Raw genomic sequence first — 137,743 nt, forward strand, 5'->3', positions numbered from 1 at the left:
CCTATGTAGTGAGTTTGTCGTTCGCTCTACAACCTTGAAACCACATGAAGCAGAATGTCGTGATAATTGAACTTTTCAAGACGAGCTGTTCGATGTCTTTTTCTAGTATCTTAGCATATATTGTTTTACAAATTAATCAGAATATATATATACATGTGTATATATATATATATATATATATATATATAATATATATGTATATATATATGTATATAACATATATAGACATGTATAAATTTTTTCAACTTATTTTCAGTTTTAGTTAATATTTGTAAATGTTTTATATAAATGGAAAGCATTAGACTAGTATTATTGTGATGGTTATAAAGTGATGTTAATATACTTGTGAGAAATAAAATTTGATCATGAGAAAGAGGAAAAAAGAGAAATATAAAATTTTATGATTTGTTGAATAGTTACTTAGTTAACTGTAAAGAAAACTACTGTGTTAAATTATTTTTTTTTTTTCATATGATTTAAACATAATAAAATCTGCTTTTAGTAAGAAAAAATGATGCAAGATGAGGATTTAAACTCTCGAGGAAGACGGAATGTTGTCTGGGAAGCAATAGGGAAAATAAAACAGGTTGATCAATAATTTATTTAATATCTAATAGTTTATAGTTCATATAGTTCATATTTTGCTGTATTTTACAAAATAGTGTCAGATTAAAGTGTTATAAAAACAAAGAGAAAATATCTTTTATATATATATATATATATATATGTACACTAATAAATACAGATAAAAATTCGTAATAAATTATATATTCCTTAGTTTATCTACTGCTTTTACTTGAAAAAACTTAATGTTCTTCAGTCAGTTGTAATTTAACTTTGCACTTTGTTTATATGTCTGCTACTGTATATAATTTTTTGTTTTCTATGTTATATACTGTGAGATAAATACACTTTACTTTCCAGATATACCAGAGATATCTAGATTTATGGACTCCTCATGTAATATCAAGATGGATATTTACTATATTTCTAGTAATTCTTTTTATTCTACGTATAGTTATCTCTCAAGTACGTCACTATTTATCTTTCAAGTTTAATTCTTTATAATTGACGACAGCCAATATTAGAAACATTTTTTTTATTTTTACAGGGATGGTATATTGTTACATATGCATTAGGAATTTATCACCTCAATTTATTTATAGCATTTCTTACTCCTAAAATTGATCCTGCTATGGATTTCGATGGTGAGTATCTTTTTTTTTTAAACTGTGTTTTGCAAATTTATACATATATAAAAACTTCTGTAAATAAATTTAATGCAATTATATGAATAGGATAGATTGCAAATTTCTATTTATAAGAAATGGTTACATCAAGTGTTGATGAAAAGTGTTGATTGATTAAAATATTCAAATTGACAAGATTTTATTTAAAATCTATTAATCGATTTAGACAACACCAAATATTTGTAAATTACAGATGGAGAAGGTCCCGAATTACCAACAAGGTCGAATGAAGAATTCAGGCCATTTATTAGAAGATTGCCTGAATTTAAATTTTGGTACTCAGTAACCAAATCCACAATTGTTGCCATGATATGCACCCTATTTGATTGCTTTAATATACCAGTATTCTGGCCGATACTTGTTATGTATTTCATAACACTGTTTCTTATTACAATGAAACGACAATTAAAGGTAAAATATTGAAGATATAATTTCTTTTCAAAGATTATTAATAATAGCGATTAATATATATATATTAGAACTATGTAATAGTCGCGCACACATAAAGTTTAATTGATGAAATACAAGAACAACTAATTTGTTTTAATTAAAACTTATACGTTGATTAATTATATGTTTTTCTGTTTGCAGCATATGATTAAATATAAATATCTGCCATTCACTTATGGCAAACCAAAATATCAGAATCATGAGGACACCTCGCGGTTAACATCGCCAAAATGAATAGAAACAAAGAACATATTGTGCCTGTGTAGGCGTGCAACTGTGTAGATTTTAATTTTTTTCAATAGCGCGAGAAATATTTAGCAAAGAAAGAAACAAGCGAGAAAATTCTTTATAACATTAACAGGAAGAATACAGTAATCGTGTAAGGAAAGGACAAATTTCGCGCAAGGACATACCAAGTAACTATAAATTATATAAGCTGAAATATAAATTGAATTATCTCTTAATATATTTGTATCATACATCTTGTACAAAGTATTGTTAGCCTTTATCTCATAAAAAAAAGATAAAGATAACGTGGTCACAATATCAATGTAGTTCTATGACTGACCGTAAGAAGTTCGTGGATATACAAGGATATCTCTTAATATGATAAAATTTATTTTATTGAGAGAGAGAGGGGGAGAGAGAGAGAGAGAGAGAGAGAGAGAGAGAGAGAGAGAGNGAGAGTGAGAGAGTGAAAGAGTGAAAGAATGAGAGAAAAAATTGTTTTCGAATGTGTACATTCCCATTCATTTTTTTATTTCTAAAATAAGCAGCTATTGAGTTTGATTTAGGTACATCTACTCTTATTTTTGTCAAAAATGATAGAAAAGAAGCTTCTATTCATTTATTGCGTGGATTACTATATTATTTTAATCAACTTTATATATAACGCTTATTTTTTTATAATTTCAGTAAAAAATCAGATAGATCAATAATATTTTAGATGAAAATGTGCTAAGTGAGAAATTAAAAAAAAAATACATTTTTGTATATGCTAATTTACTTTAATATGAAATACACTACTCTTGTTCTTAGCATTCTAAGTTTTTATACAAACACAGGGATTGGATAATAACTGTGCTGTATACACAAAAAAAAATATGATACTTTTCTGTAACATTTATATACTTCAGATGCTTTAATACGAGAACGATTCTCAGAAAATTAAGATTCATACGAAGAGAATTTGGTACAAGAACTTTTATAAGGAAGTATAAATCAGTCGAATTTATTTCATTGTGTACGTAGTAGAGAATTAGTTAATAGTAAAATATCTGTTTATACAGATAAGAATTAAGCTTGCAATATGCGCGATGCCTTGTTTTCGATGGTTAGGTTGCCATCCCATACGAAGAAAGACATCGTGTGTCGCAGGCATTATTCACTATTTTAATCGCTTACGTACATTATACATATATTACATAATGTAAGATATAAACCTGAGAATCAACAGGTTATTGAAGATCGTATTTTATATATATACATATATATATAAAATATATATATATATATATATGTGTGTATGTGTGTGTGTGTGTATATATATATATACATATATACATAATATACACACATACCTATATATACATATATGTTACGTATTTAATATATTAAATATTATATTATGTCCAAAGATACGTGAAGTGTGTATAGTTATATATACATATGTTTTATTTCTACACGCGCACACTTTTTTATGACAAAAAATTTGTATTCTCGGCGAAACTTTACAAAAATGGATGCTTGTTTTGTGTATCTTGTGTATCTTTATCGGGTAAAAAAAATCTATGATATATGCAAACAGAACTTTTTAAGAGAGACAAAGGAAAATACAAAGAAAAAAAAAGAATAAAGAAAAACAGATACCATTTTTTGCATGTTTTATATTAGAGCTCGAAAAGGAAATTAGATAGCGAGACACACGGGTACTGTGACGATCTGACTTTTCTGACAAGGAGTTTAATCGCCAAGTCCACAGTTCTTACGAGCAAAGAAGCTGTTCTACGGATATTTAAAGAACCATATAATTTGAAATAATATTAACACGTTCGGGGGGCTACCGCGGTCTGTTTAGAGAAACCGATCCTACAGTCTAAACGTTTCTTCCAACACTATACTCTACTTACGTGACGCTGGGCTCTCGGAACAAATCGGCGTGTCATATATGTAACGCGTGATAGCAAACGTGTTAATATAACAATTATATAATTATAATTAGCAATAATATAATAATTATATAATTATAAATATGTGATATCTGTTATTGACAAGATAATTTATTAACTATTTGTATGAATGTGCAAATATTAGACGTATACATGAAATATGCACTTGCAAAACATAATTATAAGAATATTTTAGTTAGTAAGCAATGCGGTTCTATGATTTTCAAGATATTCGTAGAACCAAATAATCTTAACGGCCGATTTGCTCGTGGAGTCGATTGTAGTCTGTGTAAAGGCTAATGTAAGGAGAAGAAATTGCAAAGTGGATCACAAATTCAGATCTAGGCAACCAAAATTCGAAAAAATAAATATATTTTGTAGTATAAATAGGCAAATTAGATTTTAGAACGATCAAATATTATCATGTTTTACCGTTCTTTTTAAATAATATTACAATATAACAATTACATTCGTAATATACATAATAGCAAATATTTGCAAATATGCAGAAAAAAAATTTAATTCTTTTATAAGTTATATGCTGTTACATGAAAACTTTCATACGTGATATAAACGAGCGCTTTTGGAAATATGACTTTTTTTATGTGTCTAGACGCTTGTTCTATTATTAAAGAAAGTTTTTTCAGGTTCGTACGATCAAACTTCAGAAGAAATTTATGAATTAATTTCAGAGTAAAGAATAACTAGATAAAATTCTCTTGTGTAAATGTTATTTACTGTTAGATTTAAAATGTAAAACATTAATTACTTAGGAAACAACCATCCAGAAAGATATTATTCATCTTGAAGTTTATACGAAGCAGCTGCTTTTGGAGTAAATTATATTTAGTTCAGAATCATCAGAATTTATAGAAAAATTTAAATATTTTTTATTTTGTTAAATATATATATGTTGTAACACAGTGATATATTTGCAGATATGTAATATTACACATCACACAATTCAATATTGCATAAGAATGTATTGATAAAAATTAAAACTAACAATAAACTTTTATTATAATTTGTCGATTTAACGTAATTTCAAGTAAAATTAAAAAACATTAATAAAGAAATGTAAAGTTAGATTTCAACAAAATGTATATACAGATGTCAAAGTAAACTTTTTTTCAATATTTGAAGTTTGACCGTTCAGATCTGATTTTTGCTCACTGAAGGTCGAACTGTCAAGTATCCGGTTTTTCTAAGCTTTAATTTTATATTTGTTTTTTTAGCGTGACTATAATTGTTTCTCTGTTTTACAGGTTTTAATATAAATTTTAATAAGAAATATACGACAATTTATAGAGAGATATTATGCTTCTTACAAAGGAATTTTACTTAATTTAAAAAATTTTATTTTAATTGTTTTCTTAAAATGTGCCATGTGTATCGATCTTTTTCGTAGCATTTATGTTTGATTAACTGTAGAATATCAAAAAGAGAAGATTCCGAATAAGTATATACGGTAGGTATACGATACTATTTACAGATAGTGACGTCTTTGTGGTTTTTTGTTTAAATATTTTGCTCATCACATCTTCAAGAAGTTAAACGTATAGAATTATGTAAAGAGGTTTTATTTACGACGTTTATACAATGTGTTGCAATAACAATTTTAAAATCTTTTTGTACAACATAAATATATATATACATACATACGTACGGACATTTATATTGCTTAAGTTAAAAAAGTAAGAACATACAACAAATTTTTACAGCTGTTATTTAACTATAAGTTGTTTTGAAACAACATATATTGTGTGTGTGTGTATATATATATATATATATATAAAACTCACACGGTATACATCGTAAAATGATATATGTATGTATGTACATACTGATCTCCTCAGAAATTGTAGGTACGTATACACTTCGACACACAAGGATAAACATTTTGTTAATATAATTGTTATAAGTCAGTTTTATATATACATAATAAATATACATTTGTTTCTTTCCCTTGTATTTGTAGAAGTCGTTATATTATTTACATACATTTGATTCTTTGCACCGTTTCATGTATTCGTTTTACCGATGTATTTAAAGTTAAATTACGATAAATCGCTATAGCTTTCTCTCTCTCTCTCTCGTAAATATGATCAATATTTAACGTAATGTATATTAAATTTTATACTAGTTTTGATCATTTGTCGTAAAATATACCACGTTCTCATTGACTGTATTTATGGAATATTTTGCTTGAAATCCATTTAAAAAAATACTACTGTTGTAAATATTACGAAATGTTATTTGTACATAAAAATCTTATACTTGGATGAAAATATGAGTGCTGTATATATTTGTCATGTAATGCATAACAAAAATTATTTTAATGATATTTAAACGATAAAAAAAAAACTATTATACTGCAATATAATTTAAAATGCAGATATTTTACAAGCTAAAAACAATTCCTGTCAATCTTATTAATCTATTTTATTATTCTATGTTTGTTTGAAATGATATAATTGAGATTCTCTCCGAAGTAAATGTTTCAAAGATGTCACGGAAAAGAATTATATATAGGAATTATAGTAGGATAATTTGTTTTTTCATAAATGACGCAACTGGGGACATGTCATTTATGAAGAACGTCGCTTATCAGCGACGCAAGTTGAAATCGTCCAATTTTGGCATTTCTCTCGCGAGTTTTCTGAAGTCTCATTCATTGTGGTTCTCTGAAATAATCTTCTTAGATTTATCAAGAAACGTCGTGGTGGAATTCGGGCCTATCACTGTTGTAGTTGTGGTTTCACTTACCGTAGACTCTCGCTTTCCATATGGATTCGACGGTTGGCAGTACAACCTGTAAATCGATGATAAGAAAAAAAAACAAAAAACGAGTTAAAGCTAAATAATTTCCATCACTCAGGATAAACGTGAAACGAGAACCTTATGCTCTCGGTTCTGGAACGGGGAGACCAATTGTTATAATATCTCTGACGGGTACCAAGATTTCGCTCGGTGTTCCATTGTGCAAAGTGATGCTTGACTGCGTTTTGTACTTCGGTATTGAGAAAACAGTAAAACAACGCCACAAGAAATCCCTGAAGGAAATAGAATGAATTTGACAGCGATGATTTTTTATATTTTTAACGAATACATAAAATTTTCGAGAATGTCTAACTACAATTTTCCCGATTTATCTTTTAGTTTGAAAAAAACTTTCATCGGTTTGGTTTTTTTATACATCTTTGCAAATACACGTACCTGCATAGAAAGAAGAATCGCACGCGTATAGGAAAACGCATTGGCGACCTGGCCTTCCGTAGGTCCCGCTATGACTAAAATGTACGTCACTCCCAGAAGCGGTATCAACACCAAGAGAGCTTTGCTGGCTTTTCGATATTGCTGCGTTTCCATGTTATTGGCAGACCAAAGCTTTGTTATCAGCACCTGCAATAAACGCACAATACAGTGTATATTAGCATGTTTTTATATTATTAAAAACAGCACATGTAAGAATGAGTTTTTATGTTAAAAAGTAAGCATATATTCCAAAACTAATTTCAGCGTGCGATATACATACAATACATATATATGATACACTCACTCACCCACATAATCATGAAAAGGAACATCATGTTTATTGCAAGAACTGTTATAGCGGGTACTTGATAAAACCAGTCGTAAGGATGTGGTATCATCCAAGGACAATGCTTCCAGAGCGCTTCTTCCTGCCGGCAAATATTATTTTTTCAATGAATGCACTCTGAACACTGTGTGTGTGTGTGTGTGTGTGTAAACTATTGATAAATGTTTATAAAGCTGAGATCAAATCTGAGCGTAAAAACTTTACTAACAAACCGATATATGTTTTTGTATATAAATAAAAAAAAGTAAAAGATTTTAGTAAGTTTTTAAAAAATGGGGCTTTAATTTTAGAAGAGTAATGGTTTTCTATCTGAATAACAAACGTCAATTGTAAACCGATATTAGATTAAATCACTCGGTATAGTCGACTTTTTAACCGAAAAACACGCGATTGATTGAATAGTCCGCATATTTACTGTACTCTCTATAAATTTGAAAACATTTTATGGTTTACAGGCAAATAATCGCGATTAACAGCGATTTGTGCACGTTTTTGGTTTGAATACATTGTAAGACGTCCAAATGATGATAAACATTTTTATTTAGGACACTTATAGGTTTGTATATGCCGGAAATATTTCAATCATTTTGTGGCATCGTGTTTGCGTTGTAAATACACTTCAAAGAAACAGTACATTTTCCTAGAAGTAGAAATAAAATTAATACAATTGCTATGCATTAAAAAAAAAAAAATATAGAAAAAAGACTGTACTAAAATTCAGCGATATAATAACAACAATTTTACTCTTTAAGATTTTCTGTGCGAGCCGAAAACTCCGGACAAAAACTCAGAAAAAAGTAGCAACTTGGATTAAAAAAAATCCTTTCCCAATTAAAAAACAAAATAAAAAATAAAAAATAAAAAAAACAAAACAAAACACGTACGCAAAAGACTGTTATTTGATTGTAAGTTGTGCATGTTGAGTATAGATATCCGAGTTTCACGTTTCTATGCTCGGGAATCTCGGAGTCTCGAAGTTTTCCAATAACTTGAAATCAAACATGGAGGTATCATGTTCTTCATTAGAAGATGGGCTTTGTGTAATAAACGCCTTGTTACGAGCGGGCGAAGAAAAAGTAAACGCGTTAAATGTACGTGCTTAACGATGTGTAACGGACGTAAACTACCCGACGTGAAATATACCGACTAAGTCTCCCACGTGGGCGTTGTACCTCCTCCCAACGTGTGTCATCCTTGTCACGTTGTTGGACGTACCGTTAATAGACGAGCATGGATGAAATTTCGATCGGTACTTTTGGTACCGTATTTGCTATCAACCCCCTACCCGTCACTAACCGGGAAATGAAAGATTCCTCGTGCCACGAGAACGGAAATTCGCTGTCGGATTCGCGTCCGCGAGACGCTCGCGTTTTTATTCACACCTACCTTGTTAGCTTGTTTCATGACATTCTGATCCAGCGACTTGGCAATTCCCCACGTAGCTATCACCAATATTGGAATACCTGAATGTTATATTTTTAAATTAATTATGTATCGATTATTGATATTTTTTGCAATTAAATGCAGATAGAACTAAACTCGCTGATCGTGTTTGTCCGTGGTTTTCTAATCAAGTACCGAAGCAAATTTGACACGTGTCGACTGTTAAAGTGCTATTTCCGTACGTTCAAACAACGAGGGTGGTTTTGGCTAAATTCGCCTTTTGTCGTTTATTTTTGTTTACTTGTGTGTTACAGAGGTGTTAAAAGCCTAAAAGGAAAAGTTCTAAAAGCTTTTGCATTCGCGTTGAAAATCAGTCTGAGATTCTCAAACGAAGAAAGAATTGATAAATTGCATTTGAACAATTCGGCCACTCTCGACCAATTCGATCAATCAATTTCCTCTCGGGAATCTCAGATTGGTCTTCCGGATCGGTCGCAAACACAAGGCTTAATGAACAATTTCCTATATAATTTCGGAAAAAGATTTATTTCTGCTTTTTCATCTAATAAAATTTATTAATTAATTTTTTAGTCTAATAAAACAGACTACTTAATCGTACCTACTTACCCCAACCGATGATTAGACAGAATCTCAGCTTGATATTGTCGCCAGTAAATGTTTTCACGACCAACAGATATAGATATAAACCTATAAAAGCGAAGCGCGCTTTAGTTCGAACAATATAGTTTTAATAGGTGGTTTTTAGTTGCGCTCTTTTGTGCAGCGCGGTAATTTCACTTTGTGAAATTGCTTCGAAGCAATACACACTGCGTTACCGTCTAGTAGATAGAAAACGCGATCGTCACGGAAAATCATTATTCACCTTCTACGAACATCCAGAAAAAGTTCGTCAAATGGAAATAATGAAGGAGCGAGAAGAGCGTTACGCAGGTTGGTATATCCGTTTTCATTGATATCTAGAAGTTTAATATTTAATATTTAGGTAATATTTAGGTAATATTTGATGCAATTAAAGAATTTTAGATATTGTATAAATTTGCAATTATTTGTATTATTCAATCTCGTATATAAAGAGTCATTTATAATAAATGCATTATTATAAAACAAAAAAGATTTTATACAACGGAAATAAAGAAAAAAAAAAAAAAAAAAAACTACACAATGTGAGAATCACCTGCATAACAGTAGTAAGTATCCATGTCAAGTCAGCCAGAATGTACGTGAACATGAGATTCGTGTGTATGTGATTTCTGAGACATCGTAGTTCTCTATAAACACATGAAATATTTGAACTCTACATATATATACATGTGTAATAAAATGTTCTATCAATCGATAAATAGCGTGCTGAAATATTTATGTACTTGTAATAGATAAATATGCAGACGGCCACTATCAGAGTAAATAAGGAGAGGCTGTAACCGATAAAATACAGCGTTGTCGTGATTTCCACTCCAGGCTCGACGACCGGCATTTGTAGGTCTCGACACAGAGAATAGTTAGAATAATTGTCCCATGTCCCATTGCCCTTGCACCACCGACTGGCGTTTTCTGGACATAAATGTGATCTTCTATTATAGTTCAGTATGTTGCGATCGCTCATGTTTACCTCGCGCGCGCAAAGCGTGCTTTCTCACAAAGAAATAAGATATTACAGATGCGTGCGAATAATTTAAAATTAAAATCGAGCAATTTTGCGACTGAATATCGGGAACTAATATTTTCCGCTCGTTGCACAACAATGTGTTTGCATGATGTTTTTTTTTGACATTTCTCTCTCTCTCTCTCTCTCTCTCTCTCTCTCTCTTTCTCTCGCGTGTGCGCTAAATATAAAACATATGTTATATAAGTCTAGATAATTAAAGAAGGTAATTGCCAATAATTTTTCACAATGCCACGATGCGAATATTACCTGCGTTACATTATTTACAATCACAAATGATGAATGAGTCGATACGTGACAAAAGAAATCGTTCTCGTAACAACCAAATGAGATCCAGGAAGCACGGTATTGCATATCTATTAATAGTTTTCTCAATCTAGACCAGTATGACGATAAAATCTTCGGGAGCGATAAAAGAATGAATGACTAAATAAAATTGACAAGAGATACGATATCTTTGTATCATTTTTTTTTTATTAATGTGCTTCGCAAAATTTCTTTCCAATTTTTTAAATAAATTTAAATAATTTACCATAATAATATATTTTTAAAATAAATTTAAATAATTTACCATAATAATATATTTACTTATTTCTTGTTATCTATCTTGTTATCTATCTACTATTATTCGTCTAATTTAATTTTTATTTATGTGTTACGGAAAAAATAGACAAACATTAATATTTTTTCTCATTTAAATTATCTCTTTATCTAATCATCAGCATTTATATGCTAATAATCTAATGTTTATGTATGTATAAATATATATATATATATTTATATTTATATATCTTTATATGTATATATACATATACACAAACTGTTATTGTAGAGAAGATGCTTACTAGGTGTCGACACAATTCAATAATCAATAATAGGTCGGAAATAATCGGAACGGTTGCTATATGTACTGAAGCGGGAGACACTCGAAAAAAGACAGGTTGTTTGGTAAATCAATGACGTAACGAAGTAGATTAAGGCAGAAATTACTTCACGCTAAAATAAACAAAAAATATCAAGCTCGGTGTATTTTTTCCGAGAAAATTAATTTTTATTTTCATGGAAATAACGTCTCTCAAGCGCATCTCAGATTTAGCGGTCAACAAAAGAAAACGAAAAATAAAAATCACGTTTCTTTCAGGCTGCGTTTCTGTAGTAATGCAACACTTAGGTTGAAAGCATGTTGAAAGTTGAGTAAAACCGTCGCTCCAACTTTTAATCCGGTCTATCTCTCTTATTGTCTCCTTCCAAGCGCGTCCAAATACATTCATTAAAATATCTAATTGTCACGAGAAACAAGAACAAAAAACGTATTCTCGCGATAACAAACTGTAATCTAGAACGCGTACCAAAAAAACTACCACCAAAAACAATGTGTTGTTCTCTTTGTTTCCAGAGAATAAAGAGATAAGAGAAATAAAGAAAACTCACACAATGTTCGCAAATTTAATGAACGAATTTGCACGATTTTAGTGATTCAATCGCGCGCAATATTTCATTTTTCTTTTTAATTCGATTTTGTGTTCGCAGAACGCGCTAAAAACTGACTATTTAATCGCATTATTGTAGTACTTATATTTTGATATATTTTAGCGTCAATGTTAACATTATTATCAGAGCGTTATTCATACGACAAGTTTCCCGGCCTCCATATCGATACTTCGCTAACTATCGATAATTACAGCCGATAATAATGCATCGATTTTCTCCGTGCCGCGCAAATTTGCGGCTCGCGTGTGTGTTGCGTTCCCTTAGATCAAATAAGAGTAACATTATTACATTACTTTAATAATACTCTCTCTCTCTCTCTCTCTCTCTCTTTCTCTCTCCCTCTCTCTCTTTCTCTCTCCCTATCTCTAACAGAAATCGAACAATTTTGCATCAATAAACAACAAATGTTCACGACAACGTTTTAGCCACAAACGAGCAATAACAAATAATTGGAATGCGTCGTGAATTGAAATTTCTATCAATAGATTAGCATAAAAACACATATAATAAAATAGATAAAATGTTTAAAGTATCGTTTATATATTAATGTAAAGTTAAAAATATCGAATAATAAAACGTATTACTTTTTTATTTAATTTTAGAAATAAATATAAGAATTCGCTTCTCATATTTATCTTATATTTTCACAAAATATAATATTACATATATGTAGGTAACTAAAGCACATCTTACAAACACGTACTTTTTATATCATCCCCTTATTTCGTATTCCTTTTAATGTTATCGCAAGGGAATAAAATGCTGTAGCATTGGCAGAGGTGCATTCTCGGGGATGAATTGTACCTTTGAGAATTTTATAGTCGTCGAAGCAAAAAAACTTTTTCTTTTCTTGGAAGAGTTTGTTGCAGTTTGATTAGAAAATGTGCACGTTCACACGAAACGCGCTGTTGCTCCCTCGGTTTAGCACAAAACGTAATCACGTAGCAAGATAATTTCATTCTATCAACGAAAATTGAATAAAATTAATTAAACTGCCGGTGGCAATATCGTTACACTGGTCCTTTTCGTTGTGTTGAAAATATTTAATTTTACGTTGCATCTACGTATTCACCTTTATCATGACAAAATATCAAAATGTTTCGTAAAAGTCAAACACAAAGAAAGTTTTTTTTATCACATAACGCTTTTATTTTGCGCTAATTTTGCGCTCGACAGCGAGAAAATAATTTATATCTGTAAATCATATGTTTATAATACAACGTATGATGTATTTTTCGGTAACGTTAAAAGACCTGCGAGTCTTTTGCGCTTTAATTATTTTATAAACAGGTTGCAATATGGGAACATCAAAAGATGCGATTTTGTTACGTTATTTGCGAGTGAAATACAAAGTAGCATTTGTGTTATTGGCGGAAATAGTATTTTACAGCAATAATAGTGAAACCAATAAACTTGATGACACATCGACAATTGGACGAGTTACTACTCTTGAATGTATAAGATAATTCACGCTGTTCAACACACAGCATTAAATTTCCAAACCATGTACATGACATGCTATTAAATTTCATGCAATCAGATAAACTTTTATCTTCTTTCTTTTCAATTGAACAACCTCCTTCAGTGTTTTCTTTTCATGGATATTTGTTCATATTGTAATAAAGTATTTTCTCTTTTTTGCATTAATTTAACAAGATTATCTAAACTTTGCAAGTTACATCTCATGTATACTCAGTCTTATCAGCAAACAACACACGTTCTCGCTGACTTCTCGTACTTCGAAATTGCATACAACGCCATTATCTTATCCGGACACGTTACGCGGATGTGCGTTAAAACTGAAGAAAGATGAAGCAAGATGAGTTGCAATTGAGATACTTAATCTCAATTTGACTAAAAATTCCAAAATTTGAATATTTCGCAAAAGAGATTGCAATATAAATCAGTTTTATTCATTTAGAAAAAATTATTATATTTTCTTGAAACCTAAACTACTTTACATATTTTTAAAAAATCTCTATATATTAAAAAAAAATCCCAAAGTTATGTGCATCGCGTAAAAAAAAATCATTTCTTTTCTCATCGAAATGTTCAGAAGCTGTTCTAATTAACAGTTGTACGATAATGTAAATTGTATACGCGTTTCTCCATGAATCCCGAGTATAAATACAGGTGTGTACGTGGCTCGTGTATACGAGCAATTTAGGACTGTTGAATAATTATCGATGGAATCGGCAGCTGCAGATCAGAAGACAGAACGCGCTGGAGTTGGATAATTTTGTTTATACTATCGTTTATTTGATCCGTACGCGAAACATACTAAATAAAGTTAGTAAAAAGTTAAATAAAGTATTATTTAAACCAGACGCACCGCGCTGACCAACAAGCGCGTTAATTTCTTGCACAATCAAGTTTATTCAAAATATTTTGAAAAACTATCAATTAATCCGCAAAAAAACTGATGTCAACTTTTAGCAACTGTCAATATCATTGTTACGTCAAATGTTACCAAACTTCAACGCATTCATGAAAAAACGTCAATAAAAAATGAAGCGCATTGCCCATGTGTGCCAGAGAGGAGGCATTACTCGAATCACTTTACAAATGAATGTTGCTCTCGAAATAAGTTGGAATTTAAACAGAAAAAAATTATGTTAAAACTCTTCTGTACGCATTTCGAGCCTTATTACGTGTAACAGAATAGCACCAGTCTGGCTCTTTCGCGGATAATTTCGTTTACAGCGAGAAAGCGTAGCGCCTTGATTAATTTAACTCGTCGAGGCGAAGGGTTTGAGTGCTTCTATATCGCAATACTAGTAATGCTTCTGGAATAACCCCGGAGTGGTTCACGGGTATACTCTTCGAGATAGACGGCGGACCAACCTTTGTAAGTACAGTACACACAGAGTTCATAATCTCTCTCTTATTCTCGTATATATGTACAAAAAAAAAAAAAAAACTCTAATCCACCAAATATATAGATGTTCCATTGCTAACTTTTCACGTTGTTTTTCCTTTCACTTGTCCTTTTAATTGTTCACATGTCACATGTCATTTACTCGAATGAATACGAAGCGTCGTAATAAAAAACCAAAAAACAAAATAAAAATAAAAATAATTGACTAACAAAAGAAAAGAGATCGCGACTACACGATCATAAAAACGGATAACTACGTGTATGTATATTACATACTCACGCGAGATCGCGAATCGATCGGTTTAGACGGATAGAGCTCTCAAAGTTCACGCCCAAAGAGGAAACAAACAGCGTACTTGTGAGGTGGCGCTTTAATTAAAATCGATATTTTCAGAGCCTTTGCACTTTGCCCAGTCTCCGCCGCAAGTCGATTTGTTCGCGCTGCGTTTTATTTGATTGTTTTACACCGCGTTACATTAGACATCATAGACGATGACAACGACGACGACGATGGCACACCGACGTGGATTGCACAATTTAATTATTCTCATACCCGTTGCTAATGCAGTGTAATCTAACTTTCTTCACTTGTAATATATAGATTAAAATCCAGAAAAATTCTCTCCAGAAGAAAAAAAAGCAATTGTACGCGATCTCAGACAATTATAATATTTCAAGTCAAGTATAAAAAAAAGAAATGTTCTCTTTTTCTTTCTTTCTCTCTTTTTCTCTTATATCAAATTCGACAAGTTGCACGAACTCACAGTTGATTAAACTAGATGTTTGAAAAACTTCCCTCACATCATATATTATCTTATTTTCGGTTCAAGGTCGTGTATGTTCTCGAGTCTAATTTTCTTTTTTTTTTTTTTTTCAATTGCTACAACTAATTCGCGGAGAATAAAGACAAAACTTTTTTATATTTCACAAGCCGCGAGCCAAGAGAAAGTCTTCTCGGTTTTATTTCCAGACATTTGTCACGACAATAAAAAAAACCTTAAGTGTCTGAAAATTCAGATAACCGATTTGATTTTAAACATAAAGAACAATAATAAAATTGTCCATAATCACAATTAGTTTTTCTTGCAAACAAGTTTATTTTTATACTTATTAGTTGTAATTACTCGCAGATTTGTTTTCGGTTATTTATTTGTTTCAACAATTATACGCACGTAGTTTAGTTGAAAAATAGATTCGCCTTTAAACTTTAAATTAACCTAAATCCACGTAAGATAATCTTGAAACAGGAGAAGAACAGTGTTGAAAAATATCTTTCCTAGAACACAAGTAGATTACTGTTTTCCTTTTCAGATCGTACAGTTTTCACGCAAATTTGAAGACAAAAACGTCTAATTGCATTTCGGAGGGAATTAAAGTTTTAATAATGGCATTAAAAATGTTGGTGTTGTTAAACGCAAGCATCTTATAAAACTTTAAGCAGACTAAACTTGCTTATACTAGAAGTTTGCTTTGATAAGATCTGATTCGAAAACCAATTACAGATTCTTCCTAAGACGCAATGGCAGTTCTCCGATGAATTTTGATAACATAATAAATTTTAGGAGCTCTGACCTATATTACGTATAAGACTGAAGATCTCAAACTGTAATCCATCAATTAACTTGGGAATCGATATATCGCTCAGCGATATATCGCAATTGTTACATGTACATACGCAAAATAAAGTTGAATAAACTTGCTTTAATTTGTATTTGATTAAAAGAAGAAAAGGGATGAAAAAGTAAGTTGACAATGAAATGAGTATTGTGTGCACAGCGAAGATATCTCCAACTTCATTTTCAACGGCGAGCGATTAAAGATGCACGATATGATAGAAAAAGAAAAGAAAAGCATAAATGTCTCAATAACCGGACAAGTATTGTTGGCCGGATATTTTTGAAGAAATAATTATAACAATTTGTGTGTAAAATTAGAAAATACTAATAAAGTAAAAATATATTTTAAAAAATATTTTGATTAATATTTACATATCTAATAATTATTTTTTAAATAAATGTCTTGTCATTGGGACATTTATCTTATTTGAGAATTATTTGGCTCACAATTTATTTAAACTTGCTTTATTTAACAAGTTTTTTATTTATTTATTCTTTTTTTCACGGTATAAAAAAGTTCGTATTATACGTACTATGTGCGAAATATTTAGAAAAATGGAATTCACATTATAGTTCGGTTTATTGTCATTACAATAGTGTTTCCCGATCAATTTAGAATTATTGATGCTATGACATATGTCTACTCACGAGTGTTGTCATAAGGTATTCCATTGAGTTCGTCGAAACAGGGGATGGTGGCTAGTGTGCCAGGGGATGTCCGGGGCCAGCACAGTATGGTGTCCCAGTTTACCTGGCATTCCTGCTCCTGCCGTGTGTTTTGATTCTGCTCGAGTTCAAGACACTTGAGCTGTTCAGCGTTGAACGACTCGTTCCGCTCGTTAATGTACTTTAAAGCGTTCAGTACGTAATTACCGTCGGCCGTGGACTTCGTGCCGTTTGCAGAAAATAATAAGTCTAATGCCTCCTGGGTTCGTTGTGTTGTCATCCTTCTTTACTGAGATCCTTTGATTCGAGGTAACAAGAAACTCTAGAAAAAAAAAGAAATAAGTCCTTTATAGCTTCGTTTCTTTCGGAATCTTTCCGTCACTTCTCTATTTGCGTTATTCGTATACTTGTTGCTGTCTCGCTGCTGAATTTTTGCGATTAGCTAAAACGATTATTTTACAGACAAAAGACAAAAATTACGTTCGTATTGAAAATATGTACAACCGTGATTCGTAAAGTGTTTTAAGATGTTTTTTTTTTTTTTTCGAAGTACTTATTCGTACAAAAACAAATATATATGACGCACATTCGATGAAATATATTCGACTTAACTATTCTTCGTGATCCGTCAGCTCGCATTCACGCTCGAATGCAAGACAGATCTGAATTAACTGTCAAACGGTTTGCGACTATCCACCCTGAAGCTCTCTTGATCTACGAAGGTGCCACTTGGATACTGTTAGAGCTCGTGGATACTCGAAATCAATAACATCGACCATCAATGGCAATAGTCACTCTCTTGCAGAAGACCCACTGTACTGGAAGCTACGGTAACGCATTCTCCCATTATTCGTAAAGCACTCTCTCATGTCATTTCAGAGAATGGAAAGTCTAGAAGGGCGAAGGTGACACCTACGATGATCAAACACTCCGAGTGTCATCAGGATCTGGATTGTCTAAGGTCCGATTGCGCAAAAAAAAGTCTCAAAGTCACGTAAAAGGCACTTTTGTCAGATAAAAAAAGAACATTATTTTTTTAAGAGTAAGTAGGGTACTTTATAATCGGATCTTATATATTTAAGATGTACGTTTTATATGTATTGTACGTATAATTCTATGCACACATATATAAATAAGACGGTTTTATATCTGGAAAAAAATAACGACTGCTAATATCGCTCTAAATGTATTCTTGTAGTTTTTTGTTTATATATCAAAGACATCCCACGTTTCTTATTAATCCTCAAGCCGATGTACTCACGCTTCCTTAATCTTCGCGAGAGTCGCGTTACTTCGTCGTACTCTGGAAATGAGTTCCGGATCGCTAATTTAAAAGCGATTACTGTGCAGCGCACTCAGCGAGAGATTTATCGGTAATTATCTCTTTCGATACTATCGTCGAGGTTTTATATGTAAGTGCACGGGGATAAAACTTATTGCCCTCACGCAACGAAATGGCGAATCTCGTTCTTTATACGGCAATTTTAGTTCTTTCCACACAATTAAGTAATTAAACAATAAAAATATTGTTATATGTACATATATAAATTATATATATATATATATATATATATATTTTGTGCAAATTATTATAGAATAATAATTTGCACAAAACATTAAGAAATACAGAGAAAATAAAGAGAGTAAAAATGAAATAGTGTTTAATATATTCGTACATTAAAAAATATCATAACATGATATAATATGATGTAAGAATCACATCTACAAAATCAAATTGTGCAAAACAATGAGTTAAAATAAAGCAAATGTTAATAAGTTTAAGAAATATTAATTGTGTTCTCATCTTTACACATGTGGAAAATACCAGGTTGTGTCTTGTAATTTAATTAATTATTGTTTATTCATTTAATAAATTATGTATTGTTGTTTGATTCTGTACGTGTTTATATATTAAAAGTTTGGAGAAATTATATGCCGCGAGAAAATTGCGGCAAGCATCATTAGTCGAGTCCATTTCGAGAATTACAGAGCTGCGATTTCGTGTAAATAAGGAACGCGCGTGAAATGCGCAGAGAATTATAATGAACTGAATATCATGTAGCAGTTAATAGTGCAATATAGCATTTTGCACTGTACAAACAGTATTTCGTTTAACAAAACGAATGTTACAGTTAACTGGAAATAGCGAGAAATTCATTACGTATCAATGAAAATTGTTGTAACTAAAAGTACAAAGAAATATACTAATAATGTACGATGGTTTCAATCGAGCTGATCGAGTCACTGTATCTCGCTTGAAAATTCTCGATTACAGGAAGAACTCTATCGCACAAACAATATTGTTTCAACTGATCTCAACAGTTGCGCAACAGCTGTTCAACTGCAATTTCTCGAAAAGTTATGTTTATACAATCATAACGGATTGATAATAATTAATTATGATTGCACGATGGATAGAGTAATCACACACAATACGATAGTCACATTTCGTGTCGTTTAAAATATTTATTTTATCGGGATTCGCTCAATAGCCTACCGTTGTGACTGCCCCGCAGAACAACGACGATCACTTGATAATGTGTCTTTTCTGCAAACAGTTATCTATGCTTGATGATGATTGTGAAATACAGCTGTTTAACAATCATGAAGACAATCGTAACGTTGCAATGAAATGCGGCACACTTATTACGTACGATACACTCGATAATGTGTTAATTTTATTATTATTTGTTTATTTAGTGATGATTTGATTGAAGATTAATTTTTTTCACAAAATGTTTCTATTTATAGGCGATGATCGTTATACAAAATTTCACCAGGACACGATTTTTGTATAGTACAAAGCAAGTCTGTGCCAATTTTCTGTTACGTTAAATCAGTTAGGGTTCACCGCAAGAAGACAAGTGTTTTCTAATATATTACACTGTCAGCTCATATCTATCGGGCGCCGACGACACGCGACTGCCAAGTAGCGGCACGTGTTCCTGGGCGAGGACCATCACCGACCACCACCTTCGCAGCTCTGCGCGACGACCAAGTTGGCTTTGCGGCGCTTGCGTCCGCGAACGGTATTTTCAGATCCAATTGTATAAAATTATGTGCGTGTGTGTGTGTGTGTGTGTCTACCTAACACAGGTATGTAATTGTTACACTTAATTTTTTAATTAATTAATTTTAACTATCACACACAATATAAATGATAATTGTATCAATCTTGTAATCAAATCTGTATGTCTATGATCCAATTATGAGTTTTCTGAAACGGTAGCTGTGGTAGGAGCCGATAGAAGGACACAGCTGAAGCTTTGTGCAGAACAATGCAGGATAAGGAGCGGACATGCGTACTTTTTTCCATTCTTTTTTGACATTGTATTCCTGATGAGATCGTTAACGAAGCTGAAAAACCATATACCATCTGTATCTAATCACCACATATATCATATGTCGTGTTACATATTACGTATTATACCACATAAATCACACGTTAAGAGATTAATCTGTCAGAAACAAAAGCGATATTGGTTTCTTTACATCTCTGCCTGACTCGCGATTAATTACGATAAAAAATTTCTCAAGTGAGATCAATCAAGAAGCTGAACTTTCGCACAAAAGTGACAATTTCTCAACTTTAATTGAAAGTTTTAAAGTGAAAGCTTATCTAACTAATTTTAAAGCGTATTTTACAATCTTTTCAATTTGTACTATCCGCATTTAATGCATCATTTCCAAACTCGTATATTTCATTTCGCACATAGTTTGCATTCATATGTATATTTGCAATAATTTCCCATAGAGCGTAAAGCAATAATTTCCTATGTATATAATTTTGAGGCGACAATTATAAATTTATATTACATCGATAGAAAAAGTCATTGAAAATCAAGTAAGAGAAATGTCGTCTCTCATTTTGTGCGATATTTCGCGCAACGCGCAAGAACTGCGAATTTCAAATGGAAAATTGACTCGGTCGATTGTTCAACAATTCGCACTCCGCACGTACTCCGCACTCTCAATCGACTAAACGGCTCTTCCTGATTCCGCACATGTGTGCTAAGTATATTGTAAATACAGCCATCTTTTTCACTTACATGCACGTGTCTCCTTCCGTTCTTTCTTTTCTCCAATACACATCTGTTTAGCTGCAACCAAAGCTGATCACATATACAAAATAAATACATCGCTTTAAAACTACGCAACGCTCTGTTTTCTTTCTAATTCCCTCGTTTTTTTTTCAATCGCTTCAACTATCGACTAACATTGTTGTTTGACGTGCACACGCGATATTTTTTTTTTACATATTCATGCTAAAATATACAATTGTATGTGAAAACAAAGCACGTCAAACAATTAAACCTTTTTCTTTTCTACGTTTTGTTATATTGATAAAAAAAGCACCAAGTAAACAAAAGATGTGTATTTTCCGAAATGAGTAATTAACAACACACATTACATACAACAAAATAAAACTAATGCACAGCTATCTTTTACGTATCGTTAAAAATAGTACAGAGAAAAACATCAAATGTTTTGATATACAAAATACTATATATATATACTTTTAAAATCCATTTTGCTTTTAGTGCGCCGCGGATGCGATGTGACAAAAGAGAAAAGTTTTAAATAAAAGCGCGCGTTTTATCAGAATAATATAAAATTGACAATTATTCGATTAAATTGTATCAATTCCCTAACAAGTTCCACACTGACTCACTTCTCTCACTCCTTTTTTCTACACATATTATACAAACATATTTTCTCACCCTTTTCTCACTTTTGATATCATAAAACGTATGTTATCTTGTAACGTACTGTTCGCGTTATGCGCTATTTATGCGAGTGTGACATATTTTATCTCAGTCACGCCAGAAAGTTTTATCTCTATCAAATATTAACTATATCAATAAAGAACACCGTCTTACGTGATGTGTTCATCTCGCAAAGAGAACGCTCTTTCCGCGGAGGTCAGCTTACAAATGGAAAACATTATGTTAAAGACTTCATGTGTTTCAACACAAACGATTCTAAGTTTGATGCTATTTAGCATGATTTGTAAATGTATTTTTCCAGACAACACCAGAATCTGAAAGATGTCGTAAAGATATCTAAAAGATAGCTAAAATAATTTAGGGTTATTTTCTATCTACAACGTGCGCTTTTCACGTACAATGCGCTATGCCACATGTATATCTTTACAATTAAAAAAAAAAAAAAACTTAAAATAAAACAATTAAGGAAGAAATATCTTCTAAAATAGCAAGATTTCATCATTATAATGTCAATGTAACCCTTTCGCTGTGGCATAGAATTCTAATGCAGAGCGTGTGTGACAGAGAACGAACGTTTAGCCGCGATCGATGCTACAAATGGCGAAACTTTTCGCGCATTCGGTAGAAAGCATAAAAGTCATCAAAGTTGAATTGAATTAATATAAAGATATATGAATGCTGATAACAAGTACCAAACGTCTGAAGGCGCTAACATATGACAAAGCTTACAATTTAGTTAAACGCCAGTAGGCGCCAATAACAATAAAAAGGTCAGTTTTCGTTATTATGTGTGACTAAAGTCAATTGACTAAATAATGACTTAAAGTAAACGTCAAATATTCCTGATACACTGTTGCCACAGAATATCGTTATCTTGATATTTATACATTGGTATTGTATACTTTATTTGTAATTTAGGCTTGTGAACCTAAATTGCAAAGTACACAATACAACTTCACACAGAACAAAAATCTACAAGAAACTTCATTAGAGATTTTATCCATTAGACATTGCTGACAAGAAAATGTGAACGTTTAATTGATATTGATCTGATGAGATTTTTATTTTGTGTTGGACATTGTGTCGTCGATAGAATGCTGATAACACTCAAAACATAAATATGTAGCCGTATCAGCTGTAAAATCAGGATAAAGGCAGAAAAAAAAAAATAAATTGATTTGCATGACGATATCTTTTTGGTCACATGTCAAAATGACTATATACATATAAATATTTCTTTACGCGGCTTTCAATCGTCATTATCATTACATTACGTGTGTATTATATCTATACATTAATAATAATACTCGACAGATTGTAACTCAAACACAAAATCATAATAACTACGATTAATTTTATTCTGTAGTTATTTATCACAATCGATTATATTGTAGTCGTAAGTAATATTTCTGTTCACATTATTTGATGCTTTCTCTGTTACTTATTATTTTTGTTTTTCTCTATTAACTCTTCGCCTGCATCTGGGAGACATAGGTCTTCCAGACGACTCAAAACTTGCGTATCAGCGTTTCTAGAAAAAATTAGTTTTTTTTAAACGCTTATATCTTCAAAACTACCAGAGAATTTTTTCAATTTGTTTTTTTGACGCAATATTGTTCAAACTTTTGATTCAAAAAAATATTGATTTTTCGCAGAAATATTCGATTTTAAAGTCGCGTGAATTTCACAGACCCAGTCTGTCTTACTTGTAGGTCATTTTTAAGGTCATTTTTACGGCGAAGAGGTAATCAAACTTCTTCGATTTATCATCAACAGTCAACCCAGACAGTACAGAAGTTCGAAAGACACCAGATATCTAAAAGATGTTTAAATTATTTTAGTCATTTTCCGTATGAAAAATACGAGAAATCATATATAGAATCACTTTAACTCACAGTTTATACAATTTTATTTTGTTATATGTATTATATTATTACATATATTATATATTACATCTGGTGATTACCTACACAGAACAAAAACTCTATTAGACGTCCATTAGACGTCAACAGCTGCGATATCTATAATAGATGTCTAATGGAATTTTTGTTTTGATATTTTTGTGTGGGTACACACACACACACACACACACACAGAGTGAATAATTTTAGTATTTTATTCAGACAAGTTTTAAGCCTATGTCACACTACGGATTTGGATTGAAATTGGATTGCAATTTGGTCAATCAGAGCGAAGATCAGTAAACTTAGGATTGATTTTCTTTCTTCTGATTGGTCAAATTTCAACCCAATCTCAATCCCAATCCGTAGTGTGACATAGGCTTTACTGGCTTTCTGAGGTTTGATGTATTCAGACTACAATATTTACAAACATAGAGTGCTTTCTATTGTTATAGTGATACAAGTCGATACAAGAGTCACTCTGTTTTTTTTTTGTTTCTTATTGAATATCGAACAAGGACAGAATGACCTTTGTGTCGACTTGCGTCGCTGTGAAAAAGCACCCATATACTTTAATTAAGTTATTTAAAATAATAAGCGAAGCAAAGTGTGTGTGTCCAAATATTATTGTAACTTTAAAATCAGACATTATATTATTTACACTATTTTATAGACACTATTCTATTTACAATAAATTTTATCATAATGATATTAAACATATAATTGACGTTTATATTTTTGTTAATTCAATATCCACTCTGTAGTGTAAGGGCCTGAGCACAATAGAGAAAATATTAGAAATAGAAATTAAAAACAAAGGCTAAATGTAATGTTCAATGCGAAAAAATAAAATATAACATTTAAATATAAGCCGAATATCATGTAACCATGACATACTTCCTGTATTTATATGTTATGTTATATTTTATTTTTTGTCATTGTATAGTACTTTTAACTCTCTCTTCTATTTCTAATTCTTATTCCTAATATTTTCTCTATTGTGCTTAGGCCCTAATTCTTCTTCTTATCCCAGACAAAATTATACTGCGACAAACTTGTTTGAAAATTAAAGTTGTTTATTAAATATATACTGAATAATAAAAATAAAGTTTGTTATATTTTGTACTTATCTTGTTCGTCGAACCAACCTTCAATTAATTCCATCCAACTCGATTGGTCGATTAACATTGCATTGATCGATATTAGCCGAAATAGACGGTTGCCCACACTGTTCTGTTCCATTCTGTTTATCATGGTGGCAACGTAAACGCGCGCCACAAGTCAGCGCAAGTTTGTCGCACACATATGCGAATGCATGTGTATGCTCATGCATGTAATATTCACACATCTATCGGTTGTTCGCGAAGAGGAGGAGGAGGAGGAGGAGGGTAGACTGCTCCGTAACTATCATTTTCGTCGTCTTTGACGTCGCCGTGTTCTTGTTGTCGTCGTCGCAGCCGTATGTGCAATTTTTATCATCTTGTCAACAACCAAACAGGTAGCAGTGACAAGAAGAAAAGCAGGTAAGTTCGGAAGGAAGAGCTCTCGTCCCTTTTCGGAAGAGGGTTTCTTTCATGTCTGAAGCGACTTAAACAAAATGGCTGTCCACTCGTTCGCTTCGGCGATGCTGTTATTTCATCCGTCGGGATATCGCGCTGCATTACTTTCCGACGAAGAACGAGGCGCACTTATCGATTCCTCGGTTTTTATTGCGCGCGCTCGTTCGCTAGGCGTCACGGCGACGTGTCATTTCGTTTGATCGCGATATATACAAGTTGTTGACACTTGGATACCATTTTTTTATGCAGGTAACGCAATACTTGGCGCAATTGTAATCATTATTGTCATCGCAACGTCGTCTGTGGACTTCTTATGAAGAGACGCTACGTTTTGTCGACGTGGTCATGCACTGCCCAGGAATACGTGCAGCAAAATATGCGAACGCAGCGTGCCGTTATTAATATACACACAACCGCTATTCCACAGAAATTTCAATATATTCTGGTTCGTGGGAAGTGAGCTTCAAGTGAGCATAGCTTTCAAGGCTTTACTTTGTATGTATTGTGTTTTATGATAAAAAGTTCTAAGTAGGGCTAGAAGCATGATAAAGCTAGTATAGAACCTTGTATTTTGTATTGGTTTAAACATTAAATAATGTAAGAAACAATGAAAAAGAAAATTGAGATCATGATAAATATAGCAAGTATTGTCACAACATAAAAGATATGCCAATCGATTGTTTTAGGTGGAAAAGATGTCTAGTTCTTATATCATTGAGCCGCAAGAAAGCTCGGAAAAAAAAGATGACACATTGATCATTGTTGTCAATGATGATGGAACAATATCAGTTGACGAAGAGACTTTAGAAAACATGATAAGTACGTAATTGCATGTATATGAGAATATTTAGTATAAAAGTATGCGATGGGTCAATTTCTTATGGTTTAAGTTAAAAACTTATCTCAAAGAGATTCATTTAAGCAAGAATAGTTAAGAATAAGATCTTGTATCTGGAAAAGTAAACAAATGTACACATATATAATTTAATGTATATTAATATTTTAGTAAATCAATCAACTGCTAATGTTAGTGTGGTAAGAGTTGGACAATCAGATGCTGAAAATGGAGATCTAACCTTGACAGTAGACCCACCATCGTTTACACATCCCAATGTAAATTCAGGAAATACCCATGTCAGTGCTGACCCGGGTGGATTGGTGGATCCTTTTCTGGAAATGGATCAAGAACAATTGGAAAGATTAGAAACAGCTCTTCATAGTGAAGAGGCCAAGCAAATACTTGGGGAGAATGTTACTGCAATGCTTGGTACTTTGTATATTATTTTATTTTTATTAGTTCTTCTGCTATTTTTTTGCAACAAAAGAATTAATAGAGCTAATTTTTTTTTTTAGAATTTTTCTCTACATATTATAATTTTGTTCTAGATATGTTGTCAATAGAAGAGCAGCAGAATACAATGCGATATAACATACAATTGGACCATTGTTACACAAGTAGATTATCGCCAAGTGATCCAGTACCAAGAGATCCTTTACCGATTACTGATGATTCTCCTGAGTCAAACGATGTGCAGTATGTGCATCAATCAATACCTTCACGACCAACTATTTCAACATCATCCATTGATGCTGATACTACTGGAATAAAGAATAAGAATATTGTGAAAAACGTAAGTATAATCACTGCCACGTTACAAATGATGATATTATTATCTCATAAGTTACAACACACTAATTTATTATGCGACTGATATGTCGGATGTTCCGTCGTTATTGGATCAACATTTGATTGATATGTATGCATATATATGTATGTATTCTTGTCCTATTAGATACCATTGCAGAATAAACAAATGAACAGATCAATACGTAAAGCCAATGTACCTACAAGTATAGCTGGACTTCCTAGAGCTAATACAAGTATTGTTGGAACTCCAAAATTATCAGGAAAGCCTATACCGAGAAATATAACAAATGTTCAACAGGGAATTAAAGGTATTATATTACAGAATTTTACACTCACACTGCCACTCATTTGTGATTCAAATTAAAAATACACGATGAATTATTTAAATATTAAATTTTATCACTATAATATTATCAATGTAGCGCATATTTAGCATTTTCATTTTAAAAATTTTAATAAAAAATAGATAATGCAGAGAATATTTTCTGTTATAAACACACATAACGTCAATAATACTACGATACATTGAATCGAGAGAGAAACACCTTTTATTAACCAATTATAATTAGTTAATATCTTTCTTACACAATAAAAAAAATTTTTATAGCACAAGGGAAGAATAATGAAGAGGAGAAAGATGATGAAGGCACAGAATCGTCCACAACATCTTCAGAATCAGAACCACCATCTGATAATGACAATGATTCTGACTTCGGTCCTCGTAGCGTTAAGAGAGGTAACGTCAGATCTCGAGGTGGTGGCAGCAGAAAAGGCATTACTACGAGAGGTGGTAGCATGGCAGCTGTTCGAAGAAGAAGTCAAAACAAACATCTGGATGTAGAACAGGTACGAAGGTTAGACATGGAAATGGCTGCTGCTGTTAATGCAATGAAAAGTGGTGAAAAAGAAGATAGATCGGGTAAGTAAATTAGATTAAATCAATATTTTCAATTATATATAAAAATAAGTAATATCGTTAGTTAATTTGTTAACTTAATAATGTGTTTAATAATTAACTCAAATAATACGTATGTAAACAATAATTAACGTTGATTAATCTTAATATTATTAGAGAGATTTAATCCTGCCAAAAGCAGGAGACAAATCAAGACTATTGGTGGAAAGAAAAAAGAAGAATTTCCAGAAACGTCTTCATCTGTATCCGAGGAAATGCCGACATTTGAAAAACCGTTGCAAACTACAAATCAAGTGAAAGCAAATCTGATCAACGCCAATATGATCAAAGGCGATATGATATTGACCAAACCCGGTCAGGGGAGAAATAATCAAAAAGTCACTTTCGTTCAGAAACAAGTCTCGATGAAGCCGGGCGAGTTCAAGCTTGGACTTGAAAAGTCTGCGGCAGTGTCCAAAGGAAAAATCCAAGTGACCTCTCAAAAGTTCTTCGCGACGCGACTTAAAGATGGAAAATTGATACAGGTACCAATGATACCTAAATCAACGAGTTCGAATGTACAAGGTCTTCCGGTAAAGACAGTTATATCACAACAAGCTGGAAATCAAGGATTATCTCTGCAGCAACAATCGAAAACCGTTTTGTCGACGAGTAGCACACCGTTGAAGATTAAAGTAGGCGATATAAAGAAAGAAAAGAGAAAAGCTGACGCTCTAGAGTCTATATCAAAAATAGAAGAAAGTCCTACAAAATCCACGGATAATAAGGCGTTAGACAGTCGGTATTCCGTTTACTAATAGAACTTGAAATAATCAAAAAAGACATTGTTAAATTCTTGTTCAAATAACACACATTTTTACAGGTGCAAAGAGACCCAAGAAAGACAATCGAAAAATTCCTGGATATGTGACGGATACTTTAGGTCCCGCTTTGTTTTCAACACCGGATATTATTCGGCGCGTTGGCTCGAATAGCGACGGAAAAGTTGCCGAAAATAGTACAACACTTCAAACTACATCTACTTCAGCATTATCTTCTACCATTCCTATCTCCACAGTTGCCTCGTTGAATATCGATACTCTTGATAGCTCTCATGCAACACAAAGTGCTCCTAACTTTAATAATAAAAAATCAGTGTCCGATACTTCAGTACAGTCTGTACAGTCGGAACCGCAATTAAACTTCCATGGAAGTAACAATGTAGAGTCAGAAAACGAGCAAAAATCGGAGACTAAAACACCTCTGCCTGAAGAATTGCAACCGTCTCTAGACACAGGTAAATTTTTATATCTAAGATCCATAGTATTGCTTCCCTAGTACCAATCCTATTCTTATTAAATACAACTCACATTGTTTATTTTACAAGTGAATTGCATTTAGTTTGAGAATATTTGTTAATTGTTTTTGTATTTATACTTACAATTATAATGCAGATAGTTCTTTATATCGTTGTTCTGTTTATTCATTCCTCCTTAAAATATTAACAGTTACACATGAAGAAACGTTGTCCTAATTATTTTTCCCTGTAAATTCGATTTGCTTTCCGTGACCGCATTTAGCAAAATGCAATACGTTGTGACGTTTTTCACTCATTGAATGGTACCATCAATGACAAACAAATGCTTAGCACTATTTACTAATAGTATATCTCTAGGCCGCTCTTATCAATTCTGGTTAACTTCACCGGATAATTAAGTGTCAACTACGATTGATCAATTTTGCTAAATAATTTCTGCGATTGATCAATTTTTACTGAAATAGACTGATTAAGTTAACCTGAATTGAGATCAGCCAACTCTCTACCTTTTCTTTATAACATTCTCGCATCTCTCCATCAATCTCTTCCTTCATCAAAAATTGCTTTTAAATTACCAAAAAATATCTAATTTTTTTTCCGTTTCACTTTTATCTTACTACCAAATAGAAATAATATAAATAACCCTCGTACACGGTACTTGAACAATTTATAAATTGTGGATTCTACTTCCCCGTTTTATCAATCTGATCTGTGGGCTTATGCAAACCTTGTATAAAGCGATTCATATAACGGCGGCTCTTTTGTGGAACAGAATATCCGCGTTATACGAGGGTTATCTGTACTTTTTAAGATAATATCTGATATGTGTATACTTTATACATAGGGTTACTATATTTTAGAAAAGATAATCTAAGACACTTTATGAATTAATTTCAATGTTGAGAAAGCCTACGACTTGTACAAGTTTTGCTTTTATACATTAATAATTTATTTTTTTTTAACTTTTATAACCACTCATTTCAAAATGCAAGACTGTTCGAGTTAATCCCGGACATCTAGTAAAGTAACCCTATTTATACATCACGTGTAGACTAACGAAAACTAACGCCCACGTAATGGTAACTGTTTCTCTTCACACACTGTATTTTTCGTTAGTTAGTAATTTTCTTATATATGTGATATAGTAAATATCATACACATAATATATACTATAGTATACTATATACTATTATATAGTATATGCTATTAGTATACTATAGTACTATGCCAGTATTACTTTTTGACGTCGGATTAAGTTAAAGGAGAGTTTTTTTTGGCTCTGGAAAAATTTGGTAAAATTCTTTTTTTTTTTTTTTTTTTTAAGAAAAAAAGTGCTATAAATTTTTACACCACTTGAAAGAGGAGCAAATGAACTATTTATAACGTTTTATTTATTTATTTTTGTGAAAAATTTTAAGTGACGCATTTATGCGTCCCCGTACTCTCGTCCCAAAATCTTAATGATAACATATATATGCGTCATTCGGTGTTAAAGTGGTATTATAGTATACTATTAGTATACTATATAGTATATATTATTATATATGCTATATATTGTATATATTCTATATATTATTATATATTATTATATTATACGATAATAATTAGATATACATTATTAAAGGTGGTTTAGAGGGAGAAGAACAGTTATTTGCTACTTTAGAGATGGAAGCCAGCAAACATGAAGAAGAACTACTTGCTGAGGCATTATTGTTACAAGAGGAGCTTGGTGTCGACTTAGCTGAACATGTAACAAATATTATATATTATTTTTATTTTTTTATATCACATAAAAATATTAAAACTTTTTCTTTTGAGATCTAGAAGTATATTTTTTTGTTGTTTTTTTGTCTCTCTTCAATCTTTCAAATTAGTACAGTAAACTCGCTAACAGTTCATCATTGGGACCTTACGCTATTGGTTCATTTTTTTTTGGTTCATTTCATTCCCAATGTATCATCATGATATTTTCTTTTTTCTTCGGTTGTGTTCTGCGCATGCGTGACTAACGAGCATATGTAGTAAGATATTAACAAGTATCAATCTCTAGCGAGTTTGTTGTAATTATATAATCAAAATTTTGTTGTTGTAATCATATGGCTAAAATTTTTTATTAGTCACTAAGTCTTAATTAACTTTCTATTTTTATTGTATATTCTATTTTGATTTATATATATAGTCTGCACTGGTCGATCCAACGCCAACGTTATCAGAACCATTAGCATCGAGTAACATACTTATGCCTACATTGATGTCAACCGAACAAGAATCATCTAAATCAACAGAGTTACCATCTGTGGCGCAGGCTCAGATGAATAAAGAAATTAGCAAAAAGTCGTTGAAAGATGACAAGGAACCTATTCAAATTATTCGGGGCAATCGTGTGATTACTTTGCCACCTATCGAAGCACCCGCTACTAGAAGTAAGCGATTGCAAGCGAAAACCGAAGCATTACAGAAAAATTCTGAATTAGTCAAGAAAAGTGAAAAATTAACGTGAGTATATTGTGTTAGAAATATAAAAGCTATGGCACACACAAAAACTTAAGGAGTAATATAGCTACATTTGAGATAATGCTAGCCTGTGATTAGATGATTTGTTTACTGTTAAAATTTTTGTGTGTTCCATATTTTTATAAGAGTTAATTGTGTGTGTAATCTTTAAACAAAAAAATCTTTTATGTAATTTTATATAAGGAGATTAATTAATGTATTTTTTTTTTAATTTTTTTTTTTTTTTTTATTTTTTTTTTTATCATTAATGTAGACCACAGGCACAGCAACTATCACATACCAGGGAAGAGTTACGAACAGGTGCAAATGAAGAGGAAGACGATGACGAAGAAGACGACGACGAGAATTCAGATTCGGAAGATGATCCAGACCGACTGTGGTGTATCTGTAAGCGGCCGCATAACAATCGGTTTATGATATGCTGCGACGTTTGCGAAGATTGGTTCCATGGGAAGTGTGTACATGTTAGTAAAGCTATGGGTAAGTATTCAAGAATTTTAGCTTAACACTAGATTTACCAGACCAGTCATTTTGACTGGTCGTGCAATTTCAATTCAAAATTTTTACTGCATGTAACATTTGCTTTCCGAAATGATGTTATGACTTTTGTAGCTATAAGTAGAGAATACATTTTATGAACTTAATGTTACTTTATATACTATATTCGTAACAAATATATTTTTTGTATTTTTTAATAGGTATATTTAAATAGCTGGTATATCTAGTGTTAAATACAAAAAAAATTAAAGTATATTTAGTTTTGAAATAATTACATTCTTTGTCGATGAGATGATCGTACTTTTATAATAATATATGCTTACACAATATAAATTACTTAAAATAGGTCAACAAATGGAAGAAAAGGGCATAGAGTGGGTTTGTCCGAATTGTCTAAAGAAAAAGGCTGAGGAAGAAAAAACAAAGTCAAGTTTGCAGTCACTGACTGGTAAACAAAAAACGAAGATAGAACCGTCAAACGAGAATGTAATATCGCAAATTGTATTACCGTCAAAAGAAATATTAAGTTCTTCCGTCGATCATAACGCAGTTCCAGTTTCCAGCACAATGCAATGTGTCGTTTGCAAAAAGGAAGCAAGAAATTCTAGCATTTATTGTTCAGACGCGTGCATTCTCGCACATGCTCAGGAAACTCAAGCTCTCAAGGACAAACCTGTACCAACGGGATTCACTGCGAAAGCAAACAAACAACCGCTCGCAACAGAAACTGTCAAAGCAAAAGTCGAGCCTAGAGTAATAGTCATTGACAAAAAGACTAACAGAATTCTTACAGGTAAATAAATCGCTTAATATTGAATATGCGTTAAATATAAATTAATATGACATATATAAAATTTTAGGCGCTGAAGCTCCTTTAAGATCTAATCTACGAACATGGCTGAAAGAAAATCCAACGTACAGAGTGCTACAACCTCAAGATGTGAATACACTTCAAGTAGCTGGAAAGTTAGTCACGCAGATTCAAACATCTGAGAAAATTGTATGTATATAGCCAACCAAACTATATATATGTAGTAAGATTTATATAAATAATTTTCATAGTATATTTTTATATTATATGTGTAAAAACATATCTGAAGATATATGATTAAGATAAAAATGTGCGCATTGTGTTTTCAGGGCACAAAAATTACACAGATGTCTCCGACTAAAGTGCAGACCGTACCAAAAATGATCTACACGAAAATACCTGGAACGAAGCAAACGATCTTAACGGCTAGTAGTAAAGTGACTCCCACTACATTGCAGCAATTGCACGTGCAATCCTTGAACAAACCCGTGCAGTTAAAACAAACAGTACTCACTACGACACCGGGAAAGGTTCCGTTAATACTTCCGAAGATGGCGAGTCCGAAGAATGTTACAACACTCACACATGTGAAAGCCCAAGCATCAAGCTCACCTAAGCAGACACCGCTGAAAAAACCAGAGCCGAAGCCATCACCGTCGCAACCAAAGCAAACGAAATTAACGCCAGCCAAGAAGACGGAGACTACAGAGCCTATTCGGGAGAGTGTACGAAAAACACTAACGGACGTGTTATCCAGTCGCATTAAAGAAACCGAAGATCTGCAATTAACCGACGAGGAAATAGTCGACTTAGCGTGTAATATAGAACTCGAAATGTACAAGTACTTCAAGGATACAGGCTCGAAATACAAAGCAAAGTACAGAAGTCTCATATTTAATATAAAAGACACAAAAAATTTGACTCTATTTAGAAAAATCGCCGATCGTTCGTTGACACCGCACGCAGTTGTGCGATTAAATCCGGACAAAATGGCCAGTCAGGAACTGGCTGAATGGCGCGAAAAGGAAGCCAAGCATCAGTTGGAAATTATCAAGAAGAACGAATTGGATCTGATGGCTCAAGCAAAATCGATCGTCGTGAAAACTCACAAGGGCGAGCAGATAATCGAGAACGACGGTGGAATTGATCATGTCGATCCTAAGACGCCAGTGCAAGATATTGTGAACGCACTGAATAGCGGCGACAGCATAAGTTCCACGGTTGATGACATAGAGAAAGAGAAGACTAAAGAGGAGAAGCAGAAGTCGCGAGCGGACACAAAGAAAGTGAAGAACACGGACGAACGAAGAAGAAAGGACAAGGAGAGAAGCAGAGAACGCGATAGCTCGAAATCTAGAAGTAAAGATCGGCAGGAAAGTCACAGTCGGCATCGTCATAGCCGTGATGATCGTGATCGCGATCACAGTAAAACACGAGATAAGAGTAAAGAGAGAAAGTCAAGTAGAAAAGAGAGCAGACGTGACAAAGAAAGAGAGCGCGAGAAAGATCGAGATCGAACAAAAGATCGGGATAGAGCAAGTAGAAGCGAAAAGGAGAAAAATCGAAAGAAGGAAAAAGACAGGCACAAAAGTACCGATAGCCATATGAGAAATCGTAGCGAAAGCAGGGAATCTAAGGACGTTGACAAGAAGGAGGAAGAGCGTAAGAAAGAAATAGAAAAGAAGAAGGAAACCTCACCGCAACCTACGGAGAAACCGATAGAAGATCGCCTTTGGCGGCACATAGAGGACGAGACGACAACAAATACAATCGACGGTAACGATTCCGACATATCCGACAGAGAACCTAGTTCAACTGTCACAATCAAAACTCCCGACATAAATGAGGAACCTGAGAGAGACAAGGAAGTGGAAACGAACAAAGAAACGCCAGGAAAGACTGTTTGGCGTGGCTTTGTAAACATGGTTGATGTCGCCAAATTCTTCATAACCGCTCAAGAAATCAGCGGCAACGCCAAAGATCTTATGGATGATCTGCCAGACACCGTTGACGTCGTCGGTAGGATCAGCCACCAAACTGTTTGGGATTATATATCAAAAATGAAGAAAAGCGGCTCAAAGGAAATTCTGGTTATCAGATTAACGGCCGCGAATGACGAAGAAAAGATCCCCTATATAACGTTATATAGCTATTTAAACAGCAGAAGTCGGCTGGGCGTCGTAGGCAACGTTTCGAAAACGATTAAAGACTTCTACATAATGCCGTTCTCAAGCCAAAGCACGCTTCCGCCGGTTCTTCTGCCGCTTACAGGTACCGGATTCGAGGAACACAGACCGCATCTGCTTTTAGGTATTATAGTTCGCAACAAGAAAAAACGATTGACGACCATACCGCCGGTCATGTCCTCGAAAACTTCTAAAAAGGAATCCGACAGAAGTTACACTCCGCCATTGATCGGCGTGCCGAAGGAGAAAATCTCATCGCCACCGCCATCTTCGTCCTCTCCTATAATGTACAAAACGACCATGCTAGATTCGACAAAAGAAAAACCAGTGACACAGATGACTTTAGAATCTTTAAACAAAGCGTACATAGGTATGTCGCGCAGTGTTATCGATACCGCAACGATATGCAAAATCGTGCCGGAACTGTCGTCAAAAATCGATTTGACCTCGTCGCCCAGCAAGGTCGGTTTGGACGACGACGGAGACGAGCCCTACAGCCCCGGAGAAATGGACGAGGACATAAACGGTTTACAGGCTAACGACAGTGCCATCGGCAAAAATTCTACTGAACTGCAAAAGAAGATGGAAGAATTGAATCGACAGATTGAGGAGCAAAAACAACAAATCGAAGAACAGAAGCAACAAATACAGAGTATAAGCTCGTCGTTTCTCGATGATGAAGCGACGCCTACTCTACCGGTGAGAATTTTTATCAGGCTCATTTTCCACGATCTCGATTATTGTTATTGTCTTTTTGTTCATCTTGATGTAAATAAAAACTTGATTTTGAGTCCACTTATTCCCCACCTTCCCTTAATTCCGTTCTTGAGCTGCTTTAGATTCTTACTTCTGACAGAATCGAGTCGATTGTACTGCTTAAAGTTAGAAACCTTTGTATCAAATATGTGCAAAGAAATTGTAAATAAATTTTTTCTATTTCCTATATTACATTGGCATTAAATCTTTATAATTACGAGAAGAGTAACAATATTTGGATTATTAGAAATATATCGAAAATTCGATCACAACAGATTTGAATAGATTGTGTATATACGTACATATACATACATATATATATATATATATATTTATACATATATATGTATATGCATATATATACATGTATGTTTATACGGATGTAAATATGTGTGTGACATTTTAGATAATTTATATGTTAATTAGCTGATATACGTTTTTTGAAGTAGAAATCTATTAGTAGCTCTTCTATATATTCTTCCTTTTGTGTGCTAAACTTAGCTCAGTGTGTGTTTTAAGAATGGAAAAACTTTTATTTTTTTAGAAACTATCAACACACCAAAAGCAGTTGTAACTATAGATGTGCATGTATATATATATATATATATATATATATATATGTACTTTTTTGTTCAAAATAATATTTACACGTACATGTTACAGTATTATTTAATATCTCAAATAATGTACTGATGAAATCAGAATCGGTGATATTAATGATTTATCATCAGAACTGCTATCACGACGCTCAGATGTAACGTGGCAAGTTCTATTGACTAATTGGTTGTAAAACTTATCAATTTGTTACCGATATCTCTTAATTGTATTTATATTTTTCTATCTTTATTGTTCTATTTATGTTTAATATGTGTTTTTAGGGTTTGGGATTAGATCCACCTAATGATTCCGAAGAAGAAGCTTACAGTCCGACGAACGCGCGCTCCTTCACACCGCCTCCGCCTGGCATCTCCAAATTCGCGCAGCCCATTCTCGATAAAGTCTCGGACATTACCATACCGCCGAATCTGCAGGAAATCCTAGCGAACGTCAAGCGACAAGAATCGTCCAAAGTGGATCCTTATCTTCCGTCTAAGCCTAGCGCGACGTTTTTGCCTACGGCCAGTACATCTCTCTACCAAAATACCGAAAGTTATTCGCCGTCTTCATCTAAAATTAATCAGTTGGAAGATTCGAAAGAAAGCAAGAGCACGTTGAGCACTCTGAGCGATTTAGATCTGATTCGGAAGGCGGAGGAAGAATTGGCTGCTGTTGCTGCTGCAACAGCAGTGGCATCTACAACACCACCGTTACCGCCACCGTTACCGCCACTACCACCATCGTCGTCATCCTCATCCACACCCTTACTCCAGTCTCCGGTCTTGATAGATACATCGGTACCACCACCGTCACAGGTTCCACTTCCCGCGGAACCTGCGAAAGAAGTAGATACACCGTATAAGATAGATTCATTCAAAAAGAATATCACTCCGGAGCAACCAAAACCACCTGGTCTTGAAGACGAAGACTTTCCTACGTTCCCGTCAACCATACCGACGACACCACCGACTCTTGCGACACACTCTAAGATTACACCCAAGAGCGGTAATATTGTGTTGAATGTTAAAAGAAAATTGAATGATGACGGTCGTCCGGCGTCGCCCACTAAAATATCAAGGACTAAATCACGTTGGAGTCAGGGGCCATCGGAATAAGCTGGCCAAACGGGATGCGCACGCGATACACACGGGATGCACGGAATGATCTCTCGGGATATAATCTTTCACGCATTCAGTAAAATATTTTTAACTTTTACAAAAAGTAACGGTATTGTAAATTGTTTCGCTCGGAAAAAAATATTTGCCAACCGATTTTACTTGTGGAATAATTTGTTATAAATTATAACCGCGAGACAAAACTCTAACGCATCTCGTGTGCGATGAGAAGAGAATGGGAAGACGAGGAACGTAAAAAATGAAGTTTCAAAGAAGAAAGAGAGAGAGAGAGAAACAAGAAAATAAGTTTCCCTAGAAGGTATCGGCGAAGTGTGACGTATATAATATAGAATATAAAATAAATTTTTGACAAACAGTGTGTGTGATGAGAGGGTTCGTTATACAGATATAGATGTAAGTAGCTTTCTTTAATATAGATATAGATAACTGAAATTTGTAAGAAAAAAAAAAGAGCAAGATATGCCTCAGCGACATATACCTTGTACAAAACTTATCTACAAAAGAAAAAAGATACTATTACTCTTCCGCTGTTCTCCACCTACCTACCAATCCTTTGTCTGCCGAAACGCATTTTGTACGAACTTAATTGCGATAAACACAAAAACATCTCCCAAGAGTTGCTTTTAATCTTCCAGAAAAGATGTAAAGAAAGTGTGTTTTGGGAGATATAGATATGTCTAAGGTGTGTTGTTTTCTTGCTCGCGTTGGACTGCATGCTAAACTATTTACACGTAAGCCCGAATGTATTATATATTACTTGTAATGATACGAAAAAAAAAAGATATTGCGGAGTGAATACATGATCGTGTTCGTTCGGTTGATGCGCGAACAACATGTAAACTATATAAACTTTTCTGCGCAGCTGAATTAAAACAAATTCGCTGAAATCAGATATTGATCGTGTATTCTTGTAAATACCAAAGCAAAAAGAGAATAAAACTTAGCGATAAGTTTTCATATGTGCTAGATATATATATATATATATACACACACATACAAGCAAGAGAGTGTGTCCTGTAATATATTTTTATTAACTTCTTGTTTTTTGTGAAAGTCCAGATTTGCGAAAACATCTAGGATATCTATTTAAAAGAATAAAAATAAAAACTGATTTATTTTAGACATACACTTGAGATGACATCAATAAATGTAATTTTATAGATACAAACTCTATGAAATTTCACGTGCGTCTATGTATGTTTCATTTGCAAATTTCGTGTATTCCAAATACGCTATTCATGATTTGCGTTAAATTTTTCCGCTTGGAACGTCTTTTGTCATTTCTTTTAAACGGAAATAAATTATTTATACATAAACGTATAAATATTATGTTATGTATTACGTATTAAAAAAAAACATATGTACAATATATATAAATTTTATAGTAAATTTCACAAAACGTGGATTATCGGTGGTCTATGTGGCGTAAACGGAAAATTCACATGGAAAATCTTCAGCACCGAATCTGTTGATACACCTTTAATAACAATTACAGGAATAAATGTGATTTTATATTATAAAGCTATAATTCCACAAAACATTTGATTATCTATGATACGGATTCTAATTAGTTTTTCGATACATATGCACATGTCTATGTGTATGTCTAATTAAATACAGTAATATATATATATTTATATATATATTTATATTTCTGATGGTTTCAATTATATAATAATGGTTTTTTTATTATTGTTTTCTCCTCATAGCGACATAAATAAGTGCGAAACTGGAGTTGCATTTTACAATTAAAAAAAGCATTCTGTAGTTTAAGCGAAAAAAGATATGTATTTACACAATTTGTGTAATTTTACTGACACATCTACTCCCTAAAGTACCGATTTTAAACATTCATTGTACACAAAATTCAACTGTAACTTGAAAACACTGTGTACACGATGTGCGATTAATGCTGAATATACTTGCACACTCGGCATATATCTTGCGCATATGTATACACATATAATACATAAAATATTCTGTAAGTTATCATCTCTATTTCTCACTTTCATTTTCTGTCTCTCTCTCTCTTTCAAAGCGTGGAAAGTAGCTAGGATCGATAGTATATATAATACATACGTTTATTCAAAACAATTTTTGTACATGTGATTATATCTAGACAGGCAATATATATAAATATTAAAACACACAGTAGTAAAACTCGAATATTACAATCTTTAATCTTGTTTTGAAACTGATTTTAACGATAAGTGTGCGCTTGCGCAGAAGTTTAATTTATTAGTTTTCATTGACAAAAATATATATACATACATACTGTGTGTATGTATGTGTGTCTATATTTTCGCTTTATAAAATGTGTGCATAGATCCTCCTAGATTTATCTTTCTCTAAAAGAAAAAGATTCACATTAGTTTTTATTTACAATAAAGTTCTTGAATAAATAGTAAGAAAAATATATAAGCACAAAATCCAGACGTTTTTTCATTTGTTTTTAAAAAAAAATGTGTGTACGCATATTTAGCATATTATTCAATGTAATTTCCAATCACCTCTTCCATTCTTATAAATAGCACACATGACAAACGTAGACGTGAAAAGTGGCACACAACTGAATATATATATATACGCAAAACAACTGTAAATATATTTGTTTCCGCAAAATTTGTACAACACACGCGTAGAAGAGTGACATATTTCTCGTTTGTAGAAAACAAGTTGCGTTTGCTTTGGGCGCTTACGCGCTTTAAACGTCAGTCCATTTTTACTGCCTTTTAAATGTAAGACAAAGATAAACCGACGCTCAAAACACATGAGCGTCCAAAGCGAACGCACTTATATCCATCTAATTTAAAGATTTAACACTTTGACTAATAAGCGCCACACATTCTCTCTAATACTAGTACAAATATATAAATATTAGAAAAAAAACAATAAACTTGGCAATAATGAAAAGATGACATACATAGTTGTATTTTTATTTTTTAATTATATTTACTTTTTCAACGCAAATATATAACTGTATATAGTACATACACACAAACACACTGAAAGTCTTCGCAAACCAGAGTGCTAGTGACTAATGTTCGATAATGCGTGTTTTTTTTTATTGTAACTCAGTTTTGATAGACGAAATCTATGAATCGAAAAAATATGAACAAAAAAATACCGCAAAAACTTTATGGATTGTAGAAAAATCAAAGAAAAATACGTTACACACTGTTTTTGAAAGCTTCCCCGTTCCGACAGAGATTTTCCTCTTTTCAATTCCGTTCTTGCAGCTGTTTCCATCTATTTCCGGTAGTATTGGCCTATCGTTGCTCATCATCCATTTTTCGAGATGCACACAACGGACATGGAGCCATTTTGTATCGGAGGTGATCGGTGGTCCGACGTGGCGGTCGGATTGTTGGACGTTCTAACATTGCAATATGATTTTTCGTAAGTATATATATATATATATATATATATATTACCGCAATAATCATGATCTCGGCATCACTTGTCTCTTAGTAACGAAATTGAACATTTGAGAAAAGTATAAGACGTGTCTGTACTTGAACATTCACGAGAGGGATAATGACGCCACGTGTCCGGCATATTTTCTCTGGTATATTTTTGACGATATATTAAATCATCATCTAGAAATTTATTTCACCAATGTATAACGCTTTCACAGCTGAGAGTTTGGCATAATCATTTAGATATAGCCAATCTACGATATTTTTGATTAATATTCGCATTAACCGTGGCAGTAAATCTAGTTACATAACCTCAAACTAACACTATTTTAGATTAAAATTCACGAAGCTATTTCGTGGCTATAAAAATAGAATAAGTTAATTTTTTTAAGAGGTTTGGAGAAAAAGTTATGCCACCATTAGACTGTTTATACATGTATACATAATTTATATAATTATTATATAATATATAGTCCATATAATACAAATTAATTGCAAATCTAATATTCTTATTTATCTTGCAGCTACTGTGCTGTTGTCAATAGTGACGCTATGTGTGCACTCTGTATTCTCAGAGGTTTTCTCGTCAACAAATTCTTATTTGTCGGTGACTAATAGACTACGTTTGAAGAATATTCTTGAATCAGGATTTCAATCAAACGACATATCCACAATATACTATGCTGTGAGCGGATTCAAGTTTCTTGGAGAAACTATACCAAAAGCAGATGTAATTTTTCTTTTCTTATATATAATTTCTAAAGCATATTTTAATAGTTTTTTAGTTGTTTTAATATTTCGAAGATAACAAACATTAGACATTTACTCTTATACAGCCAACTGTATAAAAATTTTGACATGATGATAAATGCCTTTTTGTGAAATTTTATGATCATTTGATTAGTCTTTCTGAAAATAATATTTTCTTCCTTGCAACATTCAATATATTAAAATAGTGCATTAATATGTGGCTCTATTATATATATACATATAGGACATTTGTAAATATTTAATAAAATCCAATGAAGAGGACATCACACATGAAACAGCATTTTATCTGGCCTCCACATGGAGAGCTATTGGGAACTGCCAAGACTTTTCTGCAACTACTGTATCTAAGGTAATATATATTTCTAATTGTGATGTAAAAAATATTACATTGATTGAAAAAAAGTATTGTAATGATGTGTATAAAACTTTCGTTCTACTGAATAAAGAGAATGTAGACAATAATTAATTCTGATAAAAATATTATAAAAAAGGTTTTATATATACAAACACACATGTATATTCTATGCGCTGTGTTATACAGTAATATTTCTTTGCGCAGATATTAACAAATATTGTACAGAAAGATACTTCTACGCTGTCTGATTTATACTATGCAGTGGGCGGTTTAACAGCTTTGTCGCAAGAAGTATCTGCTGCCAGAACTGACAAATTAGTGAAGTTAATGCAAGCAGCTCTGCGAAAAGATGACAGTCTGTGGAAGTAAGTTATATAGATATCATATTTAATTTTGAGTGGTACATTACATACAGTAATATAGTAATATATTAAAACAATTTATATAAACTCTTGCCACACTATTTCTTGGAATATAAAAACACATACATGTGTTTATATGTATTTATATACGTGTGTATAAGTTAAACAAGCAATACAGTATATACACAAATTAGGTATACTAGATATAATGATGTTTATAATACTTTCGTTCTACTGAACAAAAAAGGAAGAGAACAATTATCACTGAACAATACATATAACTAATTAAAGACATTATTATTTCCTAAGCATTATAGATTAATGTAATCTTACATTTCTAGTCTAGGATACACGTTTCACATTGCTGCTGATTTGGGCACTCCTGCTGCATTCGCTTTTGATCGTATAGAAGACGCTGTTGTACAAGCTGATGAAGTAGATGGCCAGTACTTACAATTCGAAGGCGGTCTTTCTATAACAAGTATAAAGAATTTATCTTTTTCTACTTAATTGTAAAATATATAAAAGTGTTTATTATATTTAATATTTTAATTTATTTAACATATGTATTTGATCTTATTTTATCAAATATTAAATTTGGAAATTTTCTGCATAGGTTTTCTTCTCAATGGTATTTTTAAATTGTCGACTTCATTAAAGAAAAAGCCACCGCTAAACTTTCAACAAGTCGTTAAATTTGGAAATTACTTGCTTTCGCGACGTTCCGTGCAAACCACGAGAGGTGTTGCGAACTTATTGTCTGCTTTAGACACTCTAGCGGTTGAAAGTCCCGAGAAGCCTGTTTGCATAACATTGATTGATGGAGGAATCGTTATATCAAATCAACAGCCATATGTTACGGTCAAAGTTTGCGATATTCTTGGCAACGCATTGCCGTCTGTGCCCAAAGTTGTAGCAAATTCTGCTACAAGAGTGGGTGACGATGTTGTTGTTCTCAGTAACGAGAATCTGCAACCATCTACAACGGACAAGTAAACATTCATTAAATCTATATTTTAACTTTTGCTAGGACTAAGTAGGACTTGTAGATCAACGCGTATTTTACCAAGCTTAACAAGTTCCAATAACTTTGTAGCAATTCATATCTTAGTATCTAGCAATTTGGCTTGCATTAAAGAAAATATTAAGAATTCTTACATTTACTTTTTTCAATGCCAAAACGATAAATGTATAACATGGTCCCCAATACTTTACTGTGTCAGCGTATTCGTGTTGATATCAGCTATACATTGGGGCATAGAAATAACTGTTGAACAAACCCTTTAACCTTTTTTTCAAACATAATCAAGGTTAAGAAATTCAACAAACAACACATATTCTTAAGCTGATTCAGAATCGGATCTTAACTTTAAGTAATTTGTCTTTTTTATTTTGAGATGTTGTGTAGCTAAAAAACGACCCGTACATTATCTTAAGATGAACTTTTAAGATGGTCTTAAATAAAAGATGAATTATGAATACCGGTCTCTCTTATTTTTCTCGTTATGTGTTTCTACTGTGAAATAACGTTCACTTTATTTACAGAACTCTGTTCACGATGGATCTTATGAACGTAAAGCCGGATCGCGGTTTCTACAAGATATCAATAACAGGTGCTTCTGTTACAAATACAATCACAGTGAAGGTCTTATCTGAAGCAATACTAGATTATTTGGAAATCGGTACTGGCGATGCCGATCAAACCACTCAACCAAAACTTACGAAGTAAGTTTATTTACAATGATATTTAATGTTGCTTTTGTATATATTTTATTTTTCTTTGAGGAGATTCAAGTTGATTATTTTTTACATTCAATTTCGATGATTAATTTCAGAATAAATACGGAATCTCTGTCGGGCAAACTTGATCATAAAATAGAAGCTGATTCTCAGCAGAAATTAGTTATGCGATTTTTGCTGCGTGATTCCGCTAATAAGAAACCAATGCGTGTGCATCAAGCTTTCGTGCGTCTTACGTCAGTTTCTTCATCTGCTAATGACAAACGAGGTCACGAAATCTTTTTCGTCGCCGAGCCTGATGCTACTCATGTTTATAAATTTGACATGGTAATTGCTTTTGCAAGTTTTGATATTGTTTCTAAGTTATACTGTTTATCGAGTAGATAAATTTTAATATTGATTAACAAACACGATGTCGGGTATATCCTTTTGAAGGAAACAAAAATAGAAAATGTATATCTAACATACATTTTAGCCGGTCGGAGCAGCAGCCACAAATTTTGCTTATCAGAGTGGAGAATATAACATCGAGTTGATCATTGGTGATGCAGTGATCAGTAATCCATTTCAATTTAATGTCGGCACGGTGACTCTAAAATTCCCGGAAGTAACTTCGGCAGATAGTGTGGATAAGGCATCTTATAAACAAAAGCCAAATGTATACACCACAAAACCTGAAATAAAGGTAATTTTTTAATATTATTACAGTACGTGCCAATGCTCGTTAATGACAGAAGATTGTGCGATGATTTTGTCATCTCCAAAACATTGGCAGAGTATCATGTGTCAAAGCATAATAATAATATAAATCATTATTTATGTGTGTTTCTGCTTTGACAAACAGTTTATTTGAGAAATAATTTATTTAACGTATTCTTCTTATAACTGCGTTATATTAGTGTATTAATTTTAATTTCAGCACATGTTCCGTGAGCCTGAACGTAGACCTCCGGCGTTCGTATCGAATTTATTTACAGGACTTTGTTTAGCACCACTTCTGTTGCTGGTGATTTTATGGGCGCGGCTTGGTGTAAATCTTTCGAACTTCCCTCTTTCTCTCAGCGCAATTACTTTCCATCTTGGATTGGGAGGTAAATGTTGGTGGTGATACACACACGTGCGCGCGCGCGCGCGCGTGTGTACATATGTGTGTGTAAAATATAGATACATGATAATGTAAAATTTCTATTTGTATGATGTGCCCGATAATTGCTTGACAGAAGATGATATATAATCTATCTGATTTCATCGGGCGTATAGTAAAGTGATGTTTTTCACAAATGCGATGAAACTTCTCTCGTCGCATTTGTAGCCCGTAATTCACTACAAATCATTAATTTTATTGGTGAATCGTACGACAGCAACGCAATGAAAGTAATTACGACCGTCTCATTTTCAGGCATCTTCGTACTGTTCGGTATTTTCTGGTTGAAACTCAATATGTTCGTCACGCTGAGGTATCTTCTTGGTTTTGGCCTTCTCACATTCCTCGCTGGCAATAAGATGCTGTCTCAGATAGCGCACAGGCACAAGTCACTATCGTAATGTGTATTTTAATGTGTGAAGACTATATAAGCAACGCAATTTTTTAAAGTGCATAATAAATAGAAGACTGTCGTGAAACAAGTTTCAAGATGTCGATCGAAACTTGTTGAAGTAGTAGGGAAGACATCGTCTGTTCTTTCACTTTGTCACAGATGTACATAAATTGCAAGATATTGTTTATTTTGTTTATTATGTACATTTCTTCACACACCATTAATGAGTTGTTCGAGTTTAGCTGTAAGTGTGAATATTGTTTGTTTTTGTATTACATTTATATATTATATTTATATTATATATATCGCTACTCTAACGATTACAGGTTCATAATTGAATAACCGCTAGAATTGTAATACTATTGAATTGAATTACAAGTCTAGACTCTATATAAGTATAAAAATAAAAGGATAAATTACTCGTAACTTTTAATAAAATTATTCATTTGTCTCGCTAAACACCAAAATATAAAAGTTTATAGATTAAGTTTAGTTTGTATTTTACATATTTATCAATTTATAATCAACGTTTTAAAGTTAAATCTATTGTAGAATGTAAAATTTTTGTTTAGTTATATATAATATACATAACTAATATATAATATATATAGTTATATATAATATATATATAATTTTATATATGTTTAAAAAATTTGTCACAATAATTGTCACTATTATAGTATAGTTTCAAAAGATATAGATAAACTTGCACTTTTCAAAATTGAAAATTTATTAAAGAACAATTATATATTCTTATTTTTCATTTGTTCTTTCTGTCTTTTGCATTATATAAGAATTTAGACATTTGCGCAAGTAATTTGCCTCGAACTTCAGTTTGTTTCGCTCCGATCGCATTTCGTCGGTCATTATTTGCGCGAAACTAAATCGCCGCCAGAAATTTGTCAAATCTTGAAAATCTTTCGTAATCTAATAATCAAATAGATATCTAAATCTGTTATTTAAATATCTTATCATGACGTAATACACATTAAAATATATAATTCACCTGCCGAGCAACATTCCAATCTGATAAACCAGAGATTTCCGACGAGGGAGTTATCGGATGTTTTAATTCTTTACAACCGACGAACGGAATTACTTTCTCATCTTGTGTTTCATACTTGCGACAGATTTGCATCAGTGCGAGCAGGCTTTTACCTTTGGTCACAAGACGTTCTAGATGTTTCATCGTTTTGTTATATTCAATCGATAATGTTTTCAATTGGTCTTTATCTTTTACCTGTTCTGAAAATTTTATATACATCTTTTTATATGTATATGTGTATATATATAAATATATGTATATATATATATATATATATAGAAAAATCATTTTAAAAATCAGATAACAATTCGCACCTGAGATGAAACGATTTTTTACAGTCCAGCAAACATTTTGAAGAAACTCGTGTTCGGTCAGAATATCAGAAATTTCTTTTTTAGATGTGGCATCAAACATTATTATTTTATTCTCAAACTTCTGTATTTTCTCAAAAAGATTTGTCGTGCGCAATAATTGTTGGGCTATTATGAGCTGATCCTTATCGTCTTTCTCCTTGAGTGCATCATAATGCTTACGACGATTCTTCGTTTCTGAAGTGATGTCATACTGATTGATATTATATTAGCTTGTGTAGAAAAAACAACGGTATACCAAAGTTAACTTGTATTTAATAGATTTGCAAGTTAATTAAATTACAAATTCGTGGTTTAAGTTCCATTGACAGATTATATATTAATTTTTTTTCAGCAGAATTATACCGGACAGTTTTTGATATGGCTGCCATGAAGTCAGAAATTAATGTGTATACTATACAAACAAGTAATGTATTTATGTTTAAAAAATAAAATCTATATTTAATAAAATTTCGAATATTGCAAAAACAATCATGTTAAAATATTCACTATAGAAATTATAAGTCCTTGTTTACTATTCTGATAATCGGATAAGACTTGTTGCAAGATCTGCCAAGTACTTTGCAGCTGATTTTCAAGTTGCGTTGCAGAAATTCTACGAATATTTTTATTATCTTTCACTAATGCATCTATCTTACCTGTCAAAGAATAAAAATTAGAAATTATTATATCATCTAATGTCGTTTTAGAGGTCATGAATATTTATTGTGTAAATATTTAAGCATAAATTAATTTGCATTTTATATACGCACATTGATAACATGTAACATTAGAAAAGTGTGAGAAAAACGGATTTTGGAATAATGGATATAACACGTACTTAATACAATGCCTTTGACATTGTTCAACGATTCTTCTATTTCTCGTTCAACTCCACGAGTGACTGATTGCAACAAAATCTCATCTTGGTTTTGCTGACTATAAAGTTTGTTCATTTCAACGTCTGTCTGGTCGAGCGTCTGTTTTAAGATTCTCCCGTAATAATTTCTTTCCTCTCGTTCTATTCTCTCCTTATACGTGATCAATAACTTATCTATCGCTTCAGTGTGTGCTCTTAGATTTCTCTGATATTGCTCCTCAGTCTCGCTCAATTCGTCCATCAGGAAACTTATTCTGTGGAAAGGTCATATACAAAAAGTATAAAAATATCTCTAAAGACTATAAAAATTTTTTCTAAAAAAAAGATTAAAATTTACTTATTCAATGAATCGCATTTAAATCGAAAATCATAAACTTTGAAATACCAAATATGGTTTATTATAGTTACGTTATACGTTATTATAGTAAGTACAACTTTGTGTTGGAGTTATTTAAATATTTATCTTTCCTTTCGCATAAAAAAATTAACATGTATGAAGTTAGATAACTATTCAATGTATTGAATGTAATTAAGTGGCAGCCTTAAATTTGTGTTGTATGTGTGAGTGAGTGTGTGTGTTCATTATTCATAAGTTATGTAGTAATACTCAAACTCTCATAATAAATTAGTTTGCCATTATTGTGAGTGTGTAAACCAGTTTGACAAAAGTGACCTATAACTTTTGATGTCAAATGCTCGATCAAAATTCTGCCATGCGACTTCCACATCTTCGACGATCTGCGGCATTTTAATCCTCATCATCATCTCACGCCATAGAGTGCGGTAACGCATTGTATTTAGAGCACCCATACGAATCTCTCGCATCGTTTGTTCTTTCCTCATCATTCTGGCATATTCCTCAACTTTTCTTTCTTTAACTCGCCATGTTTCTCTTTTTCTCTTTTTATCAAAGCAAACTTTATGAATTATTTTACATTTATATTATGTTATCACAAGAGAGAATCCTAAAGTTTTACTTTTATTATACAGTTTTGTATCTTATAATATTCAAAAGAGATTTTGAAATCGAGAGTTCATTTGACATGTGTCTATATTATAAAAATTTCATACATGTAGGCTTGTAGAAATAAGAAGAAAAGATTGTATTGTGTTTTACTTACTGTTGCACGCATTTCATGTCACGTCGTAATAAAACAGAGCCGTGCGTGATTGTCTAAGCCTTTCTCAGCTAAAATTTTCGAGTAGGAAAATGGTCGGTTATAGTTTTCTGTACGAGCCATATACGTTTCTAACATACATGTGTTTTATTTAGTTTGAATAATCTGTATAATTTCAAAGGTCGTGTTTTAATATTCCTCTTTCTTTCTCTTTTTTAATGCAAATATTTGCGCTGAATTTGCTTACGCATGTTTTACGCACGAAGTTGCATCCACCGCGTCCTATATTAGACAAAAAGTTATTCTTTTAATCGATGAGAGATAAGATCAATTTGACCAACTCGGATTAAATTAATCTCGCACTGGTCAATTTCGCGAGTTATAACTAACCAATTAAATCAATCAGAATTGGTTCACAACACTTGTTCTCTACAAGATGTGTGCAAAATAGCAACAACTGTCAAAATAGAAAAGTGAAATTGTCTTTCACGATGGTATAATCAGGTATAATTAAATTAGCATATCTTACACATAGCATATCTTAATATTAGCTTATTAACTGTGCGAGGTCACATTATATAGCAATTTACGAGAAAAAAGTCATGTTACACGCATAGCAAGAAATGGTAATTTTATTGTCAATTTCAATTGCTTCGCTTGGACGCGGTGTTAAAATTCTGATGGCTAAGTTTACACGTAATTATGTTGTGGCAACTTGGAGCTGTACAACGCGTCTGAATGTATATACTAAATGTGTGTATTTTTATTATTACCAACAATCTTTACAAGAAAACCGAACCAATAAAATAGAGATGCGAGTGTGATAGAAAAATTTATCATAGCTGCGTCAATAGCACCTAAATTAAAATGATCATATCTGATTTCGTTAATAATGCTCAAAAACTCGGAAAAACACTAGCTTTATGAATAAAGAATTGATCAAAAACTGGTTTAAAAAGTGTAAACAACAGAACAGTAAATCTTTTAGACCATATACGTTTAAGATCATATTAATTGGTGATTTATGTAAAAAGAGATCAAATTAAAGTAGAATATAATACAGTATGTTTTTCTTGAAAATAAATATTTTTCGTTAGTTGTTCTTTCTCTGATACTTATTGTTCTAATTTATATGCTACAGTGTTTCTGTGTGGAATAACGGCACTCTCTCTCTCTACATGCGATTACAGAAAAAATCAATTATCCAAGTAATATCCGGAATTTCCAGAAGATGTTTATGCTAATTTCCGTGTCTAGCAGTCGCTATTACGTAAAAACGTAAATACCCATGTTTATCAAGGTCAGCTCAAAAAAAAAAGAACAAACTCGCTTTCTTTTTTCTCTCTTCTTTGTTAAATATACATAATATTTAACAAAGTTTTCTTAAAATGTAGATACATATCTCTATATAAGCATAATATTATTTAATATCAAGTAATATTCTGAGCGCAGTCTTGAAATATTAAAACAAATTAACAATGAAAATAAGACACACAATCGGAATATTAAATATAACAAAACTACGCTAAGAATATTATTTGCTTATACAGACTTTTTTATACTTCTTTTGCTTTTTATAAAACCATGCCGTTTTGAAAAAAAAAAAAAAAACTGTATAATATATACAAAGAAAAATCAGTTTTAACTCCAAAGTATTTCATAATATTAGTTATAAAATTCCAGATACACAAAATATATATTTTTTTTCAATATATACGTATGAAAAAATATGCAAGAATCTTTCGTGTCAATGAAGTTTGAAAGTAAAGTGGACAACGCCGTAAAAAATAAAGCAGACTCCTCTGTGTTCGGCAATTCGATTTCAAATTCAAAATTCTTGTCGAGTCACTAGGTAAGTTCAATGTCAGCATGTTAAAAGAAACGAGTCTTCGCATTATAATTCGGTGTAAAAGAAAGAAAAAATAACTAGTCTTTCAGAGAGATATTCAGATGAAGGAGACAAGGATATAACATCTTTGCGAGGAATTTGACAAAAGTTTCCGGTGGTAGGGTGGACTTGTCCCATCCTATAAAAGTCTTTGGATCTTTTGCTTCGAGAAAAGTAAGTCTTCATCAGTCAACGTGATCTAAGGCAAGGTACGTGTTAGGCTTGTTCGTGCCATGCAAAATAACATAGAAGCGAAACTTGTAGAGAGACTGGCTTGATATAGAAAAGTTGTGACAATTTGAAGTTATTTTAGATTTTATCTCTCACTGTTAAATTATATAATTTAAAAAAAGTTTTCTTTTTGTATATACTTCATCTGGAAATAAATAAGTAAATAATATACCGGTATAGCTATTACACATGCTGCTTTTTTAGCGACAAATTGTATGTTTTTGACCGATTTTGTTATCACACACAGGGAATATATAAAATACGAGTGTGTAAAAAACATCCTTCTAAATACTATGAAAAGAAAACTAGAAAAAGCTACAATAATCATAAATTGAAAACATTATTTATAAAAAAAAAACTAATACAAAATTGAAGTTATTTTATGATCCATTTTAATAAATCTCTTTTAACATTTTATATCTGTTATTTTTTCCTCTTTTCAGATGAGGTGCATTATAGTGCTGGCTGCTTTATTAGCTGTGATTTATGCTCGAACGACCGTGCCTAACGAAGAGGCCGTGCCGCAAAAGGTGCTAATAACTTCTATAGCATCGCCGGAAGATAGCACATCCTCTGAATCGAACGAAGTAGCTGAGGCACAGACACGCACCAAGAGAGCGCCAATCATAGGAAAGGCACTCTTAGGCGGAGCTCTTTTAGGTGCCGGAGCATTGGGCATCGGAGCATTGGGCGCCGGTGCTCTGGGCGCCGGTGCTCTGGGTGCCGGACTCGCCGGTGCTGGATTGTACAAGGCTAAATAGTAAGCTATATTTATATATATTACACAATATTAAAAGCTTAAATGGTATTCTAATTTTGATAACACTCCGATCAAATTTTGTTGTATCAAAAGTTATTTGTCAAAAGAGATATCAAGAGATTGAACTCTGTTAAATGTATCTCGATAAAATGTAATTTTTTTTTTAATTTGTTCTGACTCCTATTGGCCTAATTTCTTCATTATCTATATTGATTTTTTTTTTTAGTTATGGCGGCGGATACGGATATGGATATGGATATTCCCACTATCATGATAGCTATCCCTATCATTATCACACTCATTACCATAATCATCCCTCTTACCATTATTCTTATCCTCATTATCATTATCACAGCTATGGACCGACTTATGGCTATTGGTAAATTGATTTATCTTCATGAATGGCGTGCTATATATGAGTAAGTTTTATATATAAACTAATATGTAAGCCGCACACATATATGTTTCAAATATTTGCAATTCCTGATTGTATAATATATAAAATTATTATCTTAAAAATATAATTTTGATAACTTTGAAATCAATTTATAATAATCAACCAACGTACTCTATCTTTGTAGATTTCATTGATGGAAATGGAAGTACTTGCTGTGCATGTACTTTATTGACGCGTCTTTATTTATTTACGACAAAAGCTACCTCTCCTATATACAATGTATGCTTGTATAATGCTATAGTATGTACAATGTTGCACACTAATATTTACTTATTGTAAATTGTTTTATATGTTTATAATGCGATAATAAAAAAACAAAAATTACTATAATTGTCATGTGTTAAATATTTTAAAGCACAGTAAAATCTTTAAATAAAGTTACTTATATAAACCTACATAATTATAACTTGTCATTATACCTCACTTTTATTTCTTATGAATTAATGGCGTATTTTGATATAAAACAATTATATATACATATGATAAAAAATTTTACATGTATACATGTATATACATACACTTAAAAATCTAATATGTCTAATTTTGCTAATCTATACTGTCGTGTTTGAGTATTTCTTACAAGGACAATATTGGATTTCTTATTACTTATTGCAAACAATGAGGGCAAAGTAACATATCCGATGCCAATACCTTTTGCTCGGCTGAATGAAAAATGACCTTCAGTCAGATATCCCATGATCTCTCTATCACAAGAATAGCGAACTTCTTTACATTCCGGAAGAAATAATTTTGACATTTTTTCCAAGTAGTCCGATATAATTTTGCGATGTTGCGACAAGCTATTGAAGTGGTCACATTTGTCTAATTTGCCCCCCCCACCAGATTCTTTCAATGATTTTAATAAATCGTTTTCTATCGCTTTCAGTAAATTGTTTCCTAACGCTCTCTTTTGTCGAACTCTCTGCCGTCTTAATCGCTTCAACAGCGTCAAATGGTTCTTCCGCAAAATTTTACGAGATTTCTCATTTGGATCGACATGATGTTTTTCTACAGGACCGGTCCACTTCTTGTCGTTTTCAAATGTTTTCAAATCTTCAGCCGTTGGCACGCATATGATCGCGAATTTCTTTGGCAATCCCCTTCCTATCATCGATACATAAACGCATATCAAACAGTTTTTATATTTCTCTATATCTTGAAAATCAAATTGTATTTTTTGAACCAACTGGGAGTTTTTATTTTTGGTATACGGACAAATACTTGCTCGCAAATGTAGTAAGAGTTCACGATTTCTTAAAACGTAAAAGTTCTCAGCACCTGACCACTCTCTCGTCAAAATTTTCCAGTCGCAGGAGAACGGACTGCTAATTCCGAATTTAGTATAATTAACCCTTCTATTAGGCGGATAACAAAAATATTTTTTAGTTAATTCCTCTTTTGTATTTGATGCTTCTCTCATGTAAGCAGGACTATCGGGATCATTGACATCGGGTGTGTTTCGCTTCAAAGTTTCGAAGGCTATCGATCTTGATTCTCGAAGCGCTCCTACTCTCGCGCATCGCAATATAAGCGCAAGCCAAAACGGCATTGCCCATCCCGATGGAATAATAACGTCTATACTAGAACCTAAACCTGTTAACACAAATATCAATATATTTTTATAAATTAAAAAACAAATACAACAAAATTATACATATATACATATACACCTGTAATATTTCCAGGCTTTTGAATAAGAAGAATAGGTATTTTTGCCATAATATCTTCACTGAGATACTTGTCGTTTGATACTCCAGGCACAATGCACTCACTTCTGAAGTTGTTAATTGTGCTTGTAGATACGCAAGAATTACTCACAACACGACGTATTTCCACATCCCAAATAGGAGAACAGTTTGAATTATTTGGTGATTGAGTGAGTAAAGTTAATTGAGAAAATTCTGTACACTTTGTTCTTTTTATGGGTAAGTAAAAGCGTGGATCCAAAACAGTCAATCCAATAATTATATTTGATGGTAAGCAATTTGGTGATTCTGAAGACTCCATTATTTGCCACAACTGTTTTTGTGCTTTAAAAGCTTCCATATTTGTTTTATTTTTGTAGTATTTAATATGCCATGTTTTTTCCTTAACTTCTTGTATACTTGAATATTTCGATATTACAGTGTTCTCTTCATTCTTTTTATCAATTTCCATCTTTTCTGTAGATTCTAGAACATTCTTCCTTAACAATTTACATGTGTCAGGTGTTTTATCATTTAACAAGCTCTGGGTCTGTTCTTGTTGTCCTGTAGTATCCATTTCTGACAAAAAATCTGATTCAATCAAGGATGGTAATCGTAACGCTTGTGTCAGCACATTTAACGTCAATGGCCCATGAAGTCTAAATCGGTTTAATGCATTTCTCAATATATTCATCTTACAGCCTGCATCATTTACATATGTATTATGTAAATTAGGTGTAATGCGAGTTGTATCGTTTATATATATATTATTATCTTCTATAAAATTAAAGCTCGATATAATTTCATTGAAAACATCATCATAGAAAGCAGGGTGTATCCAGATCCAAATAGTTCTAATATCCGACTTCTTTGGTCTCCAGAAAAAATCCACATTTCCAATAGGAGAATGTGGATACCCATTCTTTTTGAAGAACATTAAAGTGCCTTCTTTATGACCTGTAGTGTACTTTTTTGCTGCAAAAGTTAATGCGGACGGATCGCAATGTGTCTTTAAAGTAGTCTTTAACAAACTTTCCTCTCCTTTTATTTCAATACAAGTATAGTAAGAAATATCCTGTAATAAGCAATGCTTTTCGACAGCTCGGTAATTAGCTCTGAAACATTTGTCGTTTGAATAGCTCGCAATTCTATATCCCCATTTGTCGATCAAGTGAAAGCGTTTTGCATGCCAAATATGAGTTTCCAGCCAGACTTTATTACGCTGTCTACGTCCGTATTCAGAAAGTAACATGTGCGGTCTTCTCCGATATTTTCGAGATGGTCGCTTGTTCACCGAGATTATATTTTTGCCTTTTGCAGACTTTGCCATTTGCGCCAAATGCGCTTCTCGTAATCTACGTGGTAATCTTTTGACATTATGAGACATAACACGTCTGCGCATATATACAGGAAGTTTTTGAAATATCAATTTGGTTTGCTTGGGATTCTCTGTGTAAATAATTAAAATATAAAATATACCAATAAAAATACATATTTATAAAACATATTTTTTTAAAGACACATACCTAGTGAACTTGTCATCGCAGAAATTTCGCGGGCTCGCGCCGATACAAATTGCATAATAGGCACATCATGTGGAAGCGATTCCGATCCTCCCAAAAAAGCGTCAAATTGCTTTTTCTCCATTATATTATTTATTTTTGGTCAATATATTCCGCCCCGTATAACACAGTTACACAATTCGTACAGTTTAATTACCTACGTGTATGGTTTTGCTTTAGCTTTTTAATAACTCCCAAGCTTTAGCAACATTATATCCATACACCAGCTCGCTTATTCACCCACGTGTATCGGATAGAGAGCTTCTCAGAGGTTTGCTCTTTTTTCAGTCTTCCAGGGGGTCGATTCTGTATCCATGCGATGATGTAGTGAAAATTGCAAAAGCGAGCTAATTTACTAGGTGCTGACCAATAAGATCATAGATATTTTAGTGAATTCGCTCACTTTTGTCATTTTCACTACACTGCGTGATACAGAATCGACCCCCAGTTAAGCAAGAGGGAACGAACAAACGCAGGGCTGTGTCCAGTTAAGCAAGAGGGAACGAACAAACGGAGGAAATGCGGGAAATACAGGAATTGAAATGCAAGAATAGCAAGAATTGAAAGGAGTGGAGAAAATGCAAAAGAAGAAATGAGAAGGTGGCTCCCTGATCTGTTGCGGAGCATGCGCAGTATAGCAGACAGTTGTCTTCACTTTCTCAACTTCTTTCAATTTCTGTATTTCCTGCATTTCCTGCGTTCGTTCTCTCTTGCTTAACTGGACATAGCCTCGGCTATGTCGATTCCGCATAAAAATATGTTTTTGCGGAACGAAAAGTGCAGAATCAGCGGAATCAAGCCACGACCAATCACAAACATTCCGACAGTTCCGCATTATGCACATTGCGCACCATCTGACATTTCCCTCACTCGCTTTGTGCACTTCTTTTAAAAAAAAGTCTTCCCACTTTACAGCCATTGGTTGTCAGCAGAACGTTAGTATACTGGGTTCAAATTGAGAAAAGAAACCGGATGAACGAAAACTTGCCTGTTTCGCGCACTTTCTCTACTAAAAAGTCTCCTTACTCCACAGCCATTGGCTGTCAACAAGTATTCCATCAATCCCCCAGGCTGTGTTCAGTTAAGCAAGATGGAACGAACTAATGGAGGAAATGCAGGAAATACAGGAATTCATTAGTTCCAATTCCTGTATTTCCTGCATTTCCTCCATTAGTTCGTTCCATCTTGCTTAACTGAACACAGCCCCATGCAACGCTATCCTACTTTCCCTGCTTTTCTTTCCCTATGAGCAGTAAAATTCTCTTCTCAAATTGAACGCAGTATACGTATTTATCTTCCAACTTTTACGGCAGCGGCCTAAGTTAGCGGTTAGGGCAATTATCCTTACTATCTTTATTGTAGACGAGATCTAACACAATCCATGAAATTATGTTCTTTGAATCTCACTTTGTCATTGTACAATCGAGAATTGAAAACTTTTTTGACAATCTTCGGACATTTTTGTTTTGTATATAATTCCTGGAATTTATATACACGTACATGTTTTAATTGAAAGCTTCCAAGTCTATGATACTAACTTCACGAGTGGTACGTATGTGCATAAAATAATATATATGTAGCCGAGTTATATAGTTACATTTGTAAACTGTAAAGTGTGTGTTTGGATACATTGCACCTTTTAATGATGGCGAATCTGCGCGTATAGTTTTGCAGTGATGACAGTGACTGTGTGTTTTATCGGATGATCGAGAGTGATGACAACAGTGTGCACGCGAGCGAACTTGGCCTTCTTCCACGTTACATTTATGATCGTTTAATTGTCGCAAATAAACAAGAATGGGTGTTGGCCTAAAACCATTGGAGTTTACGGATTGTTTAACCGACAGTCCGTACTTCCGTGAAAATCTTCACTATCACGAGCGCGAATTAGAAAAGACCAGTCAGCAAATAAAGCGACTTATTAAAGAGATCAAAGATTTACTAACAGCTGCTAAAAGTAAGTTTTTTTTTTTAATATGTCAGATCTGTCGTTCGAACCATAGAAAAAACGCGAATTACAACAGCTGTTGTGCTTTTTTTTTTTTAATCTTATTTCTCAATTAGTTCGGTCAGTAGACAAGATATTCTCTGACAACACAGAGAAAATTTGTGCAAGGAGAGACATTTTGTTTATTAGGTTATTTTTTTTTTTTCATACCTCAGATATTGTCATACATACTTTTTAACAAAACTTAGTAACAAAATTTTTTTTTTTTTTTTATAGTATAACATGTAGTATATAGTCTTTTATTTTATTGGAATATAGCAAAATAATGTAAATATTTCTCTAGACTTGTCCAGGGCTCAAAGAACCTTTTCCAAAACATTACAAAACTTCAGCTTTGAATGCATTGGAGAGAGCCAGACTGAGGATGAAACTCACATATCTCAAAGTCTAAAGTATTTTGGCAAACTTATTGCATCCATAGAAGATGAAAGAGATCGTATGGTATATAAGATTACAAATATGTATATATTTGTTAATGTGTATGTTCTTTATAGAGTTTTCTTCTTATTTTCATTGGTTTTCTTTTAGCTAGAGCAAGCATATAATCAGATTATATTACCTTTGGAAAATTTTAGGAAAGAACATATTGGTGGAGTTAAGGTATTACTTTTTTTTTAATTAAATAAAATTTGAATTTAATTAAATGATATAATATCTCTTAATAATATGATTTAGTTTTTAATAATATAATGATATATATTTTACTTGTTAGGATGGCAAAAAAAAATTTGAGAAACAAACAATTAAATTTTGTCAGAGCCAAGAACGCTACTTAAATTTATCCATTAAGAAACAAGACAATGTTTTGCAAGAGGTATGCCTGGTAACTCACATAAAATTAGAAATTAGTGTTATTAAATAGTTGATATCTGTATGTGCATGTGTAGGCAGATGCAACGTTGGAAATGGCTGAAAGACACTTTTCTCAAGCTAGTTTAGAATATGTATTCTTATTGCAAGAGGTTCAAGAACGGAAAAAATTTGAATTTGTTGAAACGGTAATACAGTAAAGTATTTAATTATATAACTTTTATTATATGCACACGTAGAGGAAACATGTTAAAATTATAGTGGAATACAATGTACAATGTTCTAGTTATTGGGATTTATGTTTGGATGGCTGACGTTCTATCATCAGGGTCACGAAGTTGCAAAAGATTTTAAACCTTATATGACAGAGCTACAATTAAAAATTCAGAAGGTTGGTAATTTAAAATTTTTGTCTAATCAATTATTTTCTAACTGCACATAAACATTGAATACTGTTGAAAATAAATATATTTTTATCTTATTAGAGTATATGTATTACAAGTTAATATATTTTTGTGCAACAGTTTTAATTATAATAATATAATGTTACTTTCTTTTTAATCACATGTTATATAATTGTGTGTTGAAATGCAAGAAATTCTTGTCAAGCACCACTAACATATAAATACATTTATATACATATATACATACACGCGCACACGGTGTGTGTATGAATGTGTATATAAATATATATATGTATCTGTTCTATAGTATTTCTAATATTATTAGATTTCTTTCCCTTTCTAGCTTGAGCTAGCCAATATCGCACGTTTCAAGAAATAAATTAACAACTTATAAAATCTTTAATTACTTGGAAATTTAGTTTTGGTAGAGAATTCAAGAATGAAAAAGTTTTGCTATTAAAACAAGTCTAACTTGTGTATAGGTAAACTATACATATATATATTGTAACGGTAATTATAACAAAATGTTAATAAATTATCAATAACTTTCTTGTCTCGGAATCGGAGATCCCATTCAATTTCAATGAGTCGTAACTCACATAAAAATATCAAACGTAACAATTCGCGACTAAATTATACAGTGTGGTGTAAATATCACGATAGAATTCATAACTGCATGTATAAGAGCTTACTAATTGCAATTTTTATTTGTGTGTGCGTGTGTTTCGCAAGACTAGAGAGAATTTCCTTGCTACCCGGGATAAAACTGAATCACTTATGAATAAGATGAAGGACATGAAGAAGGTATGTGTTTTATAGAAAATTTTGCATTCTTATTTTGTATTCTTTTCTTTTTGATTGCTCAGTAAAACGTATTCACATAAAAGTAGACTTTCAATATTTTATTGTTACATGAATGTTACGTTATCATATTAGAGTGCAATAGAAAGAAAGAAATTTAGGAATAATTTATTTTTTCTGAAAATCTGCAAAATTATGTGTACTTTACACTGCCTTTACTGTGTTTATTGCGTAAAGTATATCTTTTATTCACTTTTATTACTGTCTTTCTTCTCTTAGTCCGCTGTAGAAAGTGGTCTGAACAAACTGCATTCGCGCGAAGGTTATCTATTTCTAATGGAAAAAAGTAAGTTTCTTTTATCTGTAAGAAGACAGTTTTTAGATAAAAATTTGATTATATCTTCAAATATAATTCTGATGTAAATTTTGTTACGCTATTATTATAAATATATAGCTGATTATATGCAATGCTAAAAACAACATTGTATTTGCAGAAGCGTTTGGTACAACATGGACAAAACAGTATTGCACATATCAGAAGGACAAGAAAGAATTTACTATGATCCCTTACAATCAACTCACCGGAAAATTTGTAAGTGAATGCTAATTATTAGTAATATATACAATATGCAGATATATGTATAGAATAATCTACACATATTTTGTTTTTTTTTTTTTTTTATTGACAGAGTAGCAAAGAAACTTTCACATTAGCATCTTGTATACGAAGAACATCAGACACTATTGAAAAAAGATTTTGTTTCGATATTACTGCCGTTGATAAGTAAGTGTGCGTGTGTGTGTGTGTGTGCGTAAGTAATTATTTATTATATTTTATTATAAAAGAGCAAAAATAGAAAAAATCTACATTATTTTTTCAGGCCTAATATAACTTATACATTCCAAGCGTTATCTGAAGAGGATAGAAAATTGTGGATGGATGCCATGGATGGAAAAGAACCTGTAAATATTCATTCTAATACTTCTTATTTTTTAAATAATATCTCTCATTTTATATTACTCTAATAATATTAGTTGTATTATTATTATATTTATGTCATTAATTGTACGTATTATAATAATATTATTATTGGGATATTTTTCAGGCTTGCCAACGATTAGGTTCTTCTGCAAAACCTGAAGATACAGTATTAGATGAAACTGGTTTTGCATTCATATCCAAGTGTATCGCAGCGCTTGAAAATAGAGGTATAATGAATACAATTTAGGTTTTTTTTTTTTTTTTAATATATTACGTTACAAATGTATTAGGTACCTAATGATAATCGGTTTGACAGGACTCGAAGAACAGGGTCTGTACAGAGTGGTCGGTGTTGCCTCGAAAGTGAACAAACTTTTAACAATGGGACTCGATAAGAGGAAAATAGATAAAATCAATCTGAACGATCGTTTTGAATGGGAGAGTAAAACTATTACTAGTGCACTCAAGACTTATCTAAGAACATTGTCCGAGCCGCTGATGACATTCCGATATTACAACAGCTTCATTACAGCTGCGAGTGCGTATAGGTATTTTTGAAATATAAATATTGGTTTATTTTTGCTATATATTGTATAATCAAAAACTAGAAAAAAAAATTTTGATTAATAGTTTCTTATTGTTCTTAGAATTATCAGTTTTTATTTGTTTTTTCTCTTTGATGGATTTTTACTTTTAAATTTTTTCTATATAAGTAAGATTTTCTTATGGCATTTAACAGAACAGGAAACGAAAGAAACTCGAATAAATGATGTACATAGTCTCGTTTATCGATTGCCTAAAGCAAACTTTAACATGCTGATCCTTCTCATCAATCATCTTTGCAAGTAAGAAATACATTTATTATTATTTATTTATCTCTAAATTTAGTATTTTTTTTCTCACATTATATCACATATTTGTCTAACATTCACAGAATGTATGTATTGAAAACGAAATTTTTTAGTGTGGCAAAGAAAAGTGAAAAAAATTTAATGACCGTGGGAAACTTGGCAGTGTGTTTCGGTCCGACTCTATTACGACCGGAAGAGGAAACGGTAGCATCTATAATGGATATTAAATTTTATAATATCGTTGTGGAAATATTGATCGAGAATTGTGAAAGAATAGTATCTGGACCGCCTCAAGATTCTTTACGCACAACAGCAACGCAACAGCCCGCCGCTGTTGTATCAAGTAAATCGCAATGCGTTAAAGTAGAAGAAAGTTCGACTTCCTCGGGTAATGGCACCGCATTTTTAAGATATCCACTGCACACCGCGGTCACAGTCACGCCTACATCTTCGCATTCACATGTGAGTTGATCGTAATAGGATCCACTTGATCTTGGTTTTCTTCAATCGTTAATTTTTTTAATAACGTTTATGTATGTAGCTTGTTACGAGATCCTATTACGACGGTCAGCCGTTAACGGTCATTAACAAATCGTCTGTTGCCGATGAAAGAAATAACGGAGATTACGAAGATCTAGACAGCACGAGTCATCGTATACCATCGTACCTGGACGGCCGTAGCGGTAGCACCGGCAGCACCAGTCGTATAAAACTAACCAATATGAACCTCATATATCATTCAGCCGAAAAAGGTTTTGTTATACATTCTCTTTTCTTTCATATCTTTATTTACTTCGCACACCGAGATCTGTTTTTGTAAATGAAAAATTTTTACTGCTGTCTCAGTTCTTAGTGGTGGAAATACAAGTAGTTCGAGCGAGTCGATTGCGTCGGATCCTCATCCGTTTACCAGCGAATTACCAGTGAAACAGAAGCGTGGTACCATGATGTCTGTGCACTATCCCACGGCTTACTCTCAGCGCAGTAGCTCGTCATCAATTTGTCCGTAAGTTATTTTATTTTTTTGTTTAAAAAAGAAAGCATTGTTATACTTTATTCCAAGTAGTGCTTTGTGTTGCTTGTGACCGTTTACATAATTACAGTGTTAACACTTCGCCTAGTAGTGGTCGTTCAAGTCCGGGTCAAATACCGGGTATTTGGTAAGTGCTTTATGTCTGTATGTACAGAGATTCTTGGCAATTGAGATTTGAAGTTTGCATGATTCTCAGGAGAGTACGGACTTTGTACGCATGCATGGCGGAGAGCGAAGGAGAATTGTCATTCGAGCCAAATCAAATTATCACAAATGGTAAGAACGATAAGAGGACATTGAATACTTTTTTAAAAAAAAGATAAGTAAAAAAGAGTAACAAAATAATGTTAATTGCAGTTAAAGCCTCTTTGGAACCGGGTTGGCTAGAAGGTACGTTGAACGGCAAGACGGGTTTGGTCCCGAAGAATTATGTCGAGCAGCTACCTTAAAAGAACCAAAGAGTATCAGAAAATTTAGGCAATTCTGTGTCGTTAGTGCAATGGTTTTGGATATATTTCGATATTTTTGTTATCGTAAAAGAAACGAGACTCATGTGTGAAACAAAACTATGCAGTGCGACACACGTAAACACTTGCGTTGCAAACTTCCGTACCGGAATTTCTTCGGCTGCACACTATTTAGTCAATTATAATTTTACATAAAGTATTATTTATTAGAAGCCATTTTGCTGTGTATCTATAAAACTGTATATATATAATCACACTTGTAGGAAAAGTGACATATGTTCATAGTAGAAAAAAATCATATAGATTTAATATATCTGATGCATTTCAATACATTTATATTAAATGATACTCCCAATTTATATGTACACAAGGATATTTTATGTGGAGCTTTTTTCTGTATGAGATTTTAAAGGCAATAACTATCTGCGAGTGTTTATATATATATATATATATATATATGTACACACATATATATACACACAAACATATATATATATATTATATATTATTGTATTATAATAAAATATATATACAGAATAATGTGGAAAATCAAATATTATCGAAAAATCTCAAAAGCCTCTTACTGTTAAATACGTATAAGTTCTTATTTATATAAATGTTGCACTTTGGCATAAATGTAGAAATACAAAATCAATATAAAGCTAAATAACGATAATGTGCACATTACGGTTTAACTTCGAAGACTGAAGGAGAAGCTTTTTACTTGGTCATATTGTGCTCCCAGAGTTATATAAATATATGAACAGATATTTATACATCTGAGATGTCACTGACTGATATAAAATGATATGCATAATTATATATTAGCTTTGTTTTATTTTTCCTGCACTGGCTGTACTAGTTCACAGTCTATCTTTTTTTCTCTATTAGAAGAACAAAGATAGACTGTGAACTAGTGCAGCCTGTGCAGGGAAAAAAACAAACCTATTATAGGTATATATTATTTGGTCAATCTCGGGATGCGTTCGCTTTAAGCGCTTAAAAGCAGTGCTCATGTCGTTCACTTCGGCGTTATAAGCGTTCATGAAGAGTAAACTGACATCATTGATTACGTCATATCTCTCGTTTACCATCGCTTAGGGTGCACTCGCTTTAGGAGCTTACGCGCTTTGAGCGTCAGTCTATCTTTGTTCTATATTTAAACAACAATAAAGACAGACTGACGTTTAAAGCGTCCAAAGCGAACGCACCCTTATTCTATCGAGGTAAGACATTTAAAGCGTGAGCGCTTTGTTTCGAAAGAAACGCTCTTAGCTATTACTAGAGAGAAGCCTTGAGAGTAGTCACTCGATTGTTCTCAATCTTGTCACATGTGCTCACATTCACATCGCTCACATCGCCAAAACGAACAATTTATGTAAGCGCTAGTGAGTATTCAAACGCCAAAGAGACCAAGTGCACAAAGCGCTTAAGGTAGTTATCGCGTAGAATCGATTTCTTGCCAACTCTTCCAAATTTGAACTATGTATTAAGCAAAAGGCTTTGTAAGCGTTCGTGAAATTTCTAAATGTTTGACTGTCTCTCTCTCTCTTTCAAAGTTGAGATAATTGCAAATATAAATGACGCTTTTCACATGTGTTATATGCGTAAACTCAATGAAAAAGGCATATTTAAAACTCTAGTTGTCAAAATAAAGCCGCGGAAAGATTGTAATATTTCTTGACAAGGTATAGTTAGACAGGTAATAGCAGCATCAATATCGCTTCACGCATAACATACTTAGATCTTGACACACAACTTTTTTTGTGGTTTTTTTGCCTCTATCATACTCAAAATTGTTTTTAAGCATTTTTTTTTTTAGTATCTGTATTAAAATTTGAAGTCATCTTAGTAGTTTTGTTTGACAGCTAAGCAAACTGACAAATTTGGTCAGATGTGCGTGAAGTTGTCAAATTGCCGTTTGATGTAAAGCGTGGGCAATCGTTGCTAAAAAATTTACTGCATTGGCAAAAAAAGTAAAATTGTTTAAAGAGCTTTTGAGTATAATAAAACTACTTATTTATTTCTATACTAACATGTTGATAAAAAAAATCGAATCGAAATATTTGTACATGTAAATCGAGTTCTGAGAATATTTTCAGTAGTGTAAAATTTACCTTTTGAATGAGACTGACGCGCGATAACTACCTTAAAACAAGGAAACGCCCAAACCGAATGCGCCCTCGGTAATATTGTCTTAGCGAATGTATATATTTTTAAACACTCGCTTAAAATTGTTACATTCTTTCATCAATAATGAATAACTTGGATACCAGCTTTACTGTGTTCCATAAAAAGCTTAGGCCTTGATATTTAGATTTATTAATTTATTTTCTGAGTTTTCTTTCTTATTTGCTTCAATCTCGCGATAAATAAGTGTAAAAATATAAACTTGTAGCTATAATATCACTTTTTAAAATTTGATACGTATACTCCGCAGACTGACTCTAATTCAAACCAAATATTTAAATCATTCTATTTAACTTAACAAATAAGCTTTGTATTTTTTTCTGAGCATAAATTTTTTTTTTTTTTTTTTTAATTTTGAGCTGTGTTAGATTTAATTAATTTAGTTTAACTTTTTTCAGTTTCTAATCATGTTGTCATTCAGTTTTGCCATGAAAATTTCTATTGCTGAATATCCTGCTTTTAAAGCATTTTTTTCCACGCTGTTCCATATCGTACTCATGAATAGAGTGTAACACAAAATTGCTGTTAATAGGATACGTGCTATGTTCAAACCGATGTCTATTCCTATCGAGGTACCTATGTAATAATTTAGCCCAATAGACCAAACCAACGGAATGAGCAGTATGCAACTCCACAATAAGTACCAACAACGTTGTCGCTGCAATCGTTTCAACGCGACCTCACAAATTTCAAGTGCTTCTTTCATAGAATTCGTTATATCTAGAACGTTTGTGCCATGATCATCTGCAAACAAATAAATAAATTTTTATTGCAATTGAAACAGCACAGAGAAAAAAGTAAAATTATATTAAAAAATGTATGTAAAAATATATGTATTAAAGACAACTTACTCTTTCCAAATTTAAGAGTAGCCATTACACCTTCGTGATCTGAATAGCTAAAGTTTTTGTATGGCACGCGATTTGGCAAGGGATGCTCGAAGTTCATGACATCAACCTGATGAATCGAGTTGTTTATAATATGTATGACAATTTTAAGTGATTGTCGTCAAAGTGAAATTCTCACCTTAACATTTTTCGAACCCACGTATAAAATATGATCTATACGCTTTCCCTCTGGTTTTGTTCGAGCAAGCTGTGAGCTGGTGTAACTATTGTTGGCACATTCATTGGTCCCTATATGACTCTGGCTGTTCGGGCACGCGTCTGTTAAACCAGCAACACCTCGTATAATCCTATATGCTAAATCTCCAGGTTCGGTATTGAGATCACCAACTAATATCACAGCATCAGTGCCACCACTTGTCATTCTTACAAATTGAGCAGTATCAAATGCTTGAAGCACTCTGTGAGCTATGTATTCATCATTCTCTCGATTATATTCCGCATGCAGCTGCAAAGTAATAAATCAAATTAATTTAAAAATTCATTCTTTAAAAGTCACCACAAACTGTAAAACACAGTATATATCACATAAATAGACGCTGTACTTTGTGTTACATGTAATAAAATATCACCAAAATAATAATCTGAAACAGTGCATTAAATAAACGTACATGTGCAACATAAATATTAATATTCATTTTGCGAATATTAATTTTACAAAGCCCAACACCTTTGCCACCAAACCAATCTGCATGTTGAATCTTATGAACGTAACCATTCAAGGGCCACTTGTGGAACATAACATCATGAATAGGATACCGTGATAAAATGCATATTCCCGATCCAAAAACACCACTAAAAAGAAAACTGCAATCTGTTAGTAAATAATCACAATTATCTGATAAGTTTTTTTTCACACAACAATATACCTGAAAAAGTAATGGAAATAAGGAAGCACTTCTTGTACTTTCGCTTTTATCATATTGAAATCATCAAAGGACCAAACTTCTTGCAAACAAATTATATCATAATCACTGCTAGCACACTTGTCCGCAATAGCATGCATACGTGCTGTTTTATTTTTTGAAACATATGGTATACCCCTGAAAAAGTAACAGAAGCACTAACATTCTAGTCATCTGGAAATGTGCAAATCTTTGCTAAAAAAAAAAAACAACAAAAAACTTGCAAAATATTTCTAGCCTACTTACCAACAATTTAATGTCAGAATATTCATCGATATTTCATTCGCCATCGTATCTTTTTTGAGCGTATTGTCCCTATTATTAGAGAACATCACACAGTGAGTTTAATTCTAAGAAGACATTTCATAGTTCAGCCGGTAATTTTGTCATTTGACATGGCAGCAGATAGAAAATATCAATAAGGAGTATAAAGGACATACAATTAGCAAACAAATCAAATTTATTTTTTCAATATTTTTATACTTTTTTTGACGTCGTGTGTTATCAGCAAAAAAAATATTGATAAAATCTTATTGGTACGTTAATAAATTTTTTGTTAATATACATACATCATGTTTACTGCTTCTGTCACTTGTTATGGCTCGTAACTGACATAACGAGCGACAGTGATACGTCGAAGAACTTATCGTCAACTATCAAACAAAACAGAACGTAGAGCATGCGCAATACGCACATTTGCAGAAATATGATTACCATATGAAAGTTAGAGAGCGTAAGAGCTAGGCTATGTCTAGTTAAGCAAGAGGGAACGAAGGAAATGCAGGAAAAACAAACAAACCACAGGCATAAAGATGGTTGAGAAAGTAACCTATGTATAATTGTCTCTTTTCCTCGTCATCTTCGCAAGTTACTTTGATAGACCGCACTATCTTCCGCCACAATGAGCGCTTCCTTGTTCGATTCCATTTCAACTTTCAATTTGGTCATTTTTAGTAATGACCTCAACTTCAATGGCTAATACCCGACCACAACCAATTCAAAATTGAATCAACACTGTTTACAGTTACTGCGCATGCGCCGCCTTCTCTTTTTTTCTTTTCCACTTTCTCGACTTCCTTCAATTCCTCCATTTCCTGTGTTTGTTCGTTCCCCTTTGCTTAACTGGACACAGCCTTGAGTTTCTTGATCTCGATTATTGAACAATTTGCGTATAATAAAGTCTATAGAGTATGTGCTCATTAACAGTAGAGTTTCGTGTACGAAAGTTTTTTTGAAGAATTAAGGCCCTGTACGTAACCAGTTGGTGCATCCAGATGCACGACCGCTCAATGAGCGGCTAAGTAGCAATCGACTGTGATTGGTTTAGATTAAAATAAGAGCCAATCACAGTCGATTGCTACTTAGCCGCTCACTGAGCGGTCGTGCTTCTGGATGCACCCAATAGAAAAGGTCTATCCCAAAGGTGATTCTCTCTGTAAACTCAGTGTATAATCGATATTTACCATCGATTGTTCACCAGATAGATCGAACATTCTCTTTCGATAAACTTCATTCTCGGATGTTTCTGACAATTCGTATCGTATACACCCGTCCACAGTCCACACTCGTGTAAATCCGTTTAGCGACGTTTTAGTCGTTGTATCTATTTTTCACATTTGGTAAACGGTAAATGTAAAACGATCTATGGTTCTGTGAAGCTTCATTACGCGGCTGACTTTATACGACACATATGTCGCACTAGTGTCCATTGTTTTCAAATGCTTCTTAATTTAATGAATTGAAACTCGGAGTTTTCGATTTCTCTCCCACAATTGTCGATCAGGTTTGGAAGTTTGAACATCAAATATTTGACAGCTTCGGGATATGCCACAACAATGATTGCGACAAATACATAAGTATCATAATTTTAAACGTAAATATTACACAATAATAATTGCTTATCAGAGATACTTAACCTCCTGGGAGGTTTGCCGTATTCTGCTTCCGGGACGTAGTTTCCCAAGCAATTCGAGATGACTACCGACAAAGTCACTTTGGGTGACGCTTTATCGAATGTTGACGTACTGGATGAATTTACTCTGCCGGATGAGCAGCCGTGCATAGAGGCTCAACCATGTTCCGTAGTGTATCAAGCAAATTTCGATACCAATTTCGAAGACAGAAACGGTTTTGTAACAGGTATAGCCAAGTATATAGAAGAAGCAACGGTACACGCAAGTTTGGTAAGTTTATTTGTGATTGATTGATTCTTTGTGTACTTGCTAATATGTGCACACACAACAATGCTAATATATATAATACATGTATTTCAATGCTAATACATATAATACATGTATTTCATGTATATTTCATTATTCTATGTGTACTTGCTAATGTATACACAACAATGACATTTCTCTATTCAAACTGTATAGAATGAATTACTGGAAGAAGGTCTAGAACATGCTGTTATGTTGTACACATGGAGATGTTGCTCACGTGCAATTCCACAACCAAAATCTAACGAACAACCAAACAGAGTAGAAATTTATGAAAAGACAGTAGAGGTGTTGGCACCTGAAGTGAATAAATTATTAAATTTTATGTATTTCCAAGTAAGCATACACATTGCATATTATTTCATTAATATTTTTAATCTTGTTCTATCTGTAAAATTTGCATGTGCACTTGTATTTCAGAGAAAAGCAATTGAGAGATTTTCAGGAGAAGTTAAGCGTTTATGTCACCATGAAAAGAGAAAAGATTTTGTATCTGAAGCATATTTATTGACATTAGGGAAATTTATTAATATGTTTGCTGTGTTAGATGAATTGAAGAACATGAAATCTAGTGTAAAAAATGATTATTCTACATATAGGAGGTGATTGATCAGAAACATTTTGTCATAATTTTCTTTTTTAGTAGATGAGATTTTATTTTTAAGTTTTTAAAAACTGACGTTTTTGGGGGGTTTTTAGAGCTGCACAGTTTTTGAAAGTAATGTCAGACTCGCAGACATTACAAGAGTCTCAAAATTTGTCAATGTTTTTGGCCACACAGAACAAAATTCGAGATACAGTGAAAGAAAATTTGGAGAAAATTGCAGGATATGAAGAATTACTTGCGGATGTTGTTAATATCTGTGTTCACATGTTCGAATCTAAAATGTATCTTACACCCAATGAGAAGCACATGTTGGTGAAGGTGATGGGTTTTGGTTTGTTCTTAATGGACAGCGAAATGTGTAACATCAACAAGCTTGATCAAAAGAAGAAATTAAAGTTGGATAGGATCGACAGAATCTTTAAGAATTTGGAAGTGGTACCGTTGTTCGGAGATATGCAAATTGCACCGTTTAACTATATTAAACGTTCCAAGCACTTTGACGCGTCAAAGTGGCCATTGTCCTCCTCGTCAAACAACATAAGCCCGCAGGCTGATCTTATGGTACATCTTCCTCAGATTAGAGAAGATCATGTAAAATACATCAGCGAATTGGCGAGGTTAGGTATCGTTCAGTCTCTCTGTACAATTTGTTTTTATCTTAGCATTTACTTGATAATATGTAACATTTAACCATTATCGTGTGCAGATACAGTAATGAAGTCACTACAACGTACAAGGAATGCCGAAGTGATACAGAAAATCGGGATACCGCTGAGTTAGCATTACGTGGATTGCAATTACTTTCGCAGTGGACCAGCGTTGTAACAGAATTGTACAGCTGGAAGCTGCTGCATCCCACTGACCATCATATGAACAAAGAATGTCCGCAAGAAGCTGAAGAATATGAGAGGGTAGGGTGATTACAAAATGACTCTCGATATTATTTATGTTGTTAATATTACTTAAACTTGTTTAAAAACTTTATTATGCAGAATATCTATTTTACTTATTTCTCTTTGACAGGCTACACGTTATAATTATTCGGACGAAGAGAAGTTTGCTCTTATAGAAGTTATAGCGATGATTAAGGGATTGCAAGTATTGATGGCACGCATGGAAACTGTTTTTATCGATGCAATACGTAGAAATATATATGCCGAATTGCAAGATTTTGTACAACTCGCATTGCGTGAGCCTTTAAGAAAAGCAATCAAGAATAAAAAGGATTTGATAAGAAGGTTAGTGTGTGTAATTAATTAATTACTGGTTATTACACAAATTTTCTGAAAATTGTTTTGCATGAGTTTATTTTATTTATTTATTTTTTTTTTTTCAGTATAATCGTTTCCGTCAGAGAGACTTGCGCCGATTGGCACTTTGGAGTGGAGCCGCTTGGAGATCCCGCTCTAAAAGGAAAGAAAGATCCAGATAACGGTTTTGGTATTAAAGTTCCGCGAAGAAATGTTGGTCAGTCTTTGCATTTTAAACTATCGCGTGTCATGTTGTTTTTCATTGTTAAACTGATGTTTGGTTCAAAAATTTAATTACAAACAAAATAGGTCCGTCTTCCACGCAACTTTACATGGTACGGACTATGCTGGAATCACTAATTGCCGATAAAAGCGGCGGCAAACGCACTCTGAGAAAAGATATCGACGGTCAATATCTAGTTCAAATTGATCAATTCCACAAAACCAGTTTTTACTGGAGTTATCTTCTCAATTTCAGTGGTAAGTAAATGATTATTTTCAAATTTGCAGTTACTTTTCGATTTCTCATTGTTGAATGTTTTCTCTTGTTTTTTCTCTCATAGAATCATTACAGAATTGTTGCGATTTGTCACAACTGTGGTATAGAGAATTTTATTTAGAAATGACAATGGGTAGGAAAATACAGGTAAATAATAAATAATAATATTAGTTTTTTTTTTTTTTTTTTTTTTTTTTTTTCTTAACATATCAATATAAGATTGCACTTCGTGATTTTGGTATTGCATCGTGTAATTTGCTGCTCGAAGATATCGCTCACGAAAGATTTTATTTATTTTAATTATGCATATAAAAAGTATAACAATTTATCAACTAATANTTTTTTTTTTTTTTTTTTTTTTTTTTTTCTGAACGTATCAATATAAGATAGCACAACGTGATTTTGGAATCGCATCGTGTAATTTGCTGCTCGAAGATATCGCTCACGAAAGATTTTATTTATTTTAATTATGCATATAAAAAGTATAACAATTTATCAACTAATAAACATAAGCTTTATTATATGACTTTTTGATGTTATTAAGGGGTTAACCCCTCTGTGTGTACACCAAAACTACTATTACGAAAATAGCATTTTCAACAATTTATTCCATGATTAGAAATGCCAAGTACGTCACCAGCATAACGAAGAGTGCAGCGACTTGATCACCATGGAGAAACGCATTCAGGTAATGCATTCCCGTTTGCTGCCGCGTACGATAGACAACCACCACAACGCCAAACATATCTGAAATCTCAAGTTTTCACTCACTCTTATCTCTCAAGCATCATTTTGCCGTGCCACAATACATATTGCAAGAGACGCCACATAGAGATACGCTTTTTTTTTTTATTTTACACTCAAAGAACAAAATATGTTTCAGTTTCCCATTGAAATGTCTATGCCGTGGATATTGACCGATCATATCCTGAGAAGCAAGGAGCCGTCAATGATGGAGTAAGTTCTTTGCAATAGTAAATTGGCAATTTGACCACGTTTAAGCAAGTTGACCGTTTTTAATGATATAAACATGTATAATATAGTTGATGATCGTTACTATTGTTAATTTTATAGATACGTCTTGTATCCACTGGATTTGTACAACGACAGCGCGTTATACGCATTGACAATATTTCGTAAGCAATTCCTGTACGACGAAGTAGAAGCCGAAGTGAATTTATGTTTCGATCAATTTGTTTACAAGCTTAGCGAACAAATTTTTGCGCATTATAAACAATTGGCATCTAGTATCTTGTTAGATAAACGATTTAGAGTTGAATGCGTGGCTCTCGGAGCGTATTTACTTCCGTATCCCCGTGCCAATAGATACGAAACATTATTGAAGCAGAGACACGTTCAGTTACTGGGCAGAAGTATCGATTTGAATAAACTCATAACGCAACGTATTAACGCGGATATGCAGAAATCGTTGGATTTGGCCATAAGTAAATTCGAATCCGGCGATATAACCGGAGTCGTGGTAAGTCTCTCGCGAGTAGCCACACAAATACAATTTTTTTGCAATTACATATTATTCGCAATTTAATCATTCGCTGCGTAAAACCTGACAGGAATTGGATGGATTGTTGCAAGTCAATCGTCTTACTCATAAACTCTTGAGCAAGTGGCTTGCACTTGATGAGTACGACGCTATGTTCAGAGAAGCAAATCATAACGTTCTAGCCCCGTATGGGAGAATTACTCTTCACGTGTTCTGGGAATTGAATTACGACTTTTTGCCAAATTATTGTTACAATGCCGCCACAAACAGGTATATGTAATGTTTTTATATAGATTTGGAATCGCGGTCTACTGTTTGTGTTACATTAACTTATATATTATTTAATATATTCAACAGATTTGTCAAATGTCGTGGCCTACAATTTGTGCAACCTGTTCATAGAGATAAGCCTCCGCAAATGTCCCACCACTATCTTTGGGGTAGTAAGCAATTAAACTTGGCTTATAGCACTCAGTATGGTCAGTATTCAGGATTCGTTGGTCCGCATCATTTTCGTACTATATGCAAGCTCCTCGGATACCAAGGAATAGCTGTGGTCATGGAGGAACTTCTCAAGATCGTTAAGACCTTGATTCAGGGAAGCCTGCACCAGTTTACGAAGACTCTTATGGAAGCTATGCCTAAAGTTTGTAAACTTCCGCGATACGATTACGGATCTCCTGGAGTTTTAGGATATTATCATGCTCAGTTGAACGACATTGTGCAATATCCCGACGCCAAAACCGAATTGTTTCACAATTTTCGCGAATTCGGCAACACGATCTTGTTTTGTCTTCTAATGGAACAAGCTTTGTCGCAAGAAGAAGTGTGCGATCTATTGCACGCAGCTCCATTTCAAAATATATTACCCAGACCTTATTGTAAAGGTGAGAAGTTTTTTTTTTTTTTAGAAATATGTGATATCGCGCGACTCGAGTGAAAACTAGAAAAGACATATGCGAAATTAGACATTCCTTGTGACGTGTAATAAAATTTCAGAGGGAGAGAAACCCGAAACCAAGCAAAAACGACTGGAAGCAAAATATGCAGCTCTGCAAATCGTTCCAAATGTGGATAAATTAGGCACTGCTAAAGTGAGAAACACATGCAATATCTTTCTTTCAAATATAACACTTTTTTTTTTTATATAATGTATGTAAAATATGTCACTTTGCAGCAAGCAATGATCGCTAGGGAAGGCGATTTATTGACGCGCGAACGACTGTGCTGCGGTTTGTCGATATTCGAGGTTGTGCTCAGTAGATTGCGAAGTTTCTTGGATGATCCTATTTGGGTCGGACCACCACCAGCAAACGGTGTAATGAATGTAGACGAATGCACAGAATTTCATAGACTGTGGAGTGCACTTCAATTCGTATACTGCATTCCCGTTGGTGAAACCGAATTCACTGTTGAGTTAGTATTAAATTTTATTATTTACGTATATAAATTTGCGTTCAGTATAACGTTGATACTTTGACTTTAATGATTGTTCTTTTATAGAGAATTGTTTGGCGAAGGTTTACACTGGGCTGGGTGTGCTATGATCGTTCTTTTGGGTCAACAACGTAGGTTTGAGGCCCTTGATTTCTGCTATCACATTCTTAGAGTACAACGTGTAGACGGTAAAGACGAGAACGTTAAAGGAATAGTAAGTATACGATGCAACACACGCGTATAGTAGAGTGCACCATATTGTTTCGCGTCATGGAAAGTAGTTCTACTTTGGTTCTTCCTCCTACTACCGCGCCGTTCTCTTCTAGACTCCGAAAGCAATCCTAGATCCGTTCCACATACTGTTGCGATCGATAATACCGACACGGTTAAATTAATTGCCAGAATTGTGATTTTTTGAAGATGCTGTGCCAGCTTCAAAATTTTAAAAGTCAAAAAGTTTTTAAAGGCCGCAAATTGATCTAAAACTTATCGGTTTTATATGCGCAAGCAATAGGTGTATAGTGTCTGATAATTTTCCATTTGATCCATTTGCGGTTTTTCAACACTTGTTTTTCGACTTTGAAATTTTTGATGGATCGATGCGATGCATTTACTGTACACAAGTCGGACAATCCAGTAAAATTTTCTTGAGACTAACGATGCGTTTATCTTTGAAGCACTTGAAGAGGATGGTGGACCGAATAAGACGATTCCAAGTACTGAATTCACAGATATTCGCTGTGTTGAATAAATATCTGAAAAGCGGAGACAGCGACGCAGCGAGTGTGGAGCACGTACGTTGTTTTCAACCACCGGTGCATCCTTCGTTAGCTCACGCGCAACAACAGCATTATCACGCGCCGGAGTATTTACGTCAAATAAATCATCAATAAGCGATGATAGGTAAGATAAGATTTTGAGTCACGGTCGTAACTCAACTCGGAAACAGAGCGCGAAGAACAAAGTCATTCCTTGTTTTTTAAAGGAATAATTCTAACAGATTTCATACTTTATATATCGTCTACATTGAAAATATATCATTTGTACTGTATATTTAACTCAGTATATTACTAGGACATTTTTTAACAAAAACAAAAATAAGCTTTATGGATAATGACGAAATTGCAAACGACGTATTTAAGCACTTTGTCCACAAAAGCACGTGTTTAGTTAATCTTCAAAATCCATTTCATACATTCATATTTAAGTGTAAGTTGTAATGTATAAGAGTATTTTACTTGAGATATATCAGTTTTTCAAATAACAGGACTGATAATGTGTATGATTATATCCTAAAATACAAACAATACCCGCGTATTCTCATGATTACAAGTATAGAATGTATGAATATGAATCTATATTGTAAGATATTTTCAAGTTAACTGAAACACGAAGTATTATATATATAAATATATGTATACATATATATGTATGTGAACGTTATTCATATCACACATAAGTGTAGTATTACTTGTGTACTAATAATTATGTATAAAATGCACGTTTTTTTAATACTACTCATTTATATTTATTCCGATATCTCAATCTGTCGCATTATAAATGCGTCGCGTATGCGACAGACAAATACACGATGTTGATCTAACAATTCCAAGGATTTGTCATAATATTTGAACAAGTGATCGGTAAGAAACTGTATTTTATTACGCAACAATTACAAATCCGCGAAGAAGTCGGCACGATTATTCATTTCGCTACTAGGTAGATTGTACAAGAGTTGTTTTTGTTTTCCACCTTTCACCGGTTCAGCGACGTTTAAAGTCTCGAAATACTGCACGTTCCAGAATTTGATGTCATTATCGAGCGAGGAAGATGCTATTAGAGTTCCGTCGTTGCTGATATCGAGCGCTTCGACAGAAAACTCGTGTTGCCCCGCTATGCCAAGGTGCCGATGAGGAAACAAACTAGTCGCTCTATTCATCAAACAATACTGCGTTGAAATATCATCCAAATAATATAAAACACTTTCACTTTTTCGTCTTACCTGAGTATTCCGTCCTCTCCACCGGTTACTACAACATTTTCGGTAATGGGAATCATACAATTTATGGACTTTTTCGTGACATTAGGAAATTCGTCCGAATGCAATCCAAATTCTCCCCAATTGTACACGTACATTTTTCCTTTGCTGCTGGCCACCAGTAATTTTCTCTCAGTTTTGAACAAGCCGAGACACGTCAGTTCTTCATCGTAATCCTCAGACTGTGCAGTGCGTTATGTTAAAAATCGAATTAAAACTGATTTATCAGGCTTTTTTTTATTTTTATTTTTATAATACCTGCACGTGCATTTTTCTTTCTGGTATATTTAAAGTTGTCAGATATCCATCACCACTAGCGCAGACCAAATACTTGGCATCCTTGTTGGTTATCATTGCGCTAATGTAATCTTCTGTCTCTTTTATGGAAAATATCGGATTGCTGCCTTTCTGTCTCAGGTCCCACACTTAAAATATTTTTCTTTAAATAAGACCCATCTGTGTAATCTAGTTGGGGATCTAAGAAAAGCACAAAGTTTATTACATTTTACTGTACCGTCGTCGTCGCCTGTTACAAACACGTGCTTGTTGATAATTGTCATTGTATATATTGGTTCCCTAAGCAGTAAGATCATGAAACTCATTAATATCTCATCTATGTATCAAAATTGGGAGTTACATGGAATGTAATACGTACTCGTGGGCATTTTCGCACGTTCTAATTAGTTTTTCCGTTTCCACATCTGTTATCGCTATACACAAATCTTTCCCAGCTGAAAATAACAATTTTCCATCCTCACTGAATTCAATGTCTCGACAAGCTTTAAGATGCAATTCCAAAGTTGATACAAGACTGGTCTCTTCATTGTTGTATTTATACCTAGTGAACAAAGAGAAATGTAACATTTCATTAAGAATAAAGCACAAAGAGAAACTTACATAAAAACATCTCCTGTTATACTAGCTACACCTATGTTATTTACTGTAGGATGAAAACATATATCTGTTATCGTGTCTTCTAATACAACGGATGGTGGACGGTTTGTTTGCAATTTCTGTGAATTTAATATTGCTTTGATAACTTCATTATCTTCTTCTTCTTTATCATTGTCTTTTTCTAAAAAATTTAAACACATCAGAGAGAAAAATCCAAAGAATTAACAGAAATACAGCAGAGCTCGTAATGCTTTAACATGAAACCTCATGGCACACTTGAGCATTAGATCTCTTAGTGTACGCACGTGACGAAACAGAGTGAGCTTCCGACTCCTTTATATCATCATCGCTTTCCGATGTTGATTCGCTCATTGAGCTTTCTTCGTCATGGCTTGTATCGTCGTTCATAATGTTGCCTGAAATACCATATAAAATAAACTTTCACATATCAAAATTGATCTTATATGTAGCAATATGTAAACGTTACGTATCTTGTTAAAAAAAATTTTCTTAAAAAAAGAAGCTAAACAAAATTAAGAAATTACTTTGTAATTTATCTTGTTATATCTTTTAGTGATCTATAACGTCTACTTATACAGTAATTTACTTGTATAGTACGTACTATTTCAGATTGTTTTAACCTAACCTAACCTAACCCTAATATAATCTAACACTTCTCCAATTAAGGACAATTCAAAACACGGCGTTAAAACCGCAGACTACATTAAGCCCATATCAGTCTATGACTGAGATTGAAATTTGACCAATCAGAAGAAAGAAAACTAATTTCATCAACCAATCACATGCCAGAAGTTTTGCTAACGTAAAATAATGCTAGTTTTTGAGTGGTTGATTTGCTTACAACTTTGCTGGTAACACTGATAACTAAAAACGACTCTTTCAATGACTTTAACGCTCTACTAAATATTGTATGTACTAACTATGTAGCATCTATTAATTCATTGTATATACATGGTGTATATATACATTATATATAATGTGTGTGTGTGTGTGTGTGCGGCGTGCGTGCGCGCGCGCGCGTATGTTTTATGTATTAAAATGGCTACCTTCGCGCCTAATCCCACTTATCCGTTATTCTTTCTTGGAGTGTCTCGGAGAGATGCTTGATCGCAAGTTTTAACGTATTCTCTTCATATCGGTGTAGAAGTTGCGATTATCACGTTTCGCGCTCACTATTATGGAGAATCGGAGCAACGATTCATCGGGAATGCCGGCGTCACCAGTAACAGTGAAAGAGGAGCCTCCGGAGCAGCCCAGCATGAAGCAAAATAGCACACAACAGTCTCAAGTACAGGATACAGTCTGTCTCGAGGAGGAGTGTGGCGATCAGCGTATCGAATGCACGACCGAAAGTTCGGAAACCGAGATTCGCGCGTTCCTGTCCAAATGTGTCTTTTGCAGTAAAGTATTCTCTCTGGGAGATGATCCTAAACTACTCGAGTGCTTACATGCCGCGTGCACGACTTGCGTCAATAATAAGCTCACTGATCATAACACTTCTGTGGATTCGGATGTAATGTGTATGTAACACTTTTCAATATTTTTCTTTATCTCCTCGGTAATATTTAAAATTTTAGTCCATGCAAGATTGTTTATGTGTCACAGATTATCAAATTCTATCTTTCTTTATACTGTTAGTTTTGTTTAAATTCATCACGTGCTCACAATAATGTTACATTTTTCAGTGGAAAGTGATATGATTATGTGTCATGTTTGCAACGTTCCTAGCCAAGCAAATAATTTAATTGAAAATAGATTTCTTGCTAAATTGTTGAATGAAGAAAATTCCAATCTGGAAGCAGACAATGACAAGGAAACTGAAGAGGAAAAGACGTGTACAAGCTGTCACGATAATGTTACTGCTACCAGTTGGTGTGTCGAATGTGAAGAATTTATTTGTCACAACTGTGTTCTGGTAGTTATATGGATATTTTATATGTAATATGTGATTGTTTTTATGTTCTTCAAAGTTTAAAGAATATTTAAATGAGCTATTAATTCCTATTAAGTAAAATAATATTTTAAGGCACATCAAAGATTAAAGATAACCAAGGATCATACAATTAAACCTAAAGAAGAAGTAGCAAATGACAAAGATAATGTTAAAAAAAGTAATAAAAAGATACCTGGATATTTATTCTGCACCATTCATTCTCATGAACAGTTGTCTCTGTTTTGTCAGACATGTGACAGGCTTACTTGTAGAGATTGTCAACTCAGTGAACATCGTGATCACAAGTACAAATTTATACACGAAATTGCTGCTGAAACTCGTTCTTCTATGTTTACTTTGCTCAAAGAAGTAAGGTAAGATTTATTATATGTATAAATAGTCAAACAATCTTTAAAGAATATCAGTGAGAATTACATCAGTTTAGAAATTTGCAAAAACAATTAAATAATTTTCAGTTACAAACGAGTATTATTGAAAAGTGCGATGAAAGTTATAGAAGATAGACAGATTCTAATATTGGAGAAAAAAAAGAATCTTGTTCAAGATATTACGCAAATGGTAGTACAGTAAGTATATTATTATTACATATTATCTGAATAGAAACATAAATGTGTGTTCTAAAGATAGAGCAGGTTTTCCTATATTTCTTCATCTTTTTCTATTTCAGATTAACAAACGCTATTAATTCGAGAGGAAAACAGTTGGTAATGCGATTAAACGAAGTGTGCGATCAAAAACAAAAAACATTGAAAGAAAAAAAAGTTGCCTTGAACCAACTATCGAAACTTACCGATCATTGTATACTCTTCGGCACTCACGCTCTGAAAGAAGGCTCGGATATGGAATTACTATATAGTAAAAAGTACACTAAAGATAGGGATATACACATATGTATATATAATGCAGTAACGCATGATATGATTATTGCAGATCTGTTACGAGTCATTTACAGAGGATAAAAAGTAGACGAGCCGATATTCCAAATCCCGAGATACCTGTCCGAATACATTTATCTTTAGAAAAAGTAGAGGATTTGACAAAAGGTTTGTAAACTACGCAGAATTAAGGTTTTTCCTTTTTTTTCTTTTTTTTTTAACATGTCTTATGTTGTGAATATAATCATCTGCAGTAATATCAACGATTGGAGCGATAATTGTCGATGGCAGAGTATATCCGTCCATATCTCCATCCGGGAACAACGGCACGACGACGTCTTGTAACGAGTCGCAAATAGAGCAAAAGCAACCAACCAATTCGACAAACGCTCATACGGATAGTATTGTTCCTCATGTCCAAGGATACAGGGATATGACAGGAATAGTGACGCAGCAATCTGCAACTGCACAACAGAATTCCTATCAGCAAATGCCAATGCATGTACCGCAACAACTTCCTCATCATTCGCAGAATTATATGCCACAATACACCCCGCCGCCGCCGCCGCATAGTATGCCGCCTCGATCATCGCCACAGGCTCAGCCGCGAGTGCCAGCGGCGTACCCCGTCAACTACAACAATAACAGACTGCAACAACAGCTCAATTACATCCCAATGACCGCTCAGCCGCGTCCTTTAGGTAACTGTCATCAACAACAGGTTACCTCGTCCACGCATCCCCATCAACAGGTTCAGAGTCTTGACCAGCATGGACAGAATGCGAGCCTACGGGGTTTACTCACGCATAATCCTTCTCTTCCACCTCCTCCTTACCCGTCGTATCGAGGATCGACTAATCACGTTTCTTATCGATTCCCTACTGGATACAGATATCCCTCAGGTAACAATTCTCAGAGAGGACCACCGACACAGGCGGTAGTCCAAGTACCGCCGCCGTATCAGCCGCCAAACGTAGTGCCACCTGTGACTACAGCACGTTTGCCACAATGCAATTTGACATCTCCATCGTCGCAACACGTTGGGAATTATACGCCTCGTTGGCACATACCTCAACAATCAAATCCTTGCCTTCCGTCTAGACAGCAGCAAACCACTTCCCATATGCCAGTTCCTGGCAACGACACGTACAAGATAACTTTAAGGAATCAACAAACAAGCAATATTCCAAAAAGTAACACCGTCACCACAAGCGCCAATTCGTGCGACACACCGCCGCAAAATGTACCTCTCACCGCTGCCGTCAGCTCGTCAATACCGAAAACACCTAGTCCCGCAATCACACCTGGTAAATCGGACGACACCGAAAAGAGTATAGATAAGTTTTGTCAGAAGTCGCTGAACGATCTAATGCTCACTATTGCGAAATTAGATAGCAACGGAATCGTAGTGATACCGGAGGCTCAAAGAAGTCAAATGGATTCAACGCAAGTTGACAGTTCTACCGATGAGGACATGAACTCGATGGCTGAAAATACAACAGGTTGGTTAGACTCAGCTTAGTTATTTCGTTAGTTTGTTTTTCTTCCAAAATTATTTGTAATATTTTGAAACGTAGCAAGTTCAAGTTTTCCATTTAAACTTTTCTGTTCACTCTGTATACAATTTGCAGCAGATAATTCGAAGAATTCAGCATCGGCTATGATGATGAAAGACGATCCGAATGAGGATTGGTGTGCCGTATGTATGGATGGCGGTGATGCGGTGCTGTGTTGTGATAAATGTCCAAAAGTCTTCCATCTTTATTGTCACATACCTAGTTTAAAGTCATTTCCAGAGTAAGTGTTTTTTTTTTTTTTTTTGAGAAATGTTTCTTACTTTTCTTTATTCTTCGCTGTTAATCAATTGTCTGTCTGTTTCATTTCATTCAGCGAAAGTGAAACTTGGCAGTGTATGTTGTGTACGAATGTGTTAGATTGTTCAGATGATACTGCGAGCAATGAGAAAAGACCAAACGCTATAAGCGCCAAGGAATTGCGAATTGCGCAGAGAATTGTATTAGAACTCTATTGTCAATATGAGCAAAGTCTGCCTTTTCGAGAAGTTGTATCAAGCGAGGTATGTGCGAAAAAATCTTTCTCTATGATAATACAGTTTTTCTTCAACGGTATAACTTATAGTTGATCGATTTTTTGTTGCCAGATTACTGATTACCATAGGATTATTAAGAAACCGATTGCATTAGATATAATCAGAGATAAATTAAAACCCGATCATGTGGAACATTATACAGATCTGAGGCAAGTTATGGCAGACATCAGACTCATGTTTAAAAACGCATTTACCTACAATCCTGTAAGTCTATTAAAATGTTCTTGCCTGTATTGTTTTTTTTTTTCTGTTGTTTTTTTCTATCATCTTTTTGTTCGTGTGCTTTATGTTTTTTTTTTTATTTTGTCAGGTGGATTCGCAGGTTTATCAGGAAGCGAGAAATTTGGAAGAATTTTTTGAGAAGCTACTCTTGAAATGGGCACCAAATTATGCATACGACGATCCTTTCCTCGCTACCGATAAAGACGAGGACGAAGAAGTCTTTCCACCTAATAGAAAGTACAGACGCATAATCAGCGACTAATAGAAAATGACATCTCTCTATTCGTAGCTATTGCGTCTAGAAAACAGAGATGTATCGCGCTAATGTAGTAATTAATGTCTAGGAAGCACAATGTAGACAGCATATAAAGCTAACGGGTATGTGTGTACGCGTTTTATTTAAAATGAACACTCTTATATAAGTTTTTTTTTTTTTACTTTGACAAATAGAATCAACTATATCGTTAAATCCGTGCTATTAATGTAATATTAATAACGTTATTTACAGATAAGTTGTAATTTTACACTTATTACAACAGATTTTATTATACATGATTAGATGATCTAAATTTTTACATTTAAGTGAAGTTATAAAAGCTTTTGCTTTTTAGTATACGTTGGTACATATAAATGCACATTCACTTTTACTTTGTTAAAGCCTTTGCATGTGGTGATGAAATTTTCGTCGTAACTAAAGTTGTAAACAAATCAGTTGATAATTATCAGTCAATTATCAGAATGCTGGCATAAGAAAGAAATGCCATTTATCTTTCTGAAGTACGTTCGTTCTTATTATGCCAGCACTTTCGCTAAAATAAAATAATGCTGACTTGTGATTGGGTAGTTACGACCAACACATTTTCACATGCAATGGCTTTTAGTGATTTTTTTGCATAATACTTGGGTGCTTTCCAACTATGTACATACATACACAAGCGACGCTGTGTAACACAGTGTCTATTGGTGAGAGAAAGAGCATATCAGTGTGTCTCACTCAAACTCAACGGACACTGTGTTACAGTGTCGCCTGTGTACGTAGCTCGGAAGCACCCCTTGTTAACATCTTATTTAATTAATTATTGAAATAATGTAAAACATACTTGGTGAGCAACATTGATTTCTCCTTCATCTTGTTACTCGTCGCGCGCATGTGCAAAATGTTTTATAAAAATCTTTGTATACTTGTATAAATAGGAATAAATGTTTGTTTATAATTTTCATTAAGAGAGTAGTCTCTCTTTTTGATTTTCCATTGATTGCAGTTCACTCAAGTTGATGGTAGAGATCACGGTGTCGATTATAAGTTTGTTCTTTTTACCTGAACTGGCTGCACTAGTTTAGAGTTTATCTTTTTTACTCTACGTTGGAAAAAGAAAGATAAACTCTGAACTAGTGTAGCCAGTTTAGGTTTAGGTAAAAAGAACAGACTTTATGTAACACAGTGTCCACTAGTATGAGAAAGAGCATATCAATGTGTCTCACTCATCTAGTGGACACTGTGTTACACAGTGTCGCTTGTGTACAGTCGGCGTCAATGAATCGTTTCGTAGCCCCGGGAGCTAGGGGTAAGAGAGACGGTATTCCCTAGGAGTAAGTATTGCTAACGGGCGCCGCAATAACTAACTGTAGCAGATTTCGATGAATTGACCAATTACAGTATTTACTGCTAGGGAATACCATCCCTCTTACTCCTAGCTCCCCGCGTCCACGAAACGATTCATTGACGCCAACTGTACGTAGCTGGAAAGCGCCCAGAGAGAAGACTGAGCCATCCCATTGTAGTCTTACGACGGTTTCAGCCGCTGGTTTTAGCTCTATATCCACAAAAGTTGATCTCAAAGCCTGTTCCACATTAAACGCAAGTAGCAGATCTCGTGGAATTGACCAATCACGTTGGTCAATTGGCTGATTTGCGATTGATCAATGCGATTAGTCAATTTCATTTGAGATCTACTTAAGTTTGCGCGTAATAGAACAGGCTTAATATTCGTTTCCAAGAAATTGTTTCTTACGTATCAAGTTGGTACCAAAGAATATCAACAAAAATGGCTGTTCAAACTTTAGAGAGAGATCGCTTATTTTGGGTTAAATTGTATGAATCTTTTGAAATATGTTAACACATTTTGTACAATTGTTTTGTGTCAGTTTGTTTGTACAAAAGAGAATAAAAGTAAGAGAGTGAACAATCGAGCATTTATCTTATTTACGATGTAGGACCATTTGTTTTGGTACGTGTTCCGTTATATACACAGCAAAATAATATAAAAGTAAAGAAATGATTTTCCAAGGAAATTAACAAATTATAGATAATTAAATTGTTAAATATATTTTTATATTTCAGATTACATATACTTGCTTATCTATCTTCATTGCAGTAATTCAAAAGCATTCTCTAGTTGTTTTTCTGAAGATACATGTGCATAATATACACAGATCTCTGCATCATAGTAGTGACAGTGACATTACATTATTTAATCTGTTTTTTACAAAGTGATAACTTGTACTTTTTAAGTAAGTAACATATTTAAATAAACTTATTTACTGAGCATTATCTTATTTAGTATATACACATATAAAAAAAAAAATGACACAAACTTTTCAATAATAATTTCTTACATTTCTTATATTATTTCTTATATGTTTCTTATATTAAGTGCATACTTATATATAATTTGTAAATGTAATTGTGTACATACATATGTATATGTGTAATATAAATTTTTCTATGTATATAAGATTAGTTTTAGGAAGTAAACTATGTAAAGATCTGTCTTTACATCAGCAAATTTACTTTTAGATATTGTGAACCATGGATATGGAAGCTTCCATAACAGAGCGCTTACAAAAATTGAAGCAGTGGCAAATAGAACAGCAGGAAAAGCTTTTGAAACAGCAACAGATGCAAAGAGAGAATTTGAGTCAGGAGAAAAATCGTATTTATAAGGCCCTTGGTTTGCCACTGCAAAATTTAAACTTGCAAAACCTTCAAAATACAGAGAATAAAACTGTTGAGTATGGAACAGAGATGGATTTGAAAGAAACTATGTCTTATGAATCAATGTCTTTGTATGATATAAAAAATACAGATTGTATATTAGAAATAGAAGAAAAGACGAAGAACGTATCATGTAACAATTTAAAAGAGGAACACATCAAGAACTCTGAGAGAGATCATAGTAATCCTGTAATTCTTGAGCAAAAGTCTATGAGAAATCCTGTAAGAAAGCAAGAATTTTCTATGGAAGAGTTAAATGGTGATGTATTGATGGAGGGAATAAAACCACTAGTTTTGGATGAAGCAGCAAACAATATTTTGATAAACAGGAACATTTCAATTGATGATATTCCTATTTGTTCACCTAAAAAAGATTTTCAGACATTGTTGGAAGAAAAATTGAGAAAAGAGTCAGAATTTGTGTCTGATGCACGTACTGATGCAAAGGTAAAACCAAAGAAACCATTTTTGAAGAAAGGTGAAGGATTGTCAAGATATAAAATGTTTTTAAGTTCTTGTGCTCCGTCAAAAACTGCAAGAAGAAGTAGCATGCCTTCGTCCTTTAATAATGCGCAACATGTTAATAAAACTGAGAAACACAGGAAATCTGTTTCGCAGAAAAATGTGTTGTCAGAATCGAATATTGCGAGTGGAGCACGTCGATTATGTTTGAAAAATGTTCCGCTTCCAAGGAACAAAATTCTTAGTAAATCCGAATCTAACACTCCCACTAAACAACTTGCATGTAGCACTAATTTCAGTAGATTGAAATGTCCGCCGGAGATAAATACGTCGGACATCGATTCGAAGGCAGTAAGAGAATTGGAGGAGGTGAGAATATTTGAACTCATGGAGGAAAAAGCAGAGAATTCTAGTTTCTGTTCGACATCAAGTACAGTACTCGCATTTTTGCAGCAGTCTACGCCGTTTAAAGTGAGGAAATCATTAAATTATGTAGAAAGTGACAGCGATATTGCAACGAGACAGCAAAATAAGAAAAAAAAGAACGACGTGACCGAGAGGAAGCCAATGATCGAGCGAGCTGTGCATGTCGGACATTCGAAACAGTCTGATGTCCATAAATCTTCTCGTACTAACACCGCTATCGTTGACTCTCACTGTGATACTGTGACTGTTAATGATACTCCAAAAGAAACGCAGAAACATATGACAGTGGGTAGTCAAGTATCGCAAAACGAAGGGACACATGGAAATCGAGATGTATCGTGCATAATCTTGTCGGACAGTGAAGAAAAAGAAGAGAAAGAAGAAGAAAAAGAGGAAGAAGAGAAAGAGAAAGAAGAGGAAGAAAAAGAAGAAGATGAAGATGAAGATGAAGATGAAGATGAAGATGAAGAAGAAGAAGAAGAAGATGATGATGATGATGATGATGATGATGATGATGATGAAGAAGAAGTTTCTGCAGAAGATAATCACAATTTGGAACACAATGGAGAAGCGAATAAAAACCATCGCGTTCGATTCTCGAAATACAATGAATATAGAACAATAGATTTAACCGATATGTCTGATACAATAAATAAATCTCCGTTAATTGATTACCTTGAGCAACAGAAATTGGACGATCATTCTGATAACACGGAATCATCGACGGAATCGTCTTTAGTCGAACAGGAATTGCCGCTAAATTATAGCGAAGAAATGTCTCTTCGAGAAACTGTCAACAATGAAGAACCAATTGATGCGTTGAGACGATTGTCTTTGCAGCAAGATGTAACAAAAGATTTATATTATCACGTACTAAAAGTGTTGGATAATAACAAAAATAAAAATGCTCCAAATTGTTGCAAGGACAAATTGCTTGATAAAGATACAAGCAATGATAATAAATGTAAAATTGCTCAAACATCTGACGAAGAACAATCGGTCTCATCAGCATCAACGTCGTCATCGTCGTCGTCAAACTTTCGTCGAAGATTAAGCAAGCACAAAGAGAAAAAAAATCACGCGTTGAAAAGGTCAGAAAAAATAACAAAACAGATCATGGAGTTATGTTCGAACATGGATGAATCCGAGTGTCATCAAGACGTGATCGAGACAAACGAGGTGAATGTTTTTGAACCGGAACTTTTGAAAACTCGTCTATTAGAACTTCAAAAAGAAATTGACATATTTCGCAAGGAGAGTGCAGCTTTGTTACTTCAACGCCGTAGGTTACAGGAAGATCAGACGGCGTTGCACAAACAATACGTGATGAAGGAAAAGAAATTTGAAGAAACTAGACGAAGAGTGCAGAATCAATTGGAAGAAGAAAGAAAGAGATTAACGCGTGAGAAGATAGCAATGGAGAACAGAATACGCGATGCTCAGGAAAAAGCGAAGCAAAACAAGATAGAAAGGCAGAAGACGCAGAGCCTGCATGAGCAGCTGGAAAAAGTGAGAGACGAACTGAATGTCAAGGAGAGCAGATGGAATGCTGCCGAGTCGAGGTACAAAAGTGAACTTCGTGTGTTACGAGTGGAGATCTCGAAGCTGAAACAAGAAATTGTGAATCTGCAAAATACCAAAAGAACAAATGTGAAAAATATCAAGAAAAGCGCAAGCGGACAGACTATTACGAGAGCCATCAGTCAAATTAACAGACGCATTACTGCGGGACCGTTAAAGGAGACTTTGGCGAAGATGCCTCGAGATTTATCGAGTACTTCGTCGGACGCTTCCGTCCGTGACGACAATAACGACGACGATAACGGCGACAGAAACAAACTGATCGAACCGATTACGAAGATAATCGATGTAAATAGCGACTTTGAGCAAATAGGGAATGATGTAAATAAACTGGAGACGAAACAAAAATCTGAGCCAAAAAGTAATTTAAAAGTGATCAAACCAGCCGAACAAGCAAAAAAGAAGCAGGATTTATACGCAGCTTTATTGAAGGATGCGATATCGGATTTGGTGGAGAATAGAAGTCGGTCTCACATTAAGAAAGATGATGCGGATGATCTTCCTCAGCCGATAGTTGCGCAACGCTTAAGTCCGAAACACAACAGAACGTCCGAAAAAAGCAATGAGAAGTCTTGTTCTTTCGCAAACGAGGATCCTGGACATACGGCACATACTGCCGAGTACTTTATCGATAGATCGCGCAAAGTACATCAGGGTCGTAACAAAAATGACACGACGACACAGGACCAAATATCATCGTCGAAGGAGAAGAATTCGAGTCCTGCGTCGCATCGTTCTTCGATTGATCATGAAATCGGCAGAATGTGCGCCAAGGACGCCGTTAAAGAGGTTCGTTATTTCGACGGGCTCATCGAGTATTGGTATCCGAACGGTAACGTGAAGAAGATCTTTCCCGATCAGGGTGTTTCGAAAATGATTTATTACAACGGAGACGTTCGCGAGACCGACAAGGACGGAAAAGTGAAGTACTTTTACGCTACGAATCGAACGTGGCACACGACAACTCCCGACGGTGTGGAGATTTTAGAATTTCCCAGGTACCCGTTGCGTTATTTATTGTTGTTGCGTTTTATTGTTGTAATTTGTTTTGATTTGCTTCCTCATTTTATTCCTCGAGATTTAATATTTAATGTCAAAAACAATATACATAGCGGTCAAGTGGAGAAACGCATGCCCGATGGTACCGTTGAGGCGTCGTTCCCGGATGGTCCTGTACGAATAATACACGCCGATGGTACAGAAAAATGGTCCTTACCGGACGGAACAATAGGGGAAACTTTTAGTAACGGTGAAAAGATTCTAACATTACCGAATGGCCAGAGAGAGATTCACACAAAATCGCATAAGGTGAATTGACTAATTTTTTAATTTTATAGAGTTATAAAATGTTTTATTTCTATTTAAAATGTATTTTTTTCTGTTTTTTTTTTTCTTTCGTGATATGCATTTTAGAGACGAGAATATCCTGACGGCACTGTGAAGTTAATATATGCGGATGGAACTCAAGAAACGCGTTATTCTAGTGGAAGAAAACGATTAAAAGATAAAGATGGTAATCTTTTGATGGATTCGTACGATTAAGTTTCCTCGACCTGTTCATCGAAAGATATTTTTGTGTAATGATAAAATCTCGTGTAAAAGATTCGACAAAATGCCAAACATATTAGTACTTAGTTTTTATACAAATGTAATGCAATTTGTCTTATATTTTCTAAGAACGATGTTAAGTAACAAACGACTGTTATATAGTAGCTATATTTTTATAAGAATTTAATGAACTCTTAAGAAATACATAATAATATATACTAATTATATTTACGAACAAATGTGACATTAAAAACAAGATATTTTCCCACGTTAGATATAAAATTTATTGTCTTTTTTTTTAAATATAATTTACTTGAATTTTCGTTTAAATCAAACTTTGTAAATAAATCAAAAATTTATACTTCGCAGCGCGTATTTATATAGTCTGTCTAATAAAAGCGTGACCAACGGTTTAAACCAAATAAAAGTTTGCCCAGTCACGCTCTTGTTGGACAGACTGTAAAAAATGTAAAATAAAAGATTAATGAAAAGTGAAATAAACTAAACCATTGGTTAGATTGTTATTATTTTGTCAAATGCCGCATTTATAAAGAAAATTCTAGATCTCACTAGATTTCGACGAATGAAGTTGTAGATGGTTCAGTGAATTTGTTCACTTTGTTATTTTTAATAGACGCCTGAGGCTGCGTTCGGAAACATCACTCGTGTATATTTTATCTTTATTGCTCATTATATATAAAACAAAGATAGAATGACGCTCGTGTGTACGCGAGTGCTGTTTCCGAACGTGACGTGAGTCACCAGTTACACAGGCTGTGCAATTGACCAATTGTGGTTCGGTTTTTAGTCACGTGGACGGAAGTGTATGATCTTTGGATGCGTGCGCAATATCATGTGGTAGGGTTTGTCATTGATGGCGTGAAAGAAAATTTCACACAATTTGGAAAGTCTAGCGTAGTAGGCCGTAAGAATTTTTTTTGTGTAAAATTTCAGGTGCTGAGGACAAAGATTCGATTTGGATAGAAAATTTCCGTGTGAATTATTACAGCGGCTGCAACGTCACTCTTCGATTCTTGATCTATTGGTGTTACGAGACGCGATGAAGCAACTAAATGCGGTCATCACAAAGTTCATATATATATAACAACTAAACACCTTCGCGTCACGCCATGTCGTGCGTTCCCAGCTGACGCCTGATTTGACATATCGGATGGTGTTTCTGTAGGCGCTTGAAACGTGAGAATTGCGCAATTACGCGGAAGGTATAAACGTATACTTTCTCATGCGTGGTTTAGTCCGATAAAACCGTCAGTCGGGAAGAATGGCGGAACTGGATGATTTGTTTCACATGGATCAATATGCAGCTCCGGAACGGCTCACGGAGTTGTGCTACAAAGCTATCTGTAAGAATCTGGACACTATCTCGGTAAAAGGAAGAGATGGTCATCGAGTATTGAAAAAAGGAATAACGTTTCCCAGCGAGATATGCGATAACCTTATCTTGCATTATGCAAAGTATGTGCAACAATGCGAAACAAATGAAGATGAGGATTGTTTTTTGTCAATTTTCAAAAACTTGGCAGCAACACGACTGAAACGAGTCAAGATCTCCAACTGGATGCTGACTGACGACTCGGTTCTGACACTCGCTAATCACAAACTGTATGAATTAGAGCTCAGCGAGTGTGATAATTTGACAGAAGCTTGTATCGAATATATTAATGCCAATTCAGAAAATTTGCATAGTCTAGCATTTCACGGAGCTGTATTGATCATACCGACAAGATTGAGTGCAAGTAAGTACCTGCCTTTAGCAAGTGATATTGATGTTTGAGATGATTACTGGCTAAACTGTTTTATATTTTATATTGCAGCTAGTACATCGTCTGTCGATTACTATGAACGTGGATATGTATTCAAGGCACCGAATTTAAGACGTCTGGCACTTGGACACATAGCAATATCCGCAACTGAATATTCCTTGCTTCTGGCGGGATTGCCCAATCTAACGCACTTAGACCTGTCCAATTGCTTTTACATTGAAAATTTTGAATTCTATCATTTGGTACCAAACTTAGTATCCTTAACTTTGTACAATGTCAGAGTCTGTCACGAAGCAAAAACTTTTGTTAAGAATGTCTGTCAGTTGAAAAATTTAAGGTACATTAAAATGTCAATTTATAAACAGTATAATTTAAAAAAAAACAAGCTGCAGTATGTTGCAGTTATAACGTTTAGAAAAATAGTATATATTTAAAGTGATCAAAACTATAAAATCCTAGATGTTATATATATATATATATATATATATGTGCGTGTATATACATATGTATATATACACACACACGTACACATTCACACAAAACTAATTGTGCACGAAATATGCTTTCACAGGCATTTGGATATTTCACAATCAAATCACAAATATGGACAGTTCGAGAATCCTAATAAGACTTTATCCGACTTAGTAACTGGTCTACCACAATTAGTTTCCTTAGATATTGGCGGTACAAATCTCGCAGGAAGAGGTGTTGCCGAACGTCTTGTCGATACGAAGATCGAAGATACTATGTCTTGCCTTTATCAGTTTTCTGACATACCGGGACTTGCGTCTAGAATACACAAACCGTTACAGTTTTTAGGTCTTTACGGTACCTCGTACGGTGCTTGCAGAAGACATGATATACCAGCGAAAGTGGTAAGTTGCACACACTTATATTAATTTATGATCTGTCAAATACTTATTTACTTACCGATATTTCACATGAAATAATTTAGATAGCCGGTGATGCAAACGAAGATCAGATATTGATCGCAGCTCACGTTTGTATGGACAATAAACAAGAAATGTTGCAAAAAGTACTGAGCGATTTATATCACGTATTTAGATATGAAAATTGTCAAAGAATGGATCAGGCGCTGTATACCGTTCTTGAAGCAATGGAAAAACATCCGGGTCAGAAGCATATACAGATATCGGGAAGGTATGCGTGTGTTCATGTATATTGTACATATGAGTGCGCTTTATTGTTTATAACCTGTTTGTTAATTGTGGCTAAGAAACGTTAAAATTTAAAAACTAAAAATTATAAAATAGCGTCATAAACATCTATATTTTTGTTCTATAATTGCGCCATTCTAATCTTATATCGATGTTGCAGCGCTACGTTGTTTTATATAGTAAAAATGAAGCAAAAAGGTGAGCTGGTAGCGCGAATGAAGAAAAGAATCATCAGCACTCTCCTCATTGGTATGAGCACACACAGAGACGAAGAGACTATGATGAGGAACGGCTGTTTGGCGCTGTGTCAATTTCGCATACCACAAGATGTGGTTTGTGATATTTTTAATCTTTCAAATTTTTGCATTGGTTTACGATAACACTTGAACTTGCCAACTAACAATAGACCCGGTTCAAAAAGTCCAAAAAGTCTTTTGTTTAGCTCGTTCTTTACCACTAACGGTCTTATCTCAAAAAATGAAATATCATACCATGGAATATCCACTCTCATCTGTACATTTACTCACTTATTTATAAAAATAATTTTAATATAAGAGAGATTTAGATGTTATAGCGTTTATTAATTATTATCTACTTTTATAGATGTCGAATTATGAAGCGCTTGTAAAAGTGCTTTTACATTCGGCCAAACACTCGGAACCAGAGAGTTTTGTTCAGAGAATTGGCATATATCTACTGAACTCTCTGGCCTGTCAAGTGGAAGGCACAGAAAAAATGTTACTCGGCAAACTCGGTTGTGTTAAAACAATGCTGGAACTAGTGGAATATAGGGTAGTGTCCAATATATTCGATGACGTATTGGAAGTCGCATGGTCGACAATGTGGAACATGACTGACGAAACGTCCATAAATTGTCAGAGATTCTTAGACGAAAAAGGAATGGCACTGTTTCTCATGTGCGTGCAAGTACGTATATATTTTGCACTTGTATATATTTGCACTTTTACTTTACATTGCAATAAAATTTTTATTGTATTATTTAGCAATATCCACATAAAGAAGAATTGTTAAGAAATATGATGGGTTTACTCGGCAATGTAGCTGAGGTAGAATATCTTCGACCCGAACTTATGCAGGAACGATACGTAACTGTTTTCGCCACGCTGTTACGCTCCAATAGCGAAGGAATTGAGGTTTCGTATCTCTTTCTTCCTCTTTTTCTCGTTTTTCTTCTGATTTTAGTAGAAAGATACTGAATTCAATAGCACGTACAATATTTCTTTACACACGTAGGTTCCATACAATGCCGCTGGTATCTTGGCGCACATGGCATCTGATGGCGTTGACGCTTGGACGATAGAAAAGCCTACGCGTAATGAAGTTCTGAAGTACATGATACAAGCGATTGAAAGTTGGGACTTAAGTGCGGAACGTAATATCAATTATCGCTCGTTCGGACCGTTGTTACGCCTCTTGGATATATATCACACTTCTCCGTGTCAACATTGGGCAGCTTGGGCTCTCGCTAATCTCACCAAAGTGTACCGTACGTATGCGATATCAATATTTACATTTATATCAAAAACGTACATGCGTATTTAGCATGTACTTTTATTTAGCGTTCAACGCTAGTAGCTCATCATTACGATATAATCTTCATTGCAGCGTCGAAATACTGTTCACTGGTGGTGAAGGAAGGGGGAATGGAGAAGCTCGAGGCATTGATAACGGATCCCAGACCGTACGAACGTATAAAGGAACTCGCGAGTCTAGTGATCGAACACTGCCACCATTACGAGGATCTTTGCGACGACATAAATGTTTCTCCTTCGGCTTTAGACGCCGAATATAATATGGATGGATAAGAAATCTCAACATTATTCCGTTACAGTAGTGACCGTTTGTGTGGAAAATCAGTTTTTAAGCTTGAAAACTTAGAAAATCGTGAAAATCGTGGGATAGATTTTATCCCATATGTACTTTAAAGGTGTTAAAACAAAAAAGTAAGTCTGCGTTCTCTCATGTATATTGAGATATATTCCATAATCATCGATGTACAAGCGAATCACTACTGTATATATACCTTAGATTTGTTCTTTTTCCATACCTGAGGACTGAACTCTGTGAAAAGTGCACGCTAAAGCGTTCTTTTTATTAAACGTTTTTGTCGTTACACTGTTCTTTTTCGAAGTACATCAGTCTTGTTTCACAGCAGGTCTATTTTGAATTCGCGGATCTTTAGTTATAATGCAAGAGTGCAGTCAGAATAGAACAATTAACACGGAAATACAAAACCATACAGAGAGCATCTAAGTAAATACATTTCACTTTACCATTAACCTTTTAAACTGAACTGACGTGGTAGTTTTATTTAAATAAATCGATTCTTTTTTCGTCATTTTTTGCTAAATACATTAAAATGCATCTGCTATAAGTCTCAACAATTACATTTGTAGAACTAATTTATGCATCCAAGTGATGGATCGACTAATAATCATTGTCTTTTGTGAAATGTTTCGAAAATAGTATAGTATATTATATATTGTGCACATCATATCGTATATTGAACAATTACTTGTGTTTTAATAAAACAAATTTTTTTATACTTAGCAATTCTGTTAATTAAATGTTGTAATGAATACAATCAAAAATTATAAGTTAAAAAATGAATGTTTCGAATTTACAAGATTATTCTTTAGCAATCAAAAAACAGTACGGATATTGCAAAGAAAGTCAATGAGTCTATAACAAGGACATTCTTCAAATTTTTGAAATATCTCTTCTATGTTCTTGTTGTTATTCACGTAAAAATAAACTTTTTTCTGTTTAGAATTAGTCCTGGAAAGTGGAAAAATAACAAATATCTCTTGTATAGCGTATGTGCGTGTCATTTCTTTAACCACGATATTCATATAATCCGATCATGTATTTAAGATTGGCTTGAGGTAATCTCATGATGCTGCAAGAGGTTTTTTATTGGATACAAACTATCAAACCAAATGAACTCAAAACGATTTTAAATATGAGATCCGACTCTGAATATCGACGTTAGACGCGATAAATTTATAATCGAATCGTATCATTCGACACAAGAGAAGTTAAAAAAAAAAAAAAAATCGACGTGATAAATCATATATTCTACGGCAACTGCTCCGAAAAAAAAAAAAATAAATAAAAACGAATGAATGCTCAATATTATAATTATGAGGATTGTGTGTGCGTAGACGTATACCTATACATAACGTGCGCGTGTTCTGTGTGTATGCATGTGTACACATGTGTGCATATATATGAAAAATGCAACTATTTCAAAAGGACTGTTTTGTTTTAATTATCAGCAAATATAGGTATGTAGGTATATGTATCTATACAGTATGTATAAATGCTGGTAATTAAACTTTGCTGGTCAATCGTAAGAGATCCTATGTATATACAGCTCGCTTATAATATCGTAGGAAATGAGGATATAAGTGATCGTAATTAAAACAGCGATTGCGCGCTTATTATTTTTTAACTGTGTCTATTAACACATTGCTAACCGCACGAGATATTGAACATTGCATATTTTTCACGAACCATGCGCGGATATCAATTTGAATGACGGAAAATATTACAGAATGTTATTAATAGTGTCGAGACGTCACACCACGTCTTTTGACTTCAGAATACCATCTTCTCGATTTGAGCTCTCAACACCACCTCTTTGAGTGTGGAGCATATCTAGACGTTTTTTTCTCAGTGTACGACTCAACCGTGAGATAAATCGAGTTTGAATTTTCTTTTTTTCTAAAACACAAAAATGTATAAAGGATTTTACAATATATGCATATACAGCATATACAGTTTGCGCATGTAACATGTATATGTATAATATTTATAAATTAAAATATATATGTGTATGTTTAAAGAAACGTCATAGTACATATATTCAAAGTGTGTTCTAGAGTTAATGAGATAAAAATAACTTTTATACCAAAATTACAAATCATAAGAGATGAGAGTGAATTCGCGTCTTGTATGTTTCTTGCGAGATATTTGGAGAAAATTAAGTTTACTAAGATTTTTGTTAAAAAAAAAAAAAAAAAAAAAATTATTAATTTTACGACGTGTGTTAACTACATTGTAAAAAGCACATTCTGGTGTTGGGTACTCTTGAGATCTTGTTCGGTTAACAATGTATTAACTTTCGTATAATCTGTAGATGTTTGTTTCAGCATCTCTTTCTTTTGCTTCTTTTCCTTTTTTACGAATAATAATAATAATAATAATATAAAAGGTAATTTTTTGCTCTCGTTAGTAGAATTTTATCGACACATGAGGACGAGGAAAATCTATCTTGCGTGTAAATACAGTTAATACAAAAATGTAGCGATATGATATTAGATTTAATGTTTTGTATGTTATCGTTATAGTATTAAAATCCTATTAAAAAAATAATAATAATTAACTCCAATTAAGTACCAATTATACACAACTGTGGACGTATACTTTTGTCGAGTTTCTAGATTTGTCCCTTCGACGCAAGATGAAAATGCGCGAAAAAGTAATTAACAACGCAAGATGTAAGCGCGTATACTTTATTGACGCATATTCGGTTTGTTCGATGTGTAATATAATGTTATCTGAAATTAATGAGCAAACGCGTATTTTATTTGTACCCTTTAATCTTTTGTTTTTTTTCTTCAAGAAATAATCACAGTAGTCACACAAATTCTGTTTGTTTTATTAATCAGTTTTACTTAGTAAATCTATGTATGCTTCTGCAATCAGATCGTCTTTCTCTATAGACAGCGCTCTCATGAGGTCATCCGCAATTTTTTGTCCAGCTTTTATGTCCTGATCTTCACGCAGAACTACCTAAAAAAATATATCATTCAAACATTAACAAACATAATTTGACAAAGCTGCACAACAGATAAACCTCACCTCTAACTCTAGAAAATATCCCAAACCATCAACTTCGTCAATGTGTATTCGAGTTTGGCCAACCATGTATAAATTTCGTGTCTTCTGGACAACACCCAACACACCATTTGATTGTGACAGAATATCTACAATAGATTCCACAACATCCGAGTTCAATGTTGCTTTAGTATAATCAGACAATGTCGGTCCTTGTACATTGGGTCGCTTGTAAAAAATTAATTCTGCCGAGCCATCCTATGTAAGAAAAAAAACCCATTTTTTTAAACGATAACACAACATAAATTTTTTATATTGCACGCGAAATATAATCCAAGTTTATTTAACGCTTACCTCAAATTTTCGTAACTTGAGTCTTCCCTCCTTTGCTTTGAAAAAAGTATCATGCTGCTTGATAATAGTCTTGGAGGTGTCGCTCACCGTTTCAGCTTTCGAAATAGTATCGTCAATGTTCCGAATTCTCGCTTTTATCTCAACATTACGCATCTTTAACTTCGCAGTTTCCTAAAATTCCATAAAAGTATATTTAATACAAATTTCTCTCTCTTTTTGAGCGAATAGATCGTTTCATTCGCATCAAATCTATTTGTTGAACTTGTTTGCTTGTTGTACTTTCTACTCTCGAACGCGCTCAAAAATCTGATGAGAAAATAAATAAAAAAAACACAATCGTAACATGGAAACTCACCGACATTCCAAGAGTTCGACTCCAAGTCCAAAATTTAACCAATCAGGCGTTAATAACGCAGAGCGCGTGATTGGTCAAATTTGCACTCGTCATGCAGCGAGTGCAAGTAACGTCACGTCATTAGTCGCGCGATAAAGCTTTATATGTAAATATAACGCCGATTGGCTGTTGCTTGGATATCTCTAGAAATTTCCTATCTGACAACTAATCAGCACGAGAAACGCATGCGACACCAATCCTTTTGTCTCGTGGACGCACCATGTCTATATATAGTGTAATGCGCGACGGCGGATGGCGGTGACGAATGGCCGTTGCGTTCAGCGGAAAGGGAAGTGAAGATCTTCGCGGGCGGTCAGCGACGACGTGCGTCGACAAAGGGCGAATGTCGAGATTTCTCAGCGTGCAGAGGAGATGCGCGTGTCAGGAGACCGCGGGACAATGAGTAATGCAGAGTCGGCTGGAACGCGGGTCATGAGTTCAGAATGAGGAAATCGTGCAACACGACGGCGGAGGCCCGGACAACGGACGGCCTCGAAATTGCAAAACGTCTGCACAGGTAAAGCCCGCCTAAGTCAGCAGCATCTTATGAAATTAATATCTCACTCTGAGTTCACTGTTCTTTCTTGCGTGCTATGAGATGCAATGACCCTCGATTTTTCGAAACACAAAGAATATCACACTTCCGAAAGACGAAAACCTAACCCACTACTCCTGATCGCCATGCTTGTTGTTTCTTATCATTTCTTATCATTTCTTATCTGCTCGAGTCCCGACTGAGAAGTCTTGTATGTTTTACAAAGACTATCAGGTAGAAACAACTGAGTTTTAATAATTAAGCTGTTTGCATTTGTGCCTTTTTGTAATTATTCGGTGTATTAATCGATGAGTGTAAAAAATCTATTAACTCTGTGTGTATCATTGACAATGACCTTCATGCTGTTTGAATGTGTTAGTTACATGATTATAAATAATACATATCTTACTTGTAAGGAGTATAACGGAAATTATCAAGAAATTGGATGAACAGAAAAATCATGCTCAAAAAGTAAGCGACATATTTGTTTCATCTGGATATATTCTACGTACAAGGCTCAAGGATTACTGTGAGAAATTAATATTGAAGGATCCTGTTGGAAATGTACATAAAACTGAGGAATTATTATGGAGAAAAGCCTTTTACGAGGCTGTACATGCTGCCAAAAGATTACGGAAGGTAAAACTTAGAATTTGTGTAAATTGGTTTTTAATATACATACAGAAACTAGACATCGGAGGATATAGATTTTATTAGCATAATATACATAAGAATAGAATTTATTTCATTTATCGTTATATGTATCGTAGGACAATACCTGGAATGATTCTGAAAAAGAATTATTGTTACTGCATTTGTCAGGGGGAGTGGGATATTATCATCATCTGATATTAAAGTTACAAGTAGAATATGATTTAGACCTCACTGGTGTCGTTGACTTCACATTTATTCACACTGAAAGTATTTCATCATGTGTAAGCATCTTCGGAAGAAAATCTTATGTAATATATTTGTTATACAATATTATTTATAGCAACATATAAAAAAGCAAAAAGCTAGTAAATAGCACTTAAATATAATTTGCAATTTGCAATAATTTATGTAGTAAAAGCAGAAATTTGTAACAGGCAAAAACTAAGATGAGCCAAACCAAAACATACACCGGAGAAGTGAAAAAGAGTGTTATGCGCTTGATTCATCGAAGTTTGGTATGCCTCGGAGACTTGAGCAGATACAAAATAGAATTAGATCCAAACTGGGATCCAATGATAGCATACAGATATTATAAAATGGCTATAGCTATTGATCCAAACATCGGTATGCCTTATAATCAGCTTGGCACTATGGCGGGCAGTAAGAATTACGGGCTCGATGGAGCTTATCATTACTTGAGGAGGTTAGTATTGACTGATAAGAAATCTAATATTTTTGATTGTGTAACAATTTTTAGTTTTTGTTTTATACTTTTAATGCGTCACTTTTGACGTGAGTATCAGTATTGTTTTATAATGCTAATTTTTCTAGTGTTTTGTGTTCCGAGCCATTTGAAGGAGCAGAAGGAAATTTAAACAGATGTATAATAACTCATTCTACTTGCACAGATGAAAATAATATTGTCCATCAGTGTGTATCGCGATTATTTTCTTTATTACGTTTATGGGATTACGAAACTCCACATTCTGACAGGGTGAATCAAGAGTGTCAGGTGTGTGTGTGCGCATGTATGATAAGTATAATTGCGCATGAACGTCGGTTTCCAAATTTATAATAATTTTTAATTTTCTTTTCAACAGGATCTCTTAACTTACACTGAGAAGTGTTTGACAATGGGAAAAATTGAATCGAGTAACGTGATTTCTCTCGACAATGTAGACAATATAGAGACATATCTTCAAAATTGCAAAAACAGACCAAATCTTTATCTAACGGATGACATGATGTTTAAAATCGTGACAATATGCTTAATGTCAATTTCTAGACTAAAGAGCAAAGTTTCTAAGGAAGTTCAGGGTGTTGTTGCTATAACTTTGGCGATACTGTCGCAGTTACTACAATGTACCGTGACAAAATTACAAGAAAATGTTATGAACATGGCAGTGTGCGAAATAGACACTTACTCGTCGAAGTTGAAAAATGCGGAGGGAAGTCGAGCGCCGTCTGAAAATAACGGGCAACAGAAGGAAGAAAAAGATTCTGCTATAAGTATAGACAATAATCTATCCAATCCGAAAGAGAATAACAAAACAAAACCGTCAGATAACGGAGTCGTGAGCGAATCAGATTCCAAAAAGAGTCGCGACAAATCCAAGAGTCTTCTCAGCAAACTCCGCAGACGAAAAAGAAGAACCAGTTCCGACTCGGACACGAGTGACGTGGATCACTCGACACTGGCGTCGTCCAGCGACGAGATAAACTCAGACGTATCCGAGACGGAGGAGGATGACGCGTTGAGCGAAGAAAACTACGCGTTATCGGAAGACGCTTTATCCGACGATAACACGGACGACGAAAAGTCGTTGAAGGAAGAAAAAGTTCAAAATGACGAAAGCGCGGCAAAGGAAGAGATAAATGGTCACGCTGATGATGTTGTTGACAAAAATAAGAGCAACAACAAGAGTAACAGCAAACATTTGGTCAATGGCGAACAGCACACAACCGATCAACAAACGGAATCGAAGATGGCAGATGACAAAGATTCCCTAACGAATTCTAGCAGTGTCGTGACTGTTATGACGGATTCGACTAGCACTTTTGAGGAACGCGATGCGAATTCCGTCTCTCACATAGCGCAGCTGAAAAAACAGAGTTTGCAACCGGACGATCTTTTGAATATGTTAATGGATATGGAGATTCTCGCGTCCATCAAAGTGTGTTGCGATTGGTTGCAAAGTAATCCCGACATTATTAGGATTTGCGCTAAGAGTTCACGAACACTGTTGAAGCGTGTTACGATCTTGTTGAATCTAATTGACATGGACGCCGGAGCTTTCGTACAAAAGATCGAGGATTCCACGATCACTTCGAGCGCTGAGAGATTGAAGGAGTGCGTGAAAATCGTGCCTCTACCGGAGGATATCGATCTCTGCGGATTGAATTTGCTGGAGGATGCTCACAAATCTCTAAACTGGCAGATATTGCGCAAGCACAAGATGACCAAGCGGGAGGAGATGCTGCTGCGAACGTTGAAGTTGATCGAATTCGGTCATCATCTTAGTTCTGTTGAGAATTCAGGCGTACAATACGATCAGACCGAGCGATTGTTTGTAGTGACGGACTTGAGTCCTTCGAACGCTCCGAAGATGAACGACAAGAACGGACCGGATCATTCGAAGAGGAAACTCATGAGACACATGGGAAAACTGTGGCTGAAAGCCGAGGTTCGAGCTCTCGAGTGTCAGGTACTGTCTCATATGCCATCACCGTATTTCCTCGTACCTGATCATGAGGCTTTGGTCAAGCATATGAAGGCACTTAAATGCTTAGTCAACACAAAAAAATTTATTGTAGTGATCCCCATTGTTGGTGAGTACAACAATTTAATAAATACATGTGTTTGTGTATTTATTATGTAAATTCTTTTTGATATAATTATTAAATACTGTGTTCAACGTAACAATAACGTTACAGTGTTTTCCGCCCTGGACGAGATAAAACGCGTAAGTAGCCAGGCGAGACACGCGACGCGCTGGCTGGAGCATCAGTTTAAACTTGGCTCGAGATTTGTACGACCGCAGAGATCGGGTGAACGATTGACGCTACCGCTGATAAAAGGTCCGAAAACAAAGGATAAGGAAGCGTTATTGTTTTTTCAAATAATGGAGTGCTGTCATTATTTCACTAAAAAATGCACCAGCGGTTCCACCGGTGGTGACGGGGAAGCACCGGTGACTCTCTTAACCGGTTGCGATATAGATGATAGGAGAAGTTTGACCTTCAGTCCCGATGGATTAGCGAAAAGTGCAGGTACTTAATTTTTTTTTTTTTTTTTTCAATCTCAATTATCGGAGTCGAGCAACACAGGCAACAAATTTTAACAAACTTGTTATAGTTTTTGTGATAGTTAATTTTTACACAGCAGTATATTTTTACATTTATTTCTCAGGTGTTAATCTTGAACACATAATATCATTTCAATTGAAATGGAAATCGTCGAGTAAGAGTCACGGTTGAACCGAACCGTATTACTGGTACGTGATCGTCTGCTGCTAATCTCATTCGGAGATATCATCAATTGTTCCGGTGTCGCATATCCGGAACGATTCTCTCAAGCCAAGTGAAGAGCGAGCACGACAAGAGGGTTGGAAACCCGTACATACGGAAAATCGACAGAGTTGTGCCGCGACGAAATCGATACTGGATAAAAATGTCCTTTTCAAGCACAGAAGGGGAAATCTAAGTAATACTAAATGACTTTTTGTTTTTTGGTTTTTTTTCTCTCTGTAACCATTCATATCGCTTTTTATGTTTTCACAAGGATTGTATTTTTAAGTAAACATTTTTAAATAATATCAGACGACGTGTGTTCTCACCAGCCCTATTATATATCCAGTTGAAGAATAACAAACTGTTCTGTTCAGAAGCGAGTCTTCTAGCGCTATCGAAGAATAGGAAGCGTTGATTTGAACGAATATTTTGCATTCACGTTCGTCGAGAAATAATTGAGAGAAACTGTCTAGCTCTTCGGATATAACGCTAATTATTTAGAATATATTAACTTTATAAACATTTGAGAAAAATAATCTGTATGTAATTCTCTTCCCCGTCCCACATAAGAAGTTTTGATCATCTGTCTCCGTAGCTATTTTCGCGTTTTCATGGCTCGTTAAATTATTGGAGAAAAGGAGAAAGTGTGCGTGTTTGTGTGAAGAAGATATACGCGTGTGATGTTTCACGTTCTAAAAACGGTAAGGTAAGAAAATAGCGAGCACGGCAAGCTATAATGTATACGAGTATGCTCATAAAGAATCAAGTCTGTGTAAGTTCGGAAAAAAGATTAGAATACTAGGTATTGGATAAAAAACAAAAAACAAAAAAAAAACAATTCTCATTTTATTTTTCCACAGTATGTAAAGAGAAAAGATTTGTAAAAATATTTCCGAATATAGACGCATTGCGCGGATTATTAACGCACCTCGGTTACGTGGGTGTGAATTTTACATACATGCAAACGTCGCGAATGCAAATACGCACGCGTGTGTTACGCAGCGAAGCCGAGTGCGCAGACGCGGTAGTGCTTTCGCGTTGCAGTAGTGGCAGCGTGACATAACCTAGCGGTGTTTGCGTTTACCCCCCCATCATCGGTTTATTACGTGGTTTTACGGAGGTGCGATCGTACGCGAGAAATCAGTGTCACAAGCGTGCACAAGCGGATCCGCGAGTTTCGCGATTATTCGTATCGTCGTCGGCGACGATCGCGTGATGGCCGAACGTGGTAAAACGGCAACCATCGTGCGTGGTTACTGTCTGGCCGCACGGTGCATCTAGTTCCTCGGGGGGGCCGGGATTCGTAAGTTAGAAAAAATTTAACGTAGTTTCCCCGTCGGTGCTCGGCGTGTTTGCGCACCGGACGTTCCGGACGAACAAACGAGCGAGCAAGCGAGCAAACGGACAAGGTTGGGCGGGGAGTGTCGTTGTCATCGGTGCTGTGGGTGTCGTCGCGACATATTTACACGGTGCGCAATTCCCGTGGTTGTGCGTGAGATTGAGTGAGAGAGGTGGCGAGAAGAGGGAGAGAGACGAAGACAGAGACAGAGTGCGAGCGTGGCGAGGATCGCGCGAGCGTCGAAAGTAACGAGTCATCTACCGATCCAAGATGGCAGAAGGCCAGCAGGAGGGTGGTCCGAAGAAGATCATCGTCACCGTGAAAACGCCGAAGGAGAAGCAGAGCGTGGAGATCGAAGAAAATGCTACGATAAAGGACGTAAGTGCAAAACATTGTCCTAGCCGGCGTTCCCGTTTGCGGCGTATCGCCACTCACTTGGCGCATCGCCAAACATCAGCTGTCAAACGAATTGGGTTAGTTTCGCGATGTCACTAATTTCTTTTTCTTTTCCCTCTCTCTCTCTCGCACGCCGACAACAGTTCAAGGAGGCGGTCGCGAAGAAGTTCAGCGCTCAGACCGATCAGCTGTGTCTGATTTTCGCTGGCAAGATAATGAAGGATCACGAGACCCTCGGAACTCACAACATCAAGGATGGTTTAGCAGTGCATTTGGTTATTAAAGCACCGCGTACAGACACCACGCAGAATCAGCAAGAATCTAATCAGAATCAGAGACCACAGGGTATTTAATTCAATTTTATTTTATTTTATATTTATATCTGTACGCATGTGTTTATGTGTTTATATATACATATTTATATGTATATATAATGGAGCATTTCTAATTAAATAAAATTTGTCTTATTGTTACAAAACTATTAGTTCTTTTTAATTTTACATATACATGTGAAACAATTTCTTAAAAATATACAATTATTTACTACAAGTTGTAAATTCATAAAGACAGTTATTTGATAATATAAAAAAGTATTAAAGAGATGTATTTTATATAATTATTGAATTTAATTTTAATATATGATAAAAATTAATTTATCATAATTATTTAATTATTATTATTGTTTTTTGTACTAACATATAGTTGTATATTAAAAACAGAAAAGTACAGAGAAAGTACAGTGTAAAAATATTTAGAATAATATCACAGACTTAAATTAACAAACATTTGTCAATTACAGCTAATATCAGTGCCAGTCCATTTGGATTGGGTAGTCTAGGTGGATTGGTAGGATTAGAATCGCTTGGATTGGGAACAGCCAATATGATAGATTTACAGCAAAGAATGCAACAAGAATTACTGTCAAATCCGGAAACCATGCGTCAAGTGCTAGACAATCCGTTTGTACAGAGTCTAATGAACAATCCAGAGAATTTACGTAATTTGGTGGTTGCAAACCCCCAAATGCAAGAACTAATGCAACGTAATCCAGAAATCAGTCATATGATGAACAATCCTGAACTTTTACGGTAAATAACAATATGCATATTGTGAAATTGTCATTAAAATTCAATTAAGGGATAATTTGAATACAAAGGCTGAGAAAAAGACTCTATTCTTGTTTTACTTTGTTATTTGACTTTTAAATTTTGTGTGTGTGTGTGTGTGTGTATTTATTATTCTCTTTTTGGTCAAACTATCACTAAAGTTTCTATATTTTATATCAGTTTTTCAAATTGAAAAAATCTTTATTATATCTATATTTATCTTATATAAATCGAATTTTATTGTGATAATCAATCTGATTTATACAATACTGTTCAGTCCTAAATATGAAAAATTGTTTTTCTCAGGCAAACAATAGAGTTGGCGCGTAATCCATCAATGCTTCAAGAATTGATGCGTTCGCACGATCGAGCACTGTCTAATCTAGAGAGCATACCTGGTGGCTACAGTGCACTGCGTCGCATGTACCGCGATATTCAGGAACCGATGCTGGCAGCGGCGACAAGCGGACGTAATCCGTTTGCCGCTCTGGTAGAGAACAGCAATTCCTCTAATCAGGACACCCAAAATCCACAACAGGGTCAGGAAAATCGGGACCCTTTGCCGAATCCGTGGAGTCAGAATCAGAGCGACAGCGGTACGGCGCAGCAGGGTCAGAGCAGAGGTTTGTTAGACTCTCCGGGTATGCAAAGCCTTACGGCACAGATGATGGAAAACCCGCAACTTATGCGAAACATGCTGAACGCCCCGTACACAAGATCCATGTTAGAGGCGATGGCTGCCGATCCAGCAATGGCCAGTCGAGTTATCGCGGCGAATCCGTTCCTACGTGGCAATCCGCAGATGCAGGAACAGATGCGCGCTATGATGCCCGCTTTTATTCAACAAATGCAGAATCCACAAATACAGAGCGTTGTCACTAATCCAGATGCTTTAGCAGCTATCATGCAGATTCAGCAGGGTATGGAACAGTTGCGTACCGTAGCTCCGGAACTCGTGGAAAAGTAAGTTTTTTTTGGTTTCTTATTGTATCACTAATTACAAGGCTTGTCGCATGGTCGGTGCTTAATATAAGTGCGCGCATTATTTTAGTATGGGTCTCACAGCACCCGCGGCTGCAACACCGAATACCACAGGCACGAATAGCAATGTGTCGGCTAACCCATCATCGGACACTAATCAGCAGGATGAGTTTTCTCAGTTTATGGCACGTATGGTGAGTATTAAACATGTTTATTCTCAGTTTCAAAATTTTATATATTCCTCACTTTACAATAGACTTATCAAATATTTTATTTTTACGTGTCAGGTTTCTGCAATGGCATTAAATCAAGGTGTAGATGTTGACGGCCAACCTGTACCTCCAGAAGAACGTTACAGAGCACAATTAGAGCAACTTACGGCTATGGGTTTTCTTAATAGAGATGCTAATTTACAAGGTTAGAAAATTTAATCAGCGTCGTACTGTCAGTTTCGATGTCAATTGTAACAATTAATTACTTCATTTTTTTTATTGTGAACAAAAAGTAAAATAACATTTCAACAATATCCTTGCTAATTTTTCAGCGCTCATCGCTACGTTCGGAGACATAAACGCCGCCGTTGAGAGACTACTCTCCAATGGACAAGTATCTATGAGCTAACCACCAATCTGCAATACTGTTATTCCAATATTATCATTAATTTTGTCCTTATTTACCTCTTACGTTAGATGTGAGAGATATTTGAGGTAACTGGCTGTCAAAAATTATGAACTTATATTCTCCTCTCCCCCTTTTCCCTTTCCCGTGTCTCAGTCTTAATGGAATACACGCTACTCGTTCTTTCAATTTGCGATTTTTCTTGTTTTGATTTGATTTAGATTTGTGTTTTAAGCGATAAATAGAAGTCGATGGTGATTACCAGGGATGTGCAAACGGGAAACGTGCAAAGCGCCTCAGAGTTCCCGACTTTGGGAGATTCTCCGATCAGTCATGATAATTATTTCTTGTTAAGTGTATGCGTGTTTCCAATGAAAATTATGATTTACGACAGTTGATCAAAGATAATATTTGACAAATAAAAAAGTGTAATTTTTGGCGGAAGTTTACATTCTTCCGAAATAAATATACACGAGAAAAAAAGCCTTTTTTCAAGATATACGCCTAAAAACTGATCTTGAAATAAAAAAGTTTTTATGTATATATAATTTTCTATTAATTGTCAAACTGATCTTGAAGTAAGAGTTTTTATGTACACGTAATTTCTTCGCTTTTTCTGACATCACGTGACACTATTATCTAAGACGGCTCTGTAGCGAGTAATCAGAAGTCTTAATAAAATACGTACTTTTCAATGTAGACATTGAAAAGAAACAATAGTGTGTTAATAAAGACTGTTCTCCTCTCCCCATTACCTTTGCACGACCCTGATAATTGCCATTGTTATTCGTTTCGTAATCAGTTGTTCACCTTTTTAAACTTTGTTGTTAATTCTCGTCTGTGTATATTCTTCGATGTGCTCTAAACTGTAAGCTCCGTTGATGTCCTTTTATGTAGATTTCTTTACGAAAGTTGTCAAACAGACTTGTGCGAGTAGATTGATAAAAAAAAAAAAAGTAATAATAATAATAAGATCATGTTTATAAAGTTCAAAGCGTTAAAATCCTTACGACGTTTCTTAGAAGCATGAACGGAACCTATGGAGAATATTAGATTGCCGCTATTTAACTCGCTTTCTCTCGGCTTCGTCGATCAATTGAGAGATTTGTATTCGTCGCAGAGCGTTCGGTCGATCATTCTTTTTTGTTTTCGGATGTAATTTGTAGCCTCGTAGCGCGTATACACGTTATTTGTACTTTCCAGATAGAAGAACAAATGGACGTTTAAATCAGCTGGGAATGAATGTAATGCTTTGCGCACGGATTTCTTAATTATTTTATACGTAAAAAAAAAATAAAATAAAGAAAATATGAAGTACATCCCGGAAGACGGAATCCGCGTTGCTCTCGAAAAGCACGATCCGTGATTCTGTAACACACACATGTACACACACGTTTCCATGTAAGGTTTTATATAGGATACCGAGTGTAACAGTGGCTTTCTTTTAACAAAAAAAAAAAAAAAAAAAAAATTTCTCTTACTGGTGTGCACCGTTGGTCTCTCCGTTGGTTTCATTTGATCGTAGCGTAAAAAAAACTACTTATAAGTAAGCGTTACATGTCTTGTAATACAAATCTAGAAATTTGTAGCGTGATAATCGAGACATACTGCGTATAGGTTGTTCATAGACATTGTGCGAGACAAGGATCGGACATAAGTGACACGTAAAAAAGAAAAAAAACTGGACTCAAAGCAGGCAACATCTCTTATGCTGGAAATAGACTATGCGTGTATTCGTGATTCGTGATTCGCGATTCGCGATTCGTAGCGATGCGCTACGTAGTAGTTACGCGAATACACGCAAAAAGTGTGTTTGTATAATCGCGAATCACGAATCACGAATACGCGCATAGTCTAGAGGTAGCATTAATCGTCAGTTAGCTCTAAAGACAAGGATGCAGAGAAACTAAGAGTGTGTGTTGTAAATTTATCTTTATCGGGGGGAGGGGGGAAGAAAAAAACAAAGAAGAAGCAGTTACACATATGATTTTAATATTTTTGATTGATGTACGATTATATACGAGATAAATATTCATGCGCATTATATTGTATCTTTTATGTGTATTCAGTATACTTCACTGGACGAGACATTCAGCTGTAAAAGCGATTATATATTACATTAAATAAAGTTGGTTGATTCATACTCTGCTGACAGGTACAACCGCCGAATGTTCCGACAAATGATCAATCAGTTGACAGACATTTTTAATTTAATACGTTTATCAAAATTCATGTACGATGATCCATTCGAATTCATGATTCTTTCATTCTGTTTCATCCGATCTCTTGTGTTTTACGCGCGGAGCCGAGCCTCTCCGGTACGTTTCTTTCGATCAACCCCCGCCTCTTCGAGTCTGGCGCTTGGGACCGCTGACGACGAACAGAGAGTCAATCCGCGTCGGTCGCTCGGCCGGTTCAGTCTGTGCGTAATCGTGCAGCGTGACGGGACGTGCCTGCTCCGCGAGGCTAGTGTGTGCGTGCAGCTGCCGAGCGAGTGTGTCCGTTGACGTTTCGTCGTGAGAAACCCGTTGGTGGCGAGTGTGTATGCGCGCGCGCGCGGGTTATGCGGGCAGCCCCGTTGGCTGGCTGGCTGGCTAGTTAGTTCGGCTGGTTGGTTGATCGCTTCAGCAGGCATCCCTCACGTGCGTGCGTGCGTGCGTACGTACGTGCGCGCGCGCATTCCCGGTGCACGAGTTCTGCTGCATGTGTGTGTGTGTGTGTGTGCGTCGTACGTGTGTGGGTTTGAAAATTTGAAAAGCGACATCGTCGGCGCGACGTTTGCGGCCGCGCGCGCGTGCAGGTGTTGCGAGGAGGAAAGAAAAAAGAGAGAAGAGAAAGAAGAGTGCCACCGATCTCCAAGTTTTTTAAGCTGAATAGTTTGTCTCTTTTTTTCCGAACAAGAGAAAAAGAATTCCCACGTGAGACGGAAGGAACGTGATTTTCGCCGTTGATTGTCGTGGTCCTCTTCCTTGTCGTCGTCGTCGTCGTCGTCGTCGTCCTCCTCGTCGTCGTCGTCGTCGTCCTCCTCGTCGTCGTCGTCGTCGGCGGTGGTACAGCACAGCGGAATGTGGCACGAGGTGAGTTAGCTGCCCGCCCGGTTTTGCTTACCCGACCAGGGACGGACTTCGAGACCAGGCCCTTTCGCTGACTCTTCTCTTTCTCTCTGCTCCCCTGTCCGTTGGAAATCACCGTCTCTTTCTCGTTTTCGATTCCTTTCGCCAAATCGCCGCGGATAGTCGCGCGCGGCTTCGGATAGGCGCGCGGGAATCTCTTTCTCTCTTATTACCTGAGAGTAACGTACTCTTAGTGCGGGCTCTGTCCGATGCACAGAATTCTAGTAACATACCGGCCTTGGATTTTGTACGAAGAATTTCATTTTCGCGCGGCAAAACAGAAAAGATTATGTACCAGTGTCTGCAGCGAAAGATATCGTAACCACCTTCTGTATCGCGCGCTAAAATTCTCTCGTTTACGTACCATCGAAGAACGATACGAAATAGCGTTTCTTCGAGTGTATTTGCTCCATTCAAATCGGTGGAATTGTTCAAAACAATGATACATGCACACTTGCTCGGCGGTAGTAGTAATTCAAAGTAGCATTTGGAGTCTAATTACATTTGTGATATTTTATCTATTATTCTAAATTTTAGTTTTTGGTTCAATTCTATTTTTATTACGTTCACTCAATGATTTACATATTACCGCTAAATAATTTTTTTCTATGCTTATTTTTGTGCTTAAAAGAGGATATTCTCGAAGCGCTTAATAAATAACGCTTCTCTCCTCCTCTCTCTCTCTCTCTGTCGTGTGCGGAGTGTTTCGAGCTCCGTTCGTCTCTTACCGAACCGGTATAATTTCGGTTGAGACCAGATTTCTGTGCTGCATATGCACGGGAATATATACGAGCTCTATTCACAAGTGCGCGGGCTTTAGCTACGCGCTTTATTGATACGGCTTGATCGTATTTATTAATAAAATATAAGTTACATTACACAAATCATGCGAAGATGATAAAAATGTTCCGTTAACTCTCGTGAACGCGCGACACGCGGCGTGTGTCAGCCGCGCGGTGAATAGTAAAACTTGGGCCCTTTTTTTACCGTCGTCGATTGATTTTTGCGTCAGAAATGTTTGACTCTCGAGAAAATAAGATTAGCAGATTCTTTATTTTCGGAGAAAACGAATTTAGCGACGCAAAGAAGATCGTCAATACTCGCGATTTTGCACGTAGTATTTTTGCGAGTCTTATTTCGCGCTGGAGTTTGAGCTGCTTTGAATTTTTAGCTCGTGTTGATGTGATATATTTAACGTCTTGAATATAATCTAAACCCGAAAGTCAGCTGAAAATTTAACTCTCGATCAGATTCGATCGTGAGAGAGCTGTGACATCGTGAACCAGAGAGCGATGACGAACCCAGATAGTGTTCTTGATCGTATAAATAAATTACAAAAAAGAAAAAAAACAACGCGCAACATAACGAGGTCACGGACGAGATTAGTTCGCGCCTTACGTCACTGCCATAAGAGTTCGGCGCCGTTTCGTATTCACACCAAAACACATCACGACCTATTTTTTTTATCGTCGAGCGAGCGTACGACGCCGTGTGCTCCCACACGTCTTCGTTTGTTATCGCCGTTAGATAACCCATAGCAATCTGTTCTGTCCTGAGAAAACAAACTCGTATCTTGTTGCGCGTGCCGCGAAATATCCACGAAATTAATCGCCAAATGAGAGAAAGAAAGAGAGAGAGAGAGAGAGAGTACGATTTCATCCCGACATTCCGCGAATTCCACACGTCGATGGATTCTTATTAAACACGTATCGACATCTTCCAAATCGGATGCGGCCACGAAAGTGACTTGGCACTGTCAAGTTGCAGATTGAGCCCTGATGACGAAGGTACAACCACAAAAGTTGCGTCTCTCCCGTGGACGGCAAAGAAGGCGCTCCTTAGTTCTGGCTCAAGGTCGGATTATTAAGAGGCCTGAAACACGCCCGAACAAGAAAGAGAGAAAGAGAAAAGGAGAGACAAGTTTACGACTGTCTTTTGTTTTTTCGAAAAAAAAGAGACAACACTATCTGTACGTGAGGGAATGTCAAAGTCGACAAATAGTCGGAAAAACGATGAAAAGCGAGCTTCGTGCGAGAATGCGAATTCAAGCTCGTCTTCATCTTCGCCGACAATGGTAGGCGCACGTTTAATCGCGATAATAGCCGGAACACAGTCTGCAGTTTCGCAGCAGGTGCATTCTGCGCAATAAGAATGCATGTTTGTGAAAAAATTCGAAGCTTCTCATTCTCTACCCTTTGATGTAAATATTCATTTTTTTGGGGGAGACAAATGGAATATAAGTTGCTATGATAGAGTGTCTGAGATAATAAAATAGAAAAATTCAGAAAAATGTTCAACATATGAGAAAAAAGCTACTATATATGTTTTTTTTAAGCCTCAATTATATTCGCGCAATATTCACGAGTTGAGTTTCTCGCGCGCATCGCGTCTTGATGCACTCGCAAGAAACTGCTCTGGGGAAGGGATGTAACACGATATTTCACCCTAAGCTTGTCAGTCACTTTCGTGACGATATCCTGCGACAAGGAGATACACTCGTATCTTGTTCTATCGCGATCCGATTTACGGGCACTCAGCCTTTATTTTTATTTATTTTTTTTTAGTTCCTCAGCTCGGAAATACGAGATGCGCGCGTTTCGGCTTTAATACCTGTTGCCCCTTCTCCTCCTCGGAGAGGAGAACATCACACCACCCTCGAGATTTTGCCCCGTAAAGTGGCAGCGTGTGGCATCGTATTCAAGCGTTGACCGCAAAGACTCGTTTCCTCGTCTTCGTTGATATATCGGCGCGGGGCACCGCTGCGCGCGCGATAATTCTATATATCTTCTTTCTTCTTCCGATAAATCACGTATTAACACACTTTGCATGCACGCAAAGGAGCCGCGTGTAATGCAGGTAATTACCACCGACGTTTTGCGTTCGAGGACGTTTTTGCGGCAAACATTCTGAGACTCGAAAATAAAACGTGGTTGAATATAATGGGCGATGTATTGCTCTTTGACGCGTACAAATTATTAATGACAAATTTCTCTATTAAAAATATTTGTACTGTTATATTTTTATTGTTATTTATATAAAACTAGTTTTCTGTAATTATATATAATAATTTTTCTTAATGAGTTTCTAAGATTTAGATAAGACTTTCATGCTTTTTAAAATTGTATTTCATTAATTACTATTATTTGATATCCTGTTAATTTTTGTAACAAATCGCTGAGATATTTGTACGTCACACTTTAAACTGTGGTGCGAGGCCAAAAGCGCGACTTTAAGCCATGGAATTATTCTTCTCAGCGTGTGCGGTCGTACGGTATGTCGTTTTGCAATTTTCTCTCCTTTCCCACAATTCTTCCTTGCGCGTTCTCTCTTACCTTTGCCCGATCCCGACCGGCGCTCTCCTCCCGACCGACTATACTTTCTCATCTCCCGAACCGACCGCATTGTTCGCGGTCGAATCTGCAATCTTCTCTACAAGGTAGGACAGACACACAACCGGTGCGTCGGTTTTGTGACACTGATTAAATTATCTGTTCTTACTTACAATCACAGAAATTCAGTTAGAATGCAACAGAGAATTACTTGAAAGATATGAGAATTATGAGAAAAAGCACTAATAAAAAATATAAAACGTGAGAGAGAATGTAATAAAAAAATGTGATAGAACAAAATCTACAAAAAAAGAAGAAAAAAATATTGTTTTCTCTGCTTATTTTATACTCGCGGAAAGAAAATTTGCTCGCCAATACAATGTCCGTCAGTCTTCTGTGAGGTAGTCGAATAAACAAAGAAAATAAAAAATGAAAAAAAAAAAGATGTATAGGCGTAATGTGTACGAATTCTGGCTGAACAAAGTAACTCTCTCTGATATCCTCCAGATGTATTGTCGGTTTCTAGCTACTTTGTGCAGCCAAATTCCCCAACGAGTTTCCGTCACATTCCGGAGAAATCATTCACGATCCCGCCGTGTAGTCTGTTAGACATCAGGCTTGCCTGCCTCTTCACCTGTTTGCTCGAGAGAGCGGCATCGCAGGTAGTAGCGATCTGCTGCTACACGCGGCCTGCTTCTCTCTACGCGTGATTCCGCGAAACAGCGGATCGTGCAAAACGTCATCTCGTGGTCTTGGTGTGGAGGTGGAAGAGAAAGAAAAAAAAAAAAAAAGAGAAAAAAGAAAAATAAGGAAGAAAAACAGAAAGAGAGAAGATCCGTGAAGATCTCGTCATCGCGGAGTGACTCTCTGTAAATGATTGAGAGCGGCCGTCGAGCATTTCTCGTGTACCATAAAGCAAGCAAGAGCAATCGCAGCCATCATCGAGCGGGACGAAGAGAGAAAGAGAGAGATAGATAGTGGAGAGTAGTCGCATAGATAGGAAAGACAGAGAAAGTCAAGCAGGTAGAAAGACGAAGCGGGATCGGGAAGCGAAGGAGAGAAGGTGGGAAGTGAGGAGGAAAAAAGTGGGAAGGGAACGCGGAGCCCTAGCTCCGTCCATTCAGCAGGCACCTGCCACGTTAAATTCAGTGGGCTTTTGGACGGGCACGGTGCGTAGAACCTTCTCTTGGATCGATCCAGGACGAGGCAGGAAACATGGGGCCCGAAAAAGTACGCGGAGCGCAGAAGGCAAAGGGCCGAGGGGAGGGGGCAATGAAGGACCCGACGCGTCGAGAGGGAGATCGGATCTACGGCCCCGCGGCCGGAGAAGAAAGGAAGGGGCACAGAAGAACCTCCCTTTCCTCTCTCTCTCTCTCTCTCTCTCTCTCATCGGTGTGTAGATACATCTCTCTTACATCACCGCACTCTCATCGCGTCGGTCCCCTAACCGTAGCAGCGGTCCCAACGGAAGAAAAAAGGAGAGATATCACGCCGATAGCGTAACCTTTTTTTCTCTTTTTTTTCTCACTGATTTGTCTCTCTCTCTCTCTCTCTCTCTTTCTCTCTCTCTCGCGCTCGCCTGCGTTCTCTTGCTTCTTTCTAGCGAACGTTTTCCTTCTCTTCTTCGCATGGTTCATGAGACTTCTCGTCTCCCTTTGCCTTCGCTTCTGCGCCCTTTTCTTTCCTTTCTCTCTCTCTCTCTCTCTCTCTCTCTCCCCTTTCTTTTTTTTATTACACTCACACGAGTTCTTCCTCTCTCTCTTGCATCCCTCTACTCTTTAGATTGCACAGGCATGCAAGCCAACTGTACCTTGCAACTGTTATCTAGGCAACGACCTTGCCTTCTGTGTCCTCCTCTCTTTCTTTCTTATTCTCTCTTCTCTTTCCTCTGCCGTTCCCTCTCTTCTCTGTGCCTCAGCATGTTGGGATCTGACTCCGCGCGACCCGATGTACGTACACTGGCACGAGGCGCAAGTTCATCGGTCCGCGGTCGGAAAATCATTGACCTTGCCGCAGATCTAGCCTAGCAGATGCCAGATGATCTCCCCTACGGTGCCCATTTATCGCGTCCGTTACGTAGAAACGGAAACAGCCATGTGCGCGAGAGACCGAGCTGTCCGGATGGCTTGCTTGGTTCACTCGATCGCGGAGCTGCTCCACGACGATGCCGAGCAAGTCGTACGCTACAGCAGGTAATACAATGCCATCAATTTTGCGACGCAAACATATGATCCTCGAATATTCCGCTTCCGTTTGTATATCAAATCGAAAACTTTAAAAGGGACAAAAATGTGTGTGTGTTACGTATAAAATGTAAAATTTGTGGAGAAAAAATGTTTTTGAAAATTTCTATGTGTGTGTGCTGGCAGATGATTTTTCACACCTTTCACGCATTTTGATAATAAAGTTTTATCATAAATACTTTTGCGTTTTCTTTTTGCTTTCGAAGATGTTTAGTTTTATCTTTTTCAGTTTTATACTTAGCTGCTTTGTGACGAAGGATCTTTTCACAATAACAGGTTCGGCGTTCTGTCCTTAAAGAGATAGCATAAATACATTTGGGGAACGATGGGGACATTACAACCGTATTTATGAGTGCCTCCTTCGCACGTCGCTGAGTTAAGGCTCTCTGTTCGTACAAGGTTCGTACACGGTCATTAGAAGTTCTCGAAAAAAAATTTTGTAAAGGCCGCATTCCACCGGTTCTCCGATCAAAAGATATTAGATATGGCGCGTCGCGCATGGATCGCATTTGCGATTATATATCGACGCACATATCTTCCTAGGGATCGTTACACGCTACAAGATCATTAACGCAAGTTTGAGCGAGTAGCTCGCTCATTCGCACGATGTGCTTGACATCACACTTGATTATACAAGAAAATGATTTATTTTCTTGCGTATCGTTTTAGATTCTGACAAGCTGTGAATTATATAGTAGTTCGCGATCGACATATGTAATGAGAAATACAATCCGCGCGAACAAACGAATTGAAACACATACACACGATGTGACAGCGCGAGTGTATCGTTACAATAAGTGAGTATATGTTCACCATTCGGGGGGGAGGGGGGAGAGAAAAGATCTATTTATCTTGTAAATATCGATTGCCGGACGCGATATCGGCCGAGAGAGCTGGTCGTCGGCTACGAACCCGCCGACGGGAAATAAAAAGGAAGAAAACGGAGCCGCGACCGCAATGGAAGACGACGAAGTTGTGAAATTGGATAAGAGCGGTGCGCGCATAGGACTTCGCTTGCGCGCGTACAGCCGGCGAAACCTCGCACATGCACGTAATCCCATAATAATTTCGCTGACCGCGCCGTAAGCGCTGAAACAACATCTCGCGGAGTCTGCGCAGATGGAACGCGCGCGCAAAAAAAATCATGGTTTTATGGAAAGATGAACTTTTATCGCGACTTGAATATATTTTAAATAAATTTCATAAATCAAAAAAAAAAAAAATAAAAAAATAAATATAGCCCTACACGATTATTTGGTCGATAATATGGAAATTGAAAAAATCACCTGTAATTTCGGTGCGAGGGATAATGGAACTACAAGTAATCAATACGATATGATAGTAACACGTTCTGGTTAGAGATTCTAATCCTCATTCTCGTGAGCGAAGCGATGGGAAACGACGATAATGATGTCAATGGCATTGTGCCGACAATATCGTAGTTGCCGTTAATAAGCGACTTCCTTAAACTGCAATTCTCTCTGTTTTCATGCAAATCACGCGGTCGTAAACGCGCGCGCGACGGAGAACTCAAACACACCGGCTTGTATATACGTGTATAATACCCGCGCGCGGCTGAAGCCTATACGTCATCCTTACTTTACAGTCGCGAACAATGGACGTCTTTGCCGATTATATCGACGTGTCTGTCGATTAATGCCTCGGCGAAGAACGAGCAATCAATTTGGCGAGCGAACTGTGCGCGGCGCCGCCACTCGTTTTGCAGAATTTTGTTTTTTATTTTCGTTTTTCCCCTCGATCGTGTTTTTGCGAAAAGTTGTTTTTTTTTTTCAAGATCTGGTAAAACATTCCGCGAGCGTACACACTCTTCGTGAGTGCATTGGGGAGGATGGGGGGAGAGAGGAAATCCTGCTCTCGTCACGCTAGTCTGTAGAAGCGCAGATATCGATGCGGCGATGCGCTTTCCGCCGTGAGCGACAGGCTGGATGTCCGGAATGCGAGCGGAACCCGTTTCTATGAGTCAAGCCTGACTATTGACAACGAAGAAAGAAAGAGGGAAAAAGGGAGAGAGAGAGAGAGAGAGCTGCTCGCGGCCCGCGATAGCCGATCTTGCGGTTCTGGATCGCAGCACGCGATCCGGTGTATCGCGCGTAGCGGTAGAGGGAGAAAGAGAGAAAGAGAGAAGGAATTTGCGGGATCGAATCATGTTACGCCGGGAAGATCACCTTCGATAGGGATGCCGATAGGATAGGATAGGGTACCGTGACCACGAGATGCACGTAGGATCGCATTTAACGTGTAATTGGTTCACGGACGATGAATAACGTGGATTTTACGCAAACGTGTTACGGGCGCTTGTTTTTTTCTCTTTTTTCTAAATAATCGCACGCTTCTCTTTCAATTCTCTTTCTTTATACGTGTCTAACGAGCGGCAGAAGAAAGCGAGCTCGATACGACCGCGACTGCCGCGTATTTACGTTAGAGTCGGAGGACAGATGTTTTACACAGGTGATAAAATAAGGAATGTCTTGTATACAAAACTTCCGAGTTTCTTCGGAGAGTGTCTCGGAATTCGAGAAATATAAAAAATCTTGATAAAGATTCTCTCCAGTTGAATAAGACGATACGGAATAAGTGCACTGATTTCCAACACTGGGTTTCGCGCTATGGATTAATTACAGAACAATTTGTGTAAACTGTGCGATTGGAAAATAGCATCGATTTTTTGGCGCGAACGACCGAAACGCGAGTCGCAAGTCGAACGTCGCGAAGTACGCTGTAAAGTACGGAAGTTAACGGTATATCGCGCGAGAGGAGATGTACACAGAAATTTGATCGATGTTTTCCAGTTAAGTAATAAAGAGACGCGTCAATTGATTGTATTGATAATTGACGAGGTAACACACAGGAGATAAAATATCGGTTTTTTCTCTCTCTCCCTCTCTCAAAATTACATTATTTGTGCGACATAATTTGCAGAATTTGTTTGCAACATTATTTATTTCAACGAAAATTTTGTTCTTGCAGAGAAAAACTGGCGAGTAAATTGTACGAATAAATTTTTCAAGCGCGCGCGAAACAAAATGAAAAAAAAAAATTAATAAATAAAAAATAAACCACCGCGGATATGTTTCCACGCGACATGTAGGCGTCACACGATGCTATTGAGTTCATCGATCCGTAATGACAGTCTCTTCGTGGTCCGCGCGCAATAATGGCATGTTCAATAAAGAATACATGCCATCCGTTTAATCGCTGCGTGAAATTGCATGAAATTGAGTGCCTGAAAACTGACGTTACTTTTCCGCGGCATGTTTAATACGCTTTTTCATTTTTTCTCAACTTCGCTTGCTTAACATCAACTATGGCAAACGTGATGCGGCGACATTCACATTGTTCTCTCACGAATGACAGGACAATAATTTACGCGCGTAGATTATAATTATATATCTATATATAGATAAATTATTTGATAAAATGTCTCGTTCAAAATTGCTTTACTTTAATTACAACACACACACACACACACACGTGCGGAATCTTCGTGTATTCATATGCGGATATCATTATTTTTGCAACAACATAATAATTAAAGAAAATTTGTGTCTCAAAGCTCGCGAAAGGAATTTCTAATTGCACTTAAGATAGAGAGCCAGGGCGGCCCCATATGGCATTCCGTTAGATAAGCAGAGGCGAGCTCGCGTGACCCGCTCGTGCCGAGTGAGAGGAAGTGTATGAACAACGAGCCCCCGGGAGAGGCTGTGCGCGCGGTCGTAGAAAGTGATAATAATGCGAGCACACGGTAATGAAGTATTGCTGCATCGAGATCCTCTCGATCGAAAGCAGTCGGTTGGTTTTCCGCGATCCGCTTAAGGAATGTTTTAAATAAAAAATCGAATTTTTTCAGAAAACGAACGATCTTCAAACTGACATCCCATCTCCGTTAAATAATTGTCGCAAATAATTTGTAATCTTGTCGTATAAATAATAACGCGAGCTATTACAGCAAGTAATAAAACTTGAAATAATAAAATACACATTGACGCGATTTTCCCGAGCAAAACCGCTAGATCGCCTAGTTTTTTTCCCCTGTGGTTTCCTTATCTCGTCTATCGACGATTCGTTCTGGGATTCTTCGAGTCGCGATCAGATATACACGCCGGCAACGCGGGTTTCACAGCCGCATGCCACTCGTATCGGCGGACGGCTTTTCCGCGAGCGCGTGCGAGCCGGAGTGAGCCGCTAAAGGTCATCGTCTGCTCGCTAAGTGTTACACGCGCACCGCCGCTGCTGCCGCCGCCGCGATCTTTTTAATTGCGCCGCCGCGAGTTCTCGGAATTAAGTACAATTTTAGTGGAATGAAAAATGTGAAAAAAGAAATGTGTAAACCTCAGCTTACGAGAGAAGCACAGAGACAAACACACATAAATTTACTCGGGAGTAGAATTGAGAATTAAAAGAAATTCCAATCGCGCGCGAGACGCGGGTCGCGTTTTACCTGCGGAGCGAAGCTCGACGACGAGATCCCGAGGAGAGAAATACGTTTTCCGTACATCTCGGTCACGTCGGGACACGCCGGTAGTAGACGTTACACTCCCCCGTATCTGCTCTTTTTATGGCCTGACTATTCAACGACCGACAGCGAAGAGAAGGGGGGGGGGAGGAAGAACAGTCGGTCCATTAATTATTTCCTCCGACCTGTTCCAGAGGCACCGCCGGCACCATCTCGGAAGCTATGCCGGCTGACGAGCTCGCGCGTACCCGACAAGAAGAAGAAGAAGAAGAAGAAGACGACGGTGGTAGAAAATCGTGCCTGCAGCCGCCTTAACGCACGCACGCACGCACGCACGCACGCACGCCGATCGCGTCGCCGTTGCCGATAAAGAGAAAGAAAACGCGAGAGAAAAGGAGAGGAAAAAGCCACGATCGACCCGATCATGCCCTTAGCAAACGCCGTCCCGTCGCCCGTCGTCGTCGCATAGTTCCACCGCCGTGAACCCGATATGTGAGCGCCCACCAGCCTGTTAGATGCCGTCGCCATGGTGGAGCAACTGGTGTGCAGCAACTCGCTGAGCCCGGGAACGCTGCGCCCAACCTCAACTCGCACATAAACGTCCCCTTTCTTCGTCTGCCTCTTCCGCGAGAGTTGAAAACAACCGCGGGAAACGACGTGTCTCCTATGCCTACGGGAACAAACGACGACGGATTTACGAAGAAGGTTGAATCTCGAAGGTGATTTGTTTCGCGGCAAAAAGTGAACGAGAATAAAATTGATTAAAATCGTTGGAATCAACAAGCGTGATATAATGTGAACTCTTTGCGTGGAGTCGCGAGTTCAAATGGGTGATTTGTTGTGAAACATTCGTGATGAGGAGAAAAGTGATTTTCTTCAGAAGACGCTGCCTCGAAGAAAATTGAAGTTAACGTGTTTACATGTGGGAGAACTTCAACGAGCAATTTACTGGTGATGAGGAGGTAAGAAGAAGTTACGTTCTCTGGCGCGACAAATCCCCTGTCTAAGGAAAACGGGGTTCATATTGTTATCCACGTGCTATGACACGTATTCGGCGTGATCCAGCCGATTTTTGTGTCATCACGAGACCGCCATGTAAGGACCAGCAACTGGCGTGGAAAGAGAAGAGATCTTATCTCGCGTGACACCAGCGTGTCGAGTAATGCTGAAGCACATTCTGACGGGGCAGCCGTCGTCAGCGGGCTCCAGGCATCATCACAATGATTATCAGACGAGCTCGGGCTCGTTGCACGGCGGACACCATCATCATCACCTGCACAACAATTCGCTGCACCATGATCAGCAACAGCCGCAGCAGCAGCAACAGCAGCAGCATCATCATCACTACAGCGGGAGCGTCGCGTCGACGCGCGTCACCGGACATCGCGGTAACAACGGCGGCGTCGACATGTACGACTCTGTGGCGCAGAGATCGGCGGCCGTGCACCAATCGGCGACGACACCCTCATCGACGCACCGGCATCCGCTGAACCACTCCCAGCTCAGCGTCAACAACCTGTCGCAACGACTGAACCACTCCCACGCGCTCAATCTGTCGACACTGTCGACGTCCAAGCACTCGGTCAACAGCGTCAGTCCGGGTGGAGGCGCCAACGGTAACAACGGCAACAACAACAACAATAATCACAACAACAACAATGTGAGTCAGGTTGTCCACACAGTGATCTCCCAGACTAACGTCCCTCATCAGGACAGACCGAAGGCGAATGGCGGGTTTGACATCTCCAGGCTGTCGCGGCTGCCGAGCCAGACTACGCCATCGCCCGCACCTGCCACACCTGCCGCACTTCCGGTCTTAACTTCCGGTCAGGTAGTCAGCGGTCCGACGGTGATACCCCTGAATACCTCTTGGTCCTCATCCCTGTCTCGAAATCTCCGTCGGAGCGACGGGGCCGGCGTGAAAGAGATGCTGACGAGCCTCGGCTTGTTGTGCCTGGTGTCTCTTCTTCTTGCCCTGCTCTCGGTTATCTTCCTGCTGAAAATCTCGCCGCTCACCGTCACGTCCAACGATCTCATAAGCCCGGAGGAGTTCGTGATCATCTACGAGGTCACCTTGGCGTTGTGCGCCCTCGCGCTCTCCCTCAATCTCTGCTGCCTCCTGGTCTGCGCCATACAGTTCCTCTTCGCCGTGAAGCTCGTTAAAACTTCGTACCAGGGACACCGGTGAGTTGCTGATTATTTCGCTATTTTTTGTTTGCATTGCTATATTATTACATTTTAATTTTTATTCTCTAAGATTAAATTCCTAGTTTTTTTCTTGTGATTTTTATGTATTTTTAATTTCATGTTTATTACACATATTACAATTCTACATGTTTTACGATATTTTGATGTTTTGCTATAAAAAGGCCGCGGGGCTTTTAATGGGGGACCTGAAATGATTCCAGCTGCTGACGAGATTATCGCCGAGCAAGCGACCGTTGACTAATGAACGAAATGAAAAGGGCAGGCGCGGGGGCCCCAGATATGGGACCGATGCGCCCGCCTTTGACACGCTGGAATCCAGTTCAATTATTTTTAAGCTCTAATGGGAGGACCCGACTATATCCCGCGCAAATCGAGATTCGCGATTAATTAACGCCGGTAAAAAGGCGATATTCTCCGATTCGGGAGGAGCGGCGCGCAATAAGGTTCCGTCGTTGACCTCCGGACACGATGTTACGAAATCATCGGTTAAAAGCCGGTTCACACTTATCGCCACCGGAGAAAGAGAGAGATTGCAAGATCGGAGTTCTGTAAATTTGTAAACTTGTCAAGTAAAAAAATATTCCAGAATCCGCACAGACTAGGCGAATATTCAACGATTTAAAAATAGTCTTTACCTTGTACCGTTCGAGCGCGTAGATCTCTCAAGTGCTAGTTAAATATTCAGAAAAACCAGTCGATCAAATATGCAAATTCCGAAATGCTTCTCGGTGTATTCTGCGAACATCCCTGGGATGCATGCAAAAGCGACCTCGCGCGTAATTACACAGGAAGCGATGAGACCCACACGTAATGGGATCTAATGGGGGATTAGCGAGCCTCGTTTCGAGGAAAAAGAAGTTTCCCGCGAAGGAAATCGGAGGAAGCGATTTATGCCGCGGGGATCGCGGGATTCGCGAGATGTTCGTTTCTCGCTTGCGCGATCTCACGTCGTCGTCGTACGCGATCAAGATCGTCCTCCGGAACCAGTGTTCTCAGTCATCCATGCGTGCCCTGTCCGCGTGCTCGAATATACACCAGGTGGATCTTGGTATTCCCTCGTACCCTCCCATCCCTCGACACGATATATCAGCGCGTCTTACCGTGCGAACGTTTCTTCTCACGGAGAGAAGGAGAGGTGCAAAAATTCCCGTAACGTGTGTGTGTGTGCGCCCGCCCGCCCGCGTGTGCTTGCTTGCATGCGTATACAAGTAGAATCGGAGCGAGACGCAGAGATCGTGATGTCGCGCGGTGCCCCGAAATTACCCTCGTTAAAGAAACGCGCTGATGCGATCGCTCTTGGGAATCTCGCGAAGCGTGACTTCTTTTTCCGGACCGCGCAATATCGGGCCAAGTAGAGTGACTGTAGGTTTCTGGTGCAATCTCGAAGAAAAAGAGTAAGTAAGAGTAATTGCAGATAATTATTAAGAGGTTTCAAATTAATTAAAAAAGTACTGTGTGTGTACCAAAGAAATGTATATTAACGCGTACTGCTAATTGCTCGATCTCTCCGCGGACTCCTCGCTCTCGATTTTGCCGCTCGTGGCGTTTAAAAACTTCGCGCGATATAAAACATTTATATATATACTACGTATAAAATAAACGCGCGCGCGAACGCTGATGTAGTGCGTAAGGATCCATTTCGCCGTGGCGGAAAAGAACGAGAAAATTCCGTAGTTGGTGAAGGCAGGTAAGAAAGAAGCCGGAGATGGTCGTTAATGGCCGCCTTGAGAATAAACAAAGAAAACAACGGTTTGCGGCAAACGCGCGCGAGAAATAGCTTCCTTCTGTTTCTCTCGCGCACGTACGCAGTATCGCGAAGCGATTTTCATCATTGAAAATTTAGAAGCCAGTAAAAGAGGCGCGATTAGTGTCCTTTTTTTCTGCGCGCTTGAATTGTTCGCAATCTCTTCCGCGTAAAATCTGTCGTTGCGATTAAATGATTGCGATATAAACTTCGATTGTACAAACGACAATATTAAACGTTGCCATGTGGATTTTGTCTTCCATTGTGTTTAACTGTCACAACGTTTACCTTCTTTGCGATAATTCGCAACGGGTGTTTTCCCTCGCTTTGTGTAATCTTATCACGAAGACATAGTGCGCCCCGTTTTTGTCCTGTTTCAGCCATCGTCGACAAATCACTCGCCTCTTCACTTTTCTCTTCTTACAAGATTTTCATTTCTGGATTATATCTAGAAAGAGATTTGTATATGCGTCCCGGGTCATAAAAAAACCCAAAAGTTTCAAAGAAGAAACTTCAAGAAACGAGGAAATTCCTCGGATAACTGATCGAACGATTAGTATCTTGTATATTCTAAAGTATTTAAGTACTAACAGAAATACATAAATAGTTCGTTTTGAGAAGAACGGAATTTGTTTTAATTGATTCTTTTCCTGACGATTTTTTCCTTTATTTTTCAAGATCTTAATTTCCTTCTCGATAGATTGTTTAAAAAAAATGCATTTTTTAATGTCAAAAAATATTGCACAAGTTCAGTTACTTTTTCATCGGATTTACCGCTTTTTCTCCAAAAAGTTCGATAAATTTTTAATATCGAAGATCAAAGAGAGATTCCGAGAATTTTTTCCATGAAAGTAACAAACCGGGGGAACGGACGCAAAAGTGTTCGCAAACGACTGATAAGGTACGGTTGTATGTATAACGACCTGAATGTAGGTGACGGGGGTTAACGGCTTCTCTAAACAATATTCTGTGCCAACTGATAAGTGCACAGCGATCGATCGGAGCATATGCTGCTATTTTTGTCTCGCGCTATCACGAAACCTTATGGCTCGTGTAGCCCTGCTGTGTAGATAAAAAAAAAAAAAAAATCAATTGCTAATGTAGACGAGTAAGGCATGTGTACAAATGAATTCACAATATTCGGGAGCAACGTGAATAATCTTCGTCGCGTGAAATCCACGATCCAGCAGCTGAGATTTGAAAATTTAATATTTTTACCACTTTTTTTGCTCAACAAGTACCTAAAATTTGCTAAGAATAACTTTCGAAGTTTATCTCAGAGTTATCCGCTCCGTACGCTTTGTAAATGACTTTGTTATGGGACTTACCAGGAAATCTGCACGCAACTGTTGAACGCAAACACCAGACGTCGATACCACCGAGAGTTTTGCCGTGTGGAATATCGCCGGATTCAATGTGCTAATTCGATCGAAGACCTAGGTTATTTGTAGCTTTAAACTGTATTCGTGAATTGAGAACAATAAAAATGTGTGAATTTAACTTTTGAAACTCTTTTACGTGCTCCAAACATTTCGATTATTCAAGTCAAAAATAAGTCAAACAAAATATAAGCAAAATCCATCGCTGGTTGAGGAACACAAAAATTTCTTTAATTATATCACCTTTAAAATATCGTCGCGTGACTTATACAATATCTCGCGTGCGGATTAAAAGTGATGACCTAGAGATAAAGCAAATTTGTGCGGAAAAATAAGATCTTTAGCATACGTAGCACACAATTTTGTGTTATAATATTTATTCGCTTCGTGATCGAAAACTCAGTCGAGTTCAACTCCGTTGTCGCTTAAATGCGTCAGTTAAAATGCACATGAGAAACTTTGTTCGAAACCCACGAAAATTGCGTGTACCGATAATACGTAACGGTCAGAATATATGTATATAACGAATGCGATACCGCGCGGAGAGATCGGAATACATTCGGGAATTTGTTCGCGAGTGTCCCCTTAGAACGTTCCCAGCGGTGTTCGCGCGCGTCGACGATGGCGTATCAGTTGCTGGATCGCGAGAACGCCGCGCTGGGAAATCTTATCTCCCTGCACCGATAAAAACACATTTTGCTTGTAACATACATATATATACATATGCTGCATATATATACATATATATGCATATCTGGCCTGTCGTTACGCTCTGGTTTTCTTCTCCGGGATTCTTTCGTGCGTCTGGCTTATGTCCGCGTTGTGAAGCCCCGTTGTCGTCTCTCTGGTACATCAGCGCGCGCGTACAGCTCCGCCGCGCGGTGTTATTCGGCTCTCGTCAAGTGCTACTTGGCATTCCACGTCTTTCCGGCTTCTCTGGCTCCCGTCTTATCGTGTCTGTGCTTTTCTTTTTTTCTTTTTTATTCCCTCTCGAGGATATCTTCGAGTTTTAGGCACGTGCATGAGGCGAGAAAGAAATTCGACTGAATAAGTTGCGCGAGATATAATCGCACAGTGTTACACTCCAAAAATGTTTAAAAATAGTTTCTTTCTTTCTCTCTCTCTCTCACACACACACACAGAGAGAGAGAGAGAGAGAATAAATAAAACAATCCATAAGTACGCACTGTAAAACATAACACTTTCATGTACATCAGTCGGCGGTGTCGTTTCTTGCGAACAAAGTGTGAGGATCGCGCAGCGAATAACCGACGATGATCGGTCACGCTGTCGCGCGGTGCCGTGAAACCGACAATGTCTCTCGTCGCCCTGACGAGATAGAGCGGACATGAACAGGTGCGACACGAAGGCGAAGGATGAAGGTGCCGATAACGGTTGTAGCCCGAGCGCGCAAAGCTGCAGGCAGCGCGGCCGAGGACACCCTCAATTTCGCCCAGGAGCCCGGACCCCCGTCATTAAGCGCGTCCACTTCCTGGCGTCTTGGCGTATCGAGATAGGAAATTCCTGCAGGCGCACGGTGGGACGCCTTGCTTGAATTCTTTTTCTTTCGATTCTTTTTTTTTAATTGGACCGCGACACGGATTGCAAATACCTGTCGACGAGAAGAGGGGAAGAGACGTGCGGATCGGAAGAGAAAGGAAGAAGATCGCGCGCGTATGATCCATCATCCGCGGCAGAGCTGTGTGATCAGCGTATGATCCATCATCCGGTAACCGCTCGTGTACGCGCGGAGATGCCGATGCGCGAGAGAAGCTATGCGGATGCGTGCGGCCGCCATGATCGCTCCGGGACCTCGGCCGTAGAAGAGAAGGAATTGAATGTATCTCGTAGGATAATAGTACTTTTCCGGTTTCTAAACGTGCATTTAATAATGCTCGAATAATGAAAATTGAAACAAGATTGCGAGACAATATCCTTAATGAATTTGTTCCGTTAAGACAGACAAAAATAAATTTTGAAGATAATATTCTGAAGAAGATTCTTTTGATAAATGACTGTGTCGCACTCTCTGACGCACAGTCTTCGAGGGAAACACGCGATATGCACGAACGACTGAAATAACAGTTCTTCCGCTAGCGAATGCGGGTACGATGTCGCCTCGCTCGCGGAAATTGGAGTAGCGGCACGATTGTGTGTAACAAAGTGCACCCTAATGGTGTCTGACACGCGTTTAAAAACGACAGTCCGTCATTTCTTCTTTTTTTTTTTATGAACACGAAGCGATAAAAAGACTACGTACGAACAGCAAGAAAAATTTGCTCACTGAAATTTTTGTTTTGCCAACAAAATACTTTGTCGATGAAACAAAAATTTAGGAGACGCAACAAATGTTTTTTGCTGGCCGTATAATAGCAACACTGTTTTTCCTGTTATGTGTAGTAATTCTACATAAATGTCTACGTTGAAAAAAACTATATTGCTATAAGCATAGACAAATGTTTTCGACCACTTAATCTGAAATACTTCCGGATATATTTGCGAGGATTCCGCGCGACTTCCGCGGATAGAGACCGGAAGTGCACGGAGTGGCTTCGCTCGGTCATGTGGTGATTCCGCAGCGAACCGTATAAAGACAACGAGGAAGGACCCGATTGTGGCGACACGCTCATCTTGCGCGCGCGTGTGTGTATATGTTGCGTCGTGTCGTTCTATCTGGCCTTCGATTAGGTGTCACGCTCGTAAGCTCGCATGCACACGCGGGCATAACCGTTTCGCAACAGATTACACGCGCCTCTTTGCAAGCTTCTCGTGTGCGTACACAATCCGCATACAAGCACGTGCGTACGCGCGAGCGTTGTGCGACTCGAGGAGATGATCGTCCCACGGGGAACGGCACGTCGATTCCGCGAGAAACTAGACTGACGTGCGTAGGTTTTAGCGTATCTACTCTTCGAGGCTACGAGAAAAACTTGGAAAAGCAATATTCCCCGTAGGAATGAATGTGAATTTTGCGCAGTTTTTGATTATACTTTATCACGCGCTTCATTAGTTAACAAGAACGGGATAATCGACGCGAGATCCACAGGGAATCCTTAGAGAGATTATTTACTTCTTTCGAACAAGTTTTAAATTTACATATAAATGTCACATATATGCGACGTTTAAATATTGTATTAATAGCGTGTTGGAGTGTTTAAATATATCACGAGTGGCCGAGTATCACTTTGGAGCGAGAGATTCCCACTTCTCGAAACGACTTGTTCTCCGACTTGTTTAGCTCTGGCAATAAATGCAGCGGTGATACGTACTCGCGTGATTTTCCACGTGGTCGTTAAAAGCTGCGCCGCGCCGCGCCGGTCGCTGACTCTTCGGCGGCGGTCACGTGCTTAATTAATAAGCCTCACCCGCTTATAAATAACAACTGGCTCTCCGCGGATATTTTGGTCCGCTTGGCGAATGTCGGGTCAATGTTTCCGACGATAACTGCGTCGTGCGTATCCCATTTTCCGGAGTGGAAATGATCTACGCGATCGATGAATGGCGAAAGGTAATCGGAGACACGGCGCGAGAGGTAACGAAGAAGATTGAAAGCCGAATTATGTATCCGTAAACAAAAGAGTAGAGTAAGAAAATCGTACAAGATTTTTGATTACCATTTACGTACGGAGATAAAAAAAAAAAAAAAAAAAAAAAATTTCGCACGGTCCACGCGTAAGTGCTACAGTTTATTTCTTCTGGTCCGCGACCGTTACCCACGGGATTTCTTCTAATCAAGTCCAGTTGAAACTGTAAACTCCGAGATAATTATCGTAGCGGTCGATATGTGTGTAGTCGATATGTATGAAGAGATTATACCGGGAGCAAACAAACGTATATGGCGACGCTTGTTAGAAATCGCTTTCATGCGAACGAAAGCAATCGTGTCGTGTGAAACCTGCTCGCTGTATAGGGATTTGCAATTCCGTGCTCATCGTCGCGCTTAACACATCGTTACTTAACACACGCGCGAGGATGCATATGTATGATTTTTTCTGAAATAAATTAGGACTCGCAAAGAAGCGTTTAATTTATGGTTACCATAAGCCCGTTGTTCTGCCGTTGTTTCTTTCTGAAATAAGAAAGTGACTTTTACCGGAGATTTTTCACACTAACGCAATATACATAAACAAATTATATTGTTTTTCTAAAACAAACAAACAACTTTTTGTCATCATGTAACGTATTACACCACATATTGTATATAATATGAATTTTTTTGCATAACATGTCACACACGCACTTAACTAGATTACCGTCGCCTCTCTCTCTCTCTCTTTCTCGAATAACGAAGGAGAAAAGTCACCGTTTGTCTTTCTGTCTGTCTGTGGTATAACGGGCAAAAGTTGCAGCCGTTGGCGCGTGATTTGTCACTCTCTCGGTACTCCGGAATGACTTGCTTCTATCGGCATTCAACAAAACCCCGTTGATCTCGTGCGTTAAGCAAGAAGACACGTTTGCCTTTAGTTTAGTACGTTCATTCATGAGTGACGAGAGAATGCACGAAACGCGACGACGCCGACGAGGGTGCGACAAAAGCGTTCGCGCCTATTCAACCGAGATTCAAGCAATTTTGTCGCGAAACGAAAGAAGAGACACACATGGAACAAATTCAGGCGTGTGAACGAAACTCGGACCATGTCACAGACGAACGAATCATAAGGCAAATGTCCCAATGACTAGACGTTTGTTGAAGAATTAATTATTAGATGTAAAATTATTATAACAATTCTCAATGTTTTAGGTATATATTTTTTAATATGTTTTTAAATATTAGAATGTCTAGTTTTACACATATAAAACACTTTGTTGCGATTAATTCCTTAATAGAGGAATGTTCCCGGTTATCGGAATATTTACTTTAGTGAAATAATGAAATAAATAATAATAAAAAAAATTTGCAGTTTTATTAATTTATAAAAATCGAGCTGGTTGAAAAGTTTGTTTGAAAACGTTTTCGCTATGTTTAATAGGTGACATTAGCGTAGATGGCAACACGTTTGAGTATCGCGCGAATATTAAAAACGTCGAACATTAAACAAGCATTTATAGAAGCTAAATTATGTGAGTACGATATAAAGCTTTTAAATTTCATTGAAAAAAACGTTACGAACAACCAAAAAATACATAAATAACATGCCACACGCACATGCCTACATAAAGCATGAATTTCTTATATCGCCATCCTATTGGAATTTCTCGTCATGCGCGTGTGCAAACACAGTGTCTTTCTTTTGTATCGAGACACGTTCTGCGCAAAACCTACAAACTCCCGTCTCTATGTGCCGCTTTTAGATGAGCGTCATCTATAAGGCGCAATGAGGAATTCCCACGCACCCGTTGCTACCACCCTTCGGGGTCAACGATCTCTTTGGTTACACCGAGCGGGTCATGCGAAGCGATTAGAACCACTATTGTTCGATGCTTCTATTACCGTGTCTAGTAACGACTTATTTCTAGAAGTTACGTTATGTTCGAGTTCGATGAGAATTACCGGGGTTGTATATAAATTAGGACAGCAAAGATGAGATTTCAATCACACTATAATGCGACTTCTTGTATAAAATGCGCATCACGTACATAAATTGATACTCTTGTGATACGCAATAACTAAGAAAATGTTGTTTTAATTTAATTGAACCTCCTGGAACATGTAAAAAATGTTAAAGTAACTCATGTGTTATTTATTGACAAACTAGTGTAATGTTAATTCTTCGTGGTCCTCAAAATGACCTGCGAGTTAGTGAGATCGAATCTGTGAGACCAACGCGACTTTGAGATCGAATATCTCCGCAAAAAATCAATATTTTTTAAAAATTTCTTTTTCTTTTTTTTTTGAATCGGAAGTTTGAACACTTCTGCGTCGATAAAAAACAAATTGAAAAAATCTCAATAGTTTCGAAGATATAAGTTTAAAAAGAAACTAATTTTATCTTAGAAACGCCGATGCGCAATTTTTGAGTGGGTCTGAGAGACCCACGTCTAACTGCGAAGGATTAAGTAATTGACACTTTACATTTATATTTGTTATTTTTTGACTTTATGTGTAACGTAAAAATAAAATAACAAAATAATTGAAACCTACATGGAAGAATAGTTGCAATAACTCACGGAAGAAATGTACTTCAAAAAGAACAAATATAAAGTGTCACAATTACCTAACATTTACTAGTTTGTCAATAAGTAACACACGAGAAATGAATTACTTTAACATTTTTGACATGTCCTAGAGGAGATTTATTCAAATTAAAATTTTCTTTTTTACTGCGTATATCACGGAATAGTTAACGGAATTTTTTCCGAATTATAATATGCTTTTCTGCGTCGTCATAAATCTTAATTATATTCATTCACTGATCATATGTAATATATATGTATACATATCGAATGATTCATTCGAGAGAGAATCTCGCCTAGGTGTGACGTTATCGAGAAAACACTAAACTCGCGTTTGTTCCACTCGATAGATCGGATTCATAGGAGTTTTAAAAGACAATCTTTTTAAATAACAAGCTTTATCACTACGCACGTGTCTCCGAGAGGAAACCGTTGTAGCGAACGTTTTATTTATGGAGAATAACCCAAGACGATCGCGACGCGCGCGCGGAGCGCTCTTAAGTACAGTCTGTGTGTTCGCGACGTATGAGAGATTGTAGTTGCGTCATATACGAAAACGCCTACTGGGTGTTTCCGTCGGGGTCATAAATCCATTTGACGCCTCTTGATTCTCTTTCGATGGGAATGCGCTTGAGAACGCGATGTCGCGACAGAATATATGTCAAAGACAAAAAAAAAAATAGTAGATTATCTATACACACGAAGAGAAAGAGAGGTCCGTGTACCGTTACGCACTGATCTTATATCGCTGCACTTTTGCAATTATGTAATATTTGAAGAACGACGTATTTTGAATGACTATTTTAACTTATTTTGGTTAGAAAACTGTTTTTAATGTATGAAGTAAACTTGAGTCACATTCTTTGTCGTGAATATTTTCCTAGGATATTTGCAACCGGAAAAATTCGAAAAATCTCGTAAAATTGCAGATACGCGTTCCAGAGAATAAGACGCCGTTGTTGCGGGCATCGCAAGAGACTCCGTTGTCGTGACTCGTGCGTCTGCGTGCGCGAATTGAGATGTACACGCGGCCAACCGGCCGGCGGAACCGCGCAAAATGTTTCTGCGAATTATAATAATTGCCGACGTGTACGAAAGCCCGCATCTCCGCGACTAGCAAAGTGTTCCTTTATAACTCGTCCAATTATCACGAACCCGCGAAACTCAACTTCGCTTCGTGATCTTTCTGTTTCAGGAGTAACAAGTACCTGCAAAAATCGTCCATCAGTCGCGTGTGCGCTGTCGGAGGTTTCTTCATTAGCATCCCGGTCTTCTTAACTGGTAAGAACGGGCCGGTTTCGTTTTTGTTTTGCTTACAAAAATTTGGAATTCAGAATTAGATTGTGATTAATAAAAATAATATATAATTATTATTGTCATCACACATCGCCGCGTTGTGATTAACAGGAATGATCCTCTATACGTTCATTCAATTCCACTCGACGCCGGCGATCGTCACGTCGGTCTTTATCGGCCTCGGCATTGTGTTCTGCGGGTGCGCTATGGTCCACAACGTCTTCGTGTGGCAGAAAGTAAGTTCGTCTATGAAATGGATTTTTTTTTTGTTTTCACACTTCGTCTTCTTCGTCCTTCTCGCTTCTCTTCCTCCTACTCCGTTCTCTCTTCCTTCTCTCGCGCGGTGACCTAACGGCGTGCGAATTCTTTTGATCATCACGTTGTACGGATCTCCGCGTCGTAACGCAGTTTGCTTCTTTATTTTCTCGCATTTCACGACCGACGCGATGCACTGGCCTGCATCTCCTTTTTCCTCCTCTTCTCTCGATCGGCGCTGCACCCTTAATCTCTTCCCGCCGTGCCTTATTAGCATATCCCGCAACGGTCGATGTCATTATCACGCTATTATTTACGTCGGTGATCATTCTACCGTGTAATTCGATTCCAAACTGGATCTGTACGCGCAGGATGTCGCGCATGAGCGTGTGTGCGTGAGGCGGACGCGGGGCGGCGCGAGTGCGAACCAACGTGTTTTCAAGTCCGTCGTGTCTCTCCGTTTTACGAAGACGAAGACCTGATAGCAGGATATTACTACTTCACGCTCGTGTGACTCCGTAGGATAAGACGCTTTGCTTCGCGTTACGTAATCGTATAATTAAACGGGAAGATTTTGTATGTAACTGCATCGCTCTCGCGGCTTCCCGTCGCGCGTATCATCGCGCAATAAACTTCACCGATACTTCGCCGTTACACAAATTGCCGCGACGAGGAGAAAAATTTTTTTATCGCTCTTCTGCCATCAGACGTGCTTCCAGAGTCGCGCGGGAAATGTTTCTTCGTTTATTTTACGCCCCGATGTTTTTACGCTCAATGTTTCGAGCATCAATGACATTGACCTCCTAATTCCGGTCACGCACGTGTTCACGCTCATCATGTTAACGAGGTATATAACACGGATTCTTTGAACACGCGTAATTTAGAAGTCGTTTCATATTGCTTTACGCTTTCTACAAATTGACAATCATTTATCCATTGAAATGATGATTTCTTGTTGCTAACAGACTTATCTCTTCTTCATATAAATTTTCTAATGACTTTTTTTTTTGTAAAGTTTTCTTTTATAATTCCTCTCTTTCTCTTCACAATCCTTTTTCTAACTTTTTCAACTATCAACCGTGATTGTTAAATTGACCGTTAGAAAACACAAACCGCGAAGAACAGCTCAACCTAAAAAAACCATAATTAAATTAGTTTACTAATTCTATCGAAAAGTATAAAAGTCTACAGAACACACATAACAAAGAATAATAGAGAATAAATACCAAGAGTATGTGTGTGTGTCCAATCTATATGTCATATAATCTACAGGAGAAGACGAACGCAGTGAAGGCGTTTGCTCGTGAGCAGTGCGAGGCCGCAGCGCAACTGCAGCGCCAGCAGCAGTTGCAGCAGCAACAGCACCAGCACCAGCAGCAGGCGCACTTGCAGCGCCATCATCAACATCAGCAACAACATCATCATCATCATCTTCAGCAACTACAGCTGCGTCCGACGCTGCACATGGGCTCGAAGACCAGCCATCCAATGACCCACTCAACTGCTAGTTTGAGTCGCGGCCTTCATCAGTCTCATCAGCATCATTTGCATCACTCGCAGCAGCGTCACGTGTCGTCCATGTCGCCACCGTTGTTGCTGTCGTCGCCGCATGGCGCGTCGCAGCATAACCATCTGACGCACCGTGGTGGCATAGCCGCCGCCGCTGCCGCCGCCGCTGCCGCCGTTACACCACCAACAACACCCGGCGACCGGTCGCCACCGAGTCCTGGCGGTGGCGGCAGTGGCGGCGGCGGCAAGCTCAATAGGTCGCAGCATCAGCCGCGCGAGACCAGCGGCAGCGTGAGCCCCGGCTTGCCGGCAGCTACGCTCGATCTGAGCAGCGCCGCCACCACTAACAGTCCGCACGAACTGTCGACTCTCGTCTAGATTGTCGAGAAGAACACGCAGTTCGTAGATCCAAACGACCCATTCGGAGGCATATTTCTTCTTTAATTGAAAAGATTGTCCTCTGAAATGTCTCAAAAAAAGATAATTGATAAAAAATAAATTTAAAATTAGTTTTTATAGAAGTAAGTTGAAAAATATATCAAAGATAAAGTTTTTGATCAGCAAAAAAGCCATTAAAAAATTGTTATTAATTCTACGTGGTACATTTGTGGGGCCAGAATTATTTGAAAGTTATATTTTACATTGATGCGCGCGCGACAAGTGATATTAAATGCTTCGTATATAGATAGAGCCGATGTCGATCTATAAGGAAGGGACCAAAAATTGCTGACTAAGGCTTGCACTTCTTATCTTACCTTATTATCGCGTTATTAACGTTATCGACATGTCGTGGCGTCGTGCCTGATCATACCACCTGAAGGCTGGTTATACTCGCAGTATATTCCAGAGCGCCTTGACGAATCCTCGTGAAATTTTTTGCCCACCGTGTACATAATATTCACGAACCCTCGACGAGCGATTGCAGGAAAATACCGCCCAGAGTTTTGTTGCCGGGCAATTTATTCGGAGTTCGTGCGTTCGGCAGACTTAGTCCCGGGCTTAAACTGTGTACGGCCGCCTCAAAGTGGTATGAGTGCGAAGATTAAAGGACCGGGAAAGGGAAGAGTTTCGCGCCCTTTCGTAACGCGTGCAACACGAAACGCCGAAAGCGAAGTCACCGGCTGACGAATTCTCGCGTACTTTGTTAGCTGCGTTGAAGTAAAGTCAAGCCTGATTTTCGACTTATATATATATATATATTTTTTTTTTCGACTTATATATATATATATATATATATATATATTTTAAGAGAGATTCAATGTATTATTCATAAGCTTCATCGGAACTTTTTTATCGAGCGAAAATCTATCAGCCGCGTCTATTGTCCGTACTATTCCGGCAATTACTGACGGCCTTGAAAAACTTGTGCTCTCGGAGAGCTATTGACCGTCTTTATAACCCAGGTCATTAAACCAGTATTACTCGACTCATAAGTTTTTTGTTTCTTCCCCCCTCCCCCCGTCGCATAATTCTCTCAGATATTCAGAATCTAAACCGTCTTGATTCTGCTAGTATTGTAGCTAACATGATTTAATGACTTGTGGGTAGTTCCTGTCAAAGTTTTTGCATTCTTTTGCGTATCGATGATAATTTTCATAAACAAATTTCGCTGCTTGATCTAACGCGTTTGGAATTAAGTGTGTGTGTGTGTATATATATATATATATATATATATATATATATATATATATACACTCATATAGTTGTACTAAATTCGCGAAGAAATTTCACGGCACACATCGATTACGAGGATCATTTGCCCGAACGAAAACTTGCCGATTTATGCTTTATTTACGGCTCGTATATCCCGCTATCAGCGAGAAGAGCAACAGGTTTCTGTAGCCTGTTGCGCAACATCGAAAAATTTCTTATACCTTGTGTCGCGAATTGTATTGTGCTTGATAAACATTTTCCAGTTATCTGATAGTAGTTGCAATACGAGTAGCATCGGAGGTATCAGGCAACTCGAAAATGATTCGTATAGTTTATTGAAAATATTATCGATGAAACTTTTGCTACAGATTTTCAGTAAAATTTACGTATATATTCTCTTTTATATAGATATATTTTTTATATTATTATAGTAAAAAATACGCGCATATATATGTAAAATAAGACTTTATATCGATTAATAAAAATTGCACCACACACGAAAGTTTGATACTTGCCGAGTTCTGATTACAATCGAGTATAATTGTGGTAATGTGCTTTTTTCAACAATGTACGCAATGATATGTGCGTATTTTTCTTGCCTTAAAACTCTGAATAAGAGATGAAAAATTAGCAAGTAATGTGCAACAATCTTGCCACGTTTTGTCTCTCTCATTCTTTATTATAATTCTTATTACTTTTACGTACTTATATCTGCAGAACCTCTAGTCCTAGATTACTTTTGTTCACATAGAAGCAGATTTTTAGAAACCTTTAGCATTTCGATTAAGTCATTACGACGCAATTGTTCGAAAAGCGATTGAAAAG

At 36.2% G+C, this 137,743-nt stretch overlaps 18 protein-coding genes and 1 long non-coding RNA gene across 49 annotated transcripts in view; 12 read left to right on the forward strand and 7 right to left on the reverse strand.

Moving 5' to 3' along the window:
- Positions 1 to 2,244, forward strand: part of LOC109859693 (protein RER1) — a 3,699-nt gene extending 1,455 nt beyond the window's left edge. For 3 of the 5 annotated variants that reach the window (XM_020438191.1, XM_020438194.1, XM_020438193.1), the window contains exons 2-6: positions 503 to 586; positions 925 to 1,029; positions 1,112 to 1,208; positions 1,444 to 1,661; positions 1,842 to 2,244. In XM_020438191.1, coding sequence (XP_020293780.1) covers positions 512 to 586; positions 925 to 1,029; positions 1,112 to 1,208; positions 1,444 to 1,661; positions 1,842 to 1,934 — 588 coding nt within the window. In that variant the 5' untranslated portion in view covers positions 503 to 511 and the 3' untranslated portion in view covers positions 1,935 to 2,244. Of the gene's footprint in view, positions 1 to 2; positions 9 to 30; positions 106 to 502; positions 587 to 924; positions 1,030 to 1,111; positions 1,209 to 1,443; positions 1,662 to 1,841 lie in introns of those variants that run through there. The other 2 variants (XM_020438195.1, XM_020438192.1) reach the window with 2 other exon arrangements.
- A 2,687-nt stretch (positions 2,245 to 4,931) lies between these two features.
- LOC109859695 (diuretic hormone receptor-like) lies at positions 4,932 to 22,352 on the reverse strand. Of its 9 annotated transcripts, XM_020438206.1 has the most exons (14): positions 21,909 to 22,351; positions 21,237 to 21,287; positions 19,685 to 20,544; positions 17,170 to 17,509; positions 10,238 to 10,424; positions 10,048 to 10,141; positions 9,736 to 9,829; positions 9,480 to 9,560; positions 8,856 to 8,932; positions 7,432 to 7,551; positions 7,085 to 7,270; positions 6,767 to 6,921; positions 6,635 to 6,680; positions 4,932 to 6,552 (listed from the first exon to the last, which is right to left on the reverse strand). In XM_020438206.1, exons 4-14 carry the CDS (start codon positions 17,465 to 17,467, stop codon positions 6,457 to 6,459), a joined length of 1,434 nt encoding a protein of 477 aa, XP_020293795.1. In that variant the 5' UTR covers positions 17,468 to 17,509; positions 19,685 to 20,544; positions 21,237 to 21,287; positions 21,909 to 22,351; the 3' UTR covers positions 4,932 to 6,456. The 9 variants fall into 9 exon arrangements, with proteins under 9 accessions (XP_020293795.1, XP_020293792.1, XP_020293787.1 ...); XM_020438203.1 differs by lacking the exon at positions 19,685 to 20,544 and adding an exon at positions 17,800 to 18,012 and having other exon boundaries at positions 6,449 to 6,680; XM_020438198.1 differs by having other exon boundaries at positions 6,449 to 6,680.
- An 860-nt stretch (positions 22,353 to 23,212) lies between these two features.
- On the reverse strand, positions 23,213 to 25,046 carry LOC109859718. The gene is made up of 3 exons (XR_002250739.1): positions 24,964 to 25,046; positions 23,621 to 23,730; positions 23,213 to 23,445 (listed from the first exon to the last, which is right to left on the reverse strand). It is a non-coding gene; the product is annotated as an uncharacterized LOC109859718 (long non-coding RNA).
- Positions 25,047 to 25,183: 137 nt separating this feature from the next.
- On the forward strand, positions 25,184 to 38,513 carry LOC109859716 (death-inducer obliterator 1). Of its 2 annotated transcripts, none has more exons than XM_020438240.1 (16): positions 25,184 to 25,338; positions 25,624 to 25,869; positions 26,061 to 26,193; positions 26,381 to 26,641; positions 26,761 to 27,005; positions 27,168 to 27,330; positions 27,630 to 27,941; positions 28,095 to 28,715; positions 28,801 to 29,214; positions 30,860 to 30,984; positions 31,415 to 31,731; positions 32,003 to 32,229; positions 32,594 to 33,040; positions 33,108 to 33,247; positions 33,388 to 35,943; positions 36,879 to 38,513. In XM_020438240.1, the coding sequence occupies exons 3-16, from the start codon at positions 26,070 to 26,072 to the stop codon at positions 37,710 to 37,712; spliced, it is 6,786 nt and encodes a 2,261-aa protein (XP_020293829.1). In that variant the 5' UTR covers positions 25,184 to 25,338; positions 25,624 to 25,869; positions 26,061 to 26,069; the 3' UTR covers positions 37,713 to 38,513. The 2 variants fall into 2 exon arrangements, with proteins under 2 accessions (XP_020293829.1, XP_020293828.1); XM_020438239.1 differs by having other exon boundaries at positions 25,624 to 25,841.
- Positions 38,514 to 41,045: 2,532 nt separating this feature from the next.
- On the forward strand, positions 41,046 to 46,360 carry LOC109859717 (dolichyl-diphosphooligosaccharide--protein glycosyltransferase subunit 2). 2 transcript variants are annotated; one of them, XM_020438241.1, is made up of 12 exons: positions 41,055 to 41,132; positions 41,205 to 41,301; positions 41,677 to 41,882; positions 42,147 to 42,272; positions 42,483 to 42,643; positions 42,982 to 43,121; positions 43,257 to 43,632; positions 44,186 to 44,365; positions 44,476 to 44,707; positions 44,856 to 45,065; positions 45,300 to 45,471; positions 45,780 to 46,360. In XM_020438241.1, the coding sequence occupies exons 2-12, from the start codon at positions 41,271 to 41,273 to the stop codon at positions 45,923 to 45,925; spliced, it is 1,980 nt and encodes a 659-aa protein (XP_020293830.1). In that variant the 5' UTR covers positions 41,055 to 41,132; positions 41,205 to 41,270; the 3' UTR covers positions 45,926 to 46,360. The 2 variants fall into 2 exon arrangements, with proteins under 2 accessions (XP_020293831.1, XP_020293830.1); XM_020438242.1 differs by lacking the exon at positions 41,205 to 41,301 and having other exon boundaries at positions 41,046 to 41,132; positions 45,780 to 46,359.
- A 213-nt stretch (positions 46,361 to 46,573) lies between these two features.
- Positions 46,574 to 50,290, reverse strand: LOC109859701 (coiled-coil domain-containing protein 65-like). 2 transcript variants are annotated; one of them, XM_020438212.1, is made up of 8 exons: positions 49,559 to 50,290; positions 49,315 to 49,476; positions 48,867 to 49,093; positions 48,155 to 48,447; positions 47,850 to 47,972; positions 47,278 to 47,511; positions 46,925 to 47,163; positions 46,574 to 46,845 (listed from the first exon to the last, which is right to left on the reverse strand). In XM_020438212.1, the coding sequence occupies exons 2-8, from the start codon at positions 49,324 to 49,326 to the stop codon at positions 46,672 to 46,674; spliced, it is 1,302 nt and encodes a 433-aa protein (XP_020293801.1). In that variant the 5' UTR covers positions 49,327 to 49,476; positions 49,559 to 50,290; the 3' UTR covers positions 46,574 to 46,671. The 2 variants fall into 2 exon arrangements, with proteins under 2 accessions (XP_020293801.1, XP_020293802.1); XM_020438213.1 differs by lacking the exon at positions 48,867 to 49,093 and having other exon boundaries at positions 49,315 to 50,290.
- Positions 50,291 to 51,296: 1,006 nt separating this feature from the next.
- LOC109859702 (protein spalt-accessory-like) lies at positions 51,297 to 52,948 on the forward strand. Its single transcript, XM_020438214.1, has 4 exons — positions 51,297 to 51,408; positions 51,874 to 52,190; positions 52,417 to 52,609; positions 52,772 to 52,948. Exons 2-3 carry the CDS (start codon positions 51,874 to 51,876, stop codon positions 52,571 to 52,573), a joined length of 474 nt encoding a protein of 157 aa, XP_020293803.1. The 5' UTR covers positions 51,297 to 51,408; the 3' UTR covers positions 52,574 to 52,609; positions 52,772 to 52,948.
- A 129-nt stretch (positions 52,949 to 53,077) lies between these two features.
- Positions 53,078 to 56,370, reverse strand: LOC109859700 (ribonucleases P/MRP protein subunit POP1). 2 transcript variants are annotated; one of them, XM_020438210.1, is made up of 3 exons: positions 55,859 to 56,369; positions 54,318 to 55,781; positions 53,078 to 54,240 (listed from the first exon to the last, which is right to left on the reverse strand). In XM_020438210.1, the coding sequence occupies exons 1-3, from the start codon at positions 55,977 to 55,979 to the stop codon at positions 53,168 to 53,170; spliced, it is 2,658 nt and encodes an 885-aa protein (XP_020293799.1). In that variant the 5' UTR covers positions 55,980 to 56,369; the 3' UTR covers positions 53,078 to 53,167. The 2 variants fall into 2 exon arrangements, with proteins under 2 accessions (XP_020293799.1, XP_020293800.1); XM_020438211.1 differs by having other exon boundaries at positions 53,143 to 54,222; positions 55,859 to 56,370.
- An 816-nt stretch (positions 56,371 to 57,186) lies between these two features.
- On the forward strand, positions 57,187 to 63,732 carry LOC109859691 (rho GTPase-activating protein 26). 2 transcript variants are annotated; one of them, XM_020438183.1, is made up of 21 exons: positions 57,187 to 57,442; positions 57,561 to 57,851; positions 58,186 to 58,343; positions 58,431 to 58,502; positions 58,615 to 58,716; positions 58,790 to 58,900; positions 58,999 to 59,103; positions 59,849 to 59,920; positions 60,197 to 60,263; positions 60,412 to 60,509; positions 60,607 to 60,701; positions 60,799 to 60,880; positions 61,024 to 61,126; positions 61,216 to 61,437; positions 61,639 to 61,744; positions 61,864 to 62,212; positions 62,292 to 62,502; positions 62,597 to 62,756; positions 62,854 to 62,910; positions 62,980 to 63,059; positions 63,141 to 63,732. In XM_020438183.1, the coding sequence occupies exons 2-21, from the start codon at positions 57,692 to 57,694 to the stop codon at positions 63,230 to 63,232; spliced, it is 2,502 nt and encodes an 833-aa protein (XP_020293772.1). In that variant the 5' UTR covers positions 57,187 to 57,442; positions 57,561 to 57,691; the 3' UTR covers positions 63,233 to 63,732. The 2 variants fall into 2 exon arrangements, with proteins under 2 accessions (XP_020293772.1, XP_020293773.1); XM_020438184.1 differs by lacking the exon at positions 59,849 to 59,920.
- A 1,708-nt stretch (positions 63,733 to 65,440) lies between these two features.
- Positions 65,441 to 68,447, reverse strand: LOC109859692 (putative neutral sphingomyelinase). Of its 6 annotated transcripts, none has more exons than XM_020438186.1 (8): positions 68,080 to 68,447; positions 67,820 to 67,903; positions 67,497 to 67,600; positions 67,215 to 67,388; positions 66,957 to 67,140; positions 66,467 to 66,793; positions 66,292 to 66,397; positions 65,441 to 66,184 (listed from the first exon to the last, which is right to left on the reverse strand). In XM_020438186.1, exons 3-8 carry the CDS (start codon positions 67,580 to 67,582, stop codon positions 65,835 to 65,837), a joined length of 1,227 nt encoding a protein of 408 aa, XP_020293775.1. In that variant the 5' UTR covers positions 67,583 to 67,600; positions 67,820 to 67,903; positions 68,080 to 68,447; the 3' UTR covers positions 65,441 to 65,834. The 6 variants fall into 6 exon arrangements, with proteins under 6 accessions (XP_020293775.1, XP_020293776.1, XP_020293778.1 ...); XM_020438187.1 differs by having other exon boundaries at positions 68,050 to 68,447; XM_020438189.1 differs by lacking the exon at positions 67,820 to 67,903 and having other exon boundaries at positions 67,497 to 67,565.
- A 317-nt stretch (positions 68,448 to 68,764) lies between these two features.
- On the forward strand, positions 68,765 to 76,318 carry LOC109859688 (cytoplasmic FMR1-interacting protein). Of its 2 annotated transcripts, none has more exons than XM_020438173.1 (19): positions 68,765 to 69,033; positions 69,156 to 69,433; positions 69,626 to 69,805; positions 69,890 to 70,071; positions 70,169 to 70,693; positions 70,783 to 70,987; positions 71,100 to 71,314; positions 71,413 to 71,543; positions 71,636 to 71,806; positions 71,890 to 71,972; positions 72,445 to 72,513; positions 72,709 to 72,782; positions 72,900 to 73,305; positions 73,397 to 73,596; positions 73,684 to 74,213; positions 74,326 to 74,420; positions 74,504 to 74,742; positions 74,830 to 74,977; positions 75,441 to 76,318. In XM_020438173.1, exons 2-19 carry the CDS (start codon positions 69,224 to 69,226, stop codon positions 75,654 to 75,656), a joined length of 3,879 nt encoding a protein of 1,292 aa, XP_020293762.1. In that variant the 5' UTR covers positions 68,765 to 69,033; positions 69,156 to 69,223; the 3' UTR covers positions 75,657 to 76,318. The 2 variants fall into 2 exon arrangements, with proteins under 2 accessions (XP_020293762.1, XP_020293765.1); XM_020438176.1 differs by having other exon boundaries at positions 68,774 to 68,876.
- An 84-nt stretch (positions 76,319 to 76,402) lies between these two features.
- LOC109859690 (WD repeat-containing protein 55 homolog) lies at positions 76,403 to 78,848 on the reverse strand. Of its 3 annotated transcripts, none has more exons than XM_020438182.1 (8): positions 78,763 to 78,848; positions 78,001 to 78,111; positions 77,699 to 77,876; positions 77,457 to 77,639; positions 77,304 to 77,377; positions 77,060 to 77,226; positions 76,766 to 76,983; positions 76,403 to 76,694 (listed from the first exon to the last, which is right to left on the reverse strand). In XM_020438182.1, the coding sequence occupies exons 2-8, from the start codon at positions 78,101 to 78,103 to the stop codon at positions 76,436 to 76,438; spliced, it is 1,182 nt and encodes a 393-aa protein (XP_020293771.1). In that variant the 5' UTR covers positions 78,104 to 78,111; positions 78,763 to 78,848; the 3' UTR covers positions 76,403 to 76,435. The 3 variants fall into 3 exon arrangements, with proteins under 3 accessions (XP_020293771.1, XP_020293770.1, XP_020293769.1); XM_020438181.1 differs by lacking the exon at positions 78,763 to 78,848 and adding an exon at positions 78,318 to 78,395; XM_020438180.1 differs by lacking the exon at positions 78,763 to 78,848 and adding an exon at positions 78,241 to 78,366.
- A 23-nt stretch (positions 78,849 to 78,871) lies between these two features.
- LOC109859689 (E3 ubiquitin-protein ligase TRIM33) lies at positions 78,872 to 84,097 on the forward strand. 4 transcript variants are annotated; one of them, XR_002250737.1, is made up of 12 exons: positions 78,872 to 79,236; positions 79,402 to 79,631; positions 79,743 to 80,023; positions 80,126 to 80,236; positions 80,338 to 80,532; positions 80,601 to 80,713; positions 80,800 to 82,047; positions 82,177 to 82,342; positions 82,436 to 82,622; positions 82,707 to 82,859; positions 82,966 to 83,255; positions 83,386 to 84,097. XR_002250737.1 is itself a non-coding variant. In XM_020438179.1 (12 exons), exons 1-12 carry the CDS (start codon positions 78,894 to 78,896, stop codon positions 83,137 to 83,139), a joined length of 3,117 nt encoding a protein of 1,038 aa, XP_020293768.1. In that variant the 5' UTR covers positions 78,872 to 78,893; the 3' UTR covers positions 83,140 to 84,097. The 4 variants fall into 4 exon arrangements, 3 of the variants coding, with proteins under 3 accessions (XP_020293768.1, XP_020293766.1, XP_020293767.1); XM_020438179.1 differs by having other exon boundaries at positions 80,800 to 81,852; positions 81,937 to 82,047; positions 82,966 to 84,097; XM_020438177.1 differs by having other exon boundaries at positions 82,966 to 84,097.
- Positions 84,098 to 84,774: 677 nt separating this feature from the next.
- On the forward strand, positions 84,775 to 90,148 carry LOC109859699 (centromere protein J). The gene is made up of 6 exons (XM_020438208.1): positions 84,775 to 85,105; positions 85,219 to 85,388; positions 85,675 to 87,174; positions 87,211 to 89,339; positions 89,454 to 89,649; positions 89,755 to 90,148. The coding sequence occupies exons 3-6, from the start codon at positions 85,687 to 85,689 to the stop codon at positions 89,881 to 89,883; spliced, it is 3,942 nt and encodes a 1,313-aa protein (XP_020293797.1). The 5' UTR covers positions 84,775 to 85,105; positions 85,219 to 85,388; positions 85,675 to 85,686; the 3' UTR covers positions 89,884 to 90,148.
- A 613-nt stretch (positions 90,149 to 90,761) lies between these two features.
- LOC109859703 (protein zer-1 homolog) lies at positions 90,762 to 97,383 on the forward strand. Its single transcript, XM_020438215.1, has 9 exons — positions 90,762 to 91,646; positions 91,725 to 92,010; positions 92,245 to 92,548; positions 92,629 to 92,834; positions 93,012 to 93,183; positions 93,455 to 93,778; positions 93,856 to 94,005; positions 94,106 to 94,358; positions 94,478 to 97,383. Exons 1-9 carry the CDS (start codon positions 91,172 to 91,174, stop codon positions 94,675 to 94,677), a joined length of 2,370 nt encoding a protein of 789 aa, XP_020293804.1. The 5' UTR covers positions 90,762 to 91,171; the 3' UTR covers positions 94,678 to 97,383.
- On the reverse strand, positions 94,932 to 98,392 carry LOC109859704. Its single transcript, XM_020438216.1, has 3 exons — positions 98,069 to 98,392; positions 97,739 to 97,972; positions 94,932 to 97,669 (listed from the first exon to the last, which is right to left on the reverse strand). Exons 1-3 carry the CDS (start codon positions 98,219 to 98,221, stop codon positions 97,538 to 97,540), a joined length of 519 nt encoding a protein of 172 aa, XP_020293805.1. The 5' UTR covers positions 98,222 to 98,392; the 3' UTR covers positions 94,932 to 97,537.
- Positions 98,393 to 98,700: 308 nt separating this feature from the next.
- On the forward strand, positions 98,701 to 103,478 carry LOC109859710 (protein SMG5). 3 transcript variants are annotated; one of them, XM_020438225.1, is made up of 8 exons: positions 98,701 to 98,979; positions 99,414 to 99,636; positions 99,768 to 99,959; positions 100,086 to 100,354; positions 100,483 to 100,663; positions 100,752 to 102,480; positions 102,586 to 102,921; positions 103,061 to 103,478. In XM_020438225.1, the coding sequence occupies exons 1-8, from the start codon at positions 98,906 to 98,908 to the stop codon at positions 103,126 to 103,128; spliced, it is 3,072 nt and encodes a 1,023-aa protein (XP_020293814.1). In that variant the 5' UTR covers positions 98,701 to 98,905; the 3' UTR covers positions 103,129 to 103,478. The 3 variants fall into 3 exon arrangements, with proteins under 3 accessions (XP_020293814.1, XP_020293815.1, XP_020293816.1); XM_020438226.1 differs by having other exon boundaries at positions 99,768 to 99,932; XM_020438227.1 differs by lacking the exon at positions 99,768 to 99,959.
- Positions 103,479 to 104,213: 735 nt separating this feature from the next.
- Positions 104,214 to 109,742, forward strand: LOC109859705 (ubiquilin-1). The gene is made up of 7 exons (XM_020438217.1): positions 104,214 to 104,878; positions 105,040 to 105,241; positions 105,696 to 105,984; positions 106,309 to 106,965; positions 107,054 to 107,177; positions 107,271 to 107,400; positions 107,528 to 109,742. Exons 1-7 carry the CDS (start codon positions 104,771 to 104,773, stop codon positions 107,602 to 107,604), a joined length of 1,587 nt encoding a protein of 528 aa, XP_020293806.1. The 5' UTR covers positions 104,214 to 104,770; the 3' UTR covers positions 107,605 to 109,742.
- Positions 109,743 to 121,922: 12,180 nt separating this feature from the next.
- Positions 121,923 to 135,643, forward strand: LOC109859715. The gene is made up of 4 exons (XM_020438238.1): positions 121,923 to 122,944; positions 133,401 to 133,486; positions 133,613 to 133,737; positions 135,029 to 135,643. The coding sequence occupies exons 1-4, from the start codon at positions 121,923 to 121,925 to the stop codon at positions 135,641 to 135,643; spliced, it is 1,848 nt and encodes a 615-aa protein (XP_020293827.1).
- Positions 135,644 to 137,743: the final 2,100 nt, after the last annotated feature.

This window comes from Pseudomyrmex gracilis, unplaced genomic scaffold (assembly GCF_002006095.1).
Source record: "Pseudomyrmex gracilis isolate BER0280 unplaced genomic scaffold, ASM200609v1 scaffold_279, whole genome shotgun sequence".
Lineage (NCBI taxonomy): Eukaryota > Metazoa > Arthropoda > Insecta > Hymenoptera > Formicidae > Pseudomyrmex > Pseudomyrmex gracilis.

Bases quoted from the DNA above. Each gene is read 5' to 3' on its own strand.
- LOC109859695 (XM_020438205.1), bottom strand. From the start codon at position 17,467: ATGACAACACAACGAACCCAGGAGGCATTAGACTTATTATTTTCTGCA. The intron at 7,552-8,855 runs GTAGGTGTGAAT...ATTTGCCGGCAG, and splicing joins TCATGAAACAAGCTAACAAG to GAAGAAGCGCTCTGGAAGCA. The intron at 7,271-7,431 runs GTGAGTGAGTGT...CGTTTATTGCAG, and splicing joins TCCTTTTCATGATTATGTGG to GTGCTGATAACAAAGCTTTG.
- LOC109859716 (XM_020438240.1), top strand. From the start codon at position 26,070: ATGTCTAGTTCTTATATCATTGAGCCGCAAGAAAGCTCGGAAAAAAAA. The intron at 26,642-26,760 runs GTACTTTGTATA...ATTTTGTTCTAG, and splicing joins GAATGTTACTGCAATGCTTG to ATATGTTGTCAATAGAAGAG. The intron at 28,716-28,800 runs GTCGGTATTCCG...ACATTTTTACAG, and splicing joins GGATAATAAGGCGTTAGACA to GTGCAAAGAGACCCAAGAAA.
- LOC109859717 (XM_020438241.1), top strand. From the start codon at position 41,271: ATGACGCCACGTGTCCGGCATATTTTCTCTG. The intron at 41,302-41,676 runs GTATATTTTTGA...TTTATCTTGCAG, and splicing joins TGTCCGGCATATTTTCTCTG to CTACTGTGCTGTTGTCAATA. The intron at 45,066-45,299 runs GTAATTTTTTAA...TTTTAATTTCAG, and splicing joins CCACAAAACCTGAAATAAAG to CACATGTTCCGTGAGCCTGA.
- LOC109859701 (XM_020438212.1), bottom strand. The intron at 47,164-47,277 runs GTGCGAATTGTT...TAAAATTTTCAG, and splicing joins AAAAAATCGTTTCATCTCAG to AACAGGTAAAAGATAAAGAC. The intron at 46,846-46,924 runs GTGAATTATATA...TTTGATTATTAG, and splicing joins ATTGGAATGTTGCTCGGCAG to ATTACGAAAGATTTTCAAGA.
- LOC109859702 (XM_020438214.1), top strand. From the start codon at position 51,874: ATGAGGTGCATTATAGTGCTGGCTGCTTTATTAGCTGTGATTTATGCT. The intron at 52,191-52,416 runs GTAAGCTATATT...TTTTTTTTTTAG, and splicing joins GGATTGTACAAGGCTAAATA to TTATGGCGGCGGATACGGAT.
- LOC109859700 (XM_020438210.1), bottom strand. From the start codon at position 55,979: ATGGAGAAAAAGCAATTTGACGCTTTTTTGGGAGGATCGGAATCGCTT. The intron at 55,782-55,858 runs GTATGTGTCTTT...TTATTTACACAG, and splicing joins TGCGATGACAAGTTCACTAG to AGAATCCCAAGCAAACCAAA. The intron at 54,241-54,317 runs GTGTATATGTAT...TTGTGTTAACAG, and splicing joins AAAGCCTGGAAATATTACAG to GTTTAGGTTCTAGTATAGAC.
- LOC109859691 (XM_020438183.1), top strand. From the start codon at position 57,692: ATGGGTGTTGGCCTAAAACCATTGGAGTTTACGGATTGTTTAACCGAC. The intron at 60,702-60,798 runs GTAAGTGTGCGT...TTATTTTTTCAG, and splicing joins GATATTACTGCCGTTGATAA to GCCTAATATAACTTATACAT. The intron at 62,757-62,853 runs GTAAGTTATTTT...ACATAATTACAG, and splicing joins AGCTCGTCATCAATTTGTCC to TGTTAACACTTCGCCTAGTA.
- LOC109859692 (XM_020438186.1), bottom strand. From the start codon at position 67,582: ATGTTCTCTAATAATAGGGACAATACGCTCAAAAAAGATACGATGGCG. The intron at 66,794-66,956 runs GTACGTTTATTT...ATTACTTTGCAG, and splicing joins TTAATATTTATGTTGCACAT to CTGCATGCGGAATATAATCG. The intron at 66,398-66,466 runs GTGAGAATTTCA...TCGATTCATCAG, and splicing joins TGGGTTCGAAAAATGTTAAG to GTTGATGTCATGAACTTCGA.
- LOC109859688 (XM_020438173.1), top strand. From the start codon at position 69,224: ATGACTACCGACAAAGTCACTTTGGGTGACGCTTTATCGAATGTTGAC. The intron at 69,434-69,625 runs GTAAGTTTATTT...CAAACTGTATAG, and splicing joins CAACGGTACACGCAAGTTTG to AATGAATTACTGGAAGAAGG. The intron at 74,978-75,440 runs GTAAGTATACGA...TTATCTTTGAAG, and splicing joins ACGAGAACGTTAAAGGAATA to CACTTGAAGAGGATGGTGGA.
- LOC109859690 (XM_020438182.1), bottom strand. From the start codon at position 78,103: ATGAACGACGATACAAGCCATGACGAAGAAAGCTCAATGAGCGAATCA. The intron at 77,378-77,456 runs GTACGTATTACA...CTTACTGCTTAG, and splicing joins ACGTGCGAAAATGCCCACGA to GGAACCAATATATACAATGA. The intron at 77,227-77,303 runs GTAATAAACTTT...AAATATTTTAAG, and splicing joins CGACGACGGTACAGTAAAAT to TGTGGGACCTGAGACAGAAA.
- LOC109859689 (XM_020438177.1), top strand. From the start codon at position 78,894: ATGGAGAATCGGAGCAACGATTCATCGGGAATGCCGGCGTCACCAGTA. The intron at 79,632-79,742 runs GTAGTTATATGG...TAATATTTTAAG, and splicing joins TTTGTCACAACTGTGTTCTG to GCACATCAAAGATTAAAGAT. The intron at 82,343-82,435 runs GTAAGTGTTTTT...CATTTCATTCAG, and splicing joins AGTTTAAAGTCATTTCCAGA to CGAAAGTGAAACTTGGCAGT.
- LOC109859699 (XM_020438208.1), top strand. From the start codon at position 85,687: ATGGATATGGAAGCTTCCATAACAGAGCGCTTACAAAAATTGAAGCAG. The intron at 89,340-89,453 runs GTACCCGTTGCG...CAATATACATAG, and splicing joins GAGATTTTAGAATTTCCCAG to CGGTCAAGTGGAGAAACGCA. The intron at 89,650-89,754 runs GTGAATTGACTA...TATGCATTTTAG, and splicing joins TTCACACAAAATCGCATAAG to AGACGAGAATATCCTGACGG.
- LOC109859703 (XM_020438215.1), top strand. From the start codon at position 91,172: ATGGCGGAACTGGATGATTTGTTTCACATGGATCAATATGCAGCTCCG. The intron at 92,549-92,628 runs GTAAGTTGCACA...GAAATAATTTAG, and splicing joins ATGATATACCAGCGAAAGTG to ATAGCCGGTGATGCAAACGA. The intron at 94,359-94,477 runs GTACGTATGCGA...TCTTCATTGCAG, and splicing joins TAATCTCACCAAAGTGTACC to CGTCGAAATACTGTTCACTG.
- LOC109859704 (XM_020438216.1), bottom strand. From the start codon at position 98,221: ATGCGTAATGTTGAGATAAAAGCGAGAATTCGGAACATTGACGATACT. The intron at 97,973-98,068 runs GTAAGCGTTAAA...TTTCTTACATAG, and splicing joins TCAAGTTACGAAAATTTGAG to GATGGCTCGGCAGAATTAAT. The intron at 97,670-97,738 runs GTGAGGTTTATC...ATATTTTTTTAG, and splicing joins GATATTTTCTAGAGTTAGAG to GTAGTTCTGCGTGAAGATCA.
- LOC109859710 (XM_020438225.1), top strand. From the start codon at position 98,906: ATGAGGAAATCGTGCAACACGACGGCGGAGGCCCGGACAACGGACGGC. The intron at 98,980-99,413 runs GTAAAGCCCGCC...CTTACTTGTAAG, and splicing joins ATTGCAAAACGTCTGCACAG to GAGTATAACGGAAATTATCA. The intron at 102,922-103,060 runs GTACTTAATTTT...TTTATTTCTCAG, and splicing joins TGGATTAGCGAAAAGTGCAG to GTGTTAATCTTGAACACATA.
- LOC109859705 (XM_020438217.1), top strand. From the start codon at position 104,771: ATGGCAGAAGGCCAGCAGGAGGGTGGTCCGAAGAAGATCATCGTCACC. The intron at 104,879-105,039 runs GTAAGTGCAAAA...CGCCGACAACAG, and splicing joins AAAATGCTACGATAAAGGAC to TTCAAGGAGGCGGTCGCGAA. The intron at 105,242-105,695 runs GTATTTAATTCA...TGTCAATTACAG, and splicing joins TCAGAATCAGAGACCACAGG to CTAATATCAGTGCCAGTCCA.
- LOC109859715 (XM_020438238.1), top strand. From the start codon at position 121,923: ATGCTGAAGCACATTCTGACGGGGCAGCCGTCGTCAGCGGGCTCCAGG. The intron at 122,945-133,400 runs GTGAGTTGCTGA...TTTCTGTTTCAG, and splicing joins ACTTCGTACCAGGGACACCG to GAGTAACAAGTACCTGCAAA. The intron at 133,738-135,028 runs GTAAGTTCGTCT...TATAATCTACAG, and splicing joins ACGTCTTCGTGTGGCAGAAA to GAGAAGACGAACGCAGTGAA.